Genomic DNA, 133213 nt, shown 5'->3' on the forward strand with positions numbered 1-133213 from the left:
AAAACTGCCTGTGCCAAAGCACACTGTATATAATCCATCGGGCTTAATAATAATAATAACTAGAAAATTTCGCAGGACATTTTGACAGTGTGGCTTCTACTGCCCGAAGACGTCGCAATACATATACACGCCAATGTTACCGGTAGTGTCATTCAGGTTCAATTGAGATAGCGCTACTCTCTTTTCCGCATTTTAGATTCATACTCTTGGATTGAATCTTGTATTTGTGGGGCTTTTATTTTGAAAGGGTGGGACTGGGTGGGTGAGAGACTAGCCATACTTTAACGTAGAAACATGATTCAAAGTTTAAAACGTAGACAAAACGCTGCACTTTATTGAGGCAAATGGACATTTTGATAGCACAGTTTTCATCAAGTCAACGTTTAAGTTTCAGGAACATTTTGGGTCCGTTTCAGATTTTATAATACATGTAGTGTATTAATGAAAAATAATTAAATTATAAAATAGCTATAACTTTGTGATTCTGTCTAGGTCAGCAGAGAACACAGCCCACCACTGACTTGTGTCTCTCTTTTCTAGTCTCTCCATCACACTTGTTTCATTCATCAACTAAATAATACATTCGAGTCATCGAGGATGCTCTCTTTGAAATGTGGATTAAAAGGAGAAACAACTAATGTTTAAATTAGTGCTGGGCAAGTTAACGCGTTAACGCATTAATTAATTTGCACTGACAATTATATTATCGCGCGTTAACGCAGTTTTTAGCACAAGAACCAAGCAGCTAGTGAACAGCTGTTTGTGTGGCGTTACTTCCTGCTGCCCCCCCCCGGTGACATGCCAGATCCAGAACCGTCGGTCCCTCCTGTCTCACACACACGCGCGCGCGATCGTCTTGTCACAGGATCAAATGTGACAATATCAAAATACATATTGTCGTGTTTTTAAATAAACATATAAGCACGTGCGAACAAACTGCTCTTAACTGCAACTCTTTATTGGCATAACTTCCTCATGCACGTTACTGCCACGGTACAGACTACAGGTTCCATACTTCACCTACATTCCCCTGGGTCCTAAGTCCCTCAATGTACAGCTTATCACCCTCTATGTACCAACGTACATAACAAATACCACACATATTACGGTAACCAGCGTTGCATGTGTCTGACCAAAATACCAAAAAAAGCAAAAAAATAAATGATTCATTTAAATTATTGTTTTAGAGTTTTTAAAGTGTTTTTGTTTGGAATATGTATAATAAGCATATGATTTAGTTATCGCTACTGAGAATCTAACAAACATAAAAAACATGACGTAGATAGGTTTGTAGTTTTCAAGAAGTATATTTCAAATTGCATCTATTACACACATGAAGATAAAGTTGTGAACACCGGCTGAATATCTATTATCAGAATCATTATAACTGTATTATAACTGCTACTGTGTAAAGATAATACTGCTGTTAAAAAGCACCGGTTAAAAAGCAACGGCATCAGCAGCGGCGGCAGGTTCAGCCTCAGCGGTGGGACCAGCAGCAGCTGGTCAGAGACGCCTGGTAGGGGCTGGTCTAGGGGAAGCCGTTGTGGCCTCTCTCAGGCGGACGGCATGGGGTCTGGTGGCACCAGAGAGCGCTGGTGGATGGCACATCGGCCTGGATGACGTAACCCTCCTGGGTCTCCTTCCTCCAGTTGAACCTAGAGTTAATACAGGATTTTAAGTGTAAAATCCAAGCACCTTGAAAACACAACTGTTAAACGCTGTAAAGGGCTTCTTAGTTTAGTCTGGATACTCACCACTGTGTGAGCGTTGATCTCAAAGAGACGCAGCTTGGCTTGGAGAGTTGGATTTCCCAGCACGCTGTTTCTGATGGTGAAGTAGCTCCTGAGAATCAGAGACCAACGGCTGATCCGAGCTCTTCCCAGTGTGCAGCTCTGGGGATGGATCCTGCACAGCAGGATGCAGATGGCCTCCACCAGTCTGCTGACATCAGGCTGTCAGACTGTGGAGACAGCTGCAGAGAAACAGGAAGTCAGAAGACAGGGTTCGTACGGTCATGGAAAACCTGGAAAAGTCATGGAATTTAAAAAAGGTTATTTCCAGGCCTGGAAAAGTGCTTGAAAAAAATAAAATCCCAAAAGTTTTGGAAAAGTCATGGAAATGTGTTATATTCATATTTTCATTTACGCTGAGTTGCCAGCCAGCGTTTCTCAGATTGGAGTGAGACGAGGAGAAAAGGTGATGTTGTGATCTTCGCAATAGAACATCTTTGACGTGTCGAGTCTTGGCCAATCAGCATTCAGATGTGTACAGCGTCTTCATTTCCCTCCGTTAAAGTTTAAGTTACGTTATGTTCCGTTACCGTTCAGACTTGCTGGGTTAAGTTAACGTCCACTGCATGCGGAACTTTGTCGACTGTTAACGTTCATCATTATCGCGATTTAGGAGGAAAAAACGTAACGTGATGAAACATGCAGCCCCCCCGTGTTCCGGTTCAGTTCACGCGGTCACTCATTAACTTTAAACCCGAACACCGGCGCATCTGGTTGCAGGTTGTTTGTTTTAACTCAAAGTAGAATGAGGATGATTTCGTGGTCAGGATAACTTCTATGACCACGCAACATGAGGCCCAGATACTGATGAGATGATGAGGTCAAAGAGCTTCAGGGAGAGGAGGCTGTCTGTAGCGCAGCTTGATGCAGGGCTGAGCTGTGAGTGGAGCTGGGCCTGGATAAAGGTGGAGGTCTAAACAGACGTGAGTACAGCTTCCCGCTGTCACAGTATTTTAAATACATTGATAAGGCAGGCTATGCTAAATGCAGCCTCTGCTCCAAGGAGATGAACTACAGCAACAAGGGCTCACGTGCCCTCTCATCACACTGACAGACACTGTTCACTGTAATGACCACAGCCAGTGTACTAACAGTCCCAACAGTCCCACGTTGCTCTCAAGAACCCTGAAGTAATGAGAAGGTTAAGGTGCCTGTACCTTCATTTCAGCAGGTTGCTAATGCAGAGGTGTGTATAAATCACAGCTATTATTTTACTCTTGATAAGTTACCTTAGCCAGAGTAGATTATAATTTTCATTTAAACAATTGAACTGGATTGAATGCATATTAATTGCAAATAGAAGATAGGCTACAATTCTAACAGCTTTGCAGTAACAGTGGAAGTTAATATTAAGCCATACAGTAACAGGGTTCAATGAAAAATGTGCACTACAAAAGGGAAAGCAATATGTGCACTAGCTGGATGCTACTACCTACTAAAGCTCTTATTGATGTGTCAGTGTTATGAATGCCTGTCAACCAGAGTATATTTATAAATGTTTATTCTTAATCAAACTATTGTCTCTCATTCGTTTGTGTCATTTAAGGTATACTGTATGCTTTGGAATTCTCATTGTTGGTTTAAATACTACATTTTCTCACTTTTTCATGTATACACCGAGATTTCACAAAATGTTTGGTCATGGAAATTTGGTTTAAAGTCATGGAAAAGTCATGGAAATCCATTGGTCAAAATGTGTATGAACCCTGAGAAGAGCCCCTTAACTTAGTTTCATTTTTGTAGAAAGGTGAAATGATCACGTACCTGCTCAGTGGCATCCTGGAGGTCGGCCGGCTCGGACTTCGCAGGCTGTCGGGGCTGTGAGGTGTCTGACAGGAACTCAAATAGGAATTCCAGAAAGCCCTCATTGACGCCGTCCTCCTTCTCCACGAAGTCGTCGTCCATCATCGTCGTCCTCCACCTCCTGGACGTCGGGCTTGTCTGGTAGCTCCTGCAGCACCCGGCCGGTCTGGGAGAACAGTTAGTTCACCCCTATGAACTCCCCTGTGGCAGCACAGAACATAAAACAAAATTATGAACACAGTCCAACATACGGGCAGCTTTCTGAGTTTCTCTCCCTCCTCAGCAGTTACCTGTGTACTCCCATATCCGGGTGTAACTGTCAACCAGCCTCCTCCCGTACAGGCTTTGGGCCAGCTGGTTAACAGAGTCACCAGGTCCTGGCTGTCCTCCCTCTCCACCGAGGCACGCCGCGGTCTTTGTTCCACCTCGAACTGCCCAGTGTACGTGAATAGTCACGTGATATTCGTTTTCAGGCGTTTTAGTCTGGACGGAGATCATTTCTAAAACGATGCTGAAACGCCGTGTGGACGGAGATCGTTTTAGTTTGTTAAAACGTATTAGTGTGGATGTAGACTCAGGGAGCCGCAACAGAGGGGCTGTAGAGCCACATGCGGTTCCGGAGCCGACCCCTTCTGTGGGGGGGGGGTTCTGCTCCTGTGCTTCTGGTGGGATGCAGAAGGTCAGCGGCTCGATCCCCGCCAACGGCAAAGTAGAGCTTCAAGGTAAAGATGTTAAAAAGGTACAAAACAGTGGGGATGGTCAGCAAATAAAACAGTTAATAGTGATTTAATAGTAAAGAGTAACTACAGTAACTTAGTAGGTAGACTTTTGTTTGTATGAATGTTAATGTAATGTTTCACATCTGTCCTCCTCCAGGTCTGTCCTCTCTCCTGTGAGAAAAGAAATACGATGTGGTGTCATTTTCTTAAACTGTCCCGTTATACTACTCATTCAGTATTTGTATCAAGAGTCTCAGTTTCACACCTGAAAGAAAGCAGCCGACTCTGATGCCGCGGTCTCAGCTGTATTATTATTATTATTATTATTATTATTATTGTTGTTATTATCAGTGGCGGCTGGTGGAAAATGTTCTAGGTAGGGCTGTGCCACATCCAATCAATTTCAGCAAACATCCCAGTATGATTTAATGCAAAAAAAATGAAGGTATCAAACACGCATTACTACTTTGCAGTTAAATATTTAACCTTTATTCCAACATGAAAAAAGCAGTAAATAACACTTTGACAAACACGTCAGGACATCTTATTTGTGTCACCCTCACAGGCAATTCAGTATAATATAATAATATATATATATATCATATAATAATTTTCTGTATAATATAATAATATATATATCATATAATAATATAATAATATATATATCATATAATAATATTCACTATAATATAAAACATACACACATTATTTTATTTGTTGTGGCTCAAGGTGGGGCGGCGCCCTATAGCGCCCTCTATTGACCAGCCGCCACTGGTTATTATTATTATTAGTAGTAGTAGCAGGTGAAAGTTGCCTGAAGGTAAACATTAAATAAACTAATAACACATGAATACTGCTGTATTTATGGCATTTACATTGATGTTGGTCAATGTGTATTTTTTCACATTCAGAGGTTAAATCAACAGATTATATGCTGCAAATATCTGTATTCATTAATAAGAGTGTGTTTACTACTGAAGGAAACTACTTCCCGGCATCATGATGATTGGCAGTTGTTAAATGAATTGATCGGGCCGTGTAATTGTTGGACTGTCTGCTCTGATGAGTGGAGCCACCAACGTGCCCTGATGACGTCATGGTGGAAGTGGACTCCAGAGGCTCAGCTCAGGCCGCCTAGAGACCACGGTAATGTCCTGAATGGTCACTTTACTTTGGTGCAACTACAACTTGTATTCTGTGTTGACATGCATTGTCGCTCGCTTTCCCTCCGCTGTGTATTTAGATTTAGGTTGTAGGTAACAGCGGTAATGGCGGATCCTTAAAGTTGCGATATGTTTAAAATAAGAGCTCTGTTGTGTGTTTATTGTATGCCTAATGTTTTAATCTAAACTCCTGATTCAAGAAAATCCAAATTCATGCTTTTGTGGTAAGAATTTTTTACTGTAAAAGCAAAACAAATATAAGTTGTTAGGTTTCTTAGCGGACTATGGTTTGGGGATTTCCCAGCATACAATACAACGACATATTTCGTGGCTGAATTATTGTTAAACGATACAACAATTCACATCAAGGACATTAAAATGTACATAAATAAATCCAGTTGTTGATGTTGTTGTTGTTGACTCATGTTTCATACAGTATGTTGGTTGTTTCCCTTCATAGTGCAGCAGATTAGTGAAACAATCTTTCACTTGGTGATTCAAGCATCAAATTTGGCACAAATTATCTTCAAGACCTATATTTTCAAAAAAGCCCGGTATCCACGATGGAAAAACAATATGGCCGCCATTTTCCAAGATGACCGCCAGCAAATGCCATTATATGCGATTTTTGACCTGGATTGGGATTGGATAATCCAATGTTGATGATCTTGGCATCAAAATATGGGGTTCTGAGTACGAGAAATCCAATTCTGCACTTAGTAAATCCAAATTGTCAACAATTGTTGAGATATAAGCCAATTAATTACAGAAATAGTGTTGATCGGTGCTGAATTTGACCCGATATCTGATTGTGCCATAAAACAAAACAAAAAAATGCTAAATCCTTGATTGAGATATATATAACATGGTCTTGGGAATGCATACTGCAATGGTGATATCACACATCACAAACTATAAGAAATGTTACAAATGATGGCGGCCTCAATTCAATCAGTGCTTGGCGCTAGGATTGATCTGTATACAAATCCAAATAAAATCAATGTGTGGAAGTGGATGTACAGTTGAATGTCAGGATTACGAATTGTTCTCATCGCATTTGCAGGCACACAGATGTGTGCACTTGAGGCCAAAGCGATAGCATTTGCATCTTCCACGACATTCAGTCTTGCACCCACATTTTGTCAGTTGTTGACAGCTCTGAGCAATTGGCGGAAGTGTCGTCCACACTACTTGCCAAATTTCACCTTCTTTGCGCCATCCCCAGTTGGCAGGGCTCTCTGTATGCATTTGACATGCAGTTGCTTGGCCCCAGATACAGGCAGGTTGGTAAGTAGCACGCTTCACGTGCTGCGCAAGGGATGACCTTGTAGGTGGAATGGCATCATAGGACCTCTGCTTCCGAGCAAATAGGTCAAGTCTTGCCTCATCACAACCCCATCAGCAGTGCTGTTCTTGTCGTACATTGTTATGACAAACTTCTCAATCACGCTGAAATGTGCATCATCTGTAACTGGTGGGTATTGACTGAGGGAAGACATGAGACACTACAGGGCACACTTCCCAGGTTTGCCATGCAGTCGTTTTGCCTTTACCACGAAAGGCTGATACGACATCACAGCCAGTGAAGATGTGAAAGAAAAGGATGCCACAGGATTTTCCAGGGCCTATATGCTCCATCATGTCATGAACAGGTAACCACCTGATGGACTGACCTTGACCAAATTCAATCCACAGTTGTTCTAAGCCCGCATCCTGGAGAGTCTCAAAAACACTGACTGCAAGAACAAGTATGTCGGTAACACAGGCCTTGATCAATACAGATTTGATCTGTTGCGTGTAGGGCATGCAGGAAGATTCTGCTGTCAGCCTCTTCATGGTTGCAAGGACTTAAGCCTTCCAGACTGTCGGGTTTGTTACAAAGAATATGTTCCCCTTTGGTCACAATCACAACATTTTCCAGACACAATGTCACGATTTTGTCGGCCAGAAACTCAAAAAGCTCAGTCTTGTTGTCATTATCTCGCAGAAAGCTTCTCCAATTAGGTAGTACTTTTGTTTTGTCTGTCACTCTGCATCTACCTCCTCTGCCTCATTTTGACCTTGTTTCAGCCTTCAGACTGGAATTCAAGTAGACATCAAACACGATGTCTGTCCTGCTATACTTTGCTGAATAAGCCTGTATCTGCCCTATCTCTGTTGTACAGGGCTGCTAAGCAGGAGCAATGGTACTTCAACTCCTGTGCCACTACATCCCCTCCACTCAATATAGCTAGAAGTCTGCCATCATTGAGGTGCCGAGCACATTCATTGAGTCTGTCATTCAGCTGCATTGTCATGGCCTGTCTTAGCTCAGACTCAGGTTCAAACGTTTCGCACAGAAAACACTGCTGGACTTCAAGGGAAGTCCGTCGCATCTTGGGTCCCTCACAAGGGTCATTCTGATTTTCAGCTGCCCTTTTTCAAGCTTGTTGCTGAACATCAGACGACAGCTTCGGTAATATTTGGCTTTGTTCTTTCTCAGCGTTTCTTCAATACCACTTCCGACTGCCAACCAACCTGATTGGCAGTTGGTTAATTGCTTGAAAGAGTGGTACATTTGCGGCAATCATAGAATAACCATCGGTTTCAGGACTACATGCATAATTAGTTGGAGGAGATTTCAACTCTTCCTTTTTAACTGTCTGACACAGACAACATTTTGACCAGTCAGTTTTTGGCGCACAACTCAGTGGATTAGAAGTGGACATTTTTGTGTGACGGTTCGGGCCGAGGGGCTATCCTTTTACCACCCAACTGTATAAAATACCTACGCACATTCAGGTATGGGATACAACTAGGTTCAAACATCAAGATGCTCTACACCTAGCCCGATCGTTCATCCAGTGCCATTTAAGTCTGTACACCATCCGGGTAACTAAAGCCCTATTACCCTTGGCTCGGCTATCCCGCGCTGGCACATCCTGTCAATTCAGGTACGGCTATCTAACTACTACACTACAACTAACTAAACTACTAGCTGGTGTATACACAGGGCTAATTAGATAGCATTTGGGACACTAAACTATACTAGAACTACAGTTAGTAGACTACAACTACAGCAAGTACACTACTTAGCCAACACTGAACCCCATGCTGAGTCTCACAGCAATGATGTCACCAGTGTGCCCTGGTTGTGCTTTGACATCACTCTTTTATAAACAGAATGTCACCTCATATAGATCAATCAAAACATTTGAATTTGGATCAAAAAGATAACTTGGAACTTGGACTACTACTTCATCCAGCTGAAACCTAATCTCTGATCAAGGAACGACAAAAAGTGTGAATTTTGAGTAATAAATGGCCGCCATCTTGAAAAATAGCGGCCATATTGAATTTTTATTAGCACCATTGAATTTCTCGTGTCAAAATACATACATTTTGATGTCTAGATTATTGAAATAGCCATTCAAGATCTACACTGAAAAACCTTTATTCACATTTTCGGCGACGGCCATCTTGAAAAATGGCCGCCATCTTGGATTTTCAGGTGGATACCGGGCTTTTCTGAAAGAGTAGATCCTAGGCATTATTCATGCCAAATTTGGTGCTTGTATCACCAAGTGAAAGATTCTTATGGAATATTGACTTAATCTGCCGCACTATCATGTTCTGCAGTCAGACCACAGCGACAACAGCGCCCCTCACTCCATAGACCGGTCAAAGGGAGACACCTGCTGGTGAGTTTGTGAAACTGCATTGGATTTTTAAGAATGTTTTATAGACCATAGGTAATAAAGGGTCTAAAAGTTACGTTTTCATTAAAATAACAAAAGATTGTTGTGTTTGTTGCATGCCACATTTTTTTGTCTAAACTCACTATTAAAAAAAAATGGAATTCATGTTTTTCAAGGTCAAAACAAATTAGTTGTGACTCATGTTTCATGCAGTACTTTGTGTGTTTCCCTCTATGTTCTGCAGTCAGACTACAGCGCCCCTCACTCCATAGACCGGTCATAGAGCGACACCTGCTGGTGAGTTTGTGAAACTGCACCGACATTGTTTTGAATGAAAACAGGAAGCAGGAAGAAACCACATAATGTGAAAATAAAGAACAGAGTTTATTCAGTGGAATAAAAACAGTCCTGCTTGTTAAACACACACATGTGGACTCTAGAATGAGTCTGAATGAGGTGGACTACATGTCCCTCTTGTCCCCTTCAGTCCCGATCATGTGAAGCTGGTTGAGTTTAGAACACAGACTGAACATAAAGAGGTTCAGGGTTCTTCATATAAAGTCCTGAAGAGTTTATCTGCAGCAGAACAACATGATGAAGACATAAAGCTCCAGATGTGGACTCTGTGTTGTTTCCTCCTGGTTCGTCTCTCCTCCCTCACAGCTTCTGGTCTCAGGCTCGTGTCTCGTTGTGGATCCTCAGACAGTCTCCGTCCTCCGTCCTTCTGCTCCGGAGTGTCCGAGTCAGCCAGAAACCTTCAGCAGCTCCACGAGTCCTTCGTTCAGGAGCCGAGTGAAAGAGCCGGTCACGTGTTGCAGCCTGTGTGTCTCTGTGTGTCCTCCCCCCTCCCCGTCTCTCTCTCTCTCTCTGTGTGTCCTCCCCCGTCTCTCTCTCTCTCTCTCTCTGTGTCTCTGTGTGTCCTCCCCCCTCCTCCGTCTCTCTCTATCCTGCTCTCTTTGTGTCCCCCAGCTGTGGGTTAGTGTGGGTCAAAGTGCATCTGGGAGGAATGCAGGCGGAGCTGTGAGTAGATCCTTTTGTCCTCTCGCCTGCAGCTCACCAATCCTGTCCGACTGACGTCAGTGCTCGCTGAATAAATTTCCCATCGGCCTCGTGGGTACCTCAGCAGGACAGACGGGACCTGAAGTGGGTCAGACTGTTTCAGACCAGATTCTGGAGCCGGTGAATGGTTCAAGGTTCACAGCGCAGCACCCAGACCTCTTCATACTTGTGTTTTCTGCCCAGATAGAGACATTCTAACCAGGTTTTGGCTCCCTCACATGCCCCACATGCTCTGCTACCCTTAGAGAGGGTCTACCCGGGTCTGGACCTATAAGTACCTCCCAGGACCATTGGTTAGCTGTGTTATTTCGATAGCACATATACTAAAATTGGAACGATACAGAGAAGATTAGCATGGCCCCTGCGCAAGGATGACACGCAAATTCGTGAAGCGTTCCTTATTGCTGAAAATATGATTTTTTATGAATATTTTTATGATTCTTTTCATATTTGGTGTGAAACAGCGTGTGAAACAGCGCCACCATGGCCGCTGTCAGTACTGCATCAGTTGGTACTGCAGCAGCAGAGCGGAGCTCCTTCACTCTGAAGACCTGTCTGTCCTCAGACATTAAACTTTGACATTTCTGCTCTCAGACTTCACCTCGTTATTTTCTCACTTCTCGTGTTGAATGTTTTCTACAAACACGTCAGTTGTCTTTATTTGTCTCGAGGAGACTTTGTGTCCATTAAAAGTGACGTTACCGATGATTAACGTGAGGATGACGGTCCAGTGTGAGATCTCTGATTCTCCTCGTTAACTTTAAACAAACTTCTTCTCATCGGTTCAGATATTAAATCAAATATGTTGTTACGTGTAATGTTTAGTGTGAAACCGTCAGTTTAAAATCTCCCGTTGAAGCTGTGAAGAAGAGCCGAACACTGAGAGAGAAATCCGATAAACCTCTACGAAGACAGTCTGTGAGTTCTCCACAATAAACAGTCTAAACTGTGACACAATGTGTGATTATTATCACAAATGTTTGTTCTTCGGTTGATTTTGTATTCGCCCAATTCAAGAGCAGCTCCGTCTGGTTCAGAAAAGTTCTCACAGTTGATATTAATGATGAAGTTTAGTCCAGTTAAGCAGCAGTATTTGTATAATTCAACAGTTTCTGAGTGCAGTTCTGTTGCACACGCTCACTATCAGTTAGAAGTTAGATTTTAATTAGTGACGATAATGCATTAAGATAGTGGACTTCCGGTGACACTCTTCAAAGTAAAAGTATTTTTATTGGGCACAGGATTATGAGTGAGACGTAAAGAGAGGTCAGGCGAAGCAGGAACAGTGATGAAAGTCTCTTCTTCTTCTTCTTCTTCTTCTTCTTCTTCTTCTTCTTCAGATGAAGAGTCGTGTTCTTCTTCTACAGCTCCGTCAACTCCACCCAGGCACTCCGGATGCTGAGGGGCTCTCAGTGGACCAGGACCTGCTGGTCTGGTGGACCGGGACCTGGAGGTCAGAGAAGATCAGCAGAGTTCACCTGATGACACGTTCATGAACACACGTCATTAAATGATCTGTTATTGCTGCATTTTAGACCAAGTGATTACTTATGTTCAATAAAAACATTCATGTTCATTGAAAAATGTCTGAAGATTTAGAAATAAAAGAATTGATTTCTAAATCCACCTTTTATTTCTATTCATGCTTTAGTCATGGGCCACAATACGGTCATGTTTTGCACTTAACGTATCTTCATCTGGAGACTATATATCAATAACCCATTAAAAACCCTCCAGTGTGTACTGGACCTTCGTCTATGAAGTCCAGTTCATCAACAGGTATCACTGATAGTCAGTCACTATTTTAGTTTGTACTTTTATTGACACTAACAAACTCATTCGAGACATGATAGAACATTTCTGTTACATGTTTTACTGCACTTTCAACAATTATAGTAAAAGAACACAAACGGGTTATTTTCACACCAACTTGTATTTTGAAGGACGTCACCGGAAGTGTTTTCGTTGAGATTTCCGCTGACTTAATAATGTGAAAATGATCACGATCACGAGGACTGATTTATTTATTTAGTTTTACTTTGATGCTCCAAACATGCCGTTATTCTTTATCGGTGACGCCATTACTCTCTGTTAGTGACGTCATCATGTTATTGATTATATGTGATCATCCTGAATGTTCACAGTTTAGATTTAGTCCAGATCTCATCAGTCCATTGTTCTCTATTGAGAGGAAACATGATCGTTATTGATCAACAGCTCAAACCTCTCAGTCACGTATTGATCCCTCATTCATATCTTTCAATTACTGTGAACTCTCCTTCTTCTCTGTCCCAATTGTGCCAACTTGTGCCAATTTCTAAGACAATGGGCTTCATCCGCGATGTCCCGCCCCCTCCAATCGTCGTGCGCTGTTTGTCCCAACTGTCCCGACTTGTGTCAAGTCGGGAAAGTGCCGGCCAATGGGATGGCCGCATTTGTCCCAATTTTGAGAATCAGACTTGTGGCAAACCAATAGGAGAGCCGGATTTGTCCCGATTTCTCTCTGCTACGCCCCCTCAGCCGAAGCGGAGAATATCCGGAGATATTTCGTGGACGAAAACAGTAAGTTTGACGTTTCATTCACTCATTTTTAATGCAATATGTATGGAAATGTTTGTAAAATGTTTTGGACTCACAGCGGCGGTGACTTTATAACGATACCTTGTAAAAATAAGAAAGTGTATTACAATGTAAGCTAACAGTATCACCGCGGATTTAAGCTTTTCCCCGTGTCAATTTATATCCTTTACAAAACGAGTTATTATATGCACTGTGTATTACCCTCTCGTGTCAGCCAGCTATTCGGCGTACTTTGCTAACCGTTTATTATTTTTTAAGAAACGTCATTAACGACTTCAGCTAACATCATGGCCGCCGTGGTTTTCAAAGCGCCCACAGTGTTAATTTTCACCTTGACATGTTGTGTAAAGTGCAGTTTTAGTCTGTCCATCCACTCATCCACACACAGTACACAGCATCTGGACATCATCTGCATCTGTTCATGGGACTTGATTATGTAGAGTATAAAGCAGTCACTTATACATGTGTAATTGAACAATCAAACATCTGCATCTATTCCTTTTCTGTCCAGTAACACGTGTTGTTGTACAAGTTACTGTGTGATTGCTTTATCTCTTATGATGTGATGGAATATTCTTTTATTTATGACAAACTGCTGAGCACACCAGTGCTACTGACTGTCGTCCTCTCCTCTGTTGCATTTTTATAGATTCAACCTGCTTTTTCCAAGAGCAAACGATGTAAGTCTATTGAACTCTCTCAGAATATTGTGATGTCCACAGTGTGTGTTGAATTAGATGAAACTGTACTCCTATTTATCTCCTCTGTTTAGATGGAACATCCTACGTTTAGGAAGGCCCCTAACGGGACCCTCCTCCTCAAGGCCTCTGCCGAGGCCCAAGCCCTCCGCCCCCGGCCGGCCGGCTACAGGGCCAAACCAGCGGGGGAGGTGGATGCCGAGGCGCGGGCCCACGACGTCTCCGAGGGTGGCGACAGCAGCAACGCCACGCTCGCGCTGAGCCGGTGGAAGGTCCAGTTTGGCCGGTACCAGGGCCAGACCTTCCACTGGCTGCTGGAGAACGACGTGGGCTACTCGGTCAACCTGGTCGCCTCCCACCAGAAGGAGCGAGAGAGGACAGGGTCTCAGGCCCCCCTGATGGCCAACAAGGTACAGTATTTGAGCTTGATTGACGCAACAGGCAGCCTGACAGCAGTTACAACATTTCTTTGCATGCTCATAGGACGCCTTCACCCGCTACTCCTCCGCCTACCCTGACTTTGCGGAGGCAGTCAGGTTTCACCGGGTGTTTGAGGAGGCGCTGGTGAAGTCCCTCCAGCCCGGCCAGGAGGGACAGGCGCTTGTTGGCTTCGGGGACTTCAAATTTGAGACCCTGCAGGGCCTGTACGAGTCCGAGGACCGTAAACAAATCCGGTAGGGACCCTAATAAATCTGTGTCGTAGTCACGAACATGTAAAAAAGCCCTGAATTAATCAGAGTCTGTCTCATCCGCACAGATTTGTCAACTACCTCCGGAGGAAGGCGCCAACTCCAGGCACGCAGATGGAGAACGCCGTCCACTATGTGAAACAGAGAGACAGACAGAGTGCGAGTGCTGCTGCCGCCGCCTCCACCAGCAGCAGCAGCTTCAGCACCGCCGCCGCCTCTGTCTCGGCTGCAAGTCGTGGGGCCAAGAGTTCATCCAAGTATGTGTTTGAATTTGCAGATGGCTCAACATGCACAACCTTTCCAAAGACATGTTAGTATTGGTCACATTTCACATGTTGTGTGTCACTTTTTTTTATTCTAGGACTCTTGGTCATGCTCTTGCAGCCTTCGTCTCTGGGCGGTGTTCTCTGTCTGTGGTGGAAATGCAGGCCAAAGTGAAGAAGCTGGTGGCCACTAAGCCTGCATTTCCAGGCAAGCTCCAATTCAGCCTGAATGGAATACAAGGAGTCAAACTCTATTTCTTTGATTTACTGTTTCTGTGTGTTTATTTACAGCCTCCTCCAGACCAGCTCTTCCCTCAACATCACGCGAGGAGCCCTCAGATGAAGAGCTGGTCAGGCCGGTAGTTGGCTTTGAAGAGTGTAAGTACCATTAAATGAATATTCACGCAGCACATTGTCTGGAACAGAAAGGCTTGAATCGATGTTGACTCGTCTTTTTGAATGTTTCTGTGATCACACAGCATAACAGGAGACGACCAGGTGAGTCTGGGTTGAATTTGAAACTTTTAAATCACTAACAGTGATGCTTCCAGTCACCTGACACACCATCATCTGTAGAGAAACACTTTCTTCATCATTCTTTTCTTTATTTAACCACATAACACCCCCTCCACCTCCTCCTGCATCCCTCAACAAGTGCGGTCTCATCAGTTTTCATCACGTGGTGCTCTGCTCGTTGTGGCTCCTCAACTCCGTCCTGCTTTAGTCCTTTTGTGCTTTTAATCAAATGTTTCAATCTCACAACAAACATGTATTTATTTATTTATTTCAGCCTCAGACGTACAGGCCCGTCCTCTTTCGCTCCTCCAGCATCCACCTCCTCCTGCTCCTCAAGAGCCAACTGATGAGGAGCTGCTGGAGGCATCGCAGGAGTCGGACGACCCCCTGCAACCCCCAGCGCTCCTCGTGGCACAGGCGGGAGCCTCTGCCACGCCGCCGCCCGCAGTCGTGGAGGAGACGACCACCGGCCGCCTGCTGACAGTGCAGAGGTGAGGCGTCAGACAGTACAGGTAGACTCTCCGGCTGCCACCCTCGGGTATTAAAACAGCTGTACGTTCTCTTTCTCCAGCTGCTGCCCGGGACCTGGCGAGCGGCTCTCACTGCGGAGCAGCAGCAGTGGATCGGCCGGGGGCTGTTTTCCAGGGACAGCTCGGGGAGGTCTCGGCTCACAGGCGAGCTGAACCTGTGGTGGTACCCTCCCCAAACCCGGCCGGTCTACAACCAGCCTCCCGCTTCCCCCGACCCCTTCTTCACATGCCGGCTGTTTCTCTGGATGCCGCACCGCATCTAGCGCCTGCAGCTGGCGTGCCCCCAGCCTTTGTGCACCGGGACGCTGACAAAGGCTGGGCTCTACAGGACCATCCGGAGGGTCCTTGACATCGACGGCTGGTACCTCATGGCCACTGAGTACCTCGAGTGCCGTCGATGCAAGAAGAAGGTCGGAGGGTGGTCGCAGATCACCTCCACCTTCGGATCCATCTTAAAGATGGATTCCACCAAGAAGGCAGGCAGAGTTTATCGGCATTTCATCTTTCTTGTTTTTATTATTCCAGCTGCTCAGCGTGTTTACAGATATCTCTCTCTCTCTCTCTCTCTCTCTCCGCTCAGGTGACGAAGAAGCTCGCCGGTACCGCCTCCGACACGGCCGCCTGGGTCACCAACGTTGGCAACGAACACGGGCAGGTCCTCATGAGCGTCCTCACCTGCTCCGAGGGCTCCGAGGGCCTGTCCCGGATGGCGGCCGGGCTAACGAGGCGGTATCAGCACGCCGGGGTACCACCCCCCCAGCTCATCTACGTGAACCGGGACTGCTATAACCGAGACGGCCTGTCAAGGACAGCTGCCGTGTTTCCCGTATGAAACTGAGATTATTAATTATCCTCATTGATAACTGCAGATATTTATTCATGTTATTGTTATTTATCAACAGACAGAATCTTTTAAACTAAGCCAGATTTTTTTTCTCTCTCTCTCTCTCTCTCTCTCTCTCTCTCTCTCTCTGTCCCAGGCATGGGGGCAGCTTGTCGTTCGGCTTGACATCTGTCACCACCGAGAGCCACAAGCTGTACCCCACCTTCATGAGGTAGCTGTCCCACTGCATCTTCGAGGTGGACCCCGGAGATGCCCGCCGTCTCGGTGAGGCCAAGCGGTCCGAGCTGGAGGGGAAGCACGGGATGGTCGACCTGACTGACGCCGAGGTGACGGAGAGGATCTCCAAGAAGGAGTGGAGGCTCCACTGTCGGAGGAGGACACGTGGGGCGGAGGAGACTTCTCTCCTCATCCAGGAGCTCCTCGACACCTTCGGCGGCGCGGCAGGACGCGACACCCTGGACATCCCGTTGCTGGACGCTCTCTGCATCCAGGACATCTGGAGCACGCAGAGGCGGCACCTCAGCTGCATTCAGGATCCACCGGGCGTGCAGCTCTACACCGAGACTGGCAGGCTGACGAAGGGCGGAGTCAGCCTGCCGGTCTATCGCTGCGCGAGGGGCACCACGTCCTTGGAGTCCTTCCACCTCCACCTTAACCGGTTCATCCCAGGTACTTGCATGTGTCTCACAGCTTGTGACAAAATATATTCTGTTTTCACATTTCATAAAAACACTGATTCATGTTTGATCCAAAACCTGCTTCCTCAGGGACACGAGCCAGTGCCAAGCACTTCCAGGCGTTCCTGGTTGATGGACTGGTGAGGTGGAACGAGGACCGCGCAGCAGCAGCTGCACCACCACCACCGGTTGCAGCTGAGGGACAGGTGGGACCTCTGTACTCCTACAGTGGCCACCTCAAGCACGTCCTTAACCAGAAGAGCCAAAGACTGCTTGGTCTTCAGGTGGTTAAGGACTTCACCAAGCCTGCTGAGTACACAGGTATGTGATGTGAAAACACTTTATTTCAACATCATAACTCCACTAAGCCTGCATTTCCAGGCAAGCTCCAATTCAGCCTGAATTGAATACAAGGAGTCAAACTCTATTTCTTTGATTTACTGTTTCTGTGTGTTTATTTACAGCCTCCTCCAGACCAGCTCTTCCCTCAACATCACGCGAGGAGCCCTCAGATGAAGAGCTGGTCAGGCCGGTAGTTGGCTTTGAAGAGTGTAAGTACCATTAAATGAATATTCACGCAGCACATTGTCTGGAACAGAAAGGCTTGAATCGATGTTGACTCGTCTTTTTGAATGTTTCTGTGATCACACAGCATAACAGGAGACGACCAGGTGAGTCTGGGTTGAATTTGAAACTTTTAAATCACTAACAGTGATGCTTCCAGTCACAGGCGGGAGCCTCTGCCACGCCGCCGCCCGCAGTCGTGGAGGAGACGACCAGGGCAGCTATCCTCCCTCACCGGCCGCCTGCTGACAGTGCAGAGGTGAGGCGTCAGACAGTACAGGTAGACTCTCCGGCTGCCACCCTCGGGTATTAAAACAGCTGTACGTTCTCTCTCTCCAGCTGCTGCCCGGGACCTGGCGAGCGGCTCTCACTGCGGAGCAGCAGCAGTGGATCGGCCGGGGGCTGTTTTCCAGGGACAGCTCGGGGAGGTCTCGGCTCACAGGCGAGCTGAACCTGTGGTGGTACCCTCCCCAAACCCGGCCGGTCTACAACCAGCCTCCCGCTTCCCCCGACCCCTTCTTCACATGCCGGCTGTTTCTCTGGATGCCGCACCGCATCTAGCGCCTGCAGCTGGCGTGCCCCCAGCCTTTGTGCACCGGGACGCTGACAAAGGCTGGGCTCTACAGGACCATCCGGAGGGTCCTTGACATCGACGGCTGGTACCTCATGGCCACTGAGTACCTCGAGTGCCGTCGATGCAAGAAGAAGGTCGGAGGGTGGTCGCAGATCACCTCCACCTTCGGATCCATCTTAAAGATGGATTCCACCAAGAAGGCAGGCAGAGTTTATCGGCATTTCATCTTTCTTGTTTTTATTATTCCAGCTGCTCAGCGTGTTTACAGATATCTCTCTCTCTCTCTCTCTCTCTCTCCGCTCAGGTGACGAAGAAGCTCGCCGGTACCGCCTCCGACACGGCCGCCTGGGTCACCAACGTTGGCAACGAACACGGGCAGGTCCTCATGAGCGTCCTCACCTGCTCCGAGGGCTCCGAGGGCCTGTCCCGGATGGCGGCCGGGCTAACGAGGCGGTATCAGCACGCCGGGGTACCACCCCCCCAGCTCATCTACGTGAACCGGGACTGCTGTAACCGAGACGGCCTGTCAAGGACAGCTGCCGTGTTTCCCGTATGAAACTGAGATTATTAATTATCCTCATTGATAACTGCAGATATTTATTCATGTTATTGTTATTTATCAACAGACAGAATCTTTTAAACTAAGCCAGATTTTTTTTCTCTCTCTCTCTCTCTCTCTCTCTCTGTCCCAGGCGTGGGGGCAGCTTGTCGTTCGGCTTGACATCTGGCACCTGATGCGCCGCTTCGCATCAGGTGTCACCACCGAGAGCCACAAGCTGTACCCCACCTTCATGAGGCAGCTGTCCCACTGCATCTTCGAGGTGGACCCCGGAGATGCCCGCCGTCAAGCGGTCCGAGCTGGAGGGGAAGCACGGGATGGTCGACCTGACTGACGTCGAGGTGACGGAGAGGATCTCCAAGAAGGAGTGGAGGCTCCACTGTCGGAGGAGGACACGTGGGGCGGAGGAGACTTCTCTCCTCATCCAGGAGCTCCTCGACACCTTCGGCGGCGCGGCAGGACGCGACACCCTGGACATCCCGTTGCTGGACGCTCTCTGCATCCAGGACATCTGGAGCACGCAGAGGCGGCACCTCAGCTGCATTCAGGATCCACCGGGCATGCAGCTCTACACCGAGACTGGCAGGCTGACGAAGGGCGGAGTCAGCCTGCCGGTCTATCGCTGCGCGAGGGGCACCACGTCCTTGGAGTCCTTCCACCTCCACCTTAACCGGTTCATCCCAGGTACTCGCATGTGTCTCACAGCTTGTGACAAAATATATTCTGTTTTCACATTTCATTAAAACACTGATTCATGTTTGATCCAAAACCTGCTTCCTCAGGGACACGAGCCAGTGCCAAGCACTTCCAGGCGTTCCTGGTTGATGGACTGGTGAGGTGGAACGAGGACCGCGCAGCAGCAGCTGCACCACCACCACCGGTTGCAGCTGAGGGACAGGTGGGACCTCTGTACTCCTACAGTGGCCACCTCAAGCACGTCCTTAACCAGAAGAGCCAAAGACTGCTTGGTCTTCAGGTGGTTAAGGACTTCACCAAGCCTGCTGAGTACACAGGTATGTGATGTGAAAACACTTTATTTCAACATCATAACTCAGAGTAAAAAGAGCAATTACTAAATGCAAATGTCTTTTCTGTATGATAGGGGAGCTCATCGGGGTAGAGTACCTGTACCAGCAGACAGGCAGAGTGCTTGAGGACGTCAGCTTGGACCCTGACACTCCGGACGAGGCTGCTGCCATCGAGTCGCTCGAGGAGGAGGATGAGGGTATCGTGGAAGATGTGGAGGACCCCACCATCTTCGAGCCCGATACCCCATCCACCAGCACAGCAGCAGCCCGGTCAGGTGATCCAGCTGACGCATCATCTGAGCCATCCGGTCCAGCCGCCCCTGACCAGGATGCCCTTCCTGAGGCCCCGGAGGTTAAGGACCCTGTTCCCCCCTCCTCAGAGTCTGAGGTAAGTTCGCTACCGATACTGATAACGATGATGATAACAGTGACGATAGAATATTTCACAGCGCATCGCTCTGTGCTTACTGACTCGTTTCTCCTCCTCTTCCTTTCTTGTTTCTTCTCAGGAGAATATACAGGGTCCTGATGACCAGCCTGGGTACCAGCACGTCCTGAAGCTGGCCCAGGCCCTGGTGGAAGGGAGGAACCTTCAGGGGCTTACTGACAGTATGGTAGACAGACTCATCCTGCTCTGGAATCGCTTGCCAGAGCAGGACAAACAGCGAGTCGTCTACCCTCCCAGATACCGGGAGAGGCAACCTAAGGGGCGGTTCAAGGCAGCGAAGGGGAAGAACACCTCCTGTCCTGGCAAGGAGAGTCTCCAACGGTACGATTTTTTTCAAATATGAATAGATCCTCTTGTAAATATTTGCTGTATATTAACTCACACTTTACTCTCCATGACTTTTTCAGCTGCCTTCTCGGACCGAACTCCAGCGCTGCAAACTGGCCCAGCGCCAGTCGCCTGGTCGAGGCCATTTGCAGCCAGCTCTGCCAGCTCCACCCAGCAGCCACGCGGGTCTGTGGGGTCATGAGGACTCGGTGGTCCCTCATCCTCACGGACTACGTGGCCATCAGAGAGGCAGTGCTGGCCAGCCGGAGGCGGAGGCTGATGGCTCAGACAGAGATCCAGCTCTTTCAGCTAAATCAGAGGACCCTGACCCAGTGGTAAGGGTTCAACATGAAGCTTTAAAGTTTTGATGGGTTGTAATCTGAGATGTATCGTTTGATTAAGAGCCTAAGAACAATCTGCGTTTGTCTCCCAGGTTCTCTGAGCGGCAGAAGGAAAAAGGGAGGGATGTGCTGCTACAGGGAACTGGCGTCGTCCCTGCAGCAGCTGTTGCCGTCCTCCCTCTCCCTCCAGCTAAAGGGCTGTCCTCTGTTCAGGTGGGACAAGGACAGCCCTTCCCCTTCAATGTCCCCGATGAGCAACCAGGACCCTCATCGGGTGGCCTTCCCCCCCCTCCTCCTCCTCCTCCTCCTCCAGATGGGGAGCAGCCCGGCCCGTCCTCCGTTGGCCTTCCCCCTCCTCCTCCTCCTCCAGCAATGCTCCCGGGTGTCTTCCCCGCTCCTGCCCCTGCCGGTCAGCCTCCTCTTCCTGGACCACACATGTCCAGGTCCACGGCCTACAGGAAGAGGAAGGCGGCCGAGGCTGCTGCAGCAGAGCAGGGGCCGCTGCCCGGGTGCAAAACCCGTCGGCCGACGACACAGTACGTCTGCACAAAGTGTGGCCAGCCCAAAACGCTGGCTACAGGACACACTCGCCTGTTTGATGTGGTGTACTGTGCGTCTGTCGGCGGGAAAACTGTGGAGGAGTGGAGGGAGGAAATGAATAAGAAATACAAGGTGGGTCCATGAGGGAGACTGTTTGTTTTTTGTTTGTTTTTTGTTTATTTATTCCTTTGTATTTATTTATTAATCATTCTGACTTAGTGTTTTTTTTTAAATTTAATTTGTTCTTTATGAATAAATAAAAGTCTGTAATCTGCACTTTGTTTGGAAGCTTTATTATTTCTGATTATATATATATTAAAAACAAGCTTTACACATTAGGATAGAAATATGAGACACACACACATATATTATATATATATATATATTTACACGATGTGCTGCTGATACACTTAGGGGTCGAAGGTCACAGTGGTCAAATAATGAACAATAAACAAACAATTAGAAACTTTGTTAACAGAGAACATGTTTGAATGAGCAGAATGATCCCAAGAACACATGAAGATGTCATTAGAACTTTTTATATATGAGCAGCTTGTTCAATGCTGGTGTCTCCAAAGACCACATGTCGTCCAGCTGAGGAGCAATCCCTATGAACCACCACAAGAGCGAGGGGTGAGGTCTGTCCCTGGCAGATGTCAATGTGTTTGCCGGAAAATATGTTAGCCGTGAGTGCCGGCTCATTCTATCTGACTGTTTAATCCACAAAAAGGATAAGCTCAAAAGTGTCCTGACACTGTGAGCGGGCCGGTGCCCAAGTTGCCTTTCTGGCCGGGGGCTGGACTTTGGTCCTAAGCAGTCCCTTCCTAAGACACCCCCCCAAAACGACTGGCAAACTCTGAGAATCCCTCAGTGAAATCAGCAGTGGGATAAGCCGCACTGTGTGAAGTTGGTCATGCCAAATTTGTCTTCCTGAGCATGTGGGACAACTTTAAGCCCTTTATTGTGGGAACGACACCTTTAATCCCCTTGTTGTCCACCTGTTGCTGCCATCTTTATCTGATGGCAAACTTGTTCCATGTGCCTTTCCCGCATGGGGCTGTCAGGGAATCGTAGAGGGGTCTGCACCGTTTCCTCTCTTTCAGCATGCTCTCTTGACAAGGTGTTACTTCCTTGTGTTACCACCGTGTTGCGGCGCACCTTGCTCGGGGCAACACGGGCTGGTCAAAATGTGGAAACGCTTCACGAATTTGCATGTCATCCTTTCGCAGGGGCCATGCTAATCTTCTCTGTATCGATTCCAATTTATTAGATGTGCTGCCTTAGCAAGCACATTGACTCACAGGCGCCGCCGACCATTTGAACTCCCTGTTGTCGCAACCACACCTTCACAGCGGTGAGGGCCGGAGGGCCGCAATCCCTATGAACCACCACAAGAGCGAGGGGTGAGGTCTATCCCTGGCAGATGTCAATGTGTTTGCCGGAAAATATGTTAGCCGTGAGTGCCGGCTCACTTTAATCCCCTTGTTGTCCACCTGTTGCTGCCATCTTTATCTGATGGCAAACTTGTTCCATGTGCCTTTCCCGCATGGGGCTGTCAGGGAATCGTAGAGGGGTCTGCACCGTTTCCTCTCTTTCAGCATGCTCTCTTGACAAGGTGTTACTTCCTTGTGTTACCACCGTGTTGCAGCGCACCTTGCTCGGGGCAACACGGGCTGGTCAAAATGTGGAAACGCTTCACGAATTTGCGTGTCATCCTTTTGCAGGGGCCATGCTAATCTTCTCTGTATTGATTCCAATTTATTAGATGTGCTGCCTTAGCAAGCACATTGACTCACAGGTGCCGCCGACCATTTGAACCCCCTGTTGTCGCAACCACACCTTCACAGCGGTGAGGGCCGGAGGGCCGCAATCCCTATGAACCACCACAAGAGCGAGGTCTGTCCCTGGCAGATGTCAATGTGTTTGCCGGAAAATATGTTAGCCGTGAGTGCCGGCTCATTCTGTCTGACTGTTTAATCCACAAAAAGGATAAGCTCAAAAGTGTCCTGACACTGAGCGGGCCGGTGCCCAAGTTGCCTTTCTGGCCGGGGGCTGGACTTTGGCCCTAAGCAGTCCCTTCCTAAGACACACCCCCAAAACGACTGGCAAACTCTGAGAATCCCTCTGTGAAATCAGCAGTGGGATAAGCCGCACTGTGTAAAGTTGGTCATGCCAAATTTGTCTTCCTGAGACAACTTTAAGCCCTTTATGGGACAACTTTAAGCCCTTTATGGGACAACTTTAAGCCCTTTATTGTGGGAACGACACCTTTAATCCCCTTGTTGTCCACCTGTTGCTGCCATCTTTATCTGATGGCAAACTTGTTCCATGTGCCTTTCCCGCATGGGGCTGTCAGGGAATCGTAGAGGGGTCTGCACCGTTTCCTCTCTTTCAGCATGCTCTCTTGACAAGGTGTTACTTCCTTGTGTTACCACCGTGTTGCGGCGCACCTTGCTCGGGGCAACACGGGCTGGTCAAAATGTGGAAACGCTTCACGAATTTGCATGTCATCCTTTCGCAGGGGCCATGCTAATCTTCTCTGTATCGATTCCAATTTATTAGATGTGCTGCCTTAGCAAGCACATTGACTCACAGGCGCCGCCGACCATTTGAACCCCCTGTTGTCGCAACCACACCTTCACAGCGGTGAGGGCCGGAGGGCCGCAATCCCTATGAACCACCACAAGAGCGAGGGGTGAGGTCTGTCCCTGGCAGATGTCAATGTGTTTGCCGGAAAATATGTTAGCCGTGAGTGCCGGCTCATTCTGTCTGACTGTTTAATCCACAAAAAGGATAAGCTCAAAAGTGTCCTGACACTGAGCGGGCCGGTGCCCAAGTTGCCTTTCTGGCCGGGGGCTGGACTTTGGCCCTAAGCAGTCCCTTCCTAAGACACACCCCCAAAACGACTGGCAAACTCTGAGAATCCCTCTGTGAAATCAGCAGTGGGATAAGCCGCACTGTGTAAAGTTGGTCATGCCAAATTTGTCTTCCTGAGCATGTGGGACAACTTTAAGCCCTTTATTGTGGGAACGACACCTTTAATCCCCTTGTTGTCCACCTGTTGCTGCCATCTTTATCTGATGGCAAACTTGTTCCATGTGCCTTTCCCGCATGGGGCTGTCAGGGAATCGTAGAGGGGTCTGCACCGTTTCCTCTCTTTCAGCATGCTCTCTTGACAACGTGTTACTTCCTTGTGTTACCACCGTGTTGCGGCGCACCTTGCTCGGGGCAACACGGGCTGGTCAAAATGTGGAAACGCTTCACGAATTTGCGTGTCATCCTTTTGCAGGGGCCATGCTAATCTTCTCTGTATCGATTCCAATTTATTAGATGTGCTGCCTTAGCAAGCACATTGACTCACAGGCGCCGCCGACCATTTGAACCCCCTGTTGTCGCAACCACACCTTCACAGCGGTGAGGGCCGGAGGGCCGCAATCCCTATGAACCACCACAAGAGCGAGGGGTGAGGTCTGTCCCTGGCAGATGTCAATGTGTTTGCCGGAAAATATGTTAGCCGTGAGTGCCGGCTCATTCTGTCTGACTGTTTAATCCACAAAAAGGATAAGCTCAAAAGTGTCCTGACACTGAGCGGGCCGGTGCCCAAGTTGCCTTTCTGGCCGGGGGCTGGACTTTGGCCCTAAGCAGTCCCTTCCTAAGACACACCCCCAAAACGACTGGCAAACTCTGAGAATCCCTCTGTGAAATCAGCAGTGGGATAAGCCGCACTGTGTAAAGTTGGTCATGCCAAATTTGTCTTCCTGAGCATGTGGGACAACTTTAAGCCCTTTATTGTGGGAACGACACCTTTAATCCCCTTGTTGTCCACCTGTTGCTGCCATCTTTATCTGATGGCAAACTTGTTCCATGTGCCTTTCCCGCATGGGGCTGTCAGGGAATCGTAGAGGGGTCTGCACCGTTTCCTCTCTTTCAGCATGCTCTCTTGACAACGTGTTACTTCCTTGTGTTACCACCGTGTTGCGGCGCACCTTGCTCGGGGCAACACGGGCTGGTCAAAATGTGGAAACGCTTCACGAATTTGCGTGTCATCCTTTTGCAGGGGCCATGCTAATCTTCTCTGTATCGATTCCAATTTATTAGATGTGCTGCCTTAGCAAGCACATTGACTCACAGGCGCCGCCGACCATTTGAACCCCCTGTTGTCGCAACCACACCTTCACAGCGGTGAGGGCCGGAGGGCCGCAATCCCTATGAACCACCACAAGAGCGAGGTCTGTCCCTGGCAGATGTCAATGTGTTTGCCGGAAAATATGTTAGCCGTGAGTGCCGGCTCATTCTGTCTGACTGTTTAATCCACAAAAAGGATAAGCTCAAAAGTGTCCTGACACTGAGCGGGCCGGTGCCCAAGTTGCCTTTCTGGCCGGGGGCTGGACTTTGGCCCTAAGCAGTCCCTTCCTAAAACACACCCCCAAAACGACTGGCAAACTCTGAGAATCCCTCTGTGAAATCAGCAGTGGGATAAGCCGCACTGTGTAAAGTTGGTCATGCCAAATTTGTCTTCCTGAGCATGTGGGACAACTTTAAGCCCTTTATTGTGGGAACGACACCTTTAATCCCCTTGTTGTCCACCTGTTGCTGCCATCTTTATCTGATGGCAAACTTGTTCCATGTGCCTTTCCCGCATGGGGCTGTCAGGGAATCGTAGAGGGGTCTGCACCGTTTCCTCTCTTTCAGCATGCTCTCTTGACAAGGTGTTACTTCCTTGTGTTACCACCGTGTTGCGGCGCACCTTGCTCGGGGCAACACGGGCTGGTCAAAATGTGGAAACGCTTCACGAATTTGCATGTCATCCTTTCGCAGGGGCCATGCTAATCTTCTCTGTATCGATTCCAATTTATTAGATGTGCTGCCTTAGCAAGCACATTGACTCACAGGTGCCGCCGACCATTTGAACCCCCTGTTGTCGCAACCACACCTTCACAGCGGTGAGGGCCGGAGGGCCGCAATCCCTATGAACCACCACAAGAGCGAGGTCTGTCCCTGGCAGATGTCAATGTGTTTGCCGGAAAATATGTTAGCCGTGAGTGCCGGCTCATTCTGTCTGACTGTTTAATCCACAAAAAGGATAAGCTCAAAAGTGTCCTGACACTGAGCGGGCCGGTGCCCAAGTTGCCTTTCTGGCCGGGGGCTGGACTTTGGCCCTAAGCAGTCCCTTCCTAAGACACACCCCCAAAACGACTGGCAAACTCTGAGAATCCCTCTGTGAAATCAGCAGTGGGATAAGCCGCACTGTGTAAAGTTGGTCATGCCAAATTTGTCTTCCTGAGACAACTTTAAGCCCTTTATGGGACAACTTTAAGCCCTTTATTGTGGGAACGACACCTTTAATCCCCTTGTTGTCCACCTGTTGCTGCCATCTTTATCTGATGGCAAACTTGTTCCATGTGCCTTTCCCGCATGGGGCTGTCAGGGAATCGTAGAGGGGTCTGCACCGTTTCCTCTCTTTCAGCATGCTCTCTTGACAAGGTGTTACTTCCTTGTGTTACCACCGTGTTGCGGCGCACCTTGCTCGGGGCAACACGGGCTGGTCAAAATGTGGAAACACTTCACGAATTTGCATGTCATCCTTTCGCAGGGGCCATGCTAATCTTCTCTGTATCGATTCCAATTTATTAGATGTGCTGCCTTAGCAAGCACATTGACTCACAGGCGCCGCCGACCATTTGAACCCCCTGTTGTCGCAACCACACCTTCACAGCGGTGAGGGCCGGAGGGCCGCAATCCCTATGAACCACCACAAGAGCGAGGGGTGAGGTCCGTCCCTGGCAGATGTCAATGTGTTTGCTGGAAAATATGTTAGCCGTGAGTGCCGGCTCATTCTGTCTGACTGTTTAATCCACAAAAAGGATAAGCTCAAAAGTGTCCTGACACTGAGCGGGCCGGTGCCCAAGTTGCCTTTCTGGCCGGGGGCTGGACTTTGGCCCTAAGCAGTCCCTTCCTAAGACACACCCCCAAAACGACTGGCAAACTCTGAGAATCCCTCTGTGAAATCAGCAGTGGGATAAGCCGCACTGTGTAAAGTTGGTCATGCCAAATTTGTCTTCCTGAGCATGTGGGACAACTTTAAGCCCTTTATTGTGGGAACGACACCTTTAATCCCCTTGTTGTCCACCTGTTGCTGCCATCTTTATCTGATGGCAAACTTGTTCCATGTGCCTTTCCCGCATGGGGCTGTCAGGGAATCGTAGAGGGGTCTGCACCGTTTCCTCTCTTTCAGCATGCTCTCTTGACAACGTGTTACTTCCTTGTGTTACCACCGTGTTGCGGCGCACCTTGCTCGGGGCAACACGGGCTGGTCAAAATGTGGAAACGCTTCACGAATTTGCGTGTCATCCTTTTGCAGGGGCCATGCTAATCTTCTCTGTATCGATTCCAATTTATTAGATGTGCTGCCTTAGCAAGCACATTGACTCACAGGCGCCGCCGACCATTTGAACCCCCTGTTGTCGCAACCACACCTTCACAGCGGTGAGGGCCGGAGGGCCGCAATCCCTATGAACCACCACAAGAGCGAGGTCTGTCCCTGGCAGATGTCAATGTGTTTGCCGGAAAATATGTTAGCCGTGAGTGCCGGCTCATTCTGTCTGACTGTTTAATCCACAAAAAGGATAAGCTCAAAAGTGTCCTGACACTGAGCGGGCCGGTGCCCAAGTTGCCTTTCTGGCCGGGGGCTGGACTTTGGCCCTAAGCAGTCCCTTCCTAAAACACACCCCCAAAACGACTGGCAAACTCTGAGAATCCCTCTGTGAAATCAGCAGTGGGATAAGCCGCACTGTGTAAAGTTGGTCATGCCAAATTTGTCTTCCTGAGCATGTGGGACAACTTTAAGCCCTTTATTGTGGGAACGACACCTTTAATCCCCTTGTTGTCCACCTGTTGCTGCCATCTTTATCTGATGGCAAACTTGTTCCATGTGCCTTTCCCGCATGGGGCTGTCAGGGAATCGTAGAGGGGTCTGCACCGTTTCCTCTCTTTCAGCATGCTCTCTTGACAACGTGTTACTTCCTTGTGTTACCACCGTGTTGCGGCGCACCTTGCTCGGGGCAACACGGGCTGGTCAAAATGTGGAAACGCTTCACGAATTTGCATGTCATCCTTTCGCAGGGGCCATGCTAATCTTCTCTGTATCGATTCCAATTTATTAGATGTGCTGCCTTAGCAAGCACATTGACTCACAGGCGCCGCCGACCATTTGAACCCCCTGTTGTCGCAACCACACCTTCACAGCGGTGAGGGCCGGAGGGCCGCAATCCCTATGAACCACCACAAGAGCGAGGGGTGAGGTCTGTCCCTGGCAGATGTCAATGTGTTTGCCGGAAAATATGTTAGCCGTGAGTGCCGGCTCATTCTGTCTGACTGTTTAATCCACAAAAAGGATAAGCTCAAAAGTGTCCTGACACTGAGCGGGCCGGTGCCCAAGTTGCCTTTCTGGCCGGGGGCTGGACTTTGGCCCTAAGCAGTCCCTTCCTAAGACACACCCCCAAAACGACTGGCAAACTCTGAGAATCCCTCTGTGAAATCAGCAGTGGGATAAGCCGCACTGTGGAAAGTTGGTCATGCCAAATTTGTCTTCCTGAGCATGTGGGACAACTTTAAGCCCTTTATTGTGGGAACGACACCTTTAATCCCCTTGTTGTCCACCTGTTGCTGCCATCTTTATCTGATGGCAAACTTGTTCCATGTGCCTTTCCCGCATGGGGCTGTCAGGGAATCGTAGAGGGGTCTGCACCGTTTCCTCTCTTTCAGCATGCTCTCTTGACAACGTGTTACTTCCTTGTGTTACCACCGTGTTGCGGCGCACCTTGCTCGGGGCAACACGGGCTGGTCAAAATGTGGAAACGCTTCACGAATTTGCGTGTCATCCTTTTGCAGGGGCCATGCTAATCTTCTCTGTATCGATTCCAATTTATTAGATGTGCTGCCTTAGCAAGCACATTGACTCACAGGCGCCGCCGACCATTTGAACCCCCTGTTGTCGCAACCACACCTTCACAGCGGTGAGGGCCGGAGGGCCGCAATCCCTATGAACCACCACAAGAGCGAGGTCTGTCCCTGGCAGATGTCAATGTGTTTGCCGGAAAATATGTTAGCCGTGAGTGCCGGCTCATTCTGTCTGACTGTTTAATCCACAAAAAGGATAAGCTCAAAAGTGTCCTGACACTGAGCGGGCCGGTGCCCAAGTTGCCTTTCTGGCCGGGGGCTGGACTTTGGCCCTAAGCAGTCCCTTCCTAAAACACACCCCCAAAACGACTGGCAAACTCTGAGAATCCCTCTGTGAAATCAGCAGTGGGATAAGCCGCACTGTGTAAAGTTGGTCATGCCAAATTTGTCTTCCTAAGCATGTGGGACAACTTTAAGCCCTTTATTGTGGGAACGACACCTTTAATCCCCTTGTTGTCCACCTGTTGCTGCCATCTTTATCTGATGGCAAACTTGTTCCATGTGCCTTTCCCGCATGGGGCTGTCAGGGAATCGTAGAGGGGTCTGCACCGTTTCCTCTCTTTCAGCATGCTCTCTTGACAAGGTGTTACTTCCTTGTGTTACCACCGTGTTGCGGCGCACCTTGCTCGGGGCAACACGGGCTGGTCAAAATGTGGAAACGCTTCACGAATTTGCGTGTCATCCTTTCGCAGGGGCCATGCTAATCTTCTCTGTATCGATTCCAATTTATTAGATGTGCTGCCTTAGCAAGCACATTGACTCACAGGTGCCGCCGACCATTTGAACCCCCTGTTGTCGCAACCACACCTTCACAGCGGTGAGGGCCGGAGGGCCGCAATCCCTATGAACCACCACAAGAGCGAGGGGTGAGGTCTGTCCCTGGCAGATGTCAATGTGTTTGCCGGAAAATATGTTAGCCGTGAGTGCCGGCTCATTCTGTCTGACTGTTTAATCCACAAAAAGGATAAGCTCAAAAGTGTCCTGACACTGAGCGGGCCGGTGCCCAAGTTGCCTTTCTGGCCGGGGGCTGGACTTTGGCCCTAAGCAGTCCCTTCCTAAGACACACCCCCAAAACGACTGGCAAACTCTGAGAATCCCTCTGTGAAATCAGCAGTGGGATAAGCCGCACTGTGTAAAGTTGGTCATGCCAAATTTGTCTTCCTGAGCATGTGGGACAACTTTAAGCCCTTTATTGTGGGAACGACACCTTTAATCCCCTTGTTGTCCACCTGTTGCTGCCATCTTTATCTGATGGCAAACTTGTTCCATGTGCCTTTCCCGCATGGGGCTGTCAGGGAATCGTAGAGGGGTCTGCACCGTTTCCTCTCTTTCAGCATGCTCTCTTGACAAGGTGTTACTTCCTTGTGTTACCACCGTGTTGCGGCGCACCTTGCTCGGGGCAACACGGGCTGGTCAAAATGTGGAAACGCTTCACGAATTTGCATGTCATCCTTTCGCAGGGGCCATGCTAATCTTCTCTGTATCGATTCCAATTTATTAGATGTGCTGCCTTAGCAAGCACATTGACTCACAGGCGCCGCCGACCATTTGAACTCCCTGTTGTCGCAACCACACCTTCACAGCGGTGAGGGCCGGAGGGCCGCAATCCCTATGAACCACCACAAGAGCGAGGGGTGAGGTCTATCCCTGGCAGATGTCAATGTGTTTGCCGGAAAATATGTTAGCCGTGAGTGCCGGCTCACTTTAATCCCCTTGTTGTCCACCTGTTGCTGCCATCTTTATCTGATGGCAAACTTGTTCCATGTGCCTTTCCCGCATGGGGCTGTCAGGGAATCGTAGAGGGGTCTGCACTGTTTCCTCTCTTTCAGCATGCTCTCTTGACAAGGTGTTACTTCCTTGTGTTACCACCGTGTTGCAGCGCACCTTGCTCGGGGCAACACGGGCTGGTCAAAATGTGGAAACGCTTCACGAATTTGCGTGTCATCCTTTTGCAGGGGCCATGCTAATCTTCTCTGTATTGATTCCAATTTATTAGATGTGCTGCCTTAGCAAGCACATTGACTCACAGGTGCCGCCGACCATTTGAACCCCCTGTTGTCGCAACCACACCTTCACAGCGGTGAGGGCCGGAGGGCCGCAATCCCTATGAACCACCACAAGAGCGAGGTCTGTCCCTGGCAGATGTCAATGTGTTTGCCGGAAAATATGTTAGCCGTGAGTGCCGGCTCATTCTGTCTGACTGTTTAATCCACAAAAAGGATAAGCTCAAAAGTGTCCTGACACTGAGCGGGCCGGTGCCCAAGTTGCCTTTCTGGCCGGGGGCTGGACTTTGGCCCTAAGCAGTCCCTTCCTAAGACACACCCCCAAAACGACTGGCAAACTCTGAGAATCCCTCTGTGAAATCAGCAGTGGGATAAGCCGCACTGTGTAAAGTTGGTCATGCCAAATTTGTCTTCCTGAGCATGTGGGACAACTTTAAGCCCTTTATTGTGGGAACGACACCTTTAATCCCCTTGTTGTCCACCTGTTGCTGCCATCTTTATCTGATGGCAAACTTGTTCCATGTGCCTTTCCCGCATGGGGCTGTCAGGGAATCGTAGAGGGGTCTGCACCGTTTCCTCTCTTTCAGCATGCTCTCTTGACAAGGTGTTACTTCCTTGTGTTACCACCGTGTTGCGGTGCACCTTGCTCGGGGCAACACGGGCTGGTCAAAATGTGGAAACGCTTCACGAATTTGCATGTCATCCTTTCGCAGGGGCCATGCTAATCTTCTCTGTATCGATTCCAATTTATTAGATGTGCTGCCTTAGCAAGCACATTGACTCACAGGCGCCGCCGACCATTTGAACCCCCTGTTGTCGCAACCACACCTTCACAGCGGTGAGGGCCGGAGGGCCGCAATCCCTATGAACCACCACAAGAGCGAGGGGTGAGGTCTGTCCCTGGCAGATGTCAATGTGTTTGCCGGAAAATATGTTAGCCGTGAGTGCCGGCTCATTCTGTCTGACTGTTTAATCCACAAAAAGGATAAGCTCAAAAGTGTCCTGACACTGAGCGGGCCGGTGCCCAAGTTGCCTTTCTGGCCGGGGGCTGGACTTTGGCCCTAAGCAGTCCCTTCCTAAGACACACCCCCAAAACGACTGGCAAACTCTGAGAATCCCTCTGTGAAATCAGCAGTGGGATAAGCCGCACTGTGTAAAGTTGGTCATGCCAAATTTGTCTTCCTGAGCATGTGGGACAACTTTAAGCCCTTTATTGTGGGAACGACACCTTTAATCCCCTTGTTGTCCACCTGTTGCTGCCATCTTTATCTGATGGCAAACTTGTTCCATGTGCCTTTCCCGCATGGGGCTGTCAGGGAATCGTAGAGGGGTCTGCACCGTTTCCTCTCTTTCAGCATGCTCTCTTGACAACGTGTTACTTCCTTGTGTTACCACCGTGTTGCGGCGCACCTTGCTCGGGGCAACACGGGCTGGTCAAAATGTGGAAACGCTTCACGAATTTGCGTGTCATCCTTTTGCAGGGGCCATGCTAATCTTCTCTGTATCGATTCCAATTTATTAGATGTGCTGCCTTAGCAAGCACATTGACTCACAGGCGCCGCCGACCATTTGAACCCCCTGTTGTCGCAACCACACCTTCACAGCGGTGAGGGCCGGAGGGCCGCAATCCCTATGAACCACCACAAGAGCGAGGTCTGTCCCTGGCAGATGTCAATGTGTTTGCCGGAAAATATGTTAGCCGTGAGTGCCGGCTCATTCTGTCTGACTGTTTAATCCACAAAAAGGATAAGCTCAAAAGTGTCCTGACACTGAGCGGGCCGGTGCCCAAGTTGCCTTTCTGGCCGGGGGCTGGACTTTGGCCCTAAGCAGTCCCTTCCTAAAACACACCCCCAAAACGACTGGCAAACTCTGAGAATCCCTCTGTGAAATCAGCAGTGGGATAAGCCGCACTGTGTAAAGTTGGTCATGCCAAATTTGTCTTCCTGAGCATGTGGGACAACTTTAAGCCCTTTATTGTGGGAACGACACCTTTAATCCCCTTGTTGTCCACCTGTTGCTGCCATCTTTATCTGATGGCAAACTTGTTCCATGTGCCTTTCCCGCATGGGGCTGTCAGGGAATCGTAGAGGGGTCTGCACCGTTTCCTCTCTTTCAGCATGCTCTCTTGACAAGGTGTTACTTCCTTGTGTTACCACCGTGTTGCGGCGCACCTTGCTCGGGGCAACACGGGCTGGTCAAAATGTGGAAACGCTTCACGAATTTGCGTGTCATCCTTTCGCAGGGGCCATGCTAATCTTCTCTGTATCGATTCCAATTTATTAGATGTGCTGCCTTAGCAAGCACATTGACTCACAGGCGCCGCCGACCATTTGAACCCCCTGTTGTCGCAACCACACCTTCACAGCGGTGAGGGCCGGAGGGCCGCAATCCCTATGAACCACCACAAGAGCGAGGGGTGAGGTCTGTCCCTGGCAGATGTCAATGTGTTTGCCGGAAAATATGTTAGCCGTGAGTGCCGGCTCATTCTGTCTGACTGTTTAATCCACAAAAAGGATAAGCTCAAAAGTGTCCTGACACTGAGCGGGCCGGTGCCCAAGTTGCCTTTCTGGCCGGGGGCTGGACTTTGGCCCTAAGCAGTCCCTTCCTAAGACACACCCCCAAAACGACTGGCAAACTCTGAGAATCCCTCTGTGAAATCAGCAGTGGGATAAGCCGCACTGTGTAAAGTTGGTCATGCCAAATTTGTCTTCCTGAGCATGTGGGACAACTTTAAGCCCTTTATTGTGGGAACGACACCTTTAATCCCCTTGTTGTCCACCTGTTGCTGCCATCTTTATCTGATGGCAAACTTGTTCCATGTGCCTTTCCCGCATGGGGCTGTCAGGGAATCGTAGAGGGGTCTGCACCGTTTCCTCTCTTTCAGCATGCTCTCTTGACAAGGTGTTACTTCCTTGTGTTACCACCGTGTTGCGGCGCACCTTGCTCGGGGCAACACGGGCTGGTCAAAATGTGGAAACGCTTCACGAATTTGCGTGTCATCCTTTCGCAGGGGCCATGCTAATCTTCTCTGTATCGATTCCAATTTATTAGATGTGCTGCCTTAGCAAGCACATTGACTCACAGGCGCCGCCGACCATTTGAACCCCCTGTTGTCGCAACCACACCTTCACAGCGGTGAGGGCCGGAGGGCCGCAATCCCTATGAACCACCACAATAGCGAGGGGTGAGGTCTGTCCCTGGCAGATGTCAATGTGTTTGCCGGAAAATATGTTAGCCGTGAGTGCCGGCTCATTCTGTCTGACTGTTTAATCCACAAAAAGGATAAGCTCAAAAGTGTCCTGACACTGAGCGGGCCGGTGCCCAAGTTGCCTTTCTGGCCGGGGGCTGGACTGTGGCCCTAAGCAGTCCCTTCCTAAGACACACCCCCAAAACGACTGGCAAACTCTGAGAATCCCTCTGTGAAATCAGCAGTGGGATAAGCCGCACTGTGTAAAGTTGGTCATGCCAAATTTGTCTTCCTGAGCATGTGGGACAACTTTAAGCCCTTTATTGTGGGAACGACACCTTTAATCCCCTTGTTGTCCACCTGTTGCTGCCATCTTTATCTGATGGCAAACTTGTTCCATGTGCCTTTCCCGCATGGGGCTGTCAGGGAATCGTAGAGGGGTCTGCACCGTTTCCTCTCTTTCAGCATGCTCTCTTGACAACGTGTTACTTCCTTGTGTTACCACCGTGTTGCGGCGCACCTTGCTCGGGGCAACACGGGCTGGTCAAAATGTGGAAAGGCTTCACGAATTTGCGTGTCTCTCTGTATCGATTCCAATTTATTAGATGTGCTGCCTTAGCAAGCACATTGACTCACAGGCGCCGCCGACCATTTGAACCCCCTGTTGTCGCAACCACACCTTCACAGCGGTGAGGGCCGGAGGGCCGCAATCCCTATGAACCACCACAAGAGCGAGGGGTGAGGTCTGTCCCTGGCAGATGTCAATGTGTTTGCCGGAAAATATGTTAGCCGTGAGTGCCGGCTCATTCTGTCTGACTGTTTAATCCACAAAAAGGATAAGCTCAAAAGTGTCCTGACACTGAGCGGGCCGGTGCCCAAGTTGCCTTTCTGGCCGGGGGCTGGACTTTGGCCCTAAGCAGTCCCTTCCTAAGACACACCCCCAAAACGACTGGCAAACTCTGAGAATCCCTCTGTGAAATCAGCAGTGGGATAAGCCGCACTGTGTAAAGTTGGTCATGCCAAATTTGTCTTCCTGAGCATGTGGGACAACTTTAAGCCCTTTATTGTGGGAACGACACCTTTAATCCCCTTGTTGTCCACCTGTTGCTGCCATCTTTATCTGATGGCAAACTTGTTCCATGTGCCTTTCCCGCATGGGGCTGTCAGGGAATCGTAGAGGGGTCTGCACCGTTTCCTCTCTTTCAGCATGCTCTCTTGACAAGGTGTTACTTCCTTGTGTTACCACCGTGTTGCGGCGCACCTTGCTCGGGGCAACACGGGCTGGTCAAAATGTGGAAACGCTTCACGAATTTGCGTGTCATCCTTTCGCAGGGGCCATGCTAATCTTCTCTGTATCGATTCCAATTTATTAGATGTGCTGCCTTAGCAAGCACATTGACTCACAGGCGCCGCCGACCATTTGAACCCCCTGTTGTCGCAACCACACCTTCACAGCGGTGAGGGCCGGAGGGCCGCAATCCCTATGAACCACCACAAGAGCGAGGGGTGAGGTCTGTCCCTGGCAGATGTCAATGTGTTTGCCGGAAAATATGTTAGCCGTGAGTGCCGGCTCATTCTGTCTGACTGTTTAATCCACAAAAAGGATAAGCTCAAAAGTGTCCTGACACTGAGCGGGCCGGTGCCCAAGTTGCCTTTCTGGCCGGGGGCTGGACTTTGGCCCTAAGCAGTCCCTTCCTAAGACACACCCCCAAAACGACTGGCAAACTCTGAGAATCCCTCTGTGAAATCAGCAGTGGGATAAGCCGCACTGTGTAAAGTTGGTCATGCCAAATTTGTCTTCCTGAGCATGTGGGACAACTTTAAGCCCTTTATTGTGGGAACGACACCTTTAATCCCCTTGTTGTCCACCTGTTGCTGCCATCTTTATCTGATGGCAAACTTGTTCCATGTGCCTTTCCCGCATGGGGCTGTCAGGGAATCGTAGAGGGGTCTGCACCGTTTCCTCTCTTTCAGCATGCTCTCTTGACAAGGTGTTACTTCCTTGTGTTACCACCGTGTTGCGGCGCACCTTGCTCGGGGCAACACGGGCTGGTCAAAATGTGGAAACGCTTCACGAATTTGCGTGTCATCCTTTCGCAGGGGCCATGCTAATCTTCTCTGTATCGATTCCAATTTATTAGATGTGCTGCCTTAGCAAGCACATTGACTCACAGGCGCCGCCGACCATTTGAACCCCCTGTTGTCGCAACCACACCTTCACAGCGGTGAGGGCCGGAGGGCCGCAATCCCTATGAACCACCACAATAGCGAGGGGTGAGGTCTGTCCCTGGCAGATGTCAATGTGTTTGCCGGAAAATATGTTAGCCGTGAGTGCCGGCTCATTCTGTCTGACTGTTTAATCCACAAAAAGGATAAGCTCAAAAGTGTCCTGACACTGAGCGGGCCGGTGCCCAAGTTGCCTTTCTGGCCGGGGGCTGGACTGTGGCCCTAAGCAGTCCCTTCCTAAGACACACCCCCAAAACGACTGGCAAACTCTGAGAATCCCTCTGTGAAATCAGCAGTGGGATAAGCCGCACTGTGTAAAGTTGGTCATGCCAAATTTGTCTTCCTGAGCATGTGGGACAACTTTAAGCCCTTTATTGTGGGAACGACACCTTTAATCCCCTTGTTGTCCACCTGTTGCTGCCATCTTTATCTGATGGCAAACTTGTTCCATGTGCCTTTCCCGCATGGGGCTGTCAGGGAATCGTAGAGGGGTCTGCACCGTTTCCTCTCTTTCAGCATGCTCTCTTGACAACGTGTTACTTCCTTGTGTTACCACCGTGTTGCGGCGCACCTTGCTCGGGGCAACACGGGCTGGTCAAAATGTGGAAAGGCTTCACGAATTTGCGTGTCTCTCTGTATCGATTCCAATTTATTAGATGTGCTGCCTTAGCAAGCACATTGACTCACAGGCGCCGCCGACCATTTGAACCCCCTGTTGTCGCAACCACACCTTCACAGCGGTGAGGGCCGGAGGGCCGCAATCCCTATGAACCACCACAAGAGCGAGGGGTGAGGTCTGTCCCTGGCAGATGTCAATGTGTTTGCCGGAAAATATGTTAGCCGTGAGTGCCGGCTCATTCTGTCTGACTGTTTAATCCACAAAAAGGATAAGCTCAAAAGTGTCCTGACACTGAGCGGGCCGGTGCCCAAGTTGCCTTTCTGGCCGGGGGCTGGACTTTGGCCCTAAGCAGTCCCTTCCTAAGACACACCCCCAAAACGACTGGCAAACTCTGAGAATCCCTCTGTGAAATCAGCAGTGGGATAAGCCGCACTGTGTAAAGTTGGTCATGCCAAATTTGTCTTCCTGAGCATGTGGGACAACTTTAAGCCCTTTATTGTGGGAACGACACCTTTAATCCCCTTGTTGTCCACCTGTTGCTGCCATCTTTATCTGATGGCAAACTTGTTCCATGTGCCTTTCCCGCATGGGGCTGTCAGGGAATCGTAGAGGGGTCTGCACCGTTTCCTCTCTTTCAGCATGCTCTCTTGACAACGTGTTACTTCCTTGTGTTACCACCGTGTTGCGGCGCACCTTGCTCGGGGCAACACGGGCTGGTCAAAATGTGGAAACGCTTCACGAATTTGCGTGTCATCCTTTTGCAGGGGCCATGCTAATCTTCTCTGTATCGATTCCAATTTATTAGATGTGCTGCCTTAGCAAGCACATTGACTCACAGGCGCCGCCGACCATTTGAACCCCCTGTTGTCGCAACCACACCTTCACAGCGGTGAGGGCCGGAGGGCCGCAATCCCTATGAACCACCACAAGAGCGAGGGGTGAGGTCTGTCCCTGGCAGATGTCAATGTGTTTGCCGGAAAATATGTTAGCCGTGAGTGCCGGCTCATTCTGTCTGACTGTTTAATCCACAAAAAGGATAAGCTCAAAAGTGTCCTGACACTGAGCGGGCCGGTGCCCAAGTTGCCTTTCTGGCCGGGGGCTGGACTTTGGCCCTAAGCAGTCCCTTCCTAAGACACACCCCCAAAACGACTGGCAAACTCTGAGAATCCCTCTGTGAAATCAGCAGTGGGATAAGCCGCACTGTGTAAAGTTGGTCATGCCAAATTTGTCTTCCTGAGCATGTGGGACAACTTTAAGCCCTTTATTGTGGGAACGACACCTTTAATCCCCTTGTTGTCCACCTGTTGCTGCCATCTTTATCTGATGGCAAACTTGTTCCATGTGCCTTTCCCGCATGGGGCTGTCAGGGAATCGTAGAGGGGTCTGCACCGTTTCCTCTCTTTCAGCATGCTCTCTTGACAAGGTGTTACTTCCTTGTGTTACCACCGTGTTGCGGCGCACCTTGCTCGGGGCAACACGGGCTGGTCAAAATGTGGAAACGCTTCACGAATTTGCGTGTCATCCTTTCGCAGGGGCCATGCTAATCTTCTCTGTATCGATTCCAATTTATTAGATGTGCTGCCTTAGCAAGCACATTGACTCACAGGCGCCGCCGACCATTTGAACCCCCTGTTGTCGCAACCACACCTTCACAGCGGTGAGGGCCGGAGGGCCGCAATCCCTATGAACCACCACAAGAGCGAGGGGTGAGGTCTGTCCCTGGCAGATGTCAATGTGTTTGCCGGAAAATATGTTAGCCGTGAGTGCCGGCTCATTCTGTCTGACTGTTTAATCCACAAAAAGGATAAGCTCAAAAGTGTCCTGACACTGAGCGGGCCGGTGCCCAAGTTGCCTTTCTGGCCGGGGGCTGGACTTTGGCCCTAAGCAGTCCCTTCCTAAGACACACCCCCAAAACGACTGGCAAACTCTGAGAATCCCTCTGTGAAATCAGCAGTGGGATAAGCCGCACTGTGTAAAGTTGGTCATGCCAAATTTGTCTTCCTGAGCATGTGGGACAACTTTAAGCCCTTTATTGTGGGAACGACACCTTTAATCCCCTTGTTGTCCACCTGTTGCTGCCATCTTTATCTGATGGCAAACTTGTTCCATGTGCCTTTCCCGCATGGGGCTGTCAGGGAATCGTAGAGGGGTCTGCACCGTTTCCTCTCTTTCAGCATGCTCTCTTGACAAGGTGTTACTTCCTTGTGTTACCACCGTGTTGCGGCGCACCTTGCTCGGGGCAACACGGGCTGGTCAAAATGTGGAAACGCTTCACGAATTTGCGTGTCATCCTTTCGCAGGGGCCATGCTAATCTTCTCTGTATCGATTCCAATTTATTAGATGTGCTGCCTTAGCAAGCACATTGACTCACAGGCGCCGCCGACCATTTGAACCCCCTGTTGTCGCAACCACACCTTCACAGCGGTGAGGGCCGGAGGGCCGCAATCCCTATGAACCACCACAATAGCGAGGGGTGAGGTCTGTCCCTGGCAGATGTCAATGTGTTTGCCGGAAAATATGTTAGCCGTGAGTGCCGGCTCATTCTGTCTGACTGTTTAATCCACAAAAAGGATAAGCTCAAAAGTGTCCTGACACTGAGCGGGCCGGTGCCCAAGTTGCCTTTCTGGCCGGGGGCTGGACTGTGGCCCTAAGCAGTCCCTTCCTAAGACACACCCCCAAAACGACTGGCAAACTCTGAGAATCCCTCTGTGAAATCAGCAGTGGGATAAGCCGCACTGTGTAAAGTTGGTCATGCCAAATTTGTCTTCCTGAGCATGTGGGACAACTTTAAGCCCTTTATTGTGGGAACGACACCTTTAATCCCCTTGTTGTCCACCTGTTGCTGCCATCTTTATCTGATGGCAAACTTGTTCCATGTGCCTTTCCCGCATGGGGCTGTCAGGGAATCGTAGAGGGGTCTGCACCGTTTCCTCTCTTTCAGCATGCTCTCTTGACAACGTGTTACTTCCTTGTGTTACCACCGTGTTGCGGCGCACCTTGCTCGGGGCAACACGGGCTGGTCAAAATGTGGAAAGGCTTCACGAATTTGCGTGTCTCTCTGTATCGATTCCAATTTATTAGATGTGCTGCCTTAGCAAGCACATTGACTCACAGGCGCCGCCGACCATTTGAACCCCCTGTTGTCGCAACCACACCTTCACAGCGGTGAGGGCCGGAGGGCCGCAATCCCTATGAACCACCACAAGAGCGAGGGGTGAGGTCTGTCCCTGGCAGATGTCAATGTGTTTGCCGGAAAATATGTTAGCCGTGAGTGCCGGCTCATTCTGTCTGACTGTTTAATCCACAAAAAGGATAAGCTCAAAAGTGTCCTGACACTGAGCGGGCCGGTGCCCAAGTTGCCTTTCTGGCCGGGGGCTGGACTTTGGCCCTAAGCAGTCCCTTCCTAAGACACACCCCCAAAACGACTGGCAAACTCTGAGAATCCCTCTGTGAAATCAGCAGTGGGATAAGCCGCACTGTGTAAAGTTGGTCATGCCAAATTTGTCTTCCTGAGCATGTGGGACAACTTTAAGCCCTTTATTGTGGGAACGACACCTTTAATCCCCTTGTTGTCCACCTGTTGCTGCCATCTTTATCTGATGGCAAACTTGTTCCATGTGCCTTTCCCGCATGGGGCTGTCAGGGAATCGTAGAGGGGTCTGCACCGTTTCCTCTCTTTCAGCATGCTCTCTTGACAACGTGTTACTTCCTTGTGTTACCACCGTGTTGCGGCGCACCTTGCTCGGGGCAACACGGGCTGGTCAAAATGTGGAAACGCTTCACGAATTTGCGTGTCATCCTTTTGCAGGGGCCATGCTAATCTTCTCTGTATCGATTCCAATTTATTAGATGTGCTGCCTTAGCAAGCACATTGACTCACAGGCGCCGCCGACCATTTGAACCCCCTGTTGTCGCAACCACACCTTCACAGCGGTGAGGGCCGGAGGGCCGCAATCCCTATGAACCACCACAAGAGCGAGGTCTGTCCCTGGCAGATGTCAATGTGTTTGCCGGAAAATATGTTAGCCGTGAGTGCCGGCTCATTCTGTCTGACTGTTTAATCCACAAAAAGGATAAGCTCAAAAGTGTCCTGACACTGAGTGGGCCGGTGCCCAAGTTGCCTTTCTGGCCGGGGGCTGGACTTTGGCCCTAAGCAGTCCCTTCCTAAAACACACCCCCAAAACGACTGGCAAACTCTGAGAATCCCTCTGTGAAATCAGCAGTGGGATAAGCCGCACTGTGTAAAGTTGGTCATGCCAAATTTGTCTTCCTAAGCATGTGGGACAACTTTAAGCCCTTTATTGTGGGAACGACACCTTTAATCCCCTTGTTGTCCACCTGTTGCTGCCATCTTTATCTGATGGCAAACTTGTTCCATGTGCCTTTCCCGCATGGGGCTGTCAGGGAATCGTAGAGGGGTCTGCACCGTTTCCTCTCTTTCAGCATGCTCTCTTGACAAGGTGTTACTTCCTTGTGTTACCACCGTGTTGCGGCGCACCTTGCTCGGGGCAACACGGGCTGGTCAAAATGTGGAAACGCTTCACGAATTTGCGTGTCATCCTTTCGCAGGGGCCATGCTAATCTTCTCTGTATCGATTCCAATTTATTAGATGTGCTGCCTTAGCAAGCACATTGACTCACAGGTGCCGCCGACCATTTGAACCCCCTGTTGTCGCAACCACACCTTCACAGCGGTGAGGGCCGGAGGGCCGCAATCCCTATGAACCACCACAAGAGCGAGGGGTGAGGTCTGTCCCTGGCAGATGTCAATGTGTTTGCCGGAAAATATGTTAGCCGTGAGTGCCGGCTCATTCTGTCTGACTGTTTAATCCACAAAAAGGATAAGCTCAAAAGTGTCCTGACACTGAGCGGGCCGGTGCCCAAGTTGCCTTTCTGGCCGGGGGCTGGACTTTGGCCCTAAGCAGTCCCTTCCTAAGACACACCCCCAAAACGACTGGCAAACTCTGAGAATCCCTCTGTGAAATCAGCAGTGGGATAAGCCGCACTGTGTAAAGTTGGTCATGCCAAATTTGTCTTCCTGAGCATGTGGGACAACTTTAAGCCCTTTATTGTGGGAACGACACCTTTAATCCCCTTGTTGTCCACCTGTTGCTGCCATCTTTATCTGATGGCAAACTTGTTCCATGTGCCTTTCCCGCATGGGGCTGTCAGGGAATCGTAGAGGGGTCTGCACCGTTTCCTCTCTTTCAGCATGCTCTCTTGACAAGGTGTTACTTCCTTGTGTTACCACCGTGTTGCGGCGCACCTTGCTCGGGGCAACACGGGCTGGTCAAAATGTGGAAACGCTTCACGAATTTGCGTGTCATCCTTTCGCAGGGGCCATGCTAATCTTCTCTGTATCGATTCCAATTTATTAGATGTGCTGCCTTAGCAAGCACATTGACTCACAGGCGCCGCCGACCATTTGAACCCCCTGTTGTCGCAACCACACCTTCACAGCGGTGAGGGCCGGAGGGCCGCAATCCCTATGAACCACCACAATAGCGAGGGGTGAGGTCTGTCCCTGGCAGATGTCAATGTGTTTGCCGGAAAATATGTTAGCCGTGAGTGCCGGCTCATTCTGTCTGACTGTTTAATCCACAAAAAGGATAAGCTCAAAAGTGTCCTGACACTGAGCGGGCCGGTGCCCAAGTTGCCTTTCTGGCCGGGGGCTGGACTGTGGCCCTAAGCAGTCCCTTCCTAAGACACACCCCCAAAACGACTGGCAAACTCTGAGAATCCCTCTGTGAAATCAGCAGTGGGATAAGCCGCACTGTGTAAAGTTGGTCATGCCAAATTTGTCTTCCTGAGCATGTGGGACAACTTTAAGCCCTTTATTGTGGGAACGACACCTTTAATCCCCTTGTTGTCCACCTGTTGCTGCCATCTTTATCTGATGGCAAACTTGTTCCATGTGCCTTTCCCGCATGGGGCTGTCAGGGAATCGTAGAGGGGTCTGCACCGTTTCCTCTCTTTCAGCATGCTCTCTTGACAACGTGTTACTTCCTTGTGTTACCACCGTGTTGCGGCGCACCTTGCTCGGGGCAACACGGGCTGGTCAAAATGTGGAAAGGCTTCACGAATTTGCGTGTCTCTCTGTATCGATTCCAATTTATTAGATGTGCTGCCTTAGCAAGCACATTGACTCACAGGCGCCGCCGACCATTTGAACCCCCTGTTGTCGCAACCACACCTTCACAGCGGTGAGGGCCGGAGGGCCGCAATCCCTATGAACCACCACAAGAGCGAGGTCTGTCCCTGGCAGATGTCAATGTGTTTGCCGGAAAATATGTTAGCCGTGAGTGCCGGCTCATTCTGTCTGACTGTTTAATCCACAAAAAGGATAAGCTCAAAAGTGTCCTGACACTGAGCGGGCCGGTGCCCAAGTTGCCTTTCTGGCCGGGGGCTGGACTTTGGCCCTAAGCAGTCCCTTCCTAAAACACACCCCCAAAACGACTGGCAAACTCTGAGAATCCCTCTGTGAAATCAGCAGTGGGATAAGCCGCACTGTGTAAAGTTGGTCATGCCAAATTTGTCTTCCTAAGCATGTGGGACAACTTTAAGCCCTTTATTGTGGGAACGACACCTTTAATCCCCTTGTTGTCCACCTGTTGCTGCCATCTTTATCTGATGGCAAACTTGTTCCATGTGCCTTTCCCGCATGGGGCTGTCAGGGAATCGTAGAGGGGTCTGCACCGTTTCCTCTCTTTCAGCATGCTCTCTTGACAAGGTGTTACTTCCTTGTGTTACCACCGTGTTGCGGCGCACCTTGCTCGGGGCAACACGGGCTGGTCAAAATGTGGAAACGCTTCACGAATTTGCGTGTCATCCTTTCGCAGGGGCCATGCTAATCTTCTCTGTATCGATTCCAATTTATTAGATGTGCTGCCTTAGCAAGCACATTGACTCACAGGTGCCGCCGACCATTTGAACCCCCTGTTGTCGCAACCACACCTTCACAGCGGTGAGGGCCGGAGGGCCGCAATCCCTATGAACCACCACAAGAGCGAGGGGTGAGGTCTGTCCCTGGCAGATGTCAATGTGTTTGCCGGAAAATATGTTAGCCGTGAGTGCCGGCTCATTCTGTCTGACTGTTTAATCCACAAAAAGGATAAGCTCAAAAGTGTCCTGACACTGAGCGGGCCGGTGCCCAAGTTGCCTTTCTGGCCGGGGGCTGGACTTTGGCCCTAAGCAGTCCCTTCCTAAGACACACCCCCAAAACGACTGGCAAACTCTGAGAATCCCTCTGTGAAATCAGCAGTGGGATAAGCCGCACTGTGTAAAGTTGGTCATGCCAAATTTGTCTTCCTGAGCATGTGGGACAACTTTAAGCCCTTTATTGTGGGAACGACACCTTTAATCCCCTTGTTGTCCACCTGTTGCTGCCATCTTTATCTGATGGCAAACTTGTTCCATGTGCCTTTCCCGCATGGGGCTGTCAGGGAATCGTAGAGGGGTCTGCACCGTTTCCTCTCTTTCAGCATGCTCTCTTGACAAGGTGTTACTTCCTTGTGTTACCACCGTGTTGCGGCGCACCTTGCTCGGGGCAACACGGGCTGGTCAAAATGTGGAAACGCTTCACGAATTTGCGTGTCATCCTTTTGCAGGGGCCATGCTAATCTTCTCTGTATCGATTCCAATTTATTAGATGTGCTGCCTTAGCAAGCACATTGACTCACAGGCGCCGCCGACCATTTGAACCCCCTGTTGTCGCAACCACACCTTCACAGCGGTGAGGGCCGGAGGGCCGCAATCCCTATGAACCACCACAATAGCGAGGGGTGAGGTCTGTCCCTGGCAGATGTCAATGTGTTTGCCGGAAAATATGTTAGCCGTGAGTGCCGGCTCATTCTGTCTGACTGTTTAATCCACAAAAAGGATAAGCTCAAAAGTGTCCTGACACTGAGCGGGCCGGTGCCCAAGTTGCCTTTCTGGCCGGGGGCTGGACTGTGGCCCTAAGCAGTCCCTTCCTAAGACACACCCCCAAAACGACTGGCAAACTCTGAGAATCCCTCTGTGAAATCAGCAGTGGGATAAGCCGCACTGTGTAAAGTTGGTCATGCCAAATTTGTCTTCCTGAGCATGTGGGACAACTTTAAGCCCTTTATTGTGGGAACGACACCTTTAATCCCCTTGTTGTCCACCTGTTGCTGCCATCTTTATCTGATGGCAAACTTGTTCCATGTGCCTTTCCCGCATGGGGCTGTCAGGGAATCGTAGAGGGGTCTGCACCGTTTCCTCTCTTTCAGCATGCTCTCTTGACAACGTGTTACTTCCTTGTGTTACCACCGTGTTGCGGCGCACCTTGCTCGGGGCAACACGGGCTGGTCAAAATGTGGAAAGGCTTCACGAATTTGCGTGTCTCTCTGTATCGATTCCAATTTATTAGATGTGCTGCCTTAGCAAGCACATTGACTCACAGGCGCCGCCGACCATTTGAACCCCCTGTTGTCGCAACCACACCTTCACAGCGGTGAGGGCCGGAGGGCCGCAATCCCTATGAACCACCACAATAGCGAGGGGTGAGGTCTGTCCCTGGCAGATGTCAATGTGTTTGCCGGAAAATATGTTAGCCGTGAGTGCCGGCTCATTCTGTCTGACTGTTTAATCCACAAAAAGGATAAGCTCAAAAGTGTCCTGACACTGAGCGGGCCGGTGCCCAAGTTGCCTTTCTGGCCGGGGGCTGGACTGTGGCCCTAAGCAGTCCCTTCCTAAGACACACCCCCAAAACGACTGGCAAACTCTGAGAATCCCTCTGTGAAATCAGCAGTGGGATAAGCCGCACTGTGTAAAGTTGGTCATGCCAAATTTGTCTTCCTGAGCATGTGGGACAACTTTAAGCCCTTTATTGTGGGAACAACACCTTTAATCCCCTTGTTGTCCACCTGTTGCTGCCATCTTTATCTGATGGCAAACTTGTTCCATGTGCCTTTCCCGCATGGGGCTGTCAGGGAATCGTAGAGGGGTCTGCACCGTTTCCTCTCTTTCAGCATGCTCTCTTGACAAGGTGTTACTTCCTTGTGTTACCACCGTGTTGCGGCGCACCTTGCTCGGGGCAACACGGGCTGGTCAAAATGTGGAAAGGCTTCACGAATTTGCGTGTCTCTCTGTATCGATTCCAATTTATTAGATGTGCTGCCTTAGCAAGCACATTGACTCACAGGTGCCGCCGACCATTTGAACCCCCTGTTGTCGCAACCACACCTTCACAGCGGTGAGGGCCGGAGGGCCGCAATCCCTATGAACCACCACAAGAGCGAGGGGTGAGGTCTGTCCCTGGCAGATGTCAATGTGTTTGCCGGAAAATATGTTAGCCGTGAGTGCCGGCTCATTCTGTCTGACTGTTTAATCCACAAAAAGGATAAACTCAAAAGTGTCCTGACACTGTGAGCGGGCCGGTGCCCAAGTTGCCTTTCTGGCCGGGGGCTGGACTTTGGCCCTAAGCAGTCCCTTCCTAAGACACACCCCCAAAACGACTGGCAAACTCTGAGAATCCCTCTGTGAAATCAGCAGTGGGATAAGCCGCACTGTGTAAAGTTGGTCATGCCAAATTTGTCTTCCTGAGCATGTGGGACAACTTTAAGCCCTTTATTGTGGGAACGACACCTTTAATCCCCTTGTTGTCCACCTGTTGCTGCCATCTTTATCTGATGGCAAACTTGTTCCATGTGCCTTTCCCGCATGGGGCTGTCAGGGAATCGTAGAGGGGTCTGCACCGTTTCCTCTCTTTCAGCATGCTCTCTTGACAAGGTGTTACTTCCTTGTGTTACCACCGTGTTGCGGCGCACCTTGCTCGGGGCAACACGGGCTGGTCAAAATGTGGAAACGCTTCACGAATTTGCGTGTCATCCTTTCGCAGGGGCCATGCTAATCTTCTCTGTATCGATTCCAATTTATTAGATGTGCTGCCTTAGCAAGCACATTGACTCACAGGCGCCGCCGACCATTTGAACCCCCTGTTGTCGCAACCACACCTTCACAGCGGTGAGGGCCGGAGGGCCGCAATCCCTATGAACCACCACAATAGCGAGGGGTGAGGTCTGTCCCTGGCAGATGTCAATGTGTTTGCCGGAAAATATGTTAGCCGTGAGTGCCGGCTCATTCTGTCTGACTGTTTAATCCACAAAAAGGATAAGCTCAAAAGTGTCCTGACACTGAGCGGGCCGGTGCCCAAGTTGCCTTTCTGGCCGGGGGCTGGACTGTGGCCCTAAGCAGTCCCTTCCTAAGACACACCCCCAAAACGACTGGCAAACTCTGAGAATCCCTCTGTGAAATCAGCAGTGGGATAAGCCGCACTGTGTAAAGTTGGTCATGCCAAATTTGTCTTCCTGAGCATGTGGGACAACTTTAAGCCCTTTATTGTGGGAACAACACCTTTAATCCCCTTGTTGTCCACCTGTTGCTGCCATCTTTATCTGATGGCAAACTTGTTCCATGTGCCTTTCCCGCATGGGGCTGTCAGGGAATCGTAGAGGGGTCTGCACCGTTTCCTCTCTTTCAGCATGCTCTCTTGACAAGGTGTTACTTCCTTGTGTTACCACCGTGTTGCGGCGCACCTTGCTCGGGGCAACACGGGCTGGTCAAAATGTGGAAACGCTTCACGAATTTGCGTGTCATCCTTTCGCAGGGGCCATGCTAATCTTCTCTGTATCGATTCCAATTTATTAGATGTGCTGCCTTAGCAAGCACATTGACTCACAGGCGCCGCCGACCATTTGAACCCCCTGTTGTCGCAACCACACCTTCACAGCGGTGAGGGCCGGAGGGCCGCAATCCCTATGAACCACCACAAGAGCGAGGGGTGAGGTCTGTCCCTGGCAGATGTCAATGTGTTTGCCGGAAAATATGTTAGCCGTGAGTGCCGGCTCATTCTGTCTGACTGTTTAATCCACAAAAAGGATAAGCTCAAAAGTGTCCTGACACTGAGCGGGCCGGTGCCCAAGTTGCCTTTCTGGCCGGGGGCTGGACTGTGGCCCTAAGCAGTCCCTTCCTAAGACACACCCCCAAAACGACTGGCAAACTCTGAGAATCCCTCTGTGAAATCAGCAGTGGGATAAGCCGCACTGTGTAAAGTTGGTCATGCCAAATTTGTCTTCCTGAGCATGTGGGACAACTTTAAGCCCTTTATTGTGGGAACAACACCTTTAATCCCCTTGTTGTCCACCTGTTGCTGCCATCTTTATCTGATGGCAAACTTGTTCCATGTGCCTTTCCCGCATGGGGCTGTCAGGGAATCGTAGAGGGGTCTGCACCGTTTCCTCTCTTTCAGCATGCTCTCTTGACAAGGTGTTACTTCCTTGTGTTACCACCGTGTTGCGGCGCACCTTGCTCGGGGCAACACGGGCTGGTCAAAATGTGGAAAGGCTTCACGAATTTGCGTGTCTCTCTGTATCGATTCCAATTTATTAGATGTGCTGCCTTAGCAAGCACATTGACTCACAGGTGCCGCCGACCATTTGAACCCCCTGTTGTCGCAACCACACCTTCACAGCGGTGAGGGCCGGAGGGCCGCAATCCCTATGAACCACCACAAGAGCGAGGGGTGAGGTCTGTCCCTGGCAGATGTCAATGTGTTTGCCGGAAAATATGTTAGCCGTGAGTGCCGGCTCATTCTGTCTGACTGTTTAATCCACAAAAAGGATAAACTCAAAAGTGTCCTGACACTGTGAGCGGGCCGGTGCCCAAGTTGCCTTTCTGGCCGGGGGCTGGACTTTGGCCCTAAGCAGTCCCTTCCTAAGACACACCCCCAAAACGACTGGCAAACTCTGAGAATCCCTCTGTGAAATCAGCAGTGGGATAAGCCGCACTTGACAAGGTGTTACTTCCTTGTGTTACCACCGTGTTGCGGCGCACCTTGCTCGGGGCAACACGGGCTGGTCAAAATGTGGAAACGCTTCACGAATTTGCGTGTCATCCTTTCGCAGGGGCCATGCTAATCTTCTCTGTATCGATTCCAATTTATTAGATGTGCTGCCTTAGCAAGCACATTGACTCACAGGCGCCGCCGACCATTTGAACCCCCTGTTGTCGCAACCACACCTTCACAGCGGTGAGGGCCGGAGGGCCGCAATCCCTATGAACCACCACAATAGCGAGGGGTGAGGTCTGTCCCTGGCAGATGTCAATGTGTTTGCCGGAAAATATGTTAGCCGTGAGTGCCGGCTCATTCTGTCTGACTGTTTAATCCACAAAAAGGATAAGCTCAAAAGTGTCCTGACACTGAGCGGGCCGGTGCCCAAGTTGCCTTTCTGGCCGGGGGCTGGACTGTGGCCCTAAGCAGTCCCTTCCTAAGACACACCCCCAAAACGACTGGCAAACTCTGAGAATCCCTCTGTGAAATCAGCAGTGGGATAAGCCGCACTGTGTAAAGTTGGTCATGCCAAATTTGTCTTCCTGAGCATGTGGGACAACTTTAAGCCCTTTATTGTGGGAACAACACCTTTAATCCCCTTGTTGTCCACCTGTTGCTGCCATCTTTATCTGATGGCAAACTTGTTCCATGTGCCTTTCCCGCATGGGGCTGTCAGGGAATCGTAGAGGGGTCTGCACCGTTTCCTCTCTTTCAGCATGCTCTCTTGACAAGGTGTTACTTCCTTGTGTTACCACCGTGTTGCGGCGCACCTTGCTCGGGGCAACACGGGCTGGTCAAAATGTGGAAACGCTTCACGAATTTGCGTGTCATCCTTTCGCAGGGGCCATGCTAATCTTCTCTGTATCGATTCCAATTTATTAGATGTGCTGCCTTAGCAAGCACATTGACTCACAGGCGCCGCCGACCATTTGAACCCCCTGTTGTCGCAACCACACCTTCACAGCGGTGAGGGCCGGAGGGCCGCAATCCCTATGAACCACCACAAGAGCGAGGGGTGAGGTCTGTCCCTGGCAGATGTCAATGTGTTTGCCGGAAAATATGTTAGCCGTGAGTGCCGGCTCATTCTGTCTGACTGTTTAATCCACAAAAAGGATAAGCTCAAAAGTGTCCTGACACTGAGCGGGCCGGTGCCCAAGTTGCCTTTCTGGCCGGGGGCTGGACTGTGGCCCTAAGCAGTCCCTTCCTAAGACACACCCCCAAAACGACTGGCAAACTCTGAGAATCCCTCTGTGAAATCAGCAGTGGGATAAGCCGCACTGTGTAAAGTTGGTCATGCCAAATTTGTCTTCCTGAGCATGTGGGACAACTTTAAGCCCTTTATTGTGGGAACAACACCTTTAATCCCCTTGTTGTCCACCTGTTGCTGCCATCTTTATCTGATGGCAAACTTGTTCCATGTGCCTTTCCCGCATGGGGCTGTCAGGGAATCGTAGAGGGGTCTGCACCGTTTCCTCTCTTTCAGCATGCTCTCTTGACAAGGTGTTACTTCCTTGTGTTACCACCGTGTTGCGGCGCACCTTGCTCGGGGCAACACGGGCTGGTCAAAATGTGGAAAGGCTTCACGAATTTGCGTGTCTCTCTGTATCGATTCCAATTTATTAGATGTGCTGCCTTAGCAAGCACATTGACTCACAGGTGCCGCCGACCATTTGAACCCCCTGTTGTCGCAACCACACCTTCACAGCGGTGAGGGCCGGAGGGCCGCAATCCCTATGAACCACCACAAGAGCGAGGGGTGAGGTCTGTCCCTGGCAGATGTCAATGTGTTTGCCGGAAAATATGTTAGCCGTGAGTGCCGGCTCATTCTGTCTGACTGTTTAATCCACAAAAAGGATAAACTCAAAAGTGTCCTGACACTGTGAGCGGGCCGGTGCCCAAGTTGCCTTTCTGGCCGGGGGCTGGACTTTGGCCCTAAGCAGTCCCTTCCTAAGACACACCCCCAAAACGACTGGCAAACTCTGAGAATCCCTCTGTGAAATCAGCAGTGGGATAAGCCGCACTGTGTAAAGTTGGTCATGCCAAATTTGTCTTCCTGAGCATGTGGGACAACTTTAAGCCCTTTATTGTGGGAACGACACCTTTAATCCCCTTGTTGTCCACCTGTTGCTGCCATCTTTATCTGATGGCAAACTTGTTCCATGTGCCTTTCCCGCATGGGGCTGTCAGGGAATCGTAGAGGGGTCTGCACCGTTTCCTCTCTTTCAGCATGCTCTCTTGACAACGTGTTACTTCCTTGTGTTACCACCGTGTTGCGGCGCACCTTGCTCGGGGCAACACGGGCTGGTCAAAATGTGGAAAGGCTTCACGAATTTGCGTGTCTCTCTGTATCGATTCCAATTTATTAGATGTGCTGCCTTAGCAAGCACATTGACTCACAGGTGCCGCCGACCATTTGAACCCCCTGTTGTCGCAACCACACCTTCACAGCGGTGAGGGCCGGAGGGCCGCAATCCCTATGAACCACCACAAGAGCGAGGGGTGAGGTCTGTCCCTGGCAGATGTCAATGTGTTTGCCGGAAAATATGTTAGCCGTGAGTGCCGGCTCATTCTGTCTGACTGTTTAATCCACAAAAAGGATAAGCTCAAAAGTGTCCTGACACTGAGCGGGCCGGTGCCCAAGTTGCCTTTCTGGCCGGGGGCTGGACTGTGGCCCTAAGCAGTCCCTTCCTAAGACACACCCCCAAAACGACTGGCAAACTCTGAGAATCCCTCTGTGAAATCAGCAGTGGGATAAGCCGCACTGTGTAAAGTTGGTCATGCCAAATTTGTCTTCCTGAGCATGTGGGACAACTTTAAGCCCTTTATTGTGGGAACAACACCTTTAATCCCCTTGTTGTCCACCTGTTGCTGCCATCTTTATCTGATGGCAAACTTGTTCCATGTGCCTTTCCCGCATGGGGCTGTCAGGGAATCGTAGAGGGGTCTGCACCGTTTCCTCTCTTTCAGCATGCTCTCTTGACAAGGTGTTACTTCCTTGTGTTACCACCGTGTTGCGGCGCACCTTGCTCGGGGCAACACGGGCTGGTCAAAATGTGGAAAGGCTTCACGAATTTGCGTGTCTCTCTGTATCGATTCCAATTTATTAGATGTGCTGCCTTAGCAAGCACATTGACTCACAGGTGCCGCCGACCATTTGAACCCCCTGTTGTCGCAACCACACCTTCACAGCGGTGAGGGCCGGAGGGCCGCAATCCCTATGAACCACCACAAGAGCGAGGGGTGAGGTCTGTCCCTGGCAGATGTCAATGTGTTTGCCGGAAAATATGTTAGCCGTGAGTGCCGGCTCATTCTGTCTGACTGTTTAATCCACAAAAAGGATAAACTCAAAAGTGTCCTGACACTGTGAGCGGGCCGGTGCCCAAGTTGCCTTTCTGGCCGGGGGCTGGACTTTGGCCCTAAGCAGTCCCTTCCTAAGACACACCCCCAAAACGACTGGCAAACTCTGAGAATCCCTCTGTGAAATCAGCAGTGGGATAAGCCGCACTGTGTAAAGTTGGTCATGCCAAATTTGTCTTCCTGAGCATGTGGGACAACTTTAAGCCCTTTATTGTGGGAACGACACCTTTAATCCCCTTGTTGTCCACCTGTTGCTGCCATCTTTATCTGATGGCAAACTTGTTCCATGTGCCTTTCCCGCATGGGGCTGTCAGGGAATCGTAGAGGGGTCTGCACCGTTTCCTCTCTTTCAGCATGCTCTCTTGACAACGTGTTACTTCCTTGTGTTACCACCGTGTTGCGGCGCACCTTGCTCGGGGCAACACGGGCTGGTCAAAATGTGGAAAGGCTTCACGAATTTGCGTGTCTCTCTGTATCGATTCCAATTTATTAGATGTGCTGCCTTAGCAAGCACATTGACTCACAGGTGCCGCCGACCATTTGAACCCCCTGTTGTCGCAACCACACCTTCACAGCGGTGAGGGCCGGAGGGCCGCAATCCCTATGAACCACCACAAGAGCGAGGGGTGAGGTCTGTCCCTGGCAGATGTCAATGTGTTTGCCGGAAAATATGTTAGCCGTGAGTGCCGGCTCATTCTGTCTGACTGTTTAATCCACAAAAAGGATAAACTCAAAAGTGTCCTGACACTGTGAGCGGGCCGGTGCCCAAGTTGCCTTTCTGGCCGGGGGCTGGACTTTGGCCCTAAGCAGTCCCTTCCTAAGACACACCCCCAAAACGACTGGCAAACTCTGAGAATCCCTCTGTGAAATCAGCAGTGGGATAAGCCGCACTGTGTAAAGTTGGTCATGCCAAATTTGTCTTCCTGAGCATGTGGGACAACTTTAAGCCCTTTATTGTGGGAACGACACCTTTAATCCCCTTGTTGTCCACCTGTTGCTGCCATCTTTATCTGATGGCAAACTTGTTCCATGTGCCTTTCCCGCATGGGGCTGTCAGGGAATCGTAGAGGGGTCTGCACCGTTTCCTCTCTTTCAGCATGCTCTCTTGACAAGGTGTTACTTCCTTGTGTTACCACCGTGTTGCGGCGCACCTTGCTCGGGGCAACACGGGCTGGTCAAAATGTGGAAACGCTTCACGAATTTGCGTGTCATCCTTTAGCAGGGGCCATGCTAATCTTCTCTGTATCGATTCCAATTTATTAGATGTGCTGCCTTAGCAAGCACATTGACTCACAGGCGCCGCCGACCATTTGAACCCCCTGTTGTCGCAACCACACCTTCACAGCGGTGAGGGCCGGAGGGCCGCAATCCCTATGAACCACCACAATAGCGAGGGGTGAGGTCTGTCCCTGGCAGATGTCAATGTGTTTGCCGGAAAATATGTTAGCCGTGAGTGCCGGCTCATTCTGTCTGACTGTTTAATCCACAAAAAGGATAAGCTCAAAAGTGTCCTGACACTGAGCGGGCCGGTGCCCAAGTTGCCTTTCTGGCCGGGGGCTGGACTGTGGCCCTAAGCAGTCCCTTCCTAAGACACACCCCCAAAACGACTGGCAAACTCTGAGAATCCCTCTGTGAAATCAGCAGTGGGATAAGCCGCACTGTGTAAAGTTGGTCATGCCAAATTTGTCTTCCTGAGCATGTGGGACAACTTTAAGCCCTTTGTTGTGGGAACAACACCTTTAATCCCCTTGTTGTCCACCTGTTGCTGCCATCTTTATCTGATGGCAAACTTGTTCCATGTGCCTTTCCCGCATGGGGCTGTCAGGGAATCGTAGAGGGGTCTGCACCGTTTCCTCTCTTTCAGCATGCTCTCTTGACAAGGTGTTACTTCCTTGTGTTACCACCGTGTTGCGGCGCACCTTGCTCGGGGCAACACGGGCTGGTCAAAATGTGGAAACGCTTCACGAATTTGCGTGTCATCCTTTCGCAGGGGCCATGCTAATCTTCTCTGTATCGATTCCAATTTATTAGATGTGCTGCCTTAGCAAGCACATTGACTCACAGGCGCCGCCGACCATTTGAACCCCCTGTTGTCGCAACCACACCTTCACAGCGGTGAGGGCCGGAGGGCCGCAATCCCTATGAACCACCACAAGAGCGAGGGGTGAGGTCTGTCCCTGGCAGATGTCAATGTGTTTGCCGGAAAATATGTTAGCCGTGAGTGCCGGCTCATTCTGTCTGACTGTTTAATCCACAAAAAGGATAAGCTCAAAAGTGTCCTGACACTGAGCGGGCCGGTGCCCAAGTTGCCTTTCTGGCCGGGGGCTGGACTGTGGCCCTAAGCAGTCCCTTCCTAAGACACACCCCCAAAACGACTGGCAAACTCTGAGAATCCCTCTGTGAAATCAGCAGTGGGATAAGCCGCACTGTGTAAAGTTGGTCATGCCAAATTTGTCTTCCTGAGCATGTGGGACAACTTTAAGCCCTTTATTGTGGGAACAACACCTTTAATCCCCTTGTTGTCCACCTGTTGCTGCCATCTTTATCTGATGGCAAACTTGTTCCATGTGCCTTTCCCGCATGGGGCTGTCAGGGAATCGTAGAGGGGTCTGCACCGTTTCCTCTCTTTCAGCATGCTCTCTTGACAAGGTGTTACTTCCTTGTGTTACCACCGTGTTGCGGCGCACCTTGCTCGGGGCAACACGGGCTGGTCAAAATGTGGAAAGGCTTCACGAATTTGCGTGTCTCTCTGTATCGATTCCAATTTATTAGATGTGCTGCCTTAGCAAGCACATTGACTCACAGGTGCCGCCGACCATTTGAACCCCCTGTTGTCGCAACCACACCTTCACAGCGGTGAGGGCCGGAGGGCCGCAATCCCTATGAACCACCACAAGAGCGAGGGGTGAGGTCTGTCCCTGGCAGATGTCAATGTGTTTGCCGGAAAATATGTTAGCCGTGAGTGCCGGCTCATTCTGTCTGACTGTTTAATCCACAAAAAGGATAAACTCAAAAGTGTCCTGACACTGTGAGCGGGCCGGTGCCCAAGTTGCCTTTCTGGCCGGGGGCTGGACTTTGGCCCTAAGCAGTCCCTTCCTAAGACACACCCCCAAAACGACTGGCAAACTCTGAGAATCCCTCTGTGAAATCAGCAGTGGGATAAGCCGCACTGTGTAAAGTTGGTCATGCCAAATTTGTCTTCCTGAGCATGTGGGACAACTTTAAGCCCTTTATTGTGGGAACGACACCTTTAATCCCCTTGTTGTCCACCTGTTGCTGCCATCTTTATCTGATGGCAAACTTGTTCCATGTGCCTTTCCCGCATGGGGCTGTCAGGGAATCGTAGAGGGGTCTGCACCGTTTCCTCTCTTTCAGCATGCTCTCTTGTCAACGTGTTACTTCCTTGTGTTACCACCGTGTTGCGGCGCACCTTGCTCGGGGCAACACGGGCTGGTCAAAATGTGGAAAGGCTTCACGAATTTGCGTGTCTCTCTGTATCGATTCCAATTTATTAGATGTGCTGCCTTAGCAAGCACATTGACTCACAGGTGCCGCCGACCATTTGAACCCCCTGTTGTCGCAACCACACCTTCACAGCGGTGAGGGCCGGAGGGCCGCAATCCCTATGAACCACCACAAGAGCGAGGGGTGAGGTCTGTCCCTGGCAGATGTCAATGTGTTTGCCGGAAAATATGTTAGCCGTGAGTGCCGGCTCATTCTGTCTGACTGTTTAATCCACAAAAAGGATAAGCTCAAAAGTGTCCTGACACTTAGCGGGCCGGTGCCCAAGTTGCCTTTCTGGCCGGGGGCTGGACTTTGGCCCTAAGCAGTCCCTTCCTAAAACACACCCCCAAAACGACTGGCAAACTCTGAGAATCCCTCTGTGAAATCAGCAGTGGGATAAGCAGCACTGTGTAAAGTTGGTCATGCCAAATTTGTCTTCCTGAGCATGTGGGACAACTTTAAGCCCTTTATTGTGGGAACGACACCTTTAATCCCCTTGTTGTCCACCTGTTGCTGCCATCTTTATCTGATGGCAAACTTGTTCCATGTGCCTTTCCCGCATGGGGCTGTCAGGGAATCGTAGAGGGGTCTGCACCGTTTCCTCTCTTTCAGCATGCTCTCTTGACAACGTGTTACTTCCTTGTGTTACCACCGTGTTGCGGCGCACCTTGCTCGGGGCAACACGGGCTGGTCAAAATGTGGAAACGCTTCACGAATTTGCGTGTCATCCTTTCACAGGGGCCATGCTAATCTTCTCTGTATCGATTCCAATTTATTAGATGTGCTGCCTTAGCAAGCACATTGACTCACAGGCGCCGCCGACCATTTGAACCCCCTGTTGTCGCAACCACACCTTCACAGCGGTGAGGGCCGGAGGGCCGCAATCCCTATGAACCACCACAAGAGCGAGGGGTGAGGTCTGTCCCTGGCAGATGTCAATGTGTTTGCCGGAAAATATGTTAGCCGTGAGTGCCGGCTCATTCTGTCTGACTGTTTAATCCACAAAAAGGATAAGCTCAAAAGTGTCCTGACACTGAGCGGGCCGGTGCCCAAGTTGCCTTTCTGGCCGGGGGCTGGACTTTGGCCCTAAGCAGTCCCTTCCTAAGACACACCCCCAAAACGACTGGCAAACTCTGAGAATCCCTCTGTGAAATCAGCAGTGGGATAAGCCGCACTGTGTAAAGTTGGTCATGCCAAATTTGTCTTCCTGAGCATGTGGGACAACTTTAAGCCCTTTATTGTGGGAACGACACCTTTAATCCCCTTGTTGTCCACCTGTTGCTGCCATCTTTATCTGATGGCAAACTTGTTCCATGTGCCTTTCCCGCATGGGGCTGTCAGGGAATCGTAGAGGGGTCTGCACCGTTTCCTCTCTTTCAGCATGCTCTCTTGACAAGGTGTTACTTCCTTGTGTTACCACCGTGTTGCGGCGCACCTTGCTCGGGGCAACACGGGCTGGTCAAAATGTGGAAACGCTTCACGAATTTGCGTGTCATCCTTTCGCAGGGGCCATGCTAATCTTCTCTGTATCAATTCCAATTTATTAGATGTGCTGCCTTAGCAAGCACATTGACTCACAGGCACCGCCGACCATTTGAACCCCCTGTTGTCGCAACCACACCTTCACAGCGGTGAGGGCCGGAGGGCCGCAATCCCTATGAACCACCACAAGAGCGAGGGGTGAGGTCTGTCCCTGGCAGATGTCAATGTGTTTGCCGGAAAATATGTTAGCCGTGAGTGCCGGCTCATTCTGTCTGACTGTTTAATCCACAAAAAGGATAAACTCAAAAGTGTCCTGACACTGTGAGCGGGCCGGTGCCCAAGTTGCCTTTCTGGCCGGGGGCTGGACTTTGGCCCTAAGCAGTCCCTTCCTAAGACACACCCCCAAAACGACTGGCAAACTCTGAGAATCCCTCTGTGAAATCAGCAGTGGGATAAGCCGCACTGTGTAAAGTTGGTCATGCCAAATTTGTCTTCCTGAGCATGTGGGACAACTTTAAGCCCTTTATTGTGGGAACGACACCTTTAATCCCCTTGTTGTCCACCTGTTGCTGCCATCTTTATCTGATGGCAAACTTGTTCCATGTGCCTTTCCCGCATGGGGCTGTCAGGGAATCGTAGAGGGGTCTGCACCGTTTCCTCTCTTTCAGCATGCTCTCTTGTCAACGTGTTACTTCCTTGTGTTACCACCGTGTTGCGGCGCACCTTGCTCGGGGCAACACGGGCTGGTCAAAATGTGGAAAGGCTTCACGAATTTGCGTGTCTCTCTGTATCGATTCCAATTTATTAGATGTGCTGCCTTAGCAAGCACATTGACTCACAGGTGCCGCCGACCATTTGAACCCCCTGTTGTCGCAACCACACCTTCACAGCGGTGAGGGCCGGAGGGCCGCAATCCCTATGAACCACCACAAGAGCGAGGGGTGAGGTCTGTCCCTGGCAGATGTCAATGTGTTTGCCGGAAAATATGTTAGCCGTGAGTGCCGGCTCATTCTGTCTGACTGTTTAATCCACAAAAAGGATAAGCTCAAAAGTGTCCTGACACTTAGCGGGCCGGTGCCCAAGTTGCCTTTCTGGCCGGGGGCTGGACTTTGGCCCTAAGCAGTCCCTTCCTAAAACACACCCCCAAAACGACTGGCAAACTCTGAGAATCCCTCTGTGAAATCAGCAGTGGGATAAGCAGCACTGTGTAAAGTTGGTCATGCCAAATTTGTCTTCCTGAGCATGTGGGACAACTTTAAGCCCTTTATTGTGGGAACGACACCTTTAATCCCCTTGTTGTCCACCTGTTGCTGCCATCTTTATCTGATGGCAAACTTGTTCCATGTGCCTTTCCCGCATGGGGCTGTCAGGGAATCGTAGAGGGGTCTGCACCGTTTCCTCTCTTTCAGCATGCTCTCTTGACAACGTGTTACTTCCTTGTGTTACCACCGTGTTGCGGCGCACCTTGCTCGGGGCAACACGGGCTGGTCAAAATGTGGAAACGCTTCACGAATTTGCGTGTCATCCTTTCACAGGGGCCATGCTAATCTTCTCTGTATCGATTCCAATTTATTAGATGTGCTGCCTTAGCAAGCACATTGACTCACAGGCGCCGCCGACCATTTGAACCCCCTGTTGTCGCAACCACACCTTCACAGCGGTGAGGGCCGGAGGGCCGCAATCCCTATGAACCACCACAAGAGCGAGGGGTGAGGTCTGTCCCTGGCAGATGTCAATGTGTTTGCCGGAAAATATGTTAGCCGTGAGTGCCGGCTCATTCTGTCTGACTGTTTAATCCACAAAAAGGATAAGCTCAAAAGTGTCCTGACACTGAGCGGGCCGGTGCCCAAGTTGCCTTTCTGGCCGGGGGCTGGACTTTGGCCCTAAGCAGTCCCTTCCTAAGACACACCCCCAAAACGACTGGCAAACTCTGAGAATCCCTCTGTGAAATCAGCAGTGGGATAAGCCGCACTGTGTAAAGTTGGTCATGCCAAATTTGTCTTCCTGAGCATGTGGGACAACTTTAAGCCCTTTATTGTGGGAACGACACCTTTAATCCCCTTGTTGTCCACCTGTTGCTGCCATCTTTATCTGATGGCAAACTTGTTCCATGTGCCTTTCCCGCATGGGGCTGTCAGGGAATCGTAGAGGGGTCTGCACCGTTTCCTCTCTTTCAGCATGCTCTCTTGACAAGGTGTTACTTCCTTGTGTTACCACCGTGTTGCGGCGCACCTTGCTCGGGGCAACACGGGCTGGTCAAAATGTGGAAACGCTTCACGAATTTGCGTGTCATCCTTTCGCAGGGGCCATGCTAATCTTCTCTGTATCGATTCCAATTTATTAGATGTGCTGCCTTAGCAAGCACATTGACTCACAGGCACCGCCGACCATTTGAACCCCCTGTTGTCGCAACCACACCTTCACAGCGGTGAGGGCCGGAGGGCCGCAATCCCTATGAACCACCACAAGAGCGAGGGGTGAGGTCTGTCCCTGGCAGATGTCAATGTGTTTGCCGGAAAATATGTTAGCCGTGAGTGCCGGCTCATTCTGTCTGACTGTTTAATCCACAAAAAGGATAAACTCAAAAGTGTCCTGACACTGTGAGCGGGCCGGTGCCCAAGTTGCCTTTCTGGCCGGGGGCTGGACTTTGGCCCTAAGCAGTCCCTTCCTAAGACACACCCCCAAAACGACTGGCAAACTCTGAGAATCCCTCTGTGAAATCAGCAGTGGGATAAGCCGCACTGTGTAAAGTTGGTCATGCCAAATTTGTCTTCCTGAGCATGTGGGACAACTTTAAGCCCTTTATTGTGGGAACGACACCTTTAATCCCCTTGTTGTCCACCTGTTGCTGCCATCTTTATCTGATGGCAAACTTGTTCCATGTGCCTTTCCCGCATGGGGCTGTCAGGGAATCGTAGAGGGGTCTGCACCGTTTCCTCTCTTTCAGCATGCTCTCTTGACAAGGTGTTACTTCCTTGTGTTACCACCGTGTTGCGGCGCACCTTGCTCGGGGCAACACGGGCTGGTCAAAATGTGGAAACGCTTCACGAATTTGCGTGTCATCCTTTCGCAGGGGCCATGCTAATCTTCTCTGTATCGATTCCAATTTATTAGATGTGCTGCCTTAGCAAGCACATTGACTCACAGGCGCCGCCGACCATTTGAACCCCCTGTTGTCGCAACCACACCTTCACAGCGGTGAGGGCCGGAGGGCCGCAATCCCTATGAACCACCACAATAGCGAGGGGTGAGGTCTGTCCCTGGCAGATGTCAATGTGTTTGCCGGAAAATATGTTAGCCGTGAGTGCCGGCTCATTCTGTCTGACTGTTTAATCCACAAAAAGGATAAGCTCAAAAGTGTCCTGACACTGAGCGGGCCGGTGCCCAAGTTGCCTTTCTGGCCGGGGGCTGGACTGTGGCCCTAAGCAGTCCCTTCCTAAGACACACCCCCAAAACGACTGGCAAACTCTGAGAATCCCTCTGTGAAATCAGCAGTGGGATAAGCCGCACTGTGTAAAGTTGGTCATGCCAAATTTGTCTTCCTGAGCATGTGGGACAACTTTAAGCCCTTTGTTGTGGGAACAACACCTTTAATCCCCTTGTTGTCCACCTGTTGCTGCCATCTTTATCTGATGGCAAACTTGTTCCATGTGCCTTTCCCGCATGGGGCTGTCAGGGAATCGTAGAGGGGTCTGCACCGTTTCCTCTCTTTCAGCATGCTCTCTTGACAAGGTGTTACTTCCTTGTGTTACCACCGTGTTGCGGCGCACCTTGCTCGGGGCAACACGGGCTGGTCAAAATGTGGAAAGGCTTCACGAATTTGCGTGTCTCTCTGTATCGATTCCAATTTATTAGATGTGCTGCCTTAGCAAGCACATTGACTCACAGGTGCCGCCGACCATTTGAACCCCCTGTTGTCGCAACCACACCTTCACAGCGGTGAGGGCCGGAGGGCCGCAATCCCTATGAACCACCACAAGAGCGAGGGGTGAGGTCTGTCCCTGGCAGATGTCAATGTGTTTGCCGGAAAATATGTTAGCCGTGAGTGCCGGCTCATTCTGTCTGACTGTTTAATCCACAAAAAGGATAAACTCAAAAGTGTCCTGACACTGTGAGCGGGCCGGTGCCCAAGTTGCCTTTCTGGCCGGGGGCTGGACTTTGGCCCTAAGCAGTCCCTTCCTAAGACACACCCCCAAAACGACTGGCAAACTCTGAGAATCCCTCTGTGAAATCAGCAGTGGGATAAGCCGCACTGTGTAAAGTTGGTCATGCCAAATTTGTCTTCCTGAGCATGTGGGACAACTTTAAGCCCTTTATTGTGGGAACGACACCTTTAATCCCCTTGTTGTCCACCTGTTGCTGCCATCTTTATCTGATGGCAAACTTGTTCCATGTGCCTTTCCCGCATGGGGCTGTCAGGGAATCGTAGAGGGGTCTGCACCGTTTCCTCTCTTTCAGCATGCTCTCTTGTCAACGTGTTACTTCCTTGTGTTACCACCGTGTTGCGGCGCACCTTGCTCGGGGCAACACGGGCTGGTCAAAATGTGGAAAGGCTTCACGAATTTGCGTGTCTCTCTGTATCGATTCCAATTTATTAGATGTGCTGCCTTAGCAAGCACATTGACTCACAGGTGCCGCCGACCATTTGAACCCCCTGTTGTCGCAACCACACCTTCACAGCGGTGAGGGCCGGAGGGCCGCAATCCCTATGAACCACCACAAGAGCGAGGGGTGAGGTCTGTCCCTGGCAGATGTCAATGTGTTTGCCGGAAAATATGTTAGCCGTGAGTGCCGGCTCATTCTGTCTGACTGTTTAATCCACAAAAAGGATAAGCTCAAAAGTGTCCTGACACTTAGCGGGCCGGTGCCCAAGTTGCCTTTCTGGCCGGGGGCTGGACTTTGGCCCTAAGCAGTCCCTTCCTAAAACACACCCCCAAAACGACTGGCAAACTCTGAGAATCCCTCTGTGAAATCAGCAGTGGGATAAGCAGCACTGTGTAAAGTTGGTCATGCCAAATTTGTCTTCCTGAGCATGTGGGACAACTTTAAGCCCTTTATTGTGGGAACGACACCTTTAATCCCCTTGTTGTCCACCTGTTGCTGCCATCTTTATCTGATGGCAAACTTGTTCCATGTGCCTTTCCCGCATGGGGCTGTCAGGGAATCGTAGAGGGGTCTGCACCGTTTCCTCTCTTTCAGCATGCTCTCTTGACAACGTGTTACTTCCTTGTGTTACCACCGTGTTGCGGCGCACCTTGCTCGGGGCAACACGGGCTGGTCAAAATGTGGAAACGCTTCACGAATTTGCGTGTCATCCTTTCACAGGGGCCATGCTAATCTTCTCTGTATCGATTCCAATTTATTAGATGTGCTGCCTTAGCAAGCACATTGACTCACAGGCGCCGCCGACCATTTGAACCCCCTGTTGTCGCAACCACACCTTCACAGCGGTGAGGGCCGGAGGGCCGCAATCCCTATGAACCACCACAAGAGCGAGGGGTGAGGTCTGTCCCTGGCAGATGTCAATGTGTTTGCCGGAAAATATGTTAGCCGTGAGTGCCGGCTCATTCTGTCTGACTGTTTAATCCACAAAAAGGATAAGCTCAAAAGTGTCCTGACACTGAGCGGGCCGGTGCCCAAGTTGCCTTTCTGGCCGGGGGCTGGACTTTGGCCCTAAGCAGTCCCTTCCTAAGACACACCCCCAAAACGACTGGCAAACTCTGAGAATCCCTCTGTGAAATCAGCAGTGGGATAAGCCGCACTGTGTAAAGTTGGTCATGCCAAATTTGTCTTCCTGAGCATGTGGGACAACTTTAAGCCCTTTATTGTGGGAACGACACCTTTAATCCCCTTGTTGTCCACCTGTTGCTGCCATCTTTATCTGATGGCAAACTTGTTCCATGTGCCTTTCCCGCATGGGGCTGTCAGGGAATCGTAGAGGGGTCTGCACCGTTTCCTCTCTTTCAGCATGCTCTCTTGACAAGGTGTTACTTCCTTGTGTTACCACCGTGTTGCGGCGCACCTTGCTCGGGGCAACACGGGCTGGTCAAAATGTGGAAACGCTTCACGAATTTGCGTGTCATCCTTTCGCAGGGGCCATGCTAATCTTCTCTGTATCGATTCCAATTTATTAGATGTGCTGCCTTAGCAAGCACATTGACTCACAGGCACCGCCGACCATTTGAACCCCCTGTTGTCGCAACCACACCTTCACAGCGGTGAGGGCCGGAGGGCCGCAATCCCTATGAACCACCACAAGAGCGAGGGGTGAGGTCTGTCCCTGGCAGATGTCAATGTGTTTGCCGGAAAATATGTTAGCCGTGAGTGCCGGCTCATTCTGTCTGACTGTTTAATCCACAAAAAGGATAAACTCAAAAGTGTCCTGACACTGTGAGCGGGCCGGTGCCCAAGTTGCCTTTCTGGCCGGGGGCTGGACTTTGGCCCTAAGCAGTCCCTTCCTAAGACACACCCCCAAAACGACTGGCAAACTCTGAGAATCCCTCTGTGAAATCAGCAGTGGGATAAGCCGCACTGTGTAAAGTTGGTCATGCCAAATTTGTCTTCCTGAGCATGTGGGACAACTTTAAGCCCTTTATTGTGGGAACGACACCTTTAATCCCCTTGTTGTCCACCTGTTGCTGCCATCTTTATCTGATGGCAAACTTGTTCCATGTGCCTTTCCCGCATGGGGCTGTCAGGGAATCGTAGAGGGGTCTGCACCGTTTCCTCTCTTTCAGCATGCTCTCTTGTCAACGTGTTACTTCCTTGTGTTACCACCGTGTTGCGGCGCACCTTGCTCGGGGCAACACGGGCTGGTCAAAATGTGGAAAGGCTTCACGAATTTGCGTGTCTCTCTGTATCGATTCCAATTTATTAGATGTGCTGCCTTAGCAAGCACATTGACTCACAGGTGCCGCCGACCATTTGAACCCCCTGTTGTCGCAACCACACCTTCACAGCGGTGAGGGCCGGAGGGCCGCAATCCCTATGAACCACCACAAGAGCGAGGGGTGAGGTCTGTCCCTGGCAGATGTCAATGTGTTTGCCGGAAAATATGTTAGCCGTGAGTGCCGGCTCATTCTGTCTGACTGTTTAATCCACAAAAAGGATAAGCTCAAAAGTGTCCTGACACTTAGCGGGCCGGTGCCCAAGTTGCCTTTCTGGCCGGGGGCTGGACTTTGGCCCTAAGCAGTCCCTTCCTAAAACACACCCCCAAAACGACTGGCAAACTCTGAGAATCCCTCTGTGAAATCAGCAGTGGGATAAGCAGCACTGTGTAAAGTTGGTCATGCCAAATTTGTCTTCCTGAGCATGTGGGACAACTTTAAGCCCTTTATTGTGGGAACGACACCTTTAATCCCCTTGTTGTCCACCTGTTGCTGCCATCTTTATCTGATGGCAAACTTGTTCCATGTGCCTTTCCCGCATGGGGCTGTCAGGGAATCGTAGAGGGGTCTGCACCGTTTCCTCTCTTTCAGCATGCTCTCTTGACAACGTGTTACTTCCTTGTGTTACCACCGTGTTGCGGCGCACCTTGCTCGGGGCAACACGGGCTGGTCAAAATGTGGAAACGCTTCACGAATTTGCGTGTCATCCTTTCACAGGGGCCATGCTAATCTTCTCTGTATCGATTCCAATTTATTAGATGTGCTGCCTTAGCAAGCACATTGACTCACAGGCGCCGCCGACCATTTGAACCCCCTGTTGTCGCAACCACACCTTCACAGCGGTGAGGGCCGGAGGGCCGCAATCCCTATGAACCACCACAAGAGCGAGGGGTGAGGTCTGTCCCTGGCAGATGTCAATGTGTTTGCCGGAAAATATGTTAGCCGTGAGTGCCGGCTCATTCTGTCTGACTGTTTAATCCACAAAAAGGATAAGCTCAAAAGTGTCCTGACACTGAGCGGGCCGGTGCCCAAGTTGCCTTTCTGGCCGGGGGCTGGACTTTGGCCCTAAGCAGTCCCTTCCTAAGACACACCCCCAAAACGACTGGCAAACTCTGAGAATCCCTCTGTGAAATCAGCAGTGGGATAAGCCGCACTGTGTAAAGTTGGTCATGCCAAATTTGTCTTCCTGAGCATGTGGGACAACTTTAAGCCCTTTATTGTGGGAACGACACCTTTAATCCCCTTGTTGTCCACCTGTTGCTGCCATCTTTATCTGATGGCAAACTTGTTCCATGTGCCTTTCCCGCATGGGGCTGTCAGGGAATCGTAGAGGGGTCTGCACCGTTTCCTCTCTTTCAGCATGCTCTCTTGACAAGGTGTTACTTCCTTGTGTTACCACCGTGTTGCGGCGCACCTTGCTCGGGGCAACACGGGCTGGTCAAAATGTGGAAACGCTTCACGAATTTGCGTGTCATCCTTTCGCAGGGGCCATGCTAATCTTCTCTGTATCGATTCCAATTTATTAGATGTGCTGCCTTAGCAAGCACATTGACTCACAGGCACCGCCGACCATTTGAACCCCCTGTTGTCGCAACCACACCTTCACAGCGGTGAGGGCCGGAGGGCCGCAATCCCTATGAACCACCACAAGAGCGAGGGGTGAGGTCTGTCCCTGGCAGATGTCAATGTGTTTGCCGGAAAATATGTTAGCCGTGAGTGCCGGCTCATTCTGTCTGACTGTTTAATCCACAAAAAGGATAAACTCAAAAGTGTCCTGACACTGTGAGCGGGCCGGTGCCCAAGTTGCCTTTCTGGCCGGGGGCTGGACTTTGGCCCTAAGCAGTCCCTTCCTAAGACACACCCCCAAAACGACTGGCAAACTCTGAGAATCCCTCTGTGAAATCAGCAGTGGGATAAGCCGCACTGTGTAAAGTTGGTCATGCCAAATTTGTCTTCCTGAGCATGTGGGACAACTTTAAGCCCTTTATTGTGGGAACGACACCTTTAATCCCCTTGTTGTCCACCTGTTGCTGCCATCTTTATCTGATGGCAAACTTGTTCCATGTGCCTTTCCCGCATGGGGCTGTCAGGGAATCGTAGAGGGGTCTGCACCGTTTCCTCTCTTTCAGCATGCTCTCTTGACAACGTGTTACTTCCTTGTGTTACCACCGTGTTGCGGCGCACCTTGCTCGGGGCAACACGGGCTGGTCAAAATATGGAAACGCTTCACGAATTTGCGTGTCATCCTTCTCTGCTAATCTTCTCTGTATCGATTCCAATTTATTAGATGTGCTGCCTTAGCAAGCACATTGACTCACAGGCGCCGCCGACCATTTGAACCCCCTGTTGTCGCAACCACACCTTCACAGCGGTGAGGGCCGGAGGGCCGCAATCCCTATGAACCACCACAAGAGCGAGGGGTGAGGTCTGTCCCTGGCAGATGTCAATGTGTTTGCCGGAAAATATGTTAGCCGTGAGTGCCGGCTCATTCTGTCTGACTGTTTAATCCACAAAAAGGATAAGCTCAAAAGTGTCCTGACACTGAGCGGGCCGGTGCCCAAGTTGCCTTTCTGGCCGGGGGCTGGACTTTGGCCCTAAGCAGTCCCTTCCTAAAACACACCCCCAAAACGACTGGCAAACTCTGAGAATCCCTCTGTGAAATCAGCAGTGGGATAAGCAGCACTGTGTAAAGTTGGTCATGCCAAATTTGTCTTCCTGAGCATGTGGGACAACTTTAAGCCCTTTATTGTGGGAACGACACCTTTAATCCCCTTGTTGTCCACCTGTTGCTGCCATCTTTATCTGATGGCAAACTTGTTCCATGTGCCTTTCCCGCATGGGGCTGTCAGGGAATCGTAGAGGGGTCTGCACCGTTTCCTCTCTTTCAGCATGCTCTCTTGACAACGTGTTACTTCCTTGTGTTACCACCGTGTTGCGGCGCACCTTGCTCGGGGCAACACGGGCTGGTCAAAATGTGGAAACGCTTCACGAATTTGCGTGTCATCCTTTCGCAGGGGCCATGCTAATCTTCTCTGTATCGATTCCAATTTATTAGATGTGCTGCCTTAGCAAGCACATTGACTCACAGGCGCCGCCGACCATTTGAACCCCCTGTTGTCGCAACCACACCTTCACAGCGGTGAGGGCCGGAGGGCCGCAATCCCTATGAACCACCACAAGAGCGAGGGGTGAGGTCTGTCCCTGGCAGATGTCAATGTGTTTGCCGGAAAATATGTTAGCCGTGAGTGCCGGCTCATTCTGTCTGACTGTTTAATCCACAAAAAGGATAAGCTCAAAAGTGTCCTGACACTGAGCGGGCCGGTGCCCAAGTTGCCTTTCTGGCCGGGGGCTGGACTTTGGCCCTAAGCAGTCCCTTCCTAAAACACACCCCCAAAACGACTGGCAAACTCTGAGAATCCCTCTGTGAAATCAGCAGCGGGATAAGCAGCACTGTGTAAAGTTGGTCATGCCAAATTTGTCTTCCTGAGCATGTGGGACAACTTTAAGCCCTTTATTGTGGGAACGACACCTTTAATCCCCTTGTTGTCCACCTGTTGCTGCCATCTTTATCTGATGGCAAACTTGTTCCATGTGCCTTTCCCGCATGGGGCTGTCAGGGAATCGTAGAGGGGTCTGCACCGTTTCCTCTCTTTCAGCATGCTCTCTTGACAACGTGTTACTTCCTTGTGTTACCACCGTGTTGCGGCGCACCTTGCTCGGGGCAACACGGGCTGGTCAAAATGTGGAAACGCTTCACGAATTTGCGTGTCATCCTTTCGCAGGGGCCATGCTAATCTTCTCTGTATCGATTCCAATTTATTAGATGTGCTGCCTTAGCAAGCACATTGACTCACAGGCGCCGCCGACCATTTGAACCCCCTGTTGTCGCAACCACACCTTCACAGCGGTGAGGGCCGGAGGGCCGCAATCCCTATGAACCACCACAAGAGCGAGGGGTGAGGTCTGTCCCTGGCAGATGTCAATGTGTTTGCCGGAAAATATGTTAGCCGTGAGTGCCGGCTCATTCTGTCTGACTGTTTAATCCACAAAAAGGATAAGCTCAAAAGTGTCCTGACACTGAGCGGGCCGGTGCCCAAGTTGCCTTTCTGGCCGGGGGCTGGACTTTGGCCCTAAGCAGTCCCTTCCTAAAACACACCCCCAAAACGACTGGCAAACTCTGAGAATCCCTCTGTGAAATCAGCAGTGGGATAAGCAGCACTGTGTAAAGTTGGTCATGCCAAATTTGTCTTCCTGAGCATGTGGGACAACTTTAAGCCCTTTATTGTGGGAACGACACCTTTAATCCCCTTGTTGTCCACCTGTTGCTGCCATCTTTATCTGATGGCAAACTTGTTCCATGTGCCTTTCCCGCATGGGGCTGTCAGGGAATCGTAGAGGGGTCTGCACCGTTTCCTCTCTTTCAGCATGCTCTCTTGACAACGTGTTACTTCCTTGTGTTACCACCGTGTTGCGGCGCACCTTGCTCGGGGCAACACGGGCTGGTCAAAATGTGGAAACGCTTCACGAATTTGCGTGTCATCCTTCTCTGCTAATCTTCTCTGTATCGATTCCAATTTATTAGATGTGCTGCCTTAGCAAGCACATTGACTCACAGGCGCCGCCGACCATTTGAACCCCCTGTTGTCGCAACCACACCTTCACAGCGGTGAGGGCCGGAGGGCCGCAATCCCTATGAACCACCACAATAGCGAGGGGTGAGGTCTGTCCCTGGCAGATGTCAATGTGTTTGCCGGAAAATATGTTAGCCGTGAGTGCCGGCTCATTCTGTCTGACTGTTTAATCCACAAAAAGGATAAGCTCAAAAGTGTCCTGACACTGAGCGGGCCGGTGCCCAAGTTGCCTTTCTGGCCGGGGGCTGGACTGTGGCCCTAAGCAGTCCCTTCCTAAGACACACCCCCAAAACGACTGGCAAACTCTGAGAATCCCTCTGTGAAATCAGCAGTGGGATAAGCCGCACTGTGTAAAGTTGGTCATGCCAAATTTGTCTTCCTGAGCATGTGGGACAACTTTAAGCCCTTTGTTGTGGGAACAACACCTTTAATCCCCTTGTTGTCCACCTGTTGCTGCCATCTTTATCTGATGGCAAACTTGTTCCATGTGCCTTTCCCGCATGGGGCTGTCAGGGAATCGTAGAGGGGTCTGCACCGTTTCCTCTCTTTCAGCATGCTCTCTTGACAAGGTGTTACTTCCTTGTGTTACCACCGTGTTGCGGCGCACCTTGCTCGGGGCAACACGGGCTGGTCAAAATGTGGAAAGGCTTCACGAATTTGCGTGTCTCTCTGTATCGATTCCAATTTATTAGATGTGCTGCCTTAGCAAGCACATTGACTCACAGGTGCCGCCGACCATTTGAACCCCCTGTTGTCGCAACCACACCTTCACAGCGGTGAGGGCCGGAGGGCCGCAATCCCTATGAACCACCACAAGAGCGAGGGGTGAGGTCTGTCCCTGGCAGATGTCAATGTGTTTGCCGGAAAATATGTTAGCCGTGAGTGCCGGCTCATTCTGTCTGACTGTTTAATCCACAAAAAGGATAAACTCAAAAGTGTCCTGACACTGTGAGCGGGCCGGTGCCCAAGTTGCCTTTCTGGCCGGGGGCTGGACTTTGGCCCTAAGCAGTCCCTTCCTAAGACACACCCCCAAAACGACTGGCAAACTCTGAGAATCCCTCTGTGAAATCAGCAGTGGGATAAGCCGCACTGTGTAAAGTTGGTCATGCCAAATTTGTCTTCCTGAGCATGTGGGACAACTTTAAGCCCTTTATTGTGGGAACGACACCTTTAATCCCCTTGTTGTCCACCTGTTGCTGCCATCTTTATCTGATGGCAAACTTGTTCCATGTGCCTTTCCCGCATGGGGCTGTCAGGGAATCGTAGAGGGGTCTGCACCGTTTCCTCTCTTTCAGCATGCTCTCTTGTCAACGTGTTACTTCCTTGTGTTACCACCGTGTTGCGGCGCACCTTGCTCGGGGCAACACGGGCTGGTCAAAATGTGGAAAGGCTTCACGAATTTGCGTGTCTCTCTGTATCGATTCCAATTTATTAGATGTGCTGCCTTAGCAAGCACATTGACTCACAGGTGCCGCCGACCATTTGAACCCCCTGTTGTCGCAACCACACCTTCACAGCGGTGAGGGCCGGAGGGCCGCAATCCCTATGAACCACCACAAGAGCGAGGGGTGAGGTCTGTCCCTGGCAGATGTCAATGTGTTTGCCGGAAAATATGTTAGCCGTGAGTGCCGGCTCATTCTGTCTGACTGTTTAATCCACAAAAAGGATAAGCTCAAAAGTGTCCTGACACTTAGCGGGCCGGTGCCCAAGTTGCCTTTCTGGCCGGGGGCTGGACTTTGGCCCTAAGCAGTCCCTTCCTAAAACACACCCCCAAAACGACTGGCAAACTCTGAGAATCCCTCTGTGAAATCAGCAGTGGGATAAGCAGCACTGTGTAAAGTTGGTCATGCCAAATTTGTCTTCCTGAGCATGTGGGACAACTTTAAGCCCTTTATTGTGGGAACGACACCTTTAATCCCCTTGTTGTCCACCTGTTGCTGCCATCTTTATCTGATGGCAAACTTGTTCCATGTGCCTTTCCCGCATGGGGCTGTCAGGGAATCGTAGAGGGGTCTGCACCGTTTCCTCTCTTTCAGCATGCTCTCTTGACAACGTGTTACTTCCTTGTGTTACCACCGTGTTGCGGCGCACCTTGCTCGGGGCAACACGGGCTGGTCAAAATGTGGAAACGCTTCACGAATTTGCGTGTCATCCTTTCACAGGGGCCATGCTAATCTTCTCTGTATCGATTCCAATTTATTAGATGTGCTGCCTTAGCAAGCACATTGACTCACAGGCGCCGCCGACCATTTGAACCCCCTGTTGTCGCAACCACACCTTCACAGCGGTGAGGGCCGGAGGGCCGCAATCCCTATGAACCACCACAAGAGCGAGGGGTGAGGTCTGTCCCTGGCAGATGTCAATGTGTTTGCCGGAAAATATGTTAGCCGTGAGTGCCGGCTCATTCTGTCTGACTGTTTAATCCACAAAAAGGATAAGCTCAAAAGTGTCCTGACACTGAGCGGGCCGGTGCCCAAGTTGCCTTTCTGGCCGGGGGCTGGACTTTGGCCCTAAGCAGTCCCTTCCTAAGACACACCCCCAAAACGACTGGCAAACTCTGAGAATCCCTCTGTGAAATCAGCAGTGGGATAAGCCGCACTGTGTAAAGTTGGTCATGCCAAATTTGTCTTCCTGAGCATGTGGGACAACTTTAAGCCCTTTATTGTGGGAACGACACCTTTAATCCCCTTGTTGTCCACCTGTTGCTGCCATCTTTATCTGATGGCAAACTTGTTCCATGTGCCTTTCCCGCATGGGGCTGTCAGGGAATCGTAGAGGGGTCTGCACCGTTTCCTCTCTTTCAGCATGCTCTCTTGACAAGGTGTTACTTCCTTGTGTTACCACCGTGTTGCGGCGCACCTTGCTCGGGGCAACACGGGCTGGTCAAAATGTGGAAACGCTTCACGAATTTGCGTGTCATCCTTTCGCAGGGGCCATGCTAATCTTCTCTGTATCGATTCCAATTTATTAGATGTGCTGCCTTAGCAAGCACATTGACTCACAGGCACCGCCGACCATTTGAACCCCCTGTTGTCGCAACCACACCTTCACAGCGGTGAGGGCCGGAGGGCCGCAATCCCTATGAACCACCACAAGAGCGAGGGGTGAGGTCTGTCCCTGGCAGATGTCAATGTGTTTGCCGGAAAATATGTTAGCCGTGAGTGCCGGCTCATTCTGTCTGACTGTTTAATCCACAAAAAGGATAAACTCAAAAGTGTCCTGACACTGTGAGCGGGCCGGTGCCCAAGTTGCCTTTCTGGCCGGGGGCTGGACTTTGGCCCTAAGCAGTCCCTTCCTAAGACACACCCCCAAAACGACTGGCAAACTCTGAGAATCCCTCTGTGAAATCAGCAGTGGGATAAGCCGCACTGTGTAAAGTTGGTCATGCCAAATTTGTCTTCCTGAGCATGTGGGACAACTTTAAGCCCTTTATTGTGGGAACGACACCTTTAATCCCCTTGTTGTCCACCTGTTGCTGCCATCTTTATCTGATGGCAAACTTGTTCCATGTGCCTTTCCCGCATGGGGCTGTCAGGGAATCGTAGAGGGGTCTGCACCGTTTCCTCTCTTTCAGCATGCTCTCTTGTCAACGTGTTACTTCCTTGTGTTACCACCGTGTTGCGGCGCACCTTGCTCGGGGCAACACGGGCTGGTCAAAATGTGGAAAGGCTTCACGAATTTGCGTGTCTCTCTGTATCGATTCCAATTTATTAGATGTGCTGCCTTAGCAAGCACATTGACTCACAGGTGCCGCCGACCATTTGAACCCCCTGTTGTCGCAACCACACCTTCACAGCGGTGAGGGCCGGAGGGCCGCAATCCCTATGAACCACCACAAGAGCGAGGGGTGAGGTCTGTCCCTGGCAGATGTCAATGTGTTTGCCGGAAAATATGTTAGCCGTGAGTGCCGGCTCATTCTGTCTGACTGTTTAATCCACAAAAAGGATAAGCTCAAAAGTGTCCTGACACTTAGCGGGCCGGTGCCCAAGTTGCCTTTCTGGCCGGGGGCTGGACTTTGGCCCTAAGCAGTCCCTTCCTAAAACACACCCCCAAAACGACTGGCAAACTCTGAGAATCCCTCTGTGAAATCAGCAGTGGGATAAGCAGCACTGTGTAAAGTTGGTCATGCCAAATTTGTCTTCCTGAGCATGTGGGACAACTTTAAGCCCTTTATTGTGGGAACGACACCTTTAATCCCCTTGTTGTCCACCTGTTGCTGCCATCTTTATCTGATGGCAAACTTGTTCCATGTGCCTTTCCCGCATGGGGCTGTCAGGGAATCGTAGAGGGGTCTGCACCGTTTCCTCTCTTTCAGCATGCTCTCTTGACAACGTGTTACTTCCTTGTGTTACCACCGTGTTGCGGCGCACCTTGCTCGGGGCAACACGGGCTGGTCAAAATGTGGAAACGCTTCACGAATTTGCGTGTCATCCTTTCACAGGGGCCATGCTAATCTTCTCTGTATCGATTCCAATTTATTAGATGTGCTGCCTTAGCAAGCACATTGACTCACAGGCGCCGCCGACCATTTGAACCCCCTGTTGTCGCAACCACACCTTCACAGCGGTGAGGGCCGGAGGGCCGCAATCCCTATGAACCACCACAAGAGCGAGGGGTGAGGTCTGTCCCTGGCAGATGTCAATGTGTTTGCCGGAAAATATGTTAGCCGTGAGTGCCGGCTCATTCTGTCTGACTGTTTAATCCACAAAAAGGATAAGCTCAAAAGTGTCCTGACACTGAGCGGGCCGGTGCCCAAGTTGCCTTTCTGGCCGGGGGCTGGACTTTGGCCCTAAGCAGTCCCTTCCTAAGACACACCCCCAAAACGACTGGCAAACTCTGAGAATCCCTCTGTGAAATCAGCAGTGGGATAAGCCGCACTGTGTAAAGTTGGTCATGCCAAATTTGTCTTCCTGAGCATGTGGGACAACTTTAAGCCCTTTATTGTGGGAACGACACCTTTAATCCCCTTGTTGTCCACCTGTTGCTGCCATCTTTATCTGATGGCAAACTTGTTCCATGTGCCTTTCCCGCATGGGGCTGTCAGGGAATCGTAGAGGGGTCTGCACCGTTTCCTCTCTTTCAGCATGCTCTCTTGACAAGGTGTTACTTCCTTGTGTTACCACCGTGTTGCGGCGCACCTTGCTCGGGGCAACACGGGCTGGTCAAAATGTGGAAACGCTTCACGAATTTGCGTGTCATCCTTTCGCAGGGGCCATGCTAATCTTCTCTGTATCGATTCCAATTTATTAGATGTGCTGCCTTAGCAAGCACATTGACTCACAGGCACCGCCGACCATTTGAACCCCCTGTTGTCGCAACCACACCTTCACAGCGGTGAGGGCCGGAGGGCCGCAATCCCTATGAACCACCACAAGAGCGAGGGGTGAGGTCTGTCCCTGGCAGATGTCAATGTGTTTGCCGGAAAATATGTTAGCCGTGAGTGCCGGCTCATTCTGTCTGACTGTTTAATCCACAAAAAGGATAAACTCAAAAGTGTCCTGACACTGTGAGCGGGCCGGTGCCCAAGTTGCCTTTCTGGCCGGGGGCTGGACTTTGGCCCTAAGCAGTCCCTTCCTAAGACACACCCCCAAAACGACTGGCAAACTCTGAGAATCCCTCTGTGAAATCAGCAGTGGGATAAGCCGCACTGTGTAAAGTTGGTCATGCCAAATTTGTCTTCCTGAGCATGTGGGACAACTTTAAGCCCTTTATTGTGGGAACGACACCTTTAATCCCCTTGTTGTCCACCTGTTGCTGCCATCTTTATCTGATGGCAAACTTGTTCCATGTGCCTTTCCCGCATGGGGCTGTCAGGGAATCGTAGAGGGGTCTGCACCGTTTCCTCTCTTTCAGCATGCTCTCTTGACAACGTGTTACTTCCTTGTGTTACCACCGTGTTGCGGCGCACCTTGCTCGGGGCAACACGGGCTGGTCAAAATATGGAAACGCTTCACGAATTTGCGTGTCATCCTTCTCTGCTAATCTTCTCTGTATCGATTCCAATTTATTAGATGTGCTGCCTTAGCAAGCACATTGACTCACAGGCGCCGCCGACCATTTGAACCCCCTGTTGTCGCAACCACACCTTCACAGCGGTGAGGGCCGGAGGGCCGCAATCCCTATGAACCACCACAAGAGCGAGGGGTGAGGTCTGTCCCTGGCAGATGTCAATGTGTTTGCCGGAAAATATGTTAGCCGTGAGTGCCGGCTCATTCTGTCTGACTGTTTAATCCACAAAAAGGATAAGCTCAAAAGTGTCCTGACACTGAGCGGGCCGGTGCCCAAGTTGCCTTTCTGGCCGGGGGCTGGACTTTGGCCCTAAGCAGTCCCTTCCTAAAACACACCCCCAAAACGACTGGCAAACTCTGAGAATCCCTCTGTGAAATCAGCAGTGGGATAAGCAGCACTGTGTAAAGTTGGTCATGCCAAATTTGTCTTCCTGAGCATGTGGGACAACTTTAAGCCCTTTATTGTGGGAACGACACCTTTAATCCCCTTGTTGTCCACCTGTTGCTGCCATCTTTATCTGATGGCAAACTTGTTCCATGTGCCTTTCCCGCATGGGGCTGTCAGGGAATCGTAGAGGGGTCTGCACCGTTTCCTCTCTTTCAGCATGCTCTCTTGACAACGTGTTACTTCCTTGTGTTACCACCGTGTTGCGGCGCACCTTGCTCGGGGCAACACGGGCTGGTCAAAATGTGGAAACGCTTCACGAATTTGCGTGTCATCCTTTCGCAGGGGCCATGCTAATCTTCTCTGTATCGATTCCAATTTATTAGATGTGCTGCCTTAGCAAGCACATTGACTCACAGGCGCCGCCGACCATTTGAACCCCCTGTTGTCGCAACCACACCTTCACAGCGGTGAGGGCCGGAGGGCCGCAATCCCTATGAACCACCACAAGAGCGAGGGGTGAGGTCTGTCCCTGGCAGATGTCAATGTGTTTGCCGGAAAATATGTTAGCCGTGAGTGCCGGCTCATTCTGTCTGACTGTTTAATCCACAAAAAGGATAAGCTCAAAAGTGTCCTGACACTGAGCGGGCCGGTGCCCAAGTTGCCTTTCTGGCCGGGGGCTGGACTTTGGCCCTAAGCAGTCCCTTCCTAAAACACACCCCCAAAACGACTGGCAAACTCTGAGAATCCCTCTGTGAAATCAGCAGCGGGATAAGCAGCACTGTGTAAAGTTGGTCATGCCAAATTTGTCTTCCTGAGCATGTGGGACAACTTTAAGCCCTTTATTGTGGGAACGACACCTTTAATCCCCTTGTTGTCCACCTGTTGCTGCCATCTTTATCTGATGGCAAACTTGTTCCATGTGCCTTTCCCGCATGGGGCTGTCAGGGAATCGTAGAGGGGTCTGCACCGTTTCCTCTCTTTCAGCATGCTCTCTTGACAACGTGTTACTTCCTTGTGTTACCACCGTGTTGCGGCGCACCTTGCTCGGGGCAACACGGGCTGGTCAAAATGTGGAAACGCTTCACGAATTTGCGTGTCATCCTTTCGCAGGGGCCATGCTAATCTTCTCTGTATCGATTCCAATTTATTAGATGTGCTGCCTTAGCAAGCACATTGACTCACAGGCGCCGCCGACCATTTGAACCCCCTGTTGTCGCAACCACACCTTCACAGCGGTGAGGGCCGGAGGGCCGCAATCCCTATGAACCACCACAAGAGCGAGGGGTGAGGTCTGTCCCTGGCAGATGTCAATGTGTTTGCCGGAAAATATGTTAGCCGTGAGTGCCGGCTCATTCTGTCTGACTGTTTAATCCACAAAAAGGATAAGCTCAAAAGTGTCCTGACACTGAGCGGGCCGGTGCCCAAGTTGCCTTTCTGGCCGGGGGCTGGACTTTGGCCCTAAGCAGTCCCTTCCTAAAACACACCCCCAAAACGACTGGCAAACTCTGAGAATCCCTCTGTGAAATCAGCAGTGGGATAAGCAGCACTGTGTAAAGTTGGTCATGCCAAATTTGTCTTCCTGAGCATGTGGGACAACTTTAAGCCCTTTATTGTGGGAACGACACCTTTAATCCCCTTGTTGTCCACCTGTTGCTGCCATCTTTATCTGATGGCAAACTTGTTCCATGTGCCTTTCCCGCATGGGGCTGTCAGGGAATCGTAGAGGGGTCTGCACCGTTTCCTCTCTTTCAGCATGCTCTCTTGACAACGTGTTACTTCCTTGTGTTACCACCGTGTTGCGGCGCACCTTGCTCGGGGCAACACGGGCTGGTCAAAATGTGGAAACGCTTCACGAATTTGCGTGTCATCCTTCTCTGCTAATCTTCTCTGTATCGATTCCAATTTATTAGATGTGCTGCCTTAGCAAGCACATTGACTCACAGGCGCCGCCGACCATTTGAACCCCCTGTTGTCGCAACCACACCTTCACAGCGGTGAGGGCCGGAGGGCCGCAATCCCTATGAACCACCACAAGAGCGAGGGGTGAGGTCTGTCCCTGGCAGATGTCAATGTGTTTGCCGGAAAATATGTTAGCCGTGAGTGCCGGCTCATTCTGTCTGACTGTTTAATCCACAAAAAGGATAAGCTCAAAAGTGTCCTGACACTGAGCGGGCCGGTGCCCAAGTTGCCTTTCTGGCCGGGGGCTGGACTTTGGCCCTAAGCAGTCCCTTCCTAAAACACACCCCCAAAACGACTGGCAAACTCTGAGAATCCCTCTGTGAAATCAGCAGTGGGATAAGCAGCACTGTGTAAAGTTGGTCATGCCAAATTTGTCTTCCTGAGCATGTGGGACAACTTTAAGCCCTTTATTGTGGGAACGACACCTTTAATCCCCTTGTTGTCCACCTGTTGCTGCCATCTTTATCTGATGGCAAACTTGTTCCATGTGCCTTTCCCGCATGGGGCTGTCAGGGAATCGTAGAGGGGTCTGCACCGTTTCCTCTCTTTCAGCATGCTCTCTTGACAACGTGTTACTTCCTTGTGTTACCACCGTGTTGCGGCGCACCTTGCTCGGGGCAACACGGGCTGGTCAAAATGTGGAAACGCTTCACGAATTTGCGTGTCATCCTTCTCTGCTAATCTTCTCTGTATCGATTCCAATTTATTAGATGTGCTGCCTTAGCAAGCACATTGACTCACAGGCGCCGCCGACCATTTGAACCCCCTGTTGTCGCAACCACACCTTCACAGCGGTGAGGGCCGGAGGGCCGCAATCCCTATGAACCACCACAAGAGCGAGGGGTGAGGTCTGTCCCTGGCAGATGTCAATGTGTTTGCCGGAAAATATGTTAGCCGTGAGTGCCGGCTCATTCTGTCTGACTGTTTAATCCACAAAAAGGATAAGCTCAAAAGTGTCCTGACACTGAGCGGGCCGGTGCCCAAGTTGCCTTTCTGGCCGGGGGCTGGACTTTGGCCCTAAGCAGTCCCTTCCTAAAACACACCCCCAAAACGACTGGCAAACTCTGAGAATCCCTCTGTGAAATCAGCAGTGGGATAAGCAGCACTGTGTAAAGTTGGTCATGCCAAATTTGTCTTCCTGAGCATGTGGGACAACTTTAAGCCCTTTATTGTGGGAACGACACCTTTAATCCCCTTGTTGTCCACCTGTTGCTGCCATCTTTATCTGATGGCAAACTTGTTCCATGTGCCTTTCCCGCATGGGGCTGTCAGGGAATCGTAGAGGGGTCTGCACCGTTTCCTCTCTTTCAGCATGCTCTCTTGACAACGTGTTACTTCCTTGTGTTACCACCGTGTTGCGGCGCACCTTGCTCGGGGCAACACGGGCTGGTCAAAATGTGGAAACGCTTCACGAATTTGCGTGTCATCCTTTCGCAGGGGCCATGCTAATCTTCTCTGTATCGATTCCAATTTATTAGATGTGCTGCCTTAGCAAGCACATTGACTCACAGGCGCCGCCGACCATTTGAACCCCCTGTTGTCGCAACCACACCTTCACAGCGGTGAGGGCCGGAGGGCCGCAATCCCTATGAACCACCACAAGAGCGAGGGGTGAGGTCTGTCCCTGGCAGATGTCAATGTGTTTGCCGGAAAATATGTTAGCCGTGAGTGCCGGCTCATTCTGTCTGACTGTTTAATCCACAAAAAGGATAAGCTCAAAAGTGTCCTGACACTGAGCGGGCCGGTGCCCAAGTTGCCTTTCTGGCCGGGGGCTGGACTTTGGCCCTAAGCAGTCCCTTCCTAAAACACACCCCCAAAACGACTGGCAAACTCTGAGAATCCCTCTGTGAAATCAGCAGTGGGATAAGCAGCACTGTGTAAAGTTGGTCATGCCAAATTTGTCTTCCTGAGCATGTGGGACAACTTTAAGCCCTTTATTGTGGGAACGACACCTTTAATCCCCTTGTTGTCCACCTGTTGCTGCCATCTTTATCTGATGGCAAACTTGTTCCATGTGCCTTTCCCGCATGGGGCTGTCAGGGAATCGTAGAGGGGTCTGCACCGTTTCCTCTCTTTCAGCATGCTCTCTTGACAACGTGTTACTTCCTTGTGTTACCACCGTGTTGCGGCGCACCTTGCTCGGGGCAACACGGGCTGGTCAAAATGTGGAAACGCTTCACGAATTTGCGTGTCATCCTTCTCTGCTAATCTTCTCTGTATCGATTCCAATTTATTAGATGTGCTGCCTTAGCAAGCACATTGACTCACAGGCGCCGCCGACCATTTGAACCCCCTGTTGTCGCAACCACACCTTCACAGCGGTGAGGGCCGGAGGGCCGCAATCCCTATGAACCACCACAAGAGCGAGGGGTGAGGTCTGTCCCTGGCAGATGTCAATGTGTTTGCCGGAAAATATGTTAGCCGTGAGTGCCGGCTCATTCTGTCTGACTGTTTAATCCACAAAAAGGATAAGCTCAAAAGTGTCCTGACACTGAGCGGGCCGGTGCCCAAGTTGCCTTTCTGGCCGGGGGCTGGACTTTGGCCCTAAGCAGTCCCTTCCTAAAACACACCCCCAAAACGACTGGCAAACTCTGAGAATCCCTCTGTGAAATCAGCAGTGGGATAAGCAGCACTGTGTAAAGTTGGTCATGCCAAATTTGTCTTCCTGAGCATGTGGGACAACTTTAAGCCCTTTATTGTGGGAACGACACCTTTAATCCCCTTGTTGTCCACCTGTTGCTGCCATCTTTATCTGATGGCAAACTTGTTCCATGTGCCTTTCCCGCATGGGGCTGTCAGGGAATCGTAGAGGGGTCTGCACCGTTTCCTCTCTTTCAGCATGCTCTCTTGACAACGTGTTACTTCCTTGTGTTACCACCGTGTTGCGGCGCACCTTGCTCGGGGCAACACGGGCTGGTCAAAATGTGGAAACGCTTCACGAATTTGCGTGTCATCCTTCTCTGCTAATCTTCTCTGTATCGATTCCAATTTATTAGATGTGCTGCCTTAGCAAGCACATTGACTCACAGGCGCCGCCGACCATTTGAACCCCCTGTTGTCGCAACCACACCTTCACAGCGGTGAGGGCCGGAGGGCCGCAATCCCTATGAACCACCACAAGAGCGAGGGGTGAGGTCTGTCCCTGGCAGATGTCAATGTGTTTGCCGGAAAATATGTTAGCCGTGAGTGCCGGCTCATTCTGTCTGACTGTTTAATCCACAAAAAGGATAAGCTCAAAAGTGTCCTGACACTGAGCGGGCCGGTGCCCAAGTTGCCTTTCTGGCCGGGGGCTGGACTTTGGCCCTAAGCAGTCCCTTCCTAAAACACACCCCCAAAACGACTGGCAAACTCTGAGAATCCCTCTGTGAAATCAGCAGTGGGATAAGCAGCACTGTGTAAAGTTGGTCATGCCAAATTTGTCTTCCTGAGCATGTGGGACAACTTTAAGCCCTTTATTGTGGGAACGACACCTTTAATCCCCTTGTTGTCCACCTGTTGCTGCCATCTTTATCTGATGGCAAACTTGTTCCATGTGCCTTTCCCGCATGGGGCTGTCAGGGAATCGTAGAGGGGTCTGCACCGTTTCCTCTCTTTCAGCATGCTCTCTTGACAACGTGTTACTTCCTTGTGTTACCACCGTGTTGCGGCGCACCTTGCTCGGGGCAACACGGGCTGGTCAAAATGTGGAAACGCTTCACGAATTTGCGTGTCATCCTTCTCTGCTAATCTTCTCTGTATCGATTCCAATTTATTAGATGTGCTGCCTTAGCAAGCACATTGACTCACAGGCGCCGCCGACCATTTGAACCCCCTGTTGTCGCAACCACACCTTCACAGCGGTGAGGGCCGGAGGGCCGCAATCCCTATGAACCACCACAAGAGCGAGGGGTGAGGTCTGTCCCTGGCAGATGTCAATGTGTTTGCCGGAAAATATGTTAGCCGTGAGTGCCGGCTCATTCTGTCTGACTGTTTAATCCACAAAAAGGATAAGCTCAAAAGTGTCCTGACACTGAGCGGGCCGGTGCCCAAGTTGCCTTTCTGGCCGGGGGCTGGACTTTGGCCCTAAGCAGTCCCTTCCTAAAACACACCCCCAAAACGACTGGCAAACTCTGAGAATCCCTCTGTGAAATCAGCAGTGGGATAAGCAGCACTGTGTAAAGTTGGTCATGCCAAATTTGTCTTCCTGAGCATGTGGGACAACTTTAAGCCCTTTATTGTGGGAACGACACCTTTAATCCCCTTGTTGTCCACCTGTTGCTGCCATCTTTATCTGATGGCAAACTTGTTCCATGTGCCTTTCCCGCATGGGGCTGTCAGGGAATCGTAGAGGGGTCTGCACCGTTTCCTCTCTTTCAGCATGCTCTCTTGACAACGTGTTACTTCCTTGTGTTACCACCGTGTTGCGGCGCACCTTGCTCGGGGCAACACGGGCTGGTCAAAATGTGGAAACGCTTCACGAATTTGCGTGTCATCCTTCTCTGCTAATCTTCTCTGTATCGATTCCAATTTATTAGATGTGCTGCCTTAGCAAGCACATTGACTCACAGGCGCCGCCGACCATTTGAACCCCCTGTTGTCGCAACCACACCTTCACAGCGGTGAGGGCCGGAGGGCCGCAATCCCTATGAACCACCACAAGAGCGAGGGGTGAGGTCTGTCCCTGGCAGATGTCAATGTGTTTGCCGGAAAATATGTTAGCCGTGAGTGCCGGCTCATTCTGTCTGACTGTTTAATCCACAAAAAGGATAAACTCAAAAGTGTCCTGACACTGAGCGGGCCGGTGCCCAAGTTGCCTTTCTGGCCGGGGGCTGGACTTTGGCCCTAAGCAGTCCCTTCCTAAAACACACCCCCAAAACGACTGGCAAACTCTGAGAATCCCTCTGTGAAATCAGCAGTGGGATAAGCAGCACTGTGTAAAGTTGGTCATGCCAAATTTGTCTTCCTGAGCATGTGGGACAACTTTAAGCCCTTTATTGTGGGAACGACACCTTTAATCCCCTTGTTGTCCACCTGTTGCTGCCATCTTTATCTGATGGCAAACTTGTTCCATGTGCCTTTCCCGCTGGGGCTGTCAGGGAATCGTAGAGGGGTCTGCACCGTTTCCTCTCTTTCAGCATGCTCTCTTGACAACGTGTTACTTCCTTGTGTTACCACCGTGTTGCGGCGCACCTTGCTCGGCGCAACACGGGCTGGTCAAAATGTGGAAACGCTTCACGAATTTGCGTGTCATCCTTTCGCAGGGGCCATGCTAATCTTCTCTGTATCGATTCCAATTTATTAGATGTGCTGCCTTAGCAAGCACATTGACTCACAGGCGCCGCCGACCATTTGAACCCCCTGTTGTCGCAACCACACCTTCACAGCGGTGAGGGCCGGAGGGCCGCAATCCCTATGAACCACCACAAGAGCGAGGGGTGAGGTCTGTCCCTGGCAGATGTCAATGTGTTTGCCGGAAAATATGTTAGCCGTGAGTGCCGGCTCATTCTGTCTGACTGTTTAATCCACAAAAAGGATAAGCTCAAAAGTGTCCTGACACTGAGCGGGCCGGTGCCCAAGTTGCCTTTCTGGCCGGGGGCTGGACTTTGGCCCTAAGCAGTCCCTTCCTAAAACACACCCCCAAAACGACTGGCAAACTCTGAGAATCCCTCTGTGAAATCAGCAGTGGGATAAGCAGCACTGTGTAAAGTTGGTCATGCCAAATTTGTCTTCCTGAGCATGTGGGACAACTTTAAGCCCTTTATTGTGGGAACGACACCTTTAATCCCCTTGTTGTCCACCTGTTGCTGCCATCTTTATCTGATGGCAAACTTGTTCCATGTGCCTTTCCCGCATGGGGCTGTCAGGGAATCGTAGAGGGGTCTGCACCGTTTCCTCTCTTTCAGCATGCTCTCTTGACAACGTGTTACTTCCTTGTGTTACCACCGTGTTGCGGCGCACCTTGCTCGGGGCAACACGGGCTGGTCAAAATGTGGAAACGCTTCACGAATTTGCGTGTCATCCTTCTCTGCTAATCTTCTCTGTATCGATTCCAATTTATTAGATGTGCTGCCTTAGCAAGCACATTGACTCACAGGCGCCGCCGACCATTTGAACCCCCTGTTGTCGCAACCACACCTTCACAGCGGTGAGGGCCGGAGGGCCGCAATCCCTATGAACCACCACAAGAGCGAGGGGTGAGGTCTGTCCCTGGCAGATGTCAATGTGTTTGCCGGAAAATATGTTAGCCGTGAGTGCCGGCTCATTCTGTCTGACTGTTTAATCCACAAAAAGGATAAGCTCAAAAGTGTCCTGACACTGAGCGGGCCGGTGCCCAAGTTGCCTTTCTGGCCGGGGGCTGGACTTTGGCCCTAAGCAGTCCCTTCCTAAAACACACCCCCAAAACGACTGGCAAACTCTGAGAATCCCTCTGTGAAATCAGCAGTGGGATAAGCAGCACTGTGTAAAGTTGGTCATGCCAAATTTGTCTTCCTGAGCATGTGGGACAACTTTAAGCCCTTTATTGTGGGAACGACACCTTTAATCCCCTTGTTGTCCACCTGTTGCTGCCATCTTTATCTGATGGCAAACTTGTTCCATGTGCCTTTCCCGCATGGGGCTGTCAGGGAATCGTAGAGGGGTCTGCACCGTTTCCTCTCTTTCAGCATGCTCTCTTGACAACGTGTTACTTCCTTGTGTTACCACCGTGTTGCGGCGCACCTTGCTCGGGGCAACACGGGCTGGTCAAAATGTGGAAACGCTTCACGAATTTGCGTGTCATCCTTCTCTGCTAATCTTCTCTGTATCGATTCCAATTTATTAGATGTGCTGCCTTAGCAAGCACATTGACTCACAGGCGCCGCCGACCATTTGAACCCCCTGTTGTCGCAACCACACCTTCACAGCGGTGAGGGCCGGAGGGCCGCAATCCCTATGAACCACCACAAGAGCGAGGGGTGAGGTCTGTCCCTGGCAGATGTCAATGTGTTTGCCGGAAAATATGTTAGCCGTGAGTGCCGGCTCATTCTGTCTGACTGTTTAATCCACAAAAAGGATAAGCTCAAAAGTGTCCTGACACTGAGCGGGCCGGTGCCCAAGTTGCCTTTCTGGCCGGGGGCTGGACTTTGGCCCTAAGCAGTCCCTTCCTAAAACACACCCCCAAAACGACTGGCAAACTCTGAGAATCCCTCTGTGAAATCAGCAGTGGGATAAGCAGCACTGTGTAAAGTTGGTCATGCCAAATTTGTCTTCCTGAGCATGTGGGACAACTTTAAGCCCTTTATTGTGGGAACGACACCTTTAATCCCCTTGTTGTCCACCTGTTGCTGCCATCTTTATCTGATGGCAAACTTGTTCCATGTGCCTTTCCCGCATGGGGCTGTCAGGGAATCGTAGAGGGGTCTGCACCGTTTCCTCTCTTTCAGCATGCTCTCTTGACAACGTGTTACTTCCTTGTGTTACCACCGTGTTGCGGCGCACCTTGCTCGGGGCAACACGGGCTGGTCAAAATGTGGAAACGCTTCACGAATTTGCGTGTCATCCTTTCGCAGGGGCCATGCTAATCTTCTCTGTATCGATTCCAATTTATTAGATGTGCTGCCTTAGCAAGCACATTGACTCACAGGCGCCGCCGACCATTTGAACCCCCTGTTGTCGCAACCACACCTTCACAGCGGTGAGGGCCGGAGGGCCGCAATCCCTATGAACCACCACAAGAGCGAGGGGTGAGGTCTGTCCCTGGCAGATGTCAATGTGTTTGCCGGAAAATATGTTAGCCGTGAGTGCCGGCTCATTCTGTCTGACTGTTTAATCCACAAAAAGGATAAGCTCAAAAGTGTCCTGACACTGAGCGGGCCGGTGCCCAAGTTGCCTTTCTGGCCGGGGGCTGGACTTTGGCCCTAAGCAGTCCCTTCCTAAAACACACCCCCAAAACGACTGGCAAACTCTGAGAATCCCTCTGTGAAATCAGCAGTGGGATAAGCAGCACTGTGTAAAGTTGGTCATGCCAAATTTGTCTTCCTGAGCATGTGGGACAACTTTAAGCCCTTTATTGTGGGAACGACACCTTTAATCCCCTTGTTGTCCACCTGTTGCTGCCATCTTTATCTGATGGCAAACTTGTTCCATGTGCCTTTCCCGCATGGGGCTGTCAGGGAATCGTAGAGGGGTCTGCACCGTTTCCTCTCTTTCAGCATGCTCTCTTGACAACGTGTTACTTCCTTGTGTTACCACCGTGTTGCGGCGCACCTTGCTCGGGGCAACACGGGCTGGTCAAAATGTGGAAACGCTTCACGAATTTGCGTGTCATCCTTCTCTGCTAATCTTCTCTGTATCGATTCCAATTTATTAGATGTGCTGCCTTAGCAAGCACATTGACTCACAGGCGCCGCCGACCATTTGAACCCCCTGTTGTCGCAACCACACCTTCACAGCGGTGAGGGCCGGAGGGCCGCAATCCCTATGAACCACCACAAGAGCGAGGGGTGAGGTCTGTCCCTGGCAGATGTCAATGTGTTTGCCGGAAAATATGTTAGCCGTGAGTGCCGGCTCATTCTGTCTGACTGTTTAATCCACAAAAAGGATAAGCTCAAAAGTGTCCTGACACTGAGCGGGCCGGTGCCCAAGTTGCCTTTCTGGCCGGGGGCTGGACTTTGGCCCTAAGCAGTCCCTTCCTAAAACACACCCCCAAAACGACTGGCAAACTCTGAGAATCCCTCTGTGAAATCAGCAGTGGGATAAGCAGCACTGTGTAAAGTTGGTCATGCCAAATTTGTCTTCCTGAGCATGTGGGACAACTTTAAGCCCTTTATTGTGGGAACGACACCTTTAATCCCCTTGTTGTCCACCTGTTGCTGCCATCTTTATCTGATGGCAAACTTGTTCCATGTGCCTTTCCCGCATGGGGCTGTCAGGGAATCGTAGAGGGGTCTGCACCGTTTCCTCTCTTTCAGCATGCTCTCTTGACAACGTGTTACTTCCTTGTGTTACCACCGTGTTGCGGCGCACCTTGCTCGGGGCAACACGGGCTGGTCAAAATGTGGAAACGCTTCACGAATTTGCGTGTCATCCTTCTCTGCTAATCTTCTCTGTATCGATTCCAATTTATTAGATGTGCTGCCTTAGCAAGCACATTGACTCACAGGCGCCGCCGACCATTTGAACCCCCTGTTGTCGCAACCACACCTTCACAGCGGTGAGGGCCGGAGGGCCGCAATCCCTATGAACCACCACAAGAGCGAGGGGTGAGGTCTGTCCCTGGCAGATGTCAATGTGTTTGCCGGAAAATATGTTAGCCGTGAGTGCCGGCTCATTCTGTCTGACTGTTTAATCCACAAAAAGGATAAACTCAAAAGTGTCCTGACACTGAGCGGGCCGGTGCCCAAGTTGCCTTTCTGGCCGGGGGCTGGACTTTGGCCCTAAGCAGTCCCTTCCTAAAACACACCCCCAAAACGACTGGCAAACTCTGAGAATCCCTCTGTGAAATCAGCAGTGGGATAAGCAGCACTGTGTAAAGTTGGTCATGCCAAATTTGTCTTCCTGAGCATGTGGGACAACTTTAAGCCCTTTATTGTGGGAACGACACCTTTAATCCCCTTGTTGTCCACCTGTTGCTGCCATCTTTATCTGATGGCAAACTTGTTCCATGTGCCTTTCCCGCTGGGGCTGTCAGGGAATCGTAGAGGGGTCTGCACCGTTTCCTCTCTTTCAGCATGCTCTCTTGACAACGTGTTACTTCCTTGTGTTACCACCGTGTTGCGGCGCACCTTGCTCGGCGCAACACGGGCTGGTCAAAATGTGGAAACGCTTCACGAATTTGCGTGTCATCCTTTCGCAGGGGCCATGCTAATCTTCTCTGTATCGATTCCAATTTATTAGATGTGCTGCCTTAGCAAGCACATTGACTCACAGGCGCCGCCGACCATTTGAACCCCCTGTTGTCGCAACCACACCTTCACAGCGGTGAGGGCCGGAGGGCCGCAATCCCTATGAACCACCACAAGAGCGAGGGGTGAGGTCTGTCCCTGGCAGATGTCAATGTGTTTGCCGGAAAATATGTTAGCCGTGAGTGCCGGCTCATTCTGTCTGACTGTTTAATCCACAAAAAGGATAAGCTCAAAAGTGTCCTGACACTGAGCGGGCCGGTGCCCAAGTTGCCTTTCTGGCCGGGGGCTGGACTTTGGCCCTAAGCAGTCCCTTCCTAAAACACACCCCCAAAACGACTGGCAAACTCTGAGAATCCCTCTGTGAAATCAGCAGTGGGATAAGCAGCACTGTGTAAAGTTGGTCATGCCAAATTTGTCTTCCTGAGCATGTGGGACAACTTTAAGCCCTTTATTGTGGGAACGACACCTTTAATCCCCTTGTTGTCCACCTGTTGCTGCCATCTTTATCTGATGGCAAACTTGTTCCATGTGCCTTTCCCGCATGGGGCTGTCAGGGAATCGTAGAGGGGTCTGCACCGTTTCCTCTCTTTCAGCATGCTCTCTTGACAACGTGTTACTTCCTTGTGTTACCACCGTGTTGCGGCGCACCTTGCTCGGGGCAACACGGGCTGGTCAAAATGTGGAAACGCTTCACGAATTTGCGTGTCATCCTTCTCTGCTAATCTTCTCTGTATCGATTCCAATTTATTAGATGTGCTGCCTTAGCAAGCACATTGACTCACAGGCGCCGCCGACCATTTGAACCCCCTGTTGTCGCAACCACACCTTCACAGCGGTGAGGGCCGGAGGGCCGCAATCCCTATGAACCACCACAAGAGCGAGGGGTGAGGTCTGTCCCTGGCAGATGTCAATGTGTTTGCCGGAAAATATGTTAGCCGTGAGTGCCGGCTCATTCTGTCTGACTGTTTAATCCACAAAAAGGATAAGCTCAAAAGTGTCCTGACACTGAGCGGGCCGGTGCCCAAGTTGCCTTTCTGGCCGGGGGCTGGACTTTGGCCCTAAGCAGTCCCTTCCTAAAACACACCCCCAAAACGACTGGCAAACTCTGAGAATCCCTCTGTGAAATCAGCAGTGGGATAAGCAGCACTGTGTAAAGTTGGTCATGCCAAATTTGTCTTCCTGAGCATGTGGGACAACTTTAAGCCCTTTATTGTGGGAACGACACCTTTAATCCCCTTGTTGTCCACCTGTTGCTGCCATCTTTATCTGATGGCAAACTTGTTCCATGTGCCTTTCCCGCATGGGGCTGTCAGGGAATCGTAGAGGGGTCTGCACCGTTTCCTCTCTTTCAGCATGCTCTCTTGACAACGTGTTACTTCCTTGTGTTACCACCGTGTTGCGGCGCACCTTGCTCGGGGCAACACGGGCTGGTCAAAATGTGGAAACGCTTCACGAATTTGCGTGTCATCCTTCTCTGCTAATCTTCTCTGTATCGATTCCAATTTATTAGATGTGCTGCCTTAGCAAGCACATTGACTCACAGGCGCCGCCGACCATTTGAACCCCCTGTTGTCGCAACCACACCTTCACAGCGGTGAGGGCCGGAGGGCCGCAATCCCTATGAACCACCACAAGAGCGAGGGGTGAGGTCTGTCCCTGGCAGATGTCAATGTGTTTGCCGGAAAATATGTTAGCCGTGAGTGCCGGCTCATTCTGTCTGACTGTTTAATCCACAAAAAGGATAAGCTCAAAAGTGTCCTGACACTGAGCGGGCCGGTGCCCAAGTTGCCTTTCTGGCCGGGGGCTGGACTTTGGCCCTAAGCAGTCCCTTCCTAAAACACACCCCCAAAACGACTGGCAAACTCTGAGAATCCCTCTGTGAAATCAGCAGTGGGATAAGCAGCACTGTGTAAAGTTGGTCATGCCAAATTTGTCTTCCTGAGCATGTGGGACAACTTTAAGCCCTTTATTGTGGGAACGACACCTTTAATCCCCTTGTTGTCCACCTGTTGCTGCCATCTTTATCTGATGGCAAACTTGTTCCATGTGCCTTTCCCGCATGGGGCTGTCAGGGAATCGTAGAGGGGTCTGCACCGTTTCCTCTCTTTCAGCATGCTCTCTTGACAACGTGTTACTTCCTTGTGTTACCACCGTGTTGCGGCGCACCTTGCTCGGGGCAACACGGGCTGGTCAAAATGTGGAAACGCTTCACGAATTTGCGTGTCATCCTTCTCTGCTAATCTTCTCTGTATCGATTCCAATTTATTAGATGTGCTGCCTTAGCAAGCACATTGACTCACAGGCGCCGCCGACCATTTGAACCCCCTGTTGTCGCAACCACACCTTCACAGCGGTGAGGGCCGGAGGGCCGCAATCCCTATGAACCACCACAAGAGCGAGGGGTGAGGTCTGTCCCTGGCAGATGTCAATGTGTTTGCCGGAAAATATGTTAGCCGTGAGTGCCGGCTCATTCTGTCTGACTGTTTAATCCACAAAAAGGATAAACTCAAAAGTGTCCTGACACTGAGCGGGCCGGTGCCCAAGTTGCCTTTCTGGCCGGGGGCTGGACTTTGGCCCTAAGCAGTCCCTTCCTAAAACACACCCCCAAAACGACTGGCAAACTCTGAGAATCCCTCTGTGAAATCAGCAGTGGGATAAGCAGCACTGTGTAAAGTTGGTCATGCCAAATTTGTCTTCCTGAGCATGTGGGACAACTTTAAGCCCTTTATTGTGGGAACGACACCTTTAATCCCCTTGTTGTCCACCTGTTGCTGCCATCTTTATCTGATGGCAAACTTGTTCCATGTGCCTTTCCCGCTGGGGCTGTCAGGGAATCGTAGAGGGGTCTGCACCGTTTCCTCTCTTTCAGCATGCTCTCTTGACAACGTGTTACTTCCTTGTGTTACCACCGTGTTGCGGCGCACCTTGCTCGGCGCAACACGGGCTGGTCAAAATGTGGAAACGCTTCACGAATTTGCGTGTCATCCTTTCGCAGGGGCCATGCTAATCTTCTCTGTATCGATTCCAATTTATTAGATGTGCTGCCTTAGCAAGCACATTGACTCACAGGCGCCGCCGACCATTTGAACCCCCTGTTGTCGCAACCACACCTTCACAGCGGTGAGGGCCGGAGGGCCGCAATCCCTATGAACCACCACAAGAGCGAGGGGTGAGGTCTGTCCCTGTCAGATGTCAATGTGTTTGCCGGAAAATATGTTAGCCGTGAGTGCCGGCTCATTCTGTCTGACTGTTTAATCCACAAAAAGGATAAGCTCAAAAGTGTCCTGACACTGAGCGGGCCGGTGCCCAAGTTGCCTTTCTGGCCGGGGGCTGGACTTTGGCCCTAAGCAGTCCCTTCCTAAGACACCCCCCCAAAACGACTGGCAAACTCTGAGAATCCCTCTGTGAAATCAGCAGTGGGATAAGCAGCACTGTGTAAAGTTGGTCATGCCAAATTTGTCTTCCTGAGCATGTGGGACAACTTTAAGCCCTTTATTGTGGGAACGACACCTTTAATCCCCTTGTTGTCCACCTGTTGCTGCCATCTTTATCTGATGGCAAACTTGTTCCATGTGCCTTTCCCGCATGGGGCTGTCAGGGAATCGTAGAGGGGTCTGCACCGTTTCCTCTCTTTCAGCATGCTCTCTTGACAACGTGTTACTTCCTTGTGTTACCACCGTGTTGCGGCGCACCTTGCTCGGGGCAACACGGGCTGGTCAAAATGTGGAAACGCTTCACGAATTTGCGTGTCATCCTTTCGCAGGGGCCATGCTAATCTTCTCTGTATCGATTCCAATTTATTAGATGTGCTGCCTTAGCAAGCACATTGACTCACAGGCGCCGCCGACCATTTGAACCCCCTGTTGTCGCAACCACACCTTCACAGCGGTGAGGGCCGGAGGGCCGCAATCCCTATGAACCACCACAAGAGCGAGGGGTGAGGTCTGTCCCTGTCAGATGTCAATGTGTTTGCCGGAAAATATGTTAGCCGTGAGTGCCGGCTCATTCTGTCTGACTGTTTAATCCACAAAAAGGATAAGCTCAAAAGTGTCCTGACACTGAGCGGGCCGGTGCCCAAGTTGCCTTTCTGGCCGGGGGCTGGACTTTGGCCCTAAGCAGTCCCTTCCTAAAACACACCCCCAAAACGACTGGCAAACTCTGAGAATCCCTCTGTGAAATCAGCAGTGGGATAAGCAGCACTGTGTAAAGTTGGTCATGCCAAATTTGTCTTCCTGAGCATGTGGGACAACTTTAAGCCCTTTATTGTGGGAACGACACCTTTAATCCCCTTGTTGTCCACCTGTTGCTGCCATCTTTATCTGATGGCAAACTTGTTCCATGTGCCTTTCCCGCATGGGGCTGTCAGGGAATCGTAGAGGGGTCTGCACCGTTTCCTCTCTTTCAGCATGCTCTCTTGACAACGTGTTACTTCCTTGTGTTACCACCGTGTTGCGGCGCACCTTGCTCGGGGCAACACGGGCTGGTCAAAATGTGGAAACGCTTCACGAATTTGCGTGTCATCCTTTCGCAGGGGCCATGCTAATCTTCTCTGTATCGATTCCAATTTATTAGATGTGCTGCCTTAGCAAGCACATTGACTCACAGGCGCCGCCGACCATTTGAACCCCCTGTTGTCGCAACCACACCTTCACAGCGGTGAGGGCCGGAGGGCCGCAATCCCTATGAACCACCACAAGAGCGAGGGGTGAGGTCTGTCCCTGGCAGATGTCAATGTGTTTGCCGGAAAATATGTTAGCCGTGAGTGCCGGCTCATTCTGTCTGACTGTTTAATCCACAAAAAGGATAAGCTCAAAAGTGTCCTGACACTGAGCAGGCCGGTGCCCAAGTTGCCTTTCTGGCCGGGGGCTGGACTTTGGCCCTAAGCAGTCCCTTCCTAAAACACCCCCCCAAAACGACTGGCAAACTCTGATAATCCCTCTGTGAAATCAGCAGTGGGATAAGCCGCACTGTGTAAAGTTGGTCATGCCAAATTTGTCTTCCTGAGCATGTGGGACAACTTTAAGCCCTTTATTGTGGGAACGACACCTTTAATCCCCTTGTTGTCCACCTGTTGCTGCCATCTTTATCTGATGGCAAACTTGTTCCATGTGCCTTTCCCGCATGGGGCTGTCAGGGAATCGTAGAGGGGTCTGCACCGTTTCCTCTCTTTCAGCATGCTCTCTTGACAACGTGTTACTTCCTTGTGTTACCACCGTGTTGCGGCGCACCTTGCTCGGGGCAACACGGGCTGGTCAAAATGTGGAAACGCTTCACGAATTTGCGTGTCATCCTTTCGCAGGGGCCATGCTAATCTTCTCTGTATCGATTCCAATTTATTAGATGTGCTGCCTTAGCAAGCACATTGACTCACAGGCGCCGCCGACCATTTGAACCCCCTGTTGTCGCAACCACACCTTCACAGCGGTGAGGGCCGGAGGGCCGCAATCCCTATGAACCACCACAAGAGCGAGGGGTGAGGTCTGTCCCTGGCAGATGTCAATGTGTTTGCCGGAAAATATGTTAGCCGTGAGTGCCGGCTCATTCTGTCTGACTGTTTAATCCACAAAAAGGATAAGCTCAAAAGTGTCCTGACACTGAGCGGGCCGGTGCCCAAGTTGCCTTTCTGGCCGGGGGCTGGACTTTGGCCCTAAGCAGTCCCTTCCTAAGACACACCCCCAAAACGACTGGCAAACTCTGAGAATCCCTCTGTGAAATCAGCAGTGGGATAAGCCGCACTGTGTAAAGTTGGTCATGCCAAATTTGTCTTCCTGAGCATGTGGGACAACTTTAAGCCCTTTATTGTGGGAACGACACCTTTAATCCCCTTGTTGTCCACCTGTTGCTGCCATCTTTATCTGATGGCAAACTTGTTCCATGTGCCTTTCCCGCATGGGGCTGTCAGGGAATCGTAGAGGGGTCTGCACCGTTTCCTCTCTTTCAGCATGCTCTCTTGACAACGTGTTACTTCCTTGTGTTACCACCGTGTTGCGGCGCACCTTGCTCGGGGCAACACGGGCTGGTCAAAATGTGGAAACGCTTCACGAATTTGCGTGTCATCCTTTCGCAGGGGCCATGCTAATCTTCTCTGTATCGATTCCAATTTATTAGATGTGCTGCCTTAGCAAGCACGTTGACTCACAGGCGCCGCCGACCATTTGAACCCCCTGTTGTCGCTGGTAAAGGCCTTTCAAAGAGAGCCCACACAAAATCCTCGTTGCCTCCCCCTCACTTTTGACCTGCTGTTCCACATGCACCATCACTGTTAGAGCCATATTTTTAGTTTTGATTACAAATCATAATTTCTAATTTTGCTAATATATTTGTATGACCTAAACACATTCCTTTAATTTGTGAATGAAGGTTAAATTTGCATTCTGTATAATTATTTTTCTTTAGGAACTTTTGTTATTAATCAGATGAGGATCAGCTGGTATAAGAGGAAGGGGTGGGACTGAGTCTCGAGTTGGTTATTCCTTTGTGTAGAACGGGGCATCGGAACAGTCTTTGACCTCACGTTAAACTGATTAGATTTTGCTGTTAAATTTGTCGAAAGTGAAAATAAACAATCAAGTGACGGCAAAGGAATCAGCGTCTACAAGAGTTATAATTTGGACTGTTTAATGTGCGAGTCAGAAACGGAGCCCCGTAACATCGCCCAGTATATAGGAAGAAGAATAAAGAACGGGCCACCACAATCACTATCCGTTCCAGATACATCAATCCTCATGTTGCCTTAACCTTGGAAGCCATGTTCTCCTTTGCCTTCTTTGGTTTCCTCAGATGCTCCGAGTTTACTGCTTCGACCCTCATATTCAATCCAATCTGCCATGCCTGCATATCTGACTTTTCTTATTTTTCAGAAGACGCTATGACATTCTACTTAAAGCAAACTAAAACTAACCAATCAGGCCAACCTACGCCCGTCATTTACTTCAAAATACAGTCACCACTGAGTCCATTCGAGACCCTTTCCACCTACTTGTAGTTCCGAAAATCCCAGAGCATATTGCCAATGGATCCACTTTTCATCTCAGAATCCGGCGAAGTAGCTACCAGATTCTGGTTCCACCAGCACTTCCGTCACATTCTCTCCTTGTCCGGCATTTCTCCCAATCTGTACTCCGGACACTCCTTTAGAATCGGAGCCGCTACCTCAGCCTCCCGTAATGGCGTCCCAGAACACCTCATCCAAATCATGGGCCGCTGGTCCTCGCAAGCGTACCACCGCTACATCCGCTCAGATCGGTTGCCGGACGCCCAGACGGCGGTTCCCATGCCCCCGCAGCCGGACGCCATCTCCAGAGGTAAATATTGCAAAGGTCAATAATTGGATAACTCTTATGAAACACAGAATACTGTATATGTTTGTTGAAATAATGTTGCTTTGAAGTAGTACAAAACAACTAGGTCTATAGTTAACAACAGTTAAGATGCAAAAATGTGTTATAAGGCAACTTGACGAAAACTGTGGTCACCGATGCTGATTTTGTTGAATTGTGTTTTGCAGTTCCTTTGTACAACGACAGAAAAGGACTCCACAACATCCTCATCAGCAGATAAAAATGAATATGAGGAACAATATTTCTCTCAGGAATTGCCTAAGCAACCCTGTTTTTTTCCACTCATGAAAATGACTGGAAAAAACTAAGGAAGACTCAATACAAACAGCATTTTAAAACACTGGACTGGACAGGTATAATGGCTAAAGGAATACGCAGTATCCATCCACATTGCAGCTTTGGGTTCAAGCACCACAATGTCCAAACAATTGGGTCCACTAGAAATTCACCGTTGTTTACATGTCCAGGCTTTTTGATGACTGCCCTGTCGAAGTTCAGGTCAAAGTTCTTGATAAGTCATCACTCAAGGCTTTTGTCACCTTTGGTGGAGACAGAGTATTGCATCACTGTGAACAGCTGAAAAGACGGCCTGTGCGTGCTAGTGAAAGGGATGGCATAGCAGATGCCCTTGCCACTAAACTGCCTCGATCTCTTTTTTTGGAAAAACTGGATAAGCTGGAAGACAGTGTTGTGGCATCCGGACGTGACGGCACAAAAAACGAAATGGTTAGCTTAGAAATTATGCTGGAGGAAGAGCAAGGGTCTGAGGATGCAGTAATCAAAAAAATGATATTGCACCCCAAAGCTTTGGTCTGACAAGACTGTGAAACCTGTTTTATGAGCGATGCAAGGACGACAGTCTATTTAGATGCGACCGGCAGCATTGTTCATAAAGCTAAGGGACGAACTGCACCATTCTATGTGTATGAAATGTTAGTGAGACATCCGTCGAAAGGATCCTCCCCTGTCCCTGTAGCCACATACATAACCAGTGACCACACCACATCATTGGTGTCATATTTCCTGGGGGCATTTGTGACTGACCTAACAAGACTCCACGGACGATGAGCCAATAAAGGCCAGCTATGTTGATCTGTGATGACTTTATAGTACTTCTGTAATCATATAAGTTCTGTGGATTAGGCCTTCAGGAGCTGCTCTGCAGATACTACAACATTGTGACCGGACAAGGACAGGAGGACTCTACGGGGCTACCGATTTTGTATCGCTGCTTGAGTCATGTGATGAAAAATGCAAAGGATCTATGTCGTAAACAATGAGTGATTACTGTTCATGCTAAACTTTTCTGATCTCCTAACATGTGAAATCTTAAATACTGATTTCACAAGCTTTTTCTTGCAGTGCACCCATACATTACCACCTGGCCATGCATGTGTTTGGTCTAATGACACAGGCAACAACAATCAACGAGATGGATGAAGTTCTCATCAGTGCTGCTGTGGTTTTCTCCAGTTCCCACAGTGGTAGTAATGTTGAAAAACATTTCCAAAATGTCCAGAGGTTATTGACGAAAGCGAGACATTGTGACATTGATGACAACCATTGTGGAGCAAGACTTTGTGGTATGTAACCTAATCATTCTGTGAAATGAAACTGATCTACTCTAACTCTGGATTTAGATATAGCATAAAGGAAGCCTTTGCCAGGACTCTGTTCACATGCATATTTATTGCAAAGGTTTAAAGGACAACCATCCTTAAGTGGTGAGAGGGTTTGCATTTGTTTTCAAGATGTAAGACTCAAGAAATAAAACTAAACTTTTTTTGTTGTTGCTAGAATGATGTGGCACCAACACCATTCCAACATCATTTTGAGGCTATTATTCAGAGGCAAGAGCTTGAGAAAATTGGTGATTCCAATGCGTACTTCAGCCCAACATTCATCCCAACATTGCTGAATTACTTTCTACCTCAGGCAGCTCTGTGGTCTTGCTTACTCCTGGGTTAGTCCTCTTTTATGACATGTGCTTTGATGCGTTTCTTTTTATAACTACAAAGGTGTTCAAAAGAGCCGCATGTAAACCCACACAGGTAATACAAGCCAAAAATCTGGTACTAAAATATATTTGATAAAATTGCATTGGTGCTATAAGAAGAGTTTTCTCAATCTCTTCCCGTTACAAATGTATGACTTTTACTTTGAAATATCTCTTAATTGGTACAGTAAAAATGTCAGTATGGGTGGAGTCAACGATGCCCTGAACACAAATACAAAACATCATTGTCTGGAATTATTGAGAAAATATTTTTTACAACACTTCAAGTTTTAAGAAATGACACGTTCGTCTGTACAAATGTGTGACTTTTACTTTAGAAAATCTCTTAATTTGTACAGTAAAAAAGTTTTAGTTTTAGAATTGGTGGAGTTTTATACTTAATGTTAATATAAATCATTTAATCTTGTTCCCACATATGCAATATGTATATATGCTTAGTTGACATCTTATTTTGAAAACCGGATGCTGTCTCACGGTAATCTTTCCACTAACTTTGCAAAGTCCTTCACTCGCTCCCGATCTGTGCCGTTTGAATGCATTTACCACAGTGGTGGGCCGTCAGGGCCAGCAAAGCCTTCTCTGCTGGCCTAAACAGAATCACAAAGTTATAGCTATTTTATAATTTTTCATAAATACACTACATGTATTATAATTTAGAAAAATATTTTCCCCATTATCTTATTTTGTCATTGCCACTCATTCTCACTGTCTTCCTCCGTTGCTTTGCTTCCAGCCTGCAGCGCTGCTTCCAGTGCAGCTTGTTTTAAGTAGAGCTTTTATCCAATCAGATTTCACCTCTATGCTGTCGCTAGGTAAGAAGAGAGGCCCGAGGCCTTCAGACTCACAAGTGAATGAGCCTGAGACAAGCATCAACAGTATTAACGTTATAAATTAGCTTGTTGTTCCTGAAGTCAAGGATTAGCCTTAGCCGGTGTCTAGCATTCTGCCACATCAAATGACATTGATGGTTTATTTATTTGCATTTTGTAAATTTCCCAGCTTGATATTGCCACATTGAGTTAATGGCAATAAACTGCTTACCAACGTTAAATCCAAATAAAAGTTGGAAGAGCACGCTGCCCAGGGTGCAGCATGGGTGGGTGAGCCGGGCTCTCTTCACCAGGGACCGGACTGGGAAGCCTGTGCTCAACACAGAGCTGCAGTGTGGTACTACCCTCCTGGACCCCGCAGGCTCTACTACCAGCCACCGGCCTCGTCGGATGCCTTCTTCCAGCGGCCATTCTTCCTGTGGGTACCCTACAAGATGTTGCAGTGCACCATCAGCTGCCCCATCTGTACCCACAGGATGACCGGATGTGGCCTGTACAAGACCGTTCGCAAGGTCTTGTACAGCGACGGGTGGTACTTCATGGGCACGGAGTACCTCGAGTGTCACCGCTGTGGGAAGAAGTTGGCATCTGGCAGGATGCCAACTTCAGATGCCAGGAGCATTCTGGCCCAGCTGGATGTTGAGTACAGGACGGTGTTCCCAGCAGTGCTCACTTACAGGTACTTCAAAGACTCTCACACTAACTTTAAAGGGGACTTTGAACTCTGAGGGGGGAGATGAGTGAGGAGGGAGGAGCCCGAGAGCCCTCTCAGCTCTTCACACCTCAGAAAGCTCACAACAAAATGTTTCACTCAAACAACAAGTTTTTACTCAATGCTGCTTTGTTCAAGCTCAAAGTACTTGTTTTGTATCTGCTCTGCAGGCTGTCAAGTGACAAGACGGTCCTGGCGCAGATGAGGGGACGGATGCTGGGCAACAGTGCCAACAGTCTGCGCTCCTACCTGGTGGAGCAGCACACAGCAGCCTGGATGAACAGTTGCATCCGCTTCAGGTCCACCAAAAAGAAGTTCATGATATCGGGTGCAACTGTTCCTCCTCCAGCCCTGCCTGCGATGGATCCGGTCCCCACCAGGCAATGGATCCTCTCGACCTACGCCACTGACACCTTCACCCGTCTGGAGGAGATGAGAACCAAGGTGACCTCTGTCTTTGGCTCCATCCTGAAGATGGACTCGACCAAGAAGGTAGAATGTTTAGACATTTTACATTTAGCTTTCACATGCTCTCATACGTTTGTATTTTAGAATAGATTCCCGGTTCCCCCACAGGGATCAATACAGGAATTGTGATTGTGTAGATCACCAGGAAGCTGGCGGGGCACGCTGCGGGGACGGCCCAGTGGGTGACCAACGTGGGCAACGAGCACGGGCAGGTGCTCATGTCGGTCCTCACTGTGGCCGAGGGCTACAGGCTGCAGGAGATGACCTCTGGGCTGGTCAGGCGGTACAAGCTGGCTAAGGAGGAGCCACCTCTGGTCCTCTATGTGGACAGGGACTGCTGCTCTGTCACTGGGGGTTCAGCAGCTGCAGCTCTGTTCCCGGAGTGGACCCAGCTGGTAGTCAGGCTGGACATTTGGCATTTTGTCAGGAGGCTGGCGGCGATGGTCACCGCCGAGAGCCACCCCCTCTATGCACACTTCATGCGACACCTGTCCACCTGCATCTTCGCCTGGGACCAGGAGGACATCACCCTGCTCAAGAGAGCCAAGGAGGCAGAGGGACCCGGGGCTTGGAGAAGGGTCTCCGTCAGGGAGATGGCTCGGCACGGTCACCGCCGCACGCGTGGGGCACAGGAGACCGAGCGTCTCATTGAGGAGGCCCTGGACCACTTTAAGTCGGCCAAGGACAGCATGGCCATCCTGCTGCTGGACCAGTAAGTGTGGTAAGTGTCTGAAAGGTTGAACACACAAGTTAATCTTCACTGTGTGTCTGTTGCTTCTTGCCTTACTCCTCTCTGTGACACGTTCCAGGCACCAGTGCCATGAACTTTCAGCTCTACGTGCTGGAGGGCCTGACGAGTGGAACGAGGACCGCGGGCGTGCCTCGGTGGAGGGGGGGGGGACAGCCAGCAGCAGCGCAGCTACAGCAGCCAGGACACTGCCCTAAGCCTGTACGGGACGCGGCTGGTTGACAGTTTCACCCGGATACGGGAGTACACAGGTAACTGTTGAGGGAGGGAGAGAAACTCAGAAAGCTGCCCATATTGTCTGTTTTCATATTTTAATTTGATGTTCTGTGCTGCTGCCACAGGGGAGTTGATAGGGGTCAACTACCTGTTCTCCCAGACCGGCCGGGTGCTGCAGGACGACCCCGACGTCTCAGAGGGAGAGGCGGAGGAGGACGGCGACGACGACTTGGTGGAGCAGGAGGAAGGGGCTGACAAGGGATTTCAGGAACTGCTGTTCGATACAGAGTTCCTGTCGGACCCCTAACAGCCCCGACAGCCCGAGCCGGCCGACGACCTCCAGGACACCGCCGACGAGCAGGCCTGATCATTTCACCTTTCTACATCAGCTCAGTCACCTCCGTCCTCAAAGCCACATGACGAACAAAGGACTGTTTTCATCTTTTCCTCTGTAGGAGTGCAGGGACACCGATGGCTCCCCGGGGTACCAGCATGTGCTCAACCTGGCTGATTGTCTGGTGGAGCTGCGGGTGACGGGCTGGGTTACAGTGGTGCGTGAGGTGCAGATCTTGGCCTTGTGGGAAAAACTCCCCGAGGGAGACAAGGGCCTTGTGAACTACCCCCCACGTTACAGGGCCCAGCTCACCAAAGTTTAAAAAGGCCAAGTCTGCCACCCACGCACCTACTGACGCCACTGTTGGGCTGGAGAGCTTGAAGCGGTAAGCGATATTAGGATATATTTGACAAAATTACCCCGAGTTAAGGGACATTTCTGACTTCCTGTTTCTCTGCAGCTGTGTCCACAGTCAGGGCAGCGGGCCCTCCACGAGGCCTGACGCCAGCAGGCTGGTGGAGGCCATCTGCATCCTCCTGTGCAGGATCCATCCCCAGAGCCGCTCTCTGGCAGGAGCTCGGATCAGCCGCTGGTCTCTGATGCTCAGGAGCTACTGCACCATCAGAGACAGCGTGCTGGGAAATCCCCGCCTCCGATCCAAGCTGCAGCTGGTTGAAATCAACCACAGGAAGCTCACACAGTGGTGAGTATCCAAACAAAACTAAGAGAACCTTTACAGCGCTGGTACAAAGTACTGAAAGTTTATGTTATGTCTTCAAGGTGCTTGAATTTTAATCTTAAAAACCTGTATTAACTCCAGGTTCAACCGGAGGAAGGAGATCCAGGAGGGTTACGTCCTCCAGGCCGATGTCCAGACCACCAGCGCTCCTCTGGTGGCACCAGACCCCATGCCGCCCGCCAGAGAGAGGCCACGGCGGCCTCCCATGGACCAGCCCCTACCAGGCGTCTCTGACCAGCCGGGACCCTCGCAGGCTGTAGACCTATCAGCTGCTGGTCCCACAGCTGAGGCTCAACCTGCCACCGCTGATGCCAGTGGGCACGCTCCTCCTCCTCCTCCTCCTCAATTTCCGCAATCAACGCTGTGGAAGCGGAAACAGCGGGAGAGACGGAGGCAGGAGGCAGAGAGACAGGGGCAGGACTTTAAAATGAAGGCGCCCTTCTCCTGCGTCTGCATCCTCTGTCGCAAGCCGAAGACTAAAGAGCATGGCCACAGCCGCTTCTACAGCAAAAAATTTAAAAAGCTGTTTCACTTCTGCCAAAGCTCCTCAGGTGGCAGAAGTGTGGAGGATTGGCTGCAGGAGAAGAGGAGGGAGGAGGGGGAACAGGGGTGAAGTGTCCGCCCAGGAGGGTGTAGAGGGGGGGGGGCTCATCTATAAAGACAGAGGTGGTGTGGCCTCAACCATCACTTCACTTGAAGATGGAAGACGAGAGCAGCAGCAGCAGCACCATTCTATACCTGCAGCACAGCGAGGATGAAAGGTGAACAACAACTCTTCAATTTCATTTATTTGTATTCAACTTAGCAGATGAACATTAATACTAAAATCAATAATATTTGCATCCTTCTTATCACTTGCAGGGATTTGGTTGGCGGTCAAATTGACTTTCCTCTCCGGGAGACTGAGGAAGTGGACTCCAGCCAGGGACAGACCACCGAGGGCAGGACCTGGTCCCCACCCCGGCTGGAGGACTTTAACAAGCCCTCCACCTCTAAGACTCTGAAACCGCCGTCCTCCTGTCCTCACTGTGGGGAGTCTGTTCAGACCCCTGAACACTTCCCATACAAGGGGTCTGTCTATTGTGGAGCCACAGCAGAGGATGGGCAGACTCTGGAGGAATGGCTGATGGACAGAGGGGTGGCCAGGACCACGATTTGGCGGCTGAAAAAAAAAGCGAAAAAATGGTAGCTGGTACCTTGCTGCCCCGAAAGGGACGTACCTGTTCCAAGTGCGGGGAGAGGATGGTCAGAGCCACCGGACACACGATCCTCCCCTCAGCCAGAACTCAGAACCATGCGGCAGAACAGTGGAGCAGTGGCTGACGGAGAAGGGGGGGTCACCAGCAGTGAGAGGAAGCAGAGGGAGAGGGAGACGAGGAACGCCCGGGCCAGAGCAAAGAGGGCCAGGAAGATCAAAGGCAAGAAGCCCAGAGAAAACAAGAGGGACAAAAAAAAGGACAGATAAACCACAATTAGAAATACATTATTGTGTGATGTGTGTGTATATATATTGTGATGTGTATATATAGTGTCTCTTTGGCTCCATCCTGAAGATGTTAACTAGCTAAGACAGTTAAGTCACTAACGTAAAGGAGGTAACACAACGGTGAATGAGTTGAAAGTATTGCAATATTTATATAGTTACAGTATTATGAGCTGAACATCTGGCGGCGTTAAAAAATGCTGTATTCTGTTTTTTCTCCATTCTGAAACATGTTAGTTCAGAAGTTCAGATGAACTCTGAGCTCAATGCGTCAGCTTCAGCACCGTTATGTTTTAATGTATAAGTACAGCAGAACAGATTAGTCCATCAATCAATGAGTCAACAGAATTAATCTACTTATTAGATGGTCATTTTTCATGTGAAATCCTTTGATGGTTTGCTGCTTTTACTTTGAATCATTTTAATGTATTAGTAATACTGTGTGGTATCAGTGCTTTTACTTACTACTATAGCAAGAAACGTTCATGTTGTGATGGTTCTGGCGCCCCCTGTGGACTAAAGTGGTAGTGTCTCTGAGCACCAGACTCTCTTTAGAAAACCTCTCATTCTACTGCAGCAGGGTCTGACAGTCTGCCCCTCTCAGTCCTGGTTCTGGTTCTCCCGTGCCTCCCTTCCCTCCAGAGGGTCCAGCAATACGTCCTGGGTCTCCTGCAGAGAGGAGAAGCTCTGCTCCTGGAGGAGGAGGAGGAGGAGGAGGAGGAGGAGGAGGAGGAGGAGGAGGAGGAGGAGGAGACGCTGCTGCTGCTGCCGGGAGCTGAGCTCTCGTCCTCCCTCCGGAGCTCCGAGGCTGCAGGTGAAGCCCTTATAATAAACAACTGAGGTGTTTAATCACTAAAGGAATGTTTAAAAGGAGCTTTACCACAAAGTAAAGGAAGAGCGAGGCTTTGAATTCATCCGTTTCCGACACTGAATGTGGCTCATGTCTGAAATATAGGGGAACTGCAGTGGGAGGACTGGAGTCCGTTACCTCCCATAGTGCTGCAGTCTGGATGTGAGACTAAAACACTTTGTGTGTGAAGGAGCTCGTCTTCATGGGCAGCGTTGTTCTTCGGGCCGGCCGCCCACGCAGCTCCACTGCATCCGTGACGCAACCAGAGCACCAACGACAGATAACAAGAGAAGCTGTGTGAGCTCTCACATCACATCAGCAGTATATTTAGCCGGTCAGTCCCCGGAAGAAGAAAATGCACTGCAGACAGCAGCAACAAGAAGAAACAAGCTGCTCTTTGATTCTTGTGACTGAAGAAAGAAGCAGCATAGCAGCAACGCTCTGGACTCTGTTCATACGCACTAATAACTGAATCAACGAGTGAACTCAGTGGTTATTATGGTCATGAGTGGAGAGCCAGCATCATATGTATAGAGAGGCCACATAACAAATACTGTTCTGATCCCGGTTAAAGTGTACCATACAGGTTCAGAAAGTCTCATTTTGTTGTAAAACTGTTAAAGTATAAGACTGAAAATACATTATTAGAAACCACACAACAAAGTGTCTTAAGTGATGTTTCTCTCTGAAACTAGACGTCTGTGTGTTTAGTACGAGGATGTTTCACACCAACAACATAGCTGAGTGAGAATGAGCTCCACATTTGTCTTCAAATCAAATCAAATACATAGACGTGTCACAGCAGAACACAGAACACACCTTCATTCCACAGCAGCTGACTCATGTTTGTGTTCCAGCTCCACCTGTCCACACACCTGCTCAGCTTCAGCTCCTGATTGGCTGCTAAACAATAGGAACAACTAGAAAATTCCTAAAGAAATTTTGACAGTGTGGCTTCTACTGCCCGAAGAAATCGCAATTTATACACACGCCAATGTAGTGTCATTCAGGTTCAATTGAGATAGCGCTACTCTTTTTTCTGCATTTTAGATTCATACTCTTGGATTGAATATTGTATTTGTGGGGCTTTTATTTTGAAAGGGTGGGACTGGGTGAGTGAGAGAGGGGGAGAGGAGACAGAATCATAATGTTTGACACTAAAATGAGAGGCGTCATCATAAGCATTCCAGTTAGAATTCATTCTGTGGGGCTTTTAATTTGAAATGGGGGGGGGGGGTGAGAGGGGAAAAGTCCTCTAAAAATATCTAAGACCTGAATGACTGTATGATAGAGAGAGACACAGAGAGGGAGAGAGAGACAGACAGAAAGATAGACAGAGAGGAGAGAGAGACAGAGTTAGTGAGACAGGCAGACAGACAGTTAGATGGACTGAGTGAGTGAGTGAGACAGGCAGACAGACAGTTAGATGGATTGAGTGAGTGGGGGAGAGAGACAGGCAGACAGACAGTTAGATGGACTGAGTGAGTGAGACAGGCAGACAGGAGGTCTAATGATCTTTCCTTGAATATAATGTGTGGATGTGTGTGTATGTGTGTAGAGAGAGACAGCCAGAGAGAGAGACAGAGAGAGACAGACAGACAGGAGGTCTAACGATGCCTTTGACTGAATATCTCCCTGTCATGTGTGTGTGTGTGTAGAGAGAGAGAGAGAGAGCCTGCGTGCGTGTGTGTAACTGGTTGCCATGGTGAGGACGCACCTGGTGTTAGAGGCAGACTGATTAAGGAACATCACAGTAAACAGTGATTTTGAACAAAACTCCTGCCTCCTTTTAACAAATTAGCAGGAGTCTGAGTGCCAAAATATGGATGCCGTGAGAAAGATAAGACTCTGGCAAACGCAGTAATGTGTTTTTTATGTTTGTGGTGTTAAAAACGTGAGCTCCAGAGCAATATACAAAACTGGTACGTCTGCTTTCTTTGAGAAATGAGTGGTGAGATTTAACATGGAGTCTAATGGAGCAGTTGGTTGGAGTTCATGTCGCTCTGCGGCTCTTTGAGCCAAATGTGTAAGTCCGTTGGATTCCACAGACACTTTACTGCGACCAGCACAACATTTCCAAGCTTTTGGGCCAAAATGGTGTATTAAGAGTAAAAATTGTGGGAGCTGGAGCAATTTGTTTGGAGAAATCGCAGAAGATTTTCCTGCTCCGCTCCACTCTGACAGTTATGCTCTCACTCTAGCTCTTAACGAGCCGTGCAATACACACCCATTATAAAATCTGAAACGGACCCAAAATTTTCATGAAACTTAATCTGTGACTTCATGAAAACTGTGCTAGCTATCGAAACCCCATTCAAGTCAATGGGGCAATTTTTCTCAGTTTTTGGGGATTTTTGGGAAAATCGGTGGGCAAATCTCTCCGAAAAATAGATAGCACACTATTCCCGATCAGGCCGCATGTTTCGATGTATTTTTCACGCCGCTGTTGGCAACGCTGTGTGAGGAGAAGCGCGCCAAACTTTTGGATAAAGATTATTATTATTAAGCCAGCAGGATTACAATCAGTGTGCTTTGGCACAGGCAGTTTTACTGCCTTTGTGCTACAAAGCCACACTGAATAATTGTAACACACTGGAACCTTCCACAATAACTCTGAACACAAACGCAGCGTGTTTATTCTCATTAACACGTCTCCATTGTTGTGCACACCAAAGAGCAAAGCTGCATGCTGTTGATAGCTTCAAGCTGTGATTTCTACGTGATCTTAATGGTTACAGGTGTTTCCACAGGTTTCTAATGTTTCTTTAGTTTGTAGTGATGAGTGTAATGGAGAGAACTGTGGGTAGTTATTAGTAGAAAGTGTGTTTTAGTGAGTAAAGCAGAACTGCTCAGTAGAAACATGAGGTAGTTACTTTTCAATCACCAGTTTTTGTCTCTTGACAAGTGGAAAGAAAGTGTAAAAGAAAACGTCCTGATGTGAGAATGACGTCAGTGCATTGAGAGAAAAAAGGTTTAGTTTGAATTCTTTAATTCTTAAAACATTAACGCATGGATTTTTTGCGATTAATCGCGATTGCATTGATCGCATTGTTATGGAAAAGTTCAATAATGAATTCAAAAGTAGTGTATTGTGCACTTTTATTTTAAAAGTACTGCTATATGAACAAAAGGGCAATAACATTTGGTTCACGAGATGCAGGTAGCATGTTTTATACTTAATGTGAATATAATTCATACTTTGTTGGCATCTTATTCTGAAAACCGGATGTTCGTCTGAAGAAACCGGATGTTGTCTCACGTTAATGTTTCCGCTAACTTATAAAGTCCTTCGCTCGCTCCCGATCTGTGCCGTTTAAATGCGTTTACCGTGAATTTCAGCATATAGGTGCACTAAAATGTAAGTGTCTGCTGAGTTGACCAGGAGATCTGAGTGTCTGCTGACTTTAGAGAAAAAAAGTATTAATTAATAAAGTTAATAAAGGTTAATTTAACTTTCCATATGAACTGCTTCTCGCCTGGAAAGTAGACGAGATAATGCAGAAGCAGCAGGGGCGTTTTCAGCCTTCAGAAAATAAACAGGAAGTCAAAGAAACACTCACTTCCTGTTAGATCTGTAGGCTACTTGTAGTTCACAGACCTCATTTGACCTTCATGTGTGTTTGTGATAAACTGAAGGATGAAGTGTTTCTTTATGTGTTGATGATGAATGTTTGTGATGAACTGAAGGATGAAGTGTTCCTTTATGTGTTGATGTTGAATGTTTGTGATAAACTGAAGGATGAAGTGTTCCTTTATGTGTTGATGTTGGATGTTGATGATGAATGTTTGTGATACACTGAAGGATGAAGTGTTCCTTTATGTGTTGATGATGAATGTTTGTGATGAACTGGATGAAGTGTTCCTTTATGTGTTGATGTTGATGATGAATGTTTGTGATAAACTGAAGGATGAAGTGTTCCTTTATGTGTTGATGTTGAATGTTTGTGATAAACTGAAGGATGAAGTGTTCCTTTATGTGTTGATGTTGAATGTTTGTGATAAACTGAAGGATGAAGTGTTCCTTTATGTGTTGATGATGAATGTTTGTGATAAACTGAAGGATGAAGTGTTCCTTTATGTGTTGATGAATGTTTGTGATGAACTGGATGAAGTGTTCCTTTATGTGTTGATGATGTACAGAAACAGAGAGATACATTTAAAGACATTATCTGCTCAACACCAGCGTCCATTAAACCAGTAACACTTCTTTAATGCTCCTTTTGTATTTCTTCTTATCTGTTTACAGAAATTCTCTCTCGTCAACGGAGTTTAAAAGTTTTGCCAGAAATCTCCCATAAAGTTCAGCAGCAGAAAACACGGTCTTCGGCGGCCATATCACTTTGCACCCATGGGCGACATGTGTCATAACAACCCTTCATCAGAACTTTAGTGGCAAACGGTTTGATGATGTCAGCAAATCTGGAGAGCTTTTATCAGCTTTACAACAGAGACTGCTCACAGAAGTGACCACAGACGATGCTTCCACAACGGTAATAAACCTTTATGTAGTTACACAGTAGAGGTCTGTGATTTGATTTTGTTCTATTTATTTAAGATATTGTCTCACATATTTGGGGAATGATTCATATTTTAAATATTTTAACAAATACTAAAATTGTATTCTAAAGTGACTTCAAACACCTCATGATGAATATAAAATGTGTTATAAAGAATGTGTTGGTCTCCACTGAGACAGGAAGAAGGCTCATGACCCCGAGGAGGAGCAGCCGTCCCACTGTGCTTTGTGTCGGGATGTCCTGAAGGATCCAGTCTCTACCAGCTGTGGACACTGGTTCTGCAGACAGTGCATCACCTCGTACTGGGACCAGTCTGCTTCATCGGGGGACTCCTCCTGTCCCCAGTGTGGAGAAACATCTGGACTACAGACAGCCATTGGGACCAGCACTGTTCAAAGTAAGATGTCTCTCTGCTGCATGGAGACACCAAGAAATGATTCATAGATGTGGCTTCAACCATTTTTATGTATTAGTTTTATTTATGGCCCACATGGGATTACAAGACACCACGAGTTTACATACCTGAGAGACAGGTAGGTAGTTAGATAGACAGGTAATTAGGTATGCAGGTAGGTAGACAGGCAGGCAGGTAGACAAGCAGGTAGGTAGGCTGGTAGACAGGTACGTATGTAGATAGACAGGCAGGCAGGTAGATAAACAAACAGGCAGGTAGGTAGAGAGGCCATTTAACAGACAGGCACAGATACCTGATTTTCTGTCCTTGTTTTCTCCGAGCATTTGATTGTCTCACATTTCTCCTTGTCGTTCAGGAGATAGTGGTCTAAAGGAGGTTTTAGATGAACACAAGATCAGTCTGAGGAGGAGCTGTGAACATGTGACTGAAGGAACTGATAAAACAGGAAGTGGAACCCCCCTTAACAGGATCTACACTGAGCTCTACATCACAGAGGGACAGAGTGAAGAGGTGAACACCCAACATGAGGTGAGGCAGCTTGAATCAGCTTCCAAGAAGAAGATCCTCCATGACACTCCGATCAAGCGCCACGACATCTTTAAAGCCTCACCAGACCAACAGAGACCCATCAGAGTCGTTCTGACGAACGGCGTCGCCGGCGTTGGAAAAACCTTCTCGGTGCAGAAGTTCACTCTGGACTGGGCCGAGGGTTTGGAAAACCAAGATGTCAGTCTGGTGGTTCTGCTTTCCTTCAGGGAGCTGAACTTGATCAAAGATGAGCAGTACAGTCTTCTCAAGCTGCTCCATGTTTTCCATCCAACATTACAGAAGATCACAGCAGAGGAGCTCTCTGTCTGTAAAGTTCTGTTCATCTTTGATGGTCTGGATGAAACCAGACTTTCATTGGATCTCATCAACAATGAGGTCATGTCTGATGTCACACAGAAGACATCGGTCAACGTGCTGCTGACGAACCTCATCGAGGGGAATCTGCTTCCCTCGGCTCTCGTCTGGATAACTTCCAGACCTGCAGCAGCCAATCAGATCCCTCCTTCACGTGTTGACAGGGTAACAGAAGTACGAGGCTTCACCGACCCCCAGAAGGACGATTACTTCAGGAGGAGGTTCAGTGATAAAGAGCTGTCCAGCAGAATTATCTCACACATCAAGACATCCAGGAGTCTTCACATCATGTGTCTAATCCCAGTTTTCTGCTGGATCACTGCTACAGTTCTGGACCACATGTGGACTACAGACCAGAGAGGAGAGCTGCCCAAGACCCTGACTGACATGTACTCACACTTCCTGCTGGTCCAGACAAAGAGGAAGAAGCAGAAGTACCATGAGGGACAAGAGACGAGTCCTCAGGAGCTGACGGAGGCTGACAGGGAAGTTCTTCTGAAGCTGGGGAGGCTGGCGTTTGAACATCTGGAGAAAGGAAACATCATGTTCTACCAAGAAGACCTGGAGCAGGTTGGTCTTGATGTCACGGAGGCCTTGGTGTTCTCAGGAGTTTGTACAGAGATCTTCAAAAGAGAGAGAGTGATCTTCGGGGAAACTGTCTACTGCTTTGTTCATCTGAGTGTTCAAGAGTTTCTGGCTGCAGTCTACATGTTCCACTGTTTCACAAACAGGAAGACAGAGGTACTGAAGGACTTCTTTTCATTCCTGGGTAGTGAGGAGGAGGATGATGTTGTTAATGATGGGAATTATGAGCCTGAGGGTGATGATGAAGATGACTATGACGATGACGATGACGATTACTATGACTATGACAATGACAGTCTTCATGGTGACACTGATTCATCTCTGGACGATTACCCAACCCTGGATGTCTTCCTGAGGAGAGCCATGAAGAAATCCCTCCAGAGTGAAAATGGTCACCTGGACCTGTTTGTCCGCTTCCTTCATGGCCTCTCTCTGGAGTCCAACCAGAGACTCTTAGAAGGCCTGCTGGGTCGGACGGACAACAGTCCAGAAATCATCCAGAGAGCCATCAACAACCTGAAGGAGATGAACAGTGATAAAATCTCTCCTGACAGAAGCATCAACATCTTCCACTGTCTGACGGAGATGAACGACCACTCGGTGCATCAGGAGATCCAAGAGTTCCTGAAGTCGGAGAACCGATCGGAGAAGGAACTCTCAGAGATCCACTGCTCAGCTCTGGCCTACATAATGCAGATGTCAGAGGAGGTTCTGGATGAGTTGGACCTGAAGAAGTTCAACACCTCAGATGAGGGGCGACGGAGACTCATTCCAGTTGTGAGGAACTGCAAGAAAGCTGTGTAAGTCCAGATGTGATTAACTTAATAAATCAGTTTAGATAAGTAGTTTAAATCTTCAAATATACAAACTATCACACCAATGCGTTTCACTGAAAAATAACGTTTCTTTTTACAATCAACACTTGAAAAGATGAAGGCGATTGCAAATGACAAGATAATACAAAATGTAAACAGTACTTTGGTGTTTCATTTTCACTTGTTTACTTCTTTTTTACAAAATGAACCGAAAAAATGGCACTGAGTAAGATCTTGGCGACATAATAATGAGATCAAATATGACACCATTTTTGAATCGTACCCTCTGAACCAAAAATAAATCTATTGCACTATTACTAAGCTTTTTTACAAGATATTTAGTCAGTGCTGATCTAGACCCCTTGTCCCAGATACGGTGGGAAACCAAACGCAGTTGTGTTCATAACATCATCCGGCGGTGCTCGTGAACGTATTCACTGTATCTAGCAAGCCACGTGTTGCCTGGTTTACTACAGCTGTATGAACCCAAAATAAACAGATTTTGCTGAAATTCAATTGCTATAACCAGATAACAACGATGCCAAAATAACAACATAATGATATTGATTTGTAAAAAGTCTGAATTCATGCCTTGTTAGGTCTGGCAGCGTTACGACAGGTAAAGAACTTTTTAAATGCTTGTTATCTGAATGGAGTTCAGTTTGATTCGTGCTAGGCTATGCTAACATTATAGCAGCAGCTATAGTCTGTGGATTATACACATACATTTATGCACATTTCTGTCTGCTTTGAGGTAATGTAGAGCTCTTGGTGACAACAGACAACTTTTTTCCTCCATTTCTTGTAATTAGTTGTAATATTTAAACTCAAATGCGAGAACTTGTTTTTTTATTGTCATCAAATGCATAAAGTAAATATAAAGTGTCCTCTTTCATTGTTACATCTAACAAATATTTGTGCCATGACAGACTTCGTGGCAGTCAACTTTCGGAGACTCACTGTGAAGTCATTGCCTCAGCTCTGAAGTCCAACCCGTCCCATCTGAGTGAGCTGGACCTGAGTTACAACATCAGCCTGCAGGATTCAGGAGTGGAGCTGCTGTCTGCTGCACTGGAGAGTCCACACTGTAGACTGGAGACACTGAGGTCAGTTCACTGACTGTACATGGTCTCGTTGTTTTTGCATATCTACAAATCCTTGACTGAGGTTTCCCCAAGCAGCAACCTCCAGTTCCTAAACGTGAAGCCAAAGCTTCATGTGTTAAAGCTGCATTCTCTCTAGTGTCCACCAGGGGGCGACTCCTCTGGTTGTACAGAAGTCTATGAGAAAATGACTCTACTTCTCTCTTGATTTATTACCTCAGTAAACATTGTAAACATGAGTTTATGGTCTCAATATCTAGTTTCAAGTCTTCTTCAATACAGCATGATGTTCATTTAGTAAATTATGGTCCATTCCAAACAGAGTATAAAGCAGGGGATGCTTTAGGGCGGGGCTACACAGTGATTGACAGGTCTCTACCAGAGACATATACGGCGTCTCTACGGCACTCCTCCTCAGTCCTAATACCATATACACTTCCTGTAGCGGCGTTCCGTCTGTGTTGTTCATTATTAAGCCGCAAATGAGCTGCAGACACAGTGACTTCATTTTCTTACGCGAATGACAGGAGATCTTTCAAGTCTTTTCCTTTTATCTTTATTTTATGCAGCAAAGCGTTAAACAAATATACAAGTAATATACTCTGTCACACAGTAGAAAAACTATATACTCTTGTGCCTAATGCAGCTCTTCGGTTTTGCACCGGCTACCGTCATGACGTCATTAAATCACGACCAAAAAAGGGAGCGTCAATCATTAACATAAATGCCTTTTGATATATTTTACATATCTTAGTTCCTACACAGTGAGCATAATTCAGAAATGAAATGATTAATATTCCCGAAATTCCAATTAACTAATAGATACGCTTGTGGCTCTTACATATCCTGTTCACTGGTTGCAAAAAAAACAAGATGGTGACGGCCAAATTACTGAAATCAAGGCTTCAAAATATCAGTCCACAAACCAATGGTTGACGTCACGACGACTACGTCCACTTCTTATATACAGTCTGTGGTTTTCACATTTTTGGTTCATAGATTTTCAGGATTTTTCTGAGCAGAAAGAAATGTGTCTGTTGTTCCAAATGTCTGAACAAAACCACAAGTAGAGGCAGTGAATGTCCACAGACTCACGCTGTCCATGAGCTGATTTTTATCGTCATCATTTATCCTTCATTCAGACTGGAGGGCTGCATGTTGTCAGAGGTCAGCTGCTCTTCTCTGGCCTCAGCTCTGAAGTCCAACCCGTCACCTCTGAGAGAGCTGGACCTGAGTCACAACGACCTGGAGGATTCAGGAGTGAAGCTGCTGTGTGACCTTCTGGAGAGTCCAGACTGCAGACTGGAGACTCTGAGGTCAGTCCACGCTTCAGCTCCACGGATGAATCTTTACTACATATTATTCTTCCTGTACGTTTGTGGGTGTGAATGTGGTTCTATAACAGAAATAAGACTTCAACATTAAAATGTGGCACATTTCTACACTGATAATATTCTCACACTTAAAATGAGGCTAAACACGTGTATGCAGCAGATAAATACAAAACGCTCAACCAAAATATTATTCAAACAAACGTCAAACCAAATGGTAATTATAATAAAGCCACAATTCAATTAGTTCAAAATCTGCATCCCTCACACGCTGAACTAGCTCCAAACACTTGACTTTAAAGTGTAATAAAAGTGGACTAACCCTCGGCTGCATGCGCCATAAACACAAGAACCAGGTCCACTAATCTCCCACAGAACTCTAGAAAAAACCCAAAACTTGAGAGAAAGATCAGTACATCTGTTGATGCTGTTCCTTAACTAGCTAAAGAAGATGAATCTATACTATTCCTATTTGTTTAATCAACCTTTTAACCTCATTTATGTACGAACATAACTTACACCCATGAAGTTGTTCTTTTTTGTTCATATTTGTATTTTTCCTGGACTAAATGTACGTTTTGTTCACACCTGGGCGTGGCACCGTAGCGTGAGCTTCTGCAGATGGCGTGTGAGCTCCGAGCATGAACAAAAGGTGTTTATACTTGTTGGGATCTGACCCTGGTCTCCTGGCTGGCTGAGACCCTCACATGTGCTTTCAACCAAAGAAGTGCCCGTCTCCTTCCTTTCCACAAAGCACCTGATCTGGGGTCTGACAAAAACTCCAAGCAGGGTGGCCACACCTCTCAGCTCCAGCTGAAACTCGATCCTGGCCCCTCATTGGCCAAGAAAGGGCCCCCCGCTGGGTTCGAGACCTGGTTTATAAGCGAGCAGGAAGCGCCGTTCTTCCTCTTCACTCCGGACTTGTCCTGGGACAAGAAGATCCACAACGAAGCGCTTGCCTCACCAAATCCTCTCAGGTCACATGTTACATTCGCTGGTCGAACCACAGACTGTGTTTTTATTTTGAGTTTTGGATCCTGTAGTGCGAGAACGGATAACTTCTATGACCCGTTCCCCCACCCTTTTGTGTACACACCACCGGCAGAAGGACGATTAACTCTCTTTCCCCGCCGAAGATTCCCGTAACCGACGAGCGATCCCTGTCCCTCCGCCGAAGTTCTACCCCAAGCTCCGCAAGCAAGGAGCCAAGTCTGCGCCAGCTCCGCAGCAGCGCGCCACCGAGAGTCCCCGACTACTCGAGGACCGAGTATTTCCTACCACTGGAAACCGACCCTACCGAAAGAAGCTTCTAAAAGTAAGAGTATCATTGGTATCTGGGCATTAGTTTAATTTAGACTATTAGTTTATGTCGTTGTTATTCCTGTATCTTGTTGTGTTAAATTACTGTCGTGTTTTGAACGTGTTATTGCGCAAGCATCGCGGACCACGGAGTCCCGTTATATTGTGTATTTCCTGCTGTAACTGTTTTTGCATTACATCCGTCACTGCTAGTAGATGTGGAGTTTGTGATTTTATTCCTTTAAACTAAAACCACGGTGGCCGAGCTTCGTCTCGCCGACCGAGTTTCGGGGTGATAGGAGGGCAATACTCGCATCTCACCGCAGTGATGAAGATCTGTTTTGTTTTAGGGATTTCTTTTATTTTGTTTTGGTTTTATTCTCTCGTCTTTAAATCGGCTCTGTGAGTGAGATTTAGAACCGTAACTATCACGTGTAAGCGTGACTGGTCGGTTCAGAATCGACCGCAGAGTTTTGCGGATAGATAAGCTGTTTCTCACATTCTCCCTGCAGCGCCGAGCACCTCTCTCTCTCTCTCTCTCTCTCTCTCTCTCTCTCCTCTAACCCGCGCACACACATAGTTAGAGTCACTGATTTTGGGTGAACCTCTAGGACTCATGGTTGTGTAATTTAGTTTTTTAATTGCATTATTCTCTGAAACACCAGAGGACGTACAAACTAAATGAACTGTGAAGAATCAGGAAGACCACCAGTGTAACGCCATAAACCAATCTGCATTATTCCGTTATTATCTGTGAACTCATATCTCATATTCATGGAGACTATTACCTTTATACGAACCCTGTAAACAAGTCAAGTATTAAATGTATTGTAGTCCTGTAAACTATTTGATTTGGCTGTTAAATATTTACTCAAATGTAGATTCTTAAGACCTCCTGTTTCTAAAGCATCTAAAACAGTTTGGCAGACATCTAAATAGTGCTTTTATCAGTAAACTATTTGTGCCTAGTCGTAGCAAAGATTCAGAGGTGCACGACCAAGCAGCACGACCACTTGTGGAGCCTTCACGCAGGACTCGCATGCCGTGATTACATCATTGTTGTGGAGCGTGCCGGCTTCACTGTGGCGAGTATAAACTAAGCTTTTAGTCTGCAGTCACAAAAGTCAACTGCCTCGTAAAGAAACTGCAGAAAATGTCCAACGTTAGCTGTTAGAGTACATCACGTTTGGTAAACGGTAATCTGTATACAGAAGATCATCTGAACTCATATTTAACTTGATAAAGTTTACTCTCTGAAGTGGAACTATTTATTGTGGTGTGTGTTTCTACTAATAATAAAATAGAAGGCGGATATTATGATGAAGATCTGCAGTAACAGAATGATGAAGTCAGCTCCACATTTACAACCTGAACACATCTGATTGGATTATAAATGGATTCCTATCTAAATCATTTATCCTTCATTCAGACTGAGGGGCTGCAGGTTGTCAGAGGTCAGCTGCTCTTATCTGGCCTCAGCTCTGAAGTCCAACACGTCACCTCTGAGAGAGCTGGACCTGAGAGGAAACTACCTGAAGGATTCAGGAGTGAAGCTGCTGTGTGACCTTCTGGAGAGTCCAGACTGCAGAATGGAGACTCTGAGGTCAGTGAGGGGGTCCGAGTCAGTCCGTGCTGGTTCAGCAGTGTTGTCAATAAAACACAGGGCGGTTTACTCACAGTGAGGGTTTCCCTCCTTTTTCTCCCTTCGAAAACAAAGAATCAGAGATTTTACTCATCGAGTGCAGTTTCTCTGATGTTTCTTTTCTTTCATTTCTCCTCAAACAATAAAATAAAAGCTGACAAAGCAAAGCCAAGCAAGTTTTTAGAAGTCGTGGGATTTCACAGTAGAGTGAATAAAGGTAGTTGGTTTTGTTTTCCTGTGATGTTATTTCCTCTAATGCACGCTCACAACATGAATGTGACGTGATCAAAAAGCAGATTAGTTGCTTCATATTAGGACTATGAAGCTGGCTAACTCAAAGAATGAACAGTTATTTAAAACTTGATCATAACTTTTGGGATTGTGTTCCTCCCGACAGGTTGGATGACATGGTGAATGGCGGGTCGATCACACATAAGAAACACAAACAATGTGAGTATTGAAAGAATGTCCCCATTCAAGCTATTCTACATTAAAATCTGATCTCAATGAGCCTCATCGTAACAAAAAGTATTTTTCTATTCTGTTAGAGCTGTTTGAAGAATTTTGTCTGCTAATGTTTCTCTTTCTCTTCTTCTCTCCATCAGGTGACGCCGACGGCAAACTGGATGTGAAAACAAATGTGCCCGACAAAGAGGTGAGGGAGCAGCAGTTGAAGAGCGTGAAGTTTATTTATTGAGGTTTCTCTACTGAGTAAATGTAATTATTGTGTACCAGGAGAACAGAGGAAAGAGAACTGTGGCTTGTTACTTGATTTCTATTAAAATAACTAACTTTGTGCCTTCTTAATTCCAGGCTACATTCTCATTCTCACCTGAACACACAGCTGAATCTTCATACAGGTAATCCTATGAAATACACTATTCCAGCTTCTTTCATGGTTCATCAAGTTGTGATTCTAAACGAAGGTCTGTTGTCTGTGGGGAGCAAGTCAAAACAGGACCTGGACCTTATTTATAAAACTGTAGGATCCATATAAAAAACAAAAATCAGATTAATAAAACTGTGCATGCATTCATTCACGGTTCAGGTACTGGTTCAGGTACTGGTTCAGGTGGCTTTGAACACAAAAGGCGACATTGAAACGATGACGAACTGACAGAAGAACAAAGGGTCTGGGCCGGTATATAAATAGAGAGAGGTTGATGAGGGAATTGTAGGAAATTTGGGTTTAGAACTATGTTTTAGGAAATTATAATAGAAGTGTTTAATGATTCATAAATAAGAAATCATAATTAGAAGTGTCTTGGAATACATAATTAGAAGATTAATGATTGTAGAAGTGTTTTAGAATTTGTAGTTACAAGTGATTTGTAGTTAGAAGTGTATCTTAGTAGAATTTGTAGCACCTTTAGCTCTATGCTTGTGAAACTTGTGAATGTTTTTGCCAAAAGTTGCAAATCTTTATCTTTATATAGAATGTTTACCATAGAAGTGTTAAGCCATAAAAGACAGTCATTGAATGTTTTAAACTAAAGAATAGTATGTTGGGAGTAAGGGACAGATAGATTTCTAGACAGGCAATTACAGGTCATACCCGTGCGAGGGTCCTGCGAGGAGGAGGAGCCAACTGGATTTAGCCAATAGGAACTACGGACATTATGTGAGGTTTTTTGAACTATGTAAAGCGGGGGATAAAGAAATTCCGGCCTCTTGCTCCTGTACCACTGGGTGGGTGGTAACGACTTTTGGGGTGAGCAGGTCATATTCGGTGTAACTGTAAATGATGTACTCGACTATGCAATTGTTTTAGCATGAGAGGTATTAAATGCTTTGTTTATAATTGAAACCGGTTCTCTTTGTGTAAGAGGCTGGATTACATGCGGTTTCCACACAGTCTAGAGGTTCCATGAACCTAACAATTTGGCACCCCAGACGGGACCTCTTCGACTGGTTTCGTGCAAGCTTATGGTCATGAATCACGGAAATTTTTGGAGTGGCCACGAACAAAAGGTACGCAGAGCCGTTTAATGAAATCTGTTTAGGTAGAAATAGGAATTTTAGCCGGAAATGGCCGTGATTTGTGCCCAGAGGCTGACCACGAGGGGAGACGCATGACGCTAAGTAGCATGTGTTGATGCTATGGGTAACATTTCCAAACTGAGTAATGTATATTTACATTGTGAAACATACTGCAGAATGAATTAAGGGTACTGACTATAAGGGTGAATATTACGAGTGCTGTGATTAAGGGTTAATATTACGAGCACTGTAATAAAAAGAAAATTGCCACATTGGAATAAAAAAGTGGTTCGTCTGCTCGGCGGTACTAGTGTGCATGGACTGGGAGTCTCTCTGGCCTAGCTCGTGTACTACTGGGTCAGCAGGCTAACTGTTTAAAAACAGTTTGTTGGGATCGGCGTAACTGGAGATGTGTGGCCGGGAGAGTCTTTAAGTGGCGGCTTTTAGTGGTCTGGTTTTCGCGTTCCCGGGTCGAAATCGGCTTACTGTTTAGGAGTGCTAAGGCTAGCGGTGGTTAGCTTCTGAGGCCGGGGATCCATTGTTACATGGGACACCGACGCTCGGGGACCCACTCGTCGGACCTTTGCCGTGTATTAAAATAGACATCGTGTGGGCAATTAAGAGAAGTAGAATAACAAGCATTTAGTGGAGCTGGGCGGACTGAAGTAGTGATGCCTTAACTGGTCGAGTCAAACTCCCGTGGGTTTTCATGAATATCTTCGGGTCTGGTAAAGTTAAATAGCGTGTTAAACCAGAGGACTTAAGGTTGAATAAAACAGGACAATAAGTCCAATAATACGTGTGTCTAGTCTGCGTTCTAGCAGTGTTGAAATACGTTTAAAGGTTGAATGAGACGGTGCAATAAACTGTTTGTAAGTCACGTTAACTGTTATGGTAAAAATGTTCAGTTGAGAGTTCATTGAATACTCCTAGGCTGCATAATGTTTACATTAAATTCGGCAGAAAGGGTGTTGGAAGGACAAAGACAGGAGGTACATAGACAGAGAAGGGAAGTAGAAGAACTAGTAGGAGAACTAAAAGGTGAATTAAGAGAACTAGAACGCACCAGAAAAGATCTACAACAGCAGATAGAGGAAAGACGAAGAGAAAGTAAAGGAGAGGAGGATATGAAGAGAATGAAGCTGCGCCTCCTGAAACTTCAAATAGCGGAGGCGGACAGAGAAATAAGTAGAAAACATCAGGCCAAGAAACAGATGGCTGTAGCCGAGGCTGAGGCCTCACAGCAGCCACAAATTCCAGCAGAACCGGCCCCCACAGTGGTGTACTACCAACCTCCACCACATTACAGAGGCAGAGGACGTGCACGTGCATCCAACAGAGGGAGAGGTAACTATAGAGGGGGGTATGGAAGAGGGGAGTGCCATGTGTGCGGGAGTGAAGGTCATTGGGTGAGAGATTGCCCACATAAAAGAAGCGGAAGACAGTCCAGAACACCACCACAATGGGCTCCATTCCCACCACATCAGCAGTACTCAAGACCAGGTCTGCCAGGACCACCTCCCTTCATGAGACCCCCACAGCGACAGATGCCCATGCTGCCACCAGGACCATGGGGCGGTGCCGACCAATAGAATATACAAGGGCGCTAACTAACATGAGTCAAGTTTTGTTTTCACAGGTGGAGAACACAGAGGCATCCGCTGACAGGAGAAAGCAGTTGCCTATTGTATCACCAGGCAGCTGGCTGTGGATGGGGTCCACAGGTGTAAGTGGTACTGACCAATAGGGGGGACTGGACCATGGGAGGTTCATTTTATAGCCAAGATACATAGATGACATAAGGGTACCAAGGGGGGTGTCTAATGAATTTAAAGCCAGAAATCAAATAGCTGCAGATTTAGAATCTGTTTTCTCTCAAAGGGTGTCAGTCAATTGGATCAATTACCTTTACTATAACCAACAGCGTTGCTATATCAGGACTGCATGCACAGCTAGCGAAGACTAGTTTAATGACCTTGCAGAATAGAATAGCATTAGATATGATTTTAGCTGAGCGGGGCGGAGTTTGGATCTGCCTGTGGTACTTTCGTTCCAAATAACACAGCTTCTGATGCGTCGGTGACCAAGGCGCTGGCCGGATTGACGACGCTCAGCCAAGAGCTAGCAGAGGACTCTGGTGTCGATAATCCAGTCACCGACTGGTAGGAGGGGCAATCAGTTACGTGTCGACGATGAGGAAGAATTTGAACTTCTGATGGCCACTGTTTAGTTGAGGCCACCATCGATGCCATAGCAGGACTTCACAAGCAGCTCCTGAACATCTTCACTGAGATCCTGAAGGACCTGATTAGGCCCAGATGGACTTCTAAACACATCCGGTGAGATACTGGAAATTTGGAAAATAGACTGATTGTTTTGTTTGATTATTTTGAGGATTGTTTTTGTTTTATTGGGTTATAAGGGGATTTCAGGGTGCAATAATTAAGAAATGTAATTTTGTCAAGTGTAAAAAGAGCAGACAAGGCTTCTCAGAAATTTTTCTCTAGCCCTCAGGATGGAGCCTGGACTTGATACAGGACCATTCCCACCTCCATCATCTACAGCCCCACCACCTGGACACCAGAGGACTTCAACCGGAATCGACTGTTATTGTGTGTAGAGAGGCAAGCGTAGGGTGATCAGTTAGGGGTGGATGATGAAAAATACTTGAACTGTTGTTTGCTATTGTTCAGATAGGTAAACTCAACCTCGAATTGCTGAGGGGGATTGTGATTTCCAAGGTATTTAATCCGCTGTGAACAGCGGAGTAGGGGGGAGTTGTAGGAAATTTGGGTTTAGAACTATGTTTTAGGAAATTATAATAGAAGTGTTTAATGATTCATAAATAAGAAATCATAATTAGAAGTGTCTTGGAATACATAATTAGAAGATTAATGATTGTAGAAGTGTTTTAGAATTTGTAGTTACAAGTGATTTGTAGTTAGAAGTGTATCTTAGTAGAATTTGTAGCACCTTTAGCTCTATGCTTGTGAAACTTGTGAATGTTTTTGCCAAAAGTTGCAAATCTTTATCTTTATATAGAATGTTTACCATAGAAGTGTTAAGCCATAAAAGACAGTCATTGAATGTTTTAAACTGTAAAGAATAGTATGTTGGGAGTAAGGGACAGATAGATTTCTAGACAGGCAATTACAGGTCATACCCGTGCGAGGGTCCTGCGAGGAGGAGGAGCCAACTGGATTTAGCCAATAGGAACTACGGACATTATGTGAGGTTTTTTGAACTATGTAAAGCGGGGGATAAAGAAATTCCGGCCTCTTGCTCCTGTACCACTGGGTGGGTGGTAACGACTTTTGGGGTGAGCAGGTCATATTCGGTGTAACTGTAAATGATGTACTCGACTATGCAATTGTTTTAGCATGAGAGGTATTAAATGCTTTGTTTATAATTGAAACCGGTTCTCTTTGTGTAAGAGGCTGGATTACATGCGGTTTCCACACAGTCTAGAGGTTCCATGAACCTAACAGAATGAGATGCAGGTGAGGAGGTGGGCAGGGATGAGGGAAGTGGGAACAACATCTCAAGAACAATTGTCTTGCGAGTATGTTCACAATAAGTAATACATGCTGCTGATGCTCCATAATCAAGAAGAATCTTCCCGGTAATGTGTCTGACCAACGGTTCGATCCTTGGCTGCTACATGTCCTATGCCGAAGTGTCCCTGAGCAAGACTCCCCGGGTGCTTCTCAGCTGCTCCCAATAAGATAGGGATGGGTTAAATGCAGAAGTCAAATTTCATATGTGTATGACAATAAAAAAAATCCTAAATCCTGTGAGTGAAAATCATGTGACTAACAGGCCAATAGATGCGTCTTATAGTAATTTGTCCTTTCCGTGTCCTACAGGTTCAGGTGTCCTGGTCCAGGTGTGTTCCAGTGTTCTTTGACTGGACTGGTGTTTGTTATGGCTCAAGAGGCAGAGCTGCTGTACAGGACTGTCCAATGGGATGAGAGCCTCCTCCAGCCAGCTGGCAAGAAGGCTGCAGGGCCGCTGTTCGACATCAAGAGTTCTGAGGATGCTGCAGTCTGTCAGCTCCACCTCCCACACTGTGAAACAAAGGACGGTAAAGACATGGCTGTCTTCAGTGTTAAGGAATAAATTACCAAAACTACAAAAAGTTGTATTAATGTGTAAAACTAGCTGCATCTGGTGACATGCAAAAAAATACATTATAATGGTGGTAACACTAAATGCACAGATCCAGACAGATCACATTCATATGTCCCAGTCAATTGGCTAACACACTTCATGCAAACTCAAAAACAAGCGGTGATGTAAGCAGGAAATCAGCTCAATCTTCCGTTAGCTGTAAGCGGTTATCCAACCACACCGTCTAAAACAATGAAAGTGAGCCGCAGAGCAGCTGCAGAGAGGTACTCAGCAGTATGTGTACTGGTGGCTTCGTTAGCTGCCAAACACATCGTCCATTCTGTTAGCCGTTAGGCCAAACACACCGCAAACTGCTATCCCTCCTTTGTGTCTCTTGCTGCATAGTAGTCGTTGGGGGGTCGGTGATGCACTCAGCTGTGGTGTCACTGCCCAGGTGTGGGGCTGGGGGTTTGTTAAGAGTGGTGGGTTAGCAGGCAGTCAATGGCAGTATAAAACAGGCAATAAAAGTTGTTTTGAGGAAGTGTGGATAAGTTAGGGAGTAGGCCAGTACACATTTTTATCTGTAACGTTTGTTTTATTTCAGTGTGTTGCCTCTTTAGCACATTATTATTAGAAACGAGAGTATTTTGTATTAAAGAGTGCTAACAGTTTACCTAAAACTAGAGACAGATGACCGCTATTTGGAAATAACGATAGCTAGCAATGTTTAAAGAATGTTAGCCAATTTCAAATAAGTATTGAACACATCACCATTTTTCTCAGTAAATATATTTCTAAAGGTGCTATTGACATAACATTTTCACCAGATGTCGGTAACAATCCAAGTAATCCATACATGTTAGTTCAGAAATGAAGTTATGTGTAATAAAATGGAATGACACAGGGAAAAAGTATTGAACACGCTTACTGAAAGTGATTTAATACTTCGTACAAAAGCCTTTGCTGATAATGACAGCTTCAAGACGCCTCCTGTATGGAGAAACTAGTCGCATGCATTGGCTCAGGTGTGATTTTGGTCCATTCTTCCACACAAACAGTCTTCAAATCTTGAAGGTTCCGTGGGCCTCTTCTATGAACTCTGATCTTTAGTTCTTTCCATAGATTTTCCATTGGATTCAAGTCAGGTGATTGGCTGGGCCATTCTACCGGCTTTATTTTATCTGCACTTTTACTGAGGAATAAATCACACCTGTCATCTGCAGGTGACCAAGAAACTGGCCGGGGCAGATGCTGTTACCGCTTAGTGGATGACCAGCATGGGGAATTGAGCTGGGGTAGGTCCCGATGTCTGTCCTGACGGCCACTGTGGGCTACGGGCTGAGGGACATGACAGACTGGTGGCAGGTGTGAGCTCAGAGTGCCACCCCCTCTACCCGGCCTTCGTGCAGTGTCTCTCCGGCTGCATCTTTGAGTGGGACCCAGAGGAGCCACTGACGGCATGAATATCCCACTGCTGGACCGGGACCGCATGGAGGGGATCTGGAGCGCCCAGAGGGCACACGTCGCCTGTATCCAGGTATTATAGAATATCATTCAAATGTTTTTTAGTGCCACAACCCCATTAAAAAGGGCAGATGTTGCTTGGTGTTATATTCTTGGTACATATGCAGGAACCATTATGAACATTACCTGCACAAATCACCCTTACAAATACAGGCTTTGGTAATTGAAGCTCCTCGAGACATGACAATTTTTGTGGCAGGAAAACCAGCCTGTCCACAGCATCTGGTTTCAGTGCGGACCTGTGGCAGGTGACAATGTTCCCACCGGTGCTGAAAGCTCTCTCAGATGGGGCACTGGTGGCAGGAATACACAGATAATTTGTGGCTAGCTTTGCTACACGTGGGAAATTTGCTTGGTGGCATTTCCACCACTGCAATGGGTCAGTGTCACTGTCGACCTCCACGGCCTGCAGATAGCTTCTCAGCTCCACTTTAATAATCTCCTCGTCTGAGAGAGTTGCTCTGCTCTCAGCTGGGCTGCTGCTGCCCTGCTTTTTGAAAAAGCTGGCCAAACATTTTTCTTTTTACCTCAGGTTCAGCTGCTGCTGCTGCTGCTACAGCCCTTGGGAGAGCTGATGAAGTGCCAGTGGTGTCTGCCTGTTGCTCTGTCAGCAGTGATTTGATCTCTTCTACTGTTCTAGCTTTGATTTCATTAACCTTTTCATTCTTGATGTTGGGGCTGCACGGTGGTGTAGTGGCTAGCACTGTCACCTCACAGCAAGAGGGACCCGGGTTCGACCCCCGATCCCGGGTGGTCCTTCTGTGTGGAGTTTGCACGTTCTCCCCGTTGCAGCGTGGGTTCCCTCCGGGTTCTCCGGCTTCCTCCCACAGTCCAAAGACATGCAGCTTAGGTTATTTGGAGACTCGAAATTGCCCGTAGGTGTGAATGTGAGCGTGAATGTTTGTCTGTCTCTATATGTGCCCTGCGATGAACTGGCGACCTATCCAGGGTGTACCCTGCCTTCGCCCAATGTTAGCTGGGATCGGCTCCAGCGCCCCGCGACCCTCAACAGGATAAGCGGTTTGGATAATGGATGGATGGATTCTTGATGTAGGTAGTTTTGAAGCGGGGATCGTTATTGCGTTCGTAATGTCGCTCCACCGCTTGCTTTTCTTGTCGTATGCAGTGCCTCGAGCAAATGCCTCTTCAAGCGATGTCTGACCCTTTGGCTTCACTGTTTCACTAGCGCTAATGTTACTGGTTGACGGCCTCGAATCCGACGACCGAAATCGCATACACTCTTGGTATTCCAACATGTTTTCTGCTGAGGTGATGGAGTAAGTTGCTAGTGTTACCACCAGCGACAACAACAGTGGCAAACTTTGGAAGTTTTTTGGTTTTAAAAAATCCGACGTAGACCAAAAGACTATATATTGCACACAGCAGACACAGCTCCTCTCTTGGGCACAAATTATATTGATGCATCTCCGTTCTCTCTTTGTTCATCCTGCATCGCTCTTTTCTGTTAATGTAACGTTACTGTAGCGACGGAGCCTCTCCCAGCTGTTAACAGACTGTTCTGCTACCGGGCTAGCTAGCGAGCTGTACCCAGCATGCCATTCGGCGATGTAATTCTATAAATGTACAATTATTAGTGTTACAAATTGTTTATGTGTCACAAACTGTTGTGTGCCGTGGTGTTTTGCCCTGTTAAAGAGAGTTAGTTGTGGGTTATTAATTGTTGAGTTATAACCATTAGGGGTCCCTCTCAATACACTCTTCACAACTAGCTCCGACCGTAGCGCTCTTCGCGGCGAACAATATATTTTGCTGCCTGTTGAAGAGTTACAGCAGTTGTTTCGGCTATTGCACGGTATGGCGGTGTATGAAAAATGTATATCATACGGGAAATTAAAACCTATACCGCCCAGCACTACTGGAATACAGCTGTTATCAGTCCAATCTTTAAATCTAGTGAGCAAGACTTGACATGCAATTACAGACCCATTGCCATCCTCCCAGTTGTCTCCAAGATGCTGGAAAAAATTGTAGCAAAGCAACTCACAATACATCTAGAGACAAATTAGTTACTGTGTTAGGTGAGTTAGCGAATGAGCCCAGATAGTGATGACGATAGTTGATTTCGGATTTTCCCCAATTCATTTCAGCTGAACGTCTCAGTTCTCTGAGCTGATTGGATTTTATTCAGTTCACCTGTTGTCTCCTGATGTAGACCTGAGAGCAGCTTGGTTTGTCCCTCTTCTTAGCCAATCAGAGTGTGACGTTGTCCTTGAAGGTATAAGAGAGGAGGAGAAGTGGACTCTGATCCTTTAAACACTGAATGCAGACCTCATGTTAGCAGACTGAGACACAAACTGTGCTGGTTAGGTCCTTTGATACGTCTTTAATGTCTCACCTGAGAACTGATTTATTCTCAAAGAGACATTTGTTTCTCATTGAATAATTTTTTATTGAGAGATTTGTCACTATTAAGTGAACTATATATACAATTATAGTTTTCACTCCGACAAATGTTTCGGACTCCTGCGGCCGATACGTGATAGTGACAGGCTCTCTACTCCATATACCTGTTTTGTTGGTTAATGTATACGCTCCCAACTGGGACGTCAACTTTGCTAAAAGACTTTCGGCCTCCCTTCTAAACTTAAATACACACCAACTGGTACTTGGAGGGGATCTAAACTGTGTAATGACCCTAGCCTGGACCGCTCAACCGCTAGAAGTGTTCCTCCCACTAAAATGTCAAAATGTTTTTCAATGTTTATGAATGACAATGGATGTGTAGATCCTTGGAGGCTTTCAAACCCAAGCTCGAAGGTTTTTTCCTTTTCACTCCTCCTCACGAATTGATTACTTATTTTAAGACAGCGCTTTCATACTGTACGTTAAATCTGTGGAATATTTATCCATTATTATCTCGGATTACGCTCTACAATTAGACATCGCCTTCACCTTGAATCAGAAAGACCATCCACTATGGAGGCTGAACCCTTTATTGATCTCTGATAAAGATTTTTGCAATAAAATCGCAAAATCCATAGATACCTTATCGAAATGACCACGTCTAATACAGTCTCCTTCTCCCTTCTGTGGGAAACGCTTAAAGCGTTTCTACGAGGGGAAATAATTTCCTTTACTCAAACAAAATGGAGAGGCAGCAACTACAAAATTTAACTAAGTCCATTCACAACCTCGATAAGCAGCGTGTTTCTAATCCATCACCTGAACCTTTCAAAAAAAAGGGAGAACCTGCAATTAGAATTTAATTTACTATCAACCAAAAAAGCTGAACAACTACTGTTGTACTCTCGTAGCCGGTCATATGAGTATGGGGACAAGAACAGTCAGCTGCTGGCACATCAGCTAAAGCGGGAAGCAGCCTCACGACTGATCCCTGTAATTAAAGAAAGTAATGGCAACTTCAAACAAGCTCGCAAGAAATTAACGTTTGAGGCATATTACACTAAATTGTATACCTCCTGAATCTACCTCAACTAAAGGACCAATGACAACATTTTTAGACGGCCTCGACTTCCCCCGTCTTGAATCGGATGAAATCGCGGAACTGAATCGGACAATAGAACAAGAAGAAGTCCAAGCAGCAATTACAACTATGCAAAGTGGAAAGAAACAGGGGCATGATGGCTTAACGGCAGAGTTAAAAAAAAAATGTAAAGACAAGCTTTCTCCAATTCTTCTTGGAATGTATCAGGAGTCGTTGATTAAGATTACTCTTCCACCTACTCTCTCACAAGCAACCTTTACACTTTTACTAAAAAAGGACAAGGACCCTTCTGATTTCACTTAATGTAGATGCGAAAATCATTGCAAAGGTACGGTCTCGCCGACTTGAAAATATTACGCCTTCAATTATTTCTGAAGACTAGACTGGTTTTATAAAAGAGCGTCATTCATTTTCCAACATCCGCAGGTTACTTAATTTAATTCCCACTTCCCACTCCGCACTGGTCACGGAAGTAGTTTTCTCATTAGATGCCGAAAAGGCTTTTGACCGGATCGAGTAGGAGTATCTATTCACGGTCCTGCAGAAATTCGGTTTTTGGCTCCTGGATTAGACTGTTATGTTCATCTCGGCAAGCATGTGTCAGCACCAACTCACTATGTTCCCCATATTTCTCTTTCACGAGAGGCACGCGTCAAGGATGCCCACTTTCCCCCTTGCTTTTTGCAATTGCAATAGAAAACATCTCCACTTTTGCGGGGGGAGTACGGCGGGGTGGGATGGAACATCGTGTGCCACCGTACGCAGATGACCTTCTGTTGTATGTGAATGACCCAGTGGCATCTTCTCCTACAATTAAATCGATTCTGATGGAATTTGATTCATTTTCAGGATAGAAATTAAACTTCAAAAAGCGTGAATAAACAATTTGGCTTGCCAAATTCAACAGTCTTCAGTACCTTTTTCGTTTAGCCAGTTCGGGTTTCACACCTTGGTGTGAACATAACCCGCAGTCTTGCCTCTCTTCATACAGCTAACTTTAACCCCTTAAAATATGAAAAATGATCTTCTTAGATGGAGCAACCTGCCCCTAATCGGCAGGGTGCAGTCTGTAAAAATGAATGTATTCCCAAAATGTCTGTACTTGTTTAGATGCTTACCAATATTCTTGCTAAAATATTTTTTCCGGTCTATTGATAAGATTATTTTAAACTTTATCTGGGCAGGTAAGTCGCCACGAGTGAGCAAGGTCTTTCTCCAACGCCCGAGGGACATAGGTGGCGTGGCTCTTCCTAAATTTATTTTTTATTATTGGGCAACTAATATTTAAAAAATATAATTTTGGATTAATACCCCTGAGACTGATTGGTGCATTTTGGAGGCTCACGCATGCTATTCATCTTATCTTCCTGCATTGGTATACTCCTCTCTTCCGATAAAACTCTCTTTGTAAGAGATGTGGCCTGGACCGTTCAAACTGTGCAAATCTCTTCAGATACTTTCAGGTCCGACAGTTTGTAGTGAAACACTTCCCGTCATACCCTGACGTCCCATGCAAAACACTTTGGGAAAGCCCACTAGACACATCCAACTCAGAAGGGACTGATCTCTAAAGTTTACAACCATATAACTACAATGGATACCTTTAATCAAAACCAAATGGGATAGTGAATTGAATAGGAACCTGACAGAGAATTAGTGGGTGGGTGCACTGAATAGGGTTAACACATCTTGGTCTTATTCAGTTTAAAGTGGTCCATAGGATGCACTTTAGTAACAGCAGACTAGCTAAAATATTCCCAGGTCATGACCCAGGATGTAACCGTTGTGATTACCCTCAAGCAGATTTACTACACACATTTTGGGCGGGTCCTAAACTAGAACATTTCTGGTGCTATGTTTTTGATATTTTAACTATAGTTTCAGGGATCAAGGTACAAACGTGCCCTCTTCTGGCAATCTTTGGAATCCCAGCCAAACTCATCCTATATGGTACCAAAGAGAAGGATATTATTGCCTTCACGACTCTTCTGGTGCGTCGTAGAATACTTCTTGCTTGGAAGCCTCCAAATTCACCATCTCAGTCTGCCTGGATCAAGGATGTGATGTTTTTCTTCAGTCTTGAAAATGTTAAATATGCACTTAGAGGCTGTAATGACCATTTCACTAAGGCCCTGTCCACATTACTCCGTTTTTACTCCGTATTTGCTACGTTTACACTGAGCGGCCACACTACGCCGGAGTTTTGGAGCACCCTAAACGGAGGAATCTGAAAACTCCGCCGAGGTTGGAGGTATTTGAGAACTCCGGGGTTGCGTTTGCGTGTGGACGGTCGTATACGGATGTGCTTAGAAAAAATTACGCCCACACCCGTGTTCGCTACTGGATTGGTTCTTGGCAACCATGACGTCTCCGTCCCTGATTCGTCACACTCACTATCACGTGACCCGTACCCGGAAGAAAACAAACTGGGCTACCAGCGATTCATTTCAACATGGATAACTAATTGCAAGCGTTGCTGCTAGCACAACAGCTACATGATGTTGCTGCTAGTGTAACCTCTGTTAGATGTCTCCTGGCTAAATGAATCTCTTGGTCAGGCTTGTGGTAACAGCAGGTTTATTCCACATCTGCATCTGCATTTATGACAAAGGACAACATAGAAGAATGGGTCATCTTGCGGACAACTGCGCATGCTCTGTCTTTCAGTAAATCCTCCGTTGCGTTCAGGATTACCCATTTTGAAATACACTAACACAGTGGTGACATTGATACAGTGATCGTATAGTGGGTTTAATTTCATGTAAATAAAATAGCCGAAATAGAACATAAATTGTCTCTTAAATGTATGAGGAGAATTACAAAAGTATATATAACCAAAAATATATTTATACAGATTTCTCACACTGAACTGTTACCTTTTTCATTTTATAATAACAATTCTATAACTGAGTAAACATGTAGACTGTAGAAAACACTCCATTAGCATGTTTAAAATAGTATCACACTCTATAGAACATACTGTAACATACCTGCATTTATGACAAAGGACAACATAGAAGAATGGGTCATCTTGCGGACAACTGCGCATGCTCTGTCTAGAAAGACGGCATCAAGTTAGTGTTAGCTAACGCTAGCTGTATTGGAGACATTTTTAATGTAAAACACATAAAACACATAAAAAACGTATAGTTAACTTAATAAAAACATGGCGAATATTATCTAAGACACATAATATTCAACAAAATAAAGCCAGCTCAACCGTTATGTACTTTTAAAGTTAGTTATCATTATATTGTCCACGGACATTCACGGACCCGTTACCTTTCAGTAAATCCTCCGTTGCGTTCAGGATTACCCATAGTCCTTTGCGTCGACCATTCAGTGCAGGTACACATTTACAACAGCAGGTGGCGTACTTTTCCCATTTAGCGGGATTTAACCTGAACCTCTTCAACTATGTTACACTAGCACAACAGCTAGCAGCAGCTAGCAGCTGTTGTGCAGTAAAAGTCTGCATTTCTGTGGAGGTAGCAGCTGTTATTGGAGTGATTAGCGAGCGGCGTGACCGTCATCAGCCCTATGGAGCAGCTCCTTGTTTTTAGATTCTAATGACAAGACACGCTGCACTAACGTTTTACTTCTTCCGTTTGGTAGCCTTGAGAGACCTTAGTCTGTAAGTATGTCTTTATGAAGCATGAAAAGATGTACGTAGATATATTCTATTCGCGTGTTTAGTATAACATTTGTGTTGTATTAAATGCTAATCGCGGTTAGCATTTCTCCATTGGCAGTAATGTTAAAATTAGCTTAGAAGCTAGCTAGGCGGACATGTTACATGCTGGCTATATCATGGATTGTTGTTTTGTATTCATGTAATGTGTATAGGGACAGTTTGTAAAGCCATATTTCATATTGTGTTTCCACAGTTTTACAAATAAGAAAGATTCACACTGAAGTCTTGAAACTCTTCTATGGATTCCATGGTCTTTATTTCACGGATCTACTGTTAGCGATCTGCTAAGCTTTCCTGCACGAAGCAAGAGCAGAATAGAGTGAGAGACGTGTGTTGACTACATTGATGGACCCATATTCTAGTAAACGTTTACGTGTAAGTGTTGATTTTAAAGTAAATTTGATGTGTGAGAGAGAGAGATAGACCCGCACCGCTATAATGCTAATCGCGGTTAGCATTTCTCCATTGGCGGTAATGTTAAAATTAGCTTAGAAGCTAGCTAGGCGGACATGATGTTCAGAGCTACTAGTGAGAACAGACATCAACAACACGGAGGAAACGAATGAGAGACCACATTGATGGACCCATAATCTAGTAAACGTTTACGTGTAAGTGTTGATGTTAAAGTAAATTTGATGTGAGAGAGAGAGAGAGAGAGAGCGAGAGACCCGCAGCTCTGTAACTACGTCTGAAAAATAAAACTTCTAAAACTTTCCACGAACTGTCTGTTTGACTTTATAGAGGGAGATTTTAGAGGAAGATCTTAAGTATCAAATACAACCTTTCATTATTAAAGACTACTTTATTACTCTGTCGTATTTTTTTTTTTTTAACTAAGCAAGCAATCCACTTCCTGTTTACACCGTCACGCGCATGCCCAGTGTACGTTAATGGTCACGTGCTGTCCGCCTTCGAAGGCTGCCGTGTGGACGCAGATCAACTCTTGAATGATGCTGAAACTCCCGTGTGGACGGAGATCGTTTCTATTTGACAAATCTGCATCCAAGGAGAAACGGAGTAATGTGGACAGGGCCTAAGAAATGGCAACCTTTCATTTCATATTTTCACAATCTATCAGTGTTGCCCACCGAATGAGACACATCTGATAATTTGTACTGATTTATCTGGTCCTCTGTCCTTCCATTATCTGTCTGATTAATTTAACTACTGACCTATAGTTTTACAATACTGTTCTACACAAACTTTATGTAAACAAAAGTGAAGGCCATATGTGTGGGTGGGTGTTTTGATTTAATTTGTTTGCTTTATTTTCCTGTTCTTTTCTTCTTTACTATTGTAAACTGAGTAACACATCTTGTTTGTCATATTGCGCATTCTCATCAATAAAGTATATATAAAAGAGAATATGTAGTATATTATACATGGTACCAAGTAAGATTTATTTATAAAGCGCTTTTTACAGACATAAGTCACAAAGTACTTGGGACAGCCAAATATCCCAGAATGCATTTTGCACCAGCAACAGGAAACAATGGCGGAGGAGAAATCACACAACTGGAAGTTGAAACTTTCTAAATACTACTGTTGTTAAGTCACAGAAAGTAATTTTTTGATGTTTTGAGGCGAGAAGTTAGTTGTTAAAGCATCAAATCTGTGGTCGGTTTGTAAAGATTCAGCCGATTTAAAAATATGCTCCGACGATTTCGGAGATGTGAGGTGTTGCTAGCGGGACCGGCAGTAAACCAGCACCGGGGGCTCAGCGCTCATGTTACCCGCCTAGAACAGCCTGATCTCGGCAGTAAACCCCGGCAGCACCGGGGGCTCAGCGCTCACGGTGCCCGCCTAGAACAGCCTGACCTCGGCGAGTCTTTTTGAAACTTGCCGCTGGTATTGACGTCTCTGTAGCGTTTTCCTCGTCGGCAAAGAGTACAGCAATCCGGATCTGATCCACATACATATATATACACATATAAATATAATTGTATGTATATATATATATATGTATATATGTGTATATAATATAATACACTTATATAATAATATATCATTTTTTATTTTAAATGAAAATGAAAACAGCAGGGTTGTCATATTTAGTTTGATTGTAAAAATACTTTACAGTAAAAAAACGGATTAAACTCATTAGCAAGACCAGCTGAGGTGGTGATGTCATCAAGTAAGCTGCTGTTCCAATTGTCCCTACTGCGTTCTCTGGACTTGTGAACTTTTGGAGTATGGACTTGGAGTCCATACTCCAAAAGTTCACAAGTCCGTACTTGTGAACTTGGGTATTGAGAAAGGCCCTCTGTCTCCGATCAGGAACGAAGTGTAGAGGAGGGCTCTCACGGTATCTCCTCGAAGCAGGCAATCAGACCTCTGCTACTAGAGAGAACAACCCCAATGGGAACGGTAATCTCGGGAGAACAGGCCAATCCCGAAGAATTACTGCTGCAGTACCAACTGCTGCAGTACAGCGCCACCGTGGATGCTGTCAGTACTGCAGCAGCATAGCGGAGCTCCTTCACTCTGAAGACCTGTCTGTCCTCAGCAGTAAACTTTGACATTTCTGCTCTCAGACTTCACCTCGTTATTTTCTCACTTCTCGTGTTGAATGTTTTCTACAAACACGTCAGTTGTCTTTATTTGTCTCGAGGAGACTTTGTGTCCATTAAAAGTGACGTTACCGATGATTAACGTGAGGATGACGGTCCAGTGTGACGTCTCTGATTCTCCTCGTTAACTTTAAACAAACTTCTTCTCATCGGTTCAGATATTAAATCAAATATGTTATTACGTGTAATGTTTAGTGTGAAACCGTCA

The 133213-nt window shown here is 48.7% G+C and overlaps 3 protein-coding genes, 60 non-coding genes and 16 pseudogenes across 63 annotated transcripts; 4 read left to right on the forward strand and 75 right to left on the reverse strand.

The window, feature by feature from the left end:
• Positions 1-10514: 10514 nt before the first annotated feature.
• LOC142963366 (U6 spliceosomal RNA) lies at positions 10515-10620 on the forward strand. The gene has a single exon (XR_012957461.1). It is a non-coding gene; the product is annotated as a U6 spliceosomal RNA (small nuclear RNA).
• Positions 10621-17725: 7105 nt separating this feature from the next.
• Positions 17726-20294, forward strand: LOC142962422 (uncharacterized). The gene is made up of 9 exons (XM_076102900.1): positions 17726-17792; positions 17915-18036; positions 18137-18349; positions 18454-18699; positions 18842-18927; positions 18971-19392; positions 19491-19721; positions 19811-20117; positions 20246-20294. The coding sequence occupies exons 1-9, from the start codon at positions 17726-17728 to the stop codon at positions 20292-20294; spliced, it is 1743 nt and encodes a 580-aa protein (XP_075959015.1).
• Positions 20295-20325: 31 nt separating this feature from the next.
• On the forward strand, positions 20326-22115 carry LOC142963243 (uncharacterized). The gene is made up of 3 exons (XM_076103973.1): positions 20326-20505; positions 20592-20846; positions 20945-22115. The coding sequence occupies exons 1-3, from the start codon at positions 20348-20350 to the stop codon at positions 21534-21536; spliced, it is 1005 nt and encodes a 334-aa protein (XP_075960088.1). The 5' UTR covers positions 20326-20347; the 3' UTR covers positions 21537-22115.
• A 461-nt stretch (positions 22116-22576) lies between these two features.
• Positions 22577-22683, reverse strand: LOC142963394 (U6 spliceosomal RNA). Its single transcript, XR_012957487.1, has one exon. It is a non-coding gene; the product is annotated as a U6 spliceosomal RNA (small nuclear RNA).
• Positions 22684-23071: 388 nt separating this feature from the next.
• On the reverse strand, positions 23072-23178 carry LOC142963391 (U6 spliceosomal RNA). Its single transcript, XR_012957484.1, has one exon. It is a non-coding gene; the product is annotated as a U6 spliceosomal RNA (small nuclear RNA).
• A 690-nt stretch (positions 23179-23868) lies between these two features.
• On the reverse strand, positions 23869-23975 carry LOC142963395 (U6 spliceosomal RNA). Its single transcript, XR_012957488.1, has one exon. It is a non-coding gene; the product is annotated as a U6 spliceosomal RNA (small nuclear RNA).
• Positions 23976-24636: 661 nt separating this feature from the next.
• Positions 24637-24743, reverse strand: LOC142963378 (U6 spliceosomal RNA). The gene has a single exon (XR_012957472.1). It is a non-coding gene; the product is annotated as a U6 spliceosomal RNA (small nuclear RNA).
• Positions 24744-25404: 661 nt separating this feature from the next.
• LOC142963390 (U6 spliceosomal RNA) lies at positions 25405-25511 on the reverse strand. Its single transcript, XR_012957483.1, has one exon. It is a non-coding gene; the product is annotated as a U6 spliceosomal RNA (small nuclear RNA).
• Positions 25512-26165: 654 nt separating this feature from the next.
• Positions 26166-26272, reverse strand: LOC142963303 (U6 spliceosomal RNA). Its single transcript, XR_012957421.1, has one exon. It is a non-coding gene; the product is annotated as a U6 spliceosomal RNA (small nuclear RNA).
• A 668-nt stretch (positions 26273-26940) lies between these two features.
• On the reverse strand, positions 26941-27047 carry LOC142963393 (U6 spliceosomal RNA). The gene has a single exon (XR_012957486.1). It is a non-coding gene; the product is annotated as a U6 spliceosomal RNA (small nuclear RNA).
• A 661-nt stretch (positions 27048-27708) lies between these two features.
• LOC142963309 (U6 spliceosomal RNA) lies at positions 27709-27815 on the reverse strand. Its single transcript, XR_012957426.1, has one exon. It is a non-coding gene; the product is annotated as a U6 spliceosomal RNA (small nuclear RNA).
• A 654-nt stretch (positions 27816-28469) lies between these two features.
• Positions 28470-28576, reverse strand: LOC142963305 (U6 spliceosomal RNA). The gene has a single exon (XR_012957422.1). It is a non-coding gene; the product is annotated as a U6 spliceosomal RNA (small nuclear RNA).
• Positions 28577-29237: 661 nt separating this feature from the next.
• Positions 29238-29344, reverse strand: LOC142963323 (U6 spliceosomal RNA). Its single transcript, XR_012957435.1, has one exon. It is a non-coding gene; the product is annotated as a U6 spliceosomal RNA (small nuclear RNA).
• Positions 29345-29998: 654 nt separating this feature from the next.
• On the reverse strand, positions 29999-30105 carry LOC142963350 (U6 spliceosomal RNA). Its single transcript, XR_012957446.1, has one exon. It is a non-coding gene; the product is annotated as a U6 spliceosomal RNA (small nuclear RNA).
• Positions 30106-30766: 661 nt separating this feature from the next.
• LOC142963306 (U6 spliceosomal RNA) lies at positions 30767-30873 on the reverse strand. Its single transcript, XR_012957423.1, has one exon. It is a non-coding gene; the product is annotated as a U6 spliceosomal RNA (small nuclear RNA).
• A 388-nt stretch (positions 30874-31261) lies between these two features.
• On the reverse strand, positions 31262-31368 carry LOC142963392 (U6 spliceosomal RNA). Its single transcript, XR_012957485.1, has one exon. It is a non-coding gene; the product is annotated as a U6 spliceosomal RNA (small nuclear RNA).
• A 654-nt stretch (positions 31369-32022) lies between these two features.
• Positions 32023-32129, reverse strand: LOC142963307 (U6 spliceosomal RNA). The gene has a single exon (XR_012957424.1). It is a non-coding gene; the product is annotated as a U6 spliceosomal RNA (small nuclear RNA).
• Positions 32130-32790: 661 nt separating this feature from the next.
• On the reverse strand, positions 32791-32897 carry LOC142963334 (U6 spliceosomal RNA). Its single transcript, XR_012957436.1, has one exon. It is a non-coding gene; the product is annotated as a U6 spliceosomal RNA (small nuclear RNA).
• Positions 32898-33551: 654 nt separating this feature from the next.
• LOC142963351 (U6 spliceosomal RNA) lies at positions 33552-33658 on the reverse strand. Its single transcript, XR_012957447.1, has one exon. It is a non-coding gene; the product is annotated as a U6 spliceosomal RNA (small nuclear RNA).
• Positions 33659-34319: 661 nt separating this feature from the next.
• LOC142963352 (U6 spliceosomal RNA) lies at positions 34320-34426 on the reverse strand. Its single transcript, XR_012957448.1, has one exon. It is a non-coding gene; the product is annotated as a U6 spliceosomal RNA (small nuclear RNA).
• Positions 34427-35828: 1402 nt separating this feature from the next.
• Positions 35829-35935, reverse strand: LOC142963353 (U6 spliceosomal RNA). Its single transcript, XR_012957449.1, has one exon. It is a non-coding gene; the product is annotated as a U6 spliceosomal RNA (small nuclear RNA).
• A 661-nt stretch (positions 35936-36596) lies between these two features.
• Positions 36597-36703, reverse strand: LOC142963356 (U6 spliceosomal RNA). Its single transcript, XR_012957451.1, has one exon. It is a non-coding gene; the product is annotated as a U6 spliceosomal RNA (small nuclear RNA).
• A 1402-nt stretch (positions 36704-38105) lies between these two features.
• On the reverse strand, positions 38106-38212 carry LOC142963346 (U6 spliceosomal RNA). The gene has a single exon (XR_012957442.1). It is a non-coding gene; the product is annotated as a U6 spliceosomal RNA (small nuclear RNA).
• A 661-nt stretch (positions 38213-38873) lies between these two features.
• Positions 38874-38980, reverse strand: LOC142963357 (U6 spliceosomal RNA). Its single transcript, XR_012957452.1, has one exon. It is a non-coding gene; the product is annotated as a U6 spliceosomal RNA (small nuclear RNA).
• Positions 38981-39641: 661 nt separating this feature from the next.
• On the reverse strand, positions 39642-39748 carry LOC142963358 (U6 spliceosomal RNA). The gene has a single exon (XR_012957453.1). It is a non-coding gene; the product is annotated as a U6 spliceosomal RNA (small nuclear RNA).
• Positions 39749-41150: 1402 nt separating this feature from the next.
• LOC142963348 (U6 spliceosomal RNA) lies at positions 41151-41257 on the reverse strand. The gene has a single exon (XR_012957444.1). It is a non-coding gene; the product is annotated as a U6 spliceosomal RNA (small nuclear RNA).
• A 654-nt stretch (positions 41258-41911) lies between these two features.
• Positions 41912-42018, reverse strand: LOC142963359 (U6 spliceosomal RNA). Its single transcript, XR_012957454.1, has one exon. It is a non-coding gene; the product is annotated as a U6 spliceosomal RNA (small nuclear RNA).
• Positions 42019-42679: 661 nt separating this feature from the next.
• On the reverse strand, positions 42680-42786 carry LOC142963360 (U6 spliceosomal RNA). Its single transcript, XR_012957455.1, has one exon. It is a non-coding gene; the product is annotated as a U6 spliceosomal RNA (small nuclear RNA).
• Positions 42787-44181: 1395 nt separating this feature from the next.
• LOC142963361 (U6 spliceosomal RNA) lies at positions 44182-44288 on the reverse strand. Its single transcript, XR_012957456.1, has one exon. It is a non-coding gene; the product is annotated as a U6 spliceosomal RNA (small nuclear RNA).
• Positions 44289-44949: 661 nt separating this feature from the next.
• Positions 44950-45056, reverse strand: LOC142963349 (U6 spliceosomal RNA). The gene has a single exon (XR_012957445.1). It is a non-coding gene; the product is annotated as a U6 spliceosomal RNA (small nuclear RNA).
• A 2145-nt stretch (positions 45057-47201) lies between these two features.
• On the reverse strand, positions 47202-47308 carry LOC142963362 (U6 spliceosomal RNA). Its single transcript, XR_012957457.1, has one exon. It is a non-coding gene; the product is annotated as a U6 spliceosomal RNA (small nuclear RNA).
• A 661-nt stretch (positions 47309-47969) lies between these two features.
• LOC142963363 (U6 spliceosomal RNA) lies at positions 47970-48076 on the reverse strand. Its single transcript, XR_012957458.1, has one exon. It is a non-coding gene; the product is annotated as a U6 spliceosomal RNA (small nuclear RNA).
• A 1190-nt stretch (positions 48077-49266) lies between these two features.
• On the reverse strand, positions 49267-49373 carry LOC142963364 (U6 spliceosomal RNA). Its single transcript, XR_012957459.1, has one exon. It is a non-coding gene; the product is annotated as a U6 spliceosomal RNA (small nuclear RNA).
• Positions 49374-50034: 661 nt separating this feature from the next.
• On the reverse strand, positions 50035-50141 carry LOC142963365 (U6 spliceosomal RNA). Its single transcript, XR_012957460.1, has one exon. It is a non-coding gene; the product is annotated as a U6 spliceosomal RNA (small nuclear RNA).
• A 3631-nt stretch (positions 50142-53772) lies between these two features.
• LOC142963310 (U6 spliceosomal RNA) lies at positions 53773-53879 on the reverse strand. The gene has a single exon (XR_012957427.1). It is a non-coding gene; the product is annotated as a U6 spliceosomal RNA (small nuclear RNA).
• Positions 53880-54540: 661 nt separating this feature from the next.
• LOC142963367 (U6 spliceosomal RNA) lies at positions 54541-54647 on the reverse strand. The gene has a single exon (XR_012957462.1). It is a non-coding gene; the product is annotated as a U6 spliceosomal RNA (small nuclear RNA).
• Positions 54648-56792: 2145 nt separating this feature from the next.
• LOC142963311 (U6 spliceosomal RNA) lies at positions 56793-56899 on the reverse strand. The gene has a single exon (XR_012957428.1). It is a non-coding gene; the product is annotated as a U6 spliceosomal RNA (small nuclear RNA).
• Positions 56900-57560: 661 nt separating this feature from the next.
• Positions 57561-57667, reverse strand: LOC142963308 (U6 spliceosomal RNA). Its single transcript, XR_012957425.1, has one exon. It is a non-coding gene; the product is annotated as a U6 spliceosomal RNA (small nuclear RNA).
• A 1404-nt stretch (positions 57668-59071) lies between these two features.
• LOC142963312 (U6 spliceosomal RNA) lies at positions 59072-59178 on the reverse strand. Its single transcript, XR_012957429.1, has one exon. It is a non-coding gene; the product is annotated as a U6 spliceosomal RNA (small nuclear RNA).
• Positions 59179-59839: 661 nt separating this feature from the next.
• On the reverse strand, positions 59840-59946 carry LOC142963368 (U6 spliceosomal RNA). Its single transcript, XR_012957463.1, has one exon. It is a non-coding gene; the product is annotated as a U6 spliceosomal RNA (small nuclear RNA).
• Positions 59947-60609: 663 nt separating this feature from the next.
• On the reverse strand, positions 60610-60716 carry LOC142963369 (U6 spliceosomal RNA). Its single transcript, XR_012957464.1, has one exon. It is a non-coding gene; the product is annotated as a U6 spliceosomal RNA (small nuclear RNA).
• A 2145-nt stretch (positions 60717-62861) lies between these two features.
• On the reverse strand, positions 62862-62968 carry LOC142963313 (U6 spliceosomal RNA). The gene has a single exon (XR_012957430.1). It is a non-coding gene; the product is annotated as a U6 spliceosomal RNA (small nuclear RNA).
• Positions 62969-63629: 661 nt separating this feature from the next.
• LOC142963371 (U6 spliceosomal RNA) lies at positions 63630-63736 on the reverse strand. The gene has a single exon (XR_012957465.1). It is a non-coding gene; the product is annotated as a U6 spliceosomal RNA (small nuclear RNA).
• Positions 63737-65140: 1404 nt separating this feature from the next.
• Positions 65141-65247, reverse strand: LOC142963314 (U6 spliceosomal RNA). Its single transcript, XR_012957431.1, has one exon. It is a non-coding gene; the product is annotated as a U6 spliceosomal RNA (small nuclear RNA).
• Positions 65248-65908: 661 nt separating this feature from the next.
• LOC142963372 (U6 spliceosomal RNA) lies at positions 65909-66015 on the reverse strand. Its single transcript, XR_012957466.1, has one exon. It is a non-coding gene; the product is annotated as a U6 spliceosomal RNA (small nuclear RNA).
• A 663-nt stretch (positions 66016-66678) lies between these two features.
• Positions 66679-66776, reverse strand: LOC142963318 (U6 spliceosomal RNA; annotated as a pseudogene).
• A 661-nt stretch (positions 66777-67437) lies between these two features.
• Positions 67438-67544, reverse strand: LOC142963373 (U6 spliceosomal RNA). Its single transcript, XR_012957467.1, has one exon. It is a non-coding gene; the product is annotated as a U6 spliceosomal RNA (small nuclear RNA).
• Positions 67545-68205: 661 nt separating this feature from the next.
• On the reverse strand, positions 68206-68312 carry LOC142963374 (U6 spliceosomal RNA). Its single transcript, XR_012957468.1, has one exon. It is a non-coding gene; the product is annotated as a U6 spliceosomal RNA (small nuclear RNA).
• Positions 68313-68973: 661 nt separating this feature from the next.
• On the reverse strand, positions 68974-69071 carry LOC142963324 (U6 spliceosomal RNA; annotated as a pseudogene).
• A 2145-nt stretch (positions 69072-71216) lies between these two features.
• Positions 71217-71323, reverse strand: LOC142963315 (U6 spliceosomal RNA). Its single transcript, XR_012957432.1, has one exon. It is a non-coding gene; the product is annotated as a U6 spliceosomal RNA (small nuclear RNA).
• A 661-nt stretch (positions 71324-71984) lies between these two features.
• LOC142963375 (U6 spliceosomal RNA) lies at positions 71985-72091 on the reverse strand. Its single transcript, XR_012957469.1, has one exon. It is a non-coding gene; the product is annotated as a U6 spliceosomal RNA (small nuclear RNA).
• A 1404-nt stretch (positions 72092-73495) lies between these two features.
• Positions 73496-73602, reverse strand: LOC142963316 (U6 spliceosomal RNA). Its single transcript, XR_012957433.1, has one exon. It is a non-coding gene; the product is annotated as a U6 spliceosomal RNA (small nuclear RNA).
• Positions 73603-74263: 661 nt separating this feature from the next.
• On the reverse strand, positions 74264-74370 carry LOC142963376 (U6 spliceosomal RNA). Its single transcript, XR_012957470.1, has one exon. It is a non-coding gene; the product is annotated as a U6 spliceosomal RNA (small nuclear RNA).
• A 663-nt stretch (positions 74371-75033) lies between these two features.
• LOC142963319 (U6 spliceosomal RNA) lies at positions 75034-75131 on the reverse strand (annotated as a pseudogene).
• A 661-nt stretch (positions 75132-75792) lies between these two features.
• LOC142963377 (U6 spliceosomal RNA) lies at positions 75793-75899 on the reverse strand. Its single transcript, XR_012957471.1, has one exon. It is a non-coding gene; the product is annotated as a U6 spliceosomal RNA (small nuclear RNA).
• Positions 75900-76560: 661 nt separating this feature from the next.
• LOC142963379 (U6 spliceosomal RNA) lies at positions 76561-76667 on the reverse strand. Its single transcript, XR_012957473.1, has one exon. It is a non-coding gene; the product is annotated as a U6 spliceosomal RNA (small nuclear RNA).
• Positions 76668-77328: 661 nt separating this feature from the next.
• On the reverse strand, positions 77329-77426 carry LOC142963325 (U6 spliceosomal RNA; annotated as a pseudogene).
• A 661-nt stretch (positions 77427-78087) lies between these two features.
• On the reverse strand, positions 78088-78185 carry LOC142963326 (U6 spliceosomal RNA; annotated as a pseudogene).
• A 661-nt stretch (positions 78186-78846) lies between these two features.
• On the reverse strand, positions 78847-78953 carry LOC142963380 (U6 spliceosomal RNA). The gene has a single exon (XR_012957474.1). It is a non-coding gene; the product is annotated as a U6 spliceosomal RNA (small nuclear RNA).
• Positions 78954-79614: 661 nt separating this feature from the next.
• LOC142963327 (U6 spliceosomal RNA) lies at positions 79615-79712 on the reverse strand (annotated as a pseudogene).
• Positions 79713-80373: 661 nt separating this feature from the next.
• LOC142963328 (U6 spliceosomal RNA) lies at positions 80374-80471 on the reverse strand (annotated as a pseudogene).
• Positions 80472-81132: 661 nt separating this feature from the next.
• Positions 81133-81230, reverse strand: LOC142963329 (U6 spliceosomal RNA; annotated as a pseudogene).
• A 661-nt stretch (positions 81231-81891) lies between these two features.
• LOC142963330 (U6 spliceosomal RNA) lies at positions 81892-81989 on the reverse strand (annotated as a pseudogene).
• A 660-nt stretch (positions 81990-82649) lies between these two features.
• Positions 82650-82756, reverse strand: LOC142963381 (U6 spliceosomal RNA). The gene has a single exon (XR_012957475.1). It is a non-coding gene; the product is annotated as a U6 spliceosomal RNA (small nuclear RNA).
• A 661-nt stretch (positions 82757-83417) lies between these two features.
• Positions 83418-83515, reverse strand: LOC142963331 (U6 spliceosomal RNA; annotated as a pseudogene).
• A 661-nt stretch (positions 83516-84176) lies between these two features.
• On the reverse strand, positions 84177-84274 carry LOC142963332 (U6 spliceosomal RNA; annotated as a pseudogene).
• A 661-nt stretch (positions 84275-84935) lies between these two features.
• On the reverse strand, positions 84936-85042 carry LOC142963382 (U6 spliceosomal RNA). Its single transcript, XR_012957476.1, has one exon. It is a non-coding gene; the product is annotated as a U6 spliceosomal RNA (small nuclear RNA).
• A 661-nt stretch (positions 85043-85703) lies between these two features.
• On the reverse strand, positions 85704-85801 carry LOC142963333 (U6 spliceosomal RNA; annotated as a pseudogene).
• Positions 85802-86462: 661 nt separating this feature from the next.
• Positions 86463-86560, reverse strand: LOC142963335 (U6 spliceosomal RNA; annotated as a pseudogene).
• Positions 86561-87220: 660 nt separating this feature from the next.
• LOC142963383 (U6 spliceosomal RNA) lies at positions 87221-87327 on the reverse strand. The gene has a single exon (XR_012957477.1). It is a non-coding gene; the product is annotated as a U6 spliceosomal RNA (small nuclear RNA).
• A 661-nt stretch (positions 87328-87988) lies between these two features.
• On the reverse strand, positions 87989-88086 carry LOC142963336 (U6 spliceosomal RNA; annotated as a pseudogene).
• A 661-nt stretch (positions 88087-88747) lies between these two features.
• Positions 88748-88845, reverse strand: LOC142963337 (U6 spliceosomal RNA; annotated as a pseudogene).
• Positions 88846-89506: 661 nt separating this feature from the next.
• Positions 89507-89604, reverse strand: LOC142963339 (U6 spliceosomal RNA; annotated as a pseudogene).
• Positions 89605-90264: 660 nt separating this feature from the next.
• On the reverse strand, positions 90265-90371 carry LOC142963384 (U6 spliceosomal RNA). The gene has a single exon (XR_012957478.1). It is a non-coding gene; the product is annotated as a U6 spliceosomal RNA (small nuclear RNA).
• A 661-nt stretch (positions 90372-91032) lies between these two features.
• On the reverse strand, positions 91033-91139 carry LOC142963385 (U6 spliceosomal RNA). Its single transcript, XR_012957479.1, has one exon. It is a non-coding gene; the product is annotated as a U6 spliceosomal RNA (small nuclear RNA).
• Positions 91140-91800: 661 nt separating this feature from the next.
• LOC142963387 (U6 spliceosomal RNA) lies at positions 91801-91907 on the reverse strand. Its single transcript, XR_012957480.1, has one exon. It is a non-coding gene; the product is annotated as a U6 spliceosomal RNA (small nuclear RNA).
• Positions 91908-92568: 661 nt separating this feature from the next.
• Positions 92569-92675, reverse strand: LOC142963388 (U6 spliceosomal RNA). The gene has a single exon (XR_012957481.1). It is a non-coding gene; the product is annotated as a U6 spliceosomal RNA (small nuclear RNA).
• A 661-nt stretch (positions 92676-93336) lies between these two features.
• Positions 93337-93443, reverse strand: LOC142963389 (U6 spliceosomal RNA). Its single transcript, XR_012957482.1, has one exon. It is a non-coding gene; the product is annotated as a U6 spliceosomal RNA (small nuclear RNA).
• A 14007-nt stretch (positions 93444-107450) lies between these two features.
• Positions 107451-112816, forward strand: LOC142962861 (protein NLRC3-like). Its single transcript, XM_076103535.1, has 5 exons — positions 107451-107541; positions 107748-107965; positions 108339-110271; positions 111216-111392; positions 112532-112816. Exons 1-5 carry the CDS (start codon positions 107528-107530, stop codon positions 112812-112814), a joined length of 2625 nt encoding a protein of 874 aa, XP_075959650.1. The 5' UTR covers positions 107451-107527; the 3' UTR covers positions 112815-112816.
• The last annotated feature ends 20397 nt before the right edge of the window (positions 112817-133213 follow it).

Source organism: Anarhichas minor, unplaced genomic scaffold (genome assembly GCF_050575085.1).
Source record: "Anarhichas minor isolate MPS153535 unplaced genomic scaffold, ASM5057508v1 ptg000028l, whole genome shotgun sequence".
Taxonomy (NCBI): Eukaryota; Metazoa; Chordata; class Actinopteri; order Perciformes; family Anarhichadidae; genus Anarhichas; species Anarhichas minor.

Bases quoted from the DNA above. Each gene is read 5' to 3' on its own strand.
- LOC142962422 (XM_076102900.1), top strand. From the start codon at position 17,726: ATGCTTCCAGTCACAGGCGGGAGCCTCTGCCACGCCGCCGCCCGCAGT. The intron at 17,793-17,914 runs GCAGCTATCCTC...CTCTCTCTCCAG, and splicing joins TCGTGGAGGAGACGACCAGG to CTGCTGCCCGGGACCTGGCG. The intron at 18,928-18,970 runs GTACCCCACCTT...TGCATCTTCGAG, and splicing joins ACCACCGAGAGCCACAAGCT to GTGGACCCCGGAGATGCCCG.
- LOC142963243 (XM_076103973.1), top strand. From the start codon at position 20,348: ATGGTAGACAGACTCATCCTGCTCTGGAATCGCTTGCCAGAGCAGGAC. The intron at 20,506-20,591 runs GTACGATTTTTT...TGACTTTTTCAG, and splicing joins GGCAAGGAGAGTCTCCAACG to CTGCCTTCTCGGACCGAACT. The intron at 20,847-20,944 runs GTAAGGGTTCAA...TTTGTCTCCCAG, and splicing joins CAGAGGACCCTGACCCAGTG to GTTCTCTGAGCGGCAGAAGG.
- LOC142962861 (XM_076103535.1), top strand. The intron at 107,966-108,338 runs GTAAGATGTCTC...CTTGTCGTTCAG, and splicing joins TGGGACCAGCACTGTTCAAA to GAGATAGTGGTCTAAAGGAG. The intron at 110,272-111,215 runs GTAAGTCCAGAT...GTGCCATGACAG, and splicing joins AGGAACTGCAAGAAAGCTGT to ACTTCGTGGCAGTCAACTTT.